At 60.7% G+C, this 113,342-nt stretch overlaps 2 protein-coding genes across 10 annotated transcripts; one reads left to right on the forward strand and one right to left on the reverse strand.

Moving 5' to 3' along the window:
* Positions 1-985: 985 nt before the first annotated feature.
* CERK (ceramide kinase) lies at positions 986-39,759 on the forward strand. Its single transcript, XM_043441307.1, has 14 exons — positions 986-1,214; positions 1,714-2,844; positions 21,795-21,908; positions 22,333-22,455; positions 23,862-23,987; positions 25,204-25,267; positions 27,087-27,232; positions 29,387-29,461; positions 29,991-30,143; positions 31,966-32,071; positions 33,533-33,609; positions 34,276-34,481; positions 35,191-35,402; positions 37,737-39,759. Exons 1-14 carry the CDS (start codon positions 986-988, stop codon positions 37,807-37,809), a joined length of 2,835 nt encoding a protein of 944 aa, XP_043297242.1. The 3' UTR covers positions 37,810-39,759.
* A 2,326-nt stretch (positions 39,760-42,085) lies between these two features.
* GRAMD4 (GRAM domain containing 4) lies at positions 42,086-104,455 on the reverse strand. Of its 9 annotated transcripts, none has more exons than XM_043440392.1 (19): positions 104,244-104,455; positions 74,364-74,574; positions 71,382-71,502; positions 60,143-60,263; positions 56,640-56,701; positions 54,874-55,006; positions 54,498-54,523; positions 53,858-53,949; positions 52,797-52,888; positions 51,532-51,580; positions 50,309-50,380; positions 49,911-49,954; positions 49,730-49,839; positions 47,646-47,800; positions 46,358-46,502; positions 45,749-45,842; positions 45,005-45,089; positions 44,289-44,357; positions 42,086-44,114 (listed from the first exon to the last, which is right to left on the reverse strand). In XM_043440392.1, exons 1-19 carry the CDS (start codon positions 104,270-104,272, stop codon positions 44,010-44,012), a joined length of 1,815 nt encoding a protein of 604 aa, XP_043296327.1. In that variant the 5' UTR covers positions 104,273-104,455; the 3' UTR covers positions 42,086-44,009. The 9 variants fall into 9 exon arrangements, with proteins under 9 accessions (XP_043296327.1, XP_043296329.1, XP_043296332.1 ...); XM_043440394.1 differs by lacking the exon at positions 104,244-104,455 and adding an exon at positions 100,404-100,425; XM_043440397.1 differs by lacking the exon at positions 104,244-104,455 and adding an exon at positions 94,688-94,712.
* Between the last annotated feature and the right edge of the window lie 8,887 nt (positions 104,456-113,342).

Below are 113,342 nucleotides of genomic sequence, written 5' to 3' on the forward strand. Positions count from 1 at the left end.
GGGGGGCAGGGGGACCTGAGTCCTCTCTGGGCGCCCCCTTGGCTGCAGGACTATACGAGCTGACCCATGGCATTCAAGGATCCTACATGAGTGACTGGAGAGGGCAGAAGGGGCCCAGCCCAGGGAGGCCCAGGCAGAGGTCCCATGGCGGGGCTGGCATTTCTGAGTCCCTGCCCACCGGCTGGTTCCTGCCATAGCTCTTCACAGTTCTTGTTGTTGTTCATTCATTAAGTCATGTCCAACCCCTGCGACCCCATGGACTGTAGCACACCAGGCTTCCCTGTCCTCCACTGTCTCCCAGAGTTTGCTCAAATTCATATCCATTGAGTTGGTGATGCCACCTAACCATCTCATCCTCTGTCGTCCCCTTCTCCTCCTCCCCTCAATCTTTCCCAGCACCAGGGTCTTTTCCAATGGCTCTTCGCCTCACGTGTCCGAAGTACTGAAGCTTCAGCTTCAGCATCAGTCCTTCCAATGAATATTCAGGGTTGATCTCCTGATTACACTTCAGGGCAGCGCTGCGATACCACCACCCCCGGTGCTGGCGCAAGATTTCCAGAGAAGTTTCATATCCACGTTTTCAGAGCCGTGGGAGGGAGGGGGCAGGACAGGCCTTGCTGCCTAGGGCCCTACCGGGCTGGGAGATCAGGTACCGCGTGCCCAAGGGAGGGGCTAGAACCCTCCCCCGCCCTCTGCCCTGTCCTGGCTCCTGACTCCCTGCCCCAGGCTGAACGGGGGCTGGGCTCCAGCAGGAGTGAGTCACAGGGAGCTGGCAGGATAAGACCAGTACATGTGGCTCCCTGGTGCCAGGCATGGGCAACAACGCGGCGTGCCCGCCCTTCCGCCATCTGAGGGAAGACGTGTGCAAGAGCAGCCAAGGAGAGCTGGGGGCAGGCGGGGAGGGAGCAGGCACAGGTGGTTCAGGCCTCTGGAGCCAGACCTGTCACTTGGGAGGCTGCTGCTCTGAGCAGCAGCTTCTTCAGCGATGAGTCTGGGACAGGTGCACTCACGGGACAAACGTGGGCACCCCTATTACGTGCCCCAGTGTGTTCAGGGCTGGCGCCATGGGGCCAGGCAAGTCCATGTCCTCAAGGAGCTGAGGGCAGGGCAGGGGGTGGGATGTGCTCTGAGAGCGGGGCTGGAGCCCCGCTGGGCTGAGGGGGTGGTCAGCGAAGGCCCCATGTGGACAGGGGACGGTGGAGCTGAGCAGGAAGGTGAGAAAGAGGGTCTGGGGGTGCCAGGGTGGTGCCTTCTGGCTCAGAACAGGAACCCCCCTCTCCTTGGGCCTGCTCAGGAGGGAGGGAAGGGCTCAGCAGCCCCCTCCAGCTTCCTCCCAGGTCCCTGAGGGGGAGACCTCCTCCAGGAAGCCCTCCTCCCTGCCGGCCTGCAGGTCCCTCCCCTCCACTGGTTTCCCCAGCACCCCAGCCTGTGCAGGATGGCTGACCTTGAGAACCTGGGCTATGGGACCCTGAGCTGCTCTTGGCAGCCCCCAGCCCAGACACATACCCCAGTGGGCAGGAAGGGGTGGCTGGACCCTGGCGGGCCTCTGAGCTGTGCCTCTGCCATCTGTGACCAGGACAGGCCTCTTCAGGGGCCCTCTGTCCCGTCTGGGTGTGCAAGCCCGGCAGGGCCCTTTGACTCAGACTGCCTGCTTCACACGCTGGCTCCATCTCTTCCGGCTCAGCCCTCAGTGCCTGAAACTGCCCCCCTTAGGAATGGTGGGGTCCTGGAGCACCCCCGGTGGTCATGATGATGGCCCCAGAAGCAGAGAAGGTGGTGTCCACTGCCAGGCTGGGGCCAACAGCGTCCACACCTCCCGAGGGTGCCTGCCAGGTCTTCAGGTTTATTTCCAAGAGGAGAAGACGGGGATCCAAGATACGGCCCGACGACGGCGGCCAAGCTGCCCAGGGTGGCCGCGTGAGGAGGGGCAGGTCAGTCCACGCCCACCCGAAAACCAGGCCCCTCCCGCCGCACCCTCAGGACCGCCCGGGGAGCATTGTCCGCGCCCCTGGAGGACGCTGCCTGTCCCCACGACCGGCCAGGGAGGCGCTACTGAGCTCCACGCCCCCAGGTCACTCTGGCCCGGGGACCCTACGGTCGGCGGCCAGGGGAAGCCGCCTCCTCCCCGGTCAGAGCTAAACCCCAGAGCTCAGCCGGCCCCCTGGCGCCTCGACCCCAGCCCAGCGGCGTCCTCGATCGCCCGCCCCCCCGCCCTGTTCTCCGCCCCCTCCTCTTTACCCGCACCCCGCCCGCCACCTTCGCCTTCCTCCTCCTCCGCGCAGGCCCCTCCTCGGCTCCTCTGCTCGGAACCTCGCGCCCCCGTCCGCCTCCCTCCTCCTCTCCCTCCTCCTCTCCCCGCCGCCGGGTCCCCCACTGGATCCCGGACCCCTCCTCGTCCCCGGGGTGTGCCCCGCCTCCCTCGGCCGCCCCCCGATCTCTCCGCGTCCGGCCGCCAGCCCGGCCCTCCGCTCAGTCCGGCCGCCCTCGCCGTCCTCCGCGCGCTGCCCGCGGCCCCTCCTCGGTGCCCGCGGCCGCTCCGCGTACGGGGTGACGCAGCGCCGCCCGCCCGCCCGCGCCCCGCCCGCTCCGCGCCGCCGCCGCCGCCGCCGCGCCCCGGCCGGCTCCAGGGGGCCGCTAACGGTCCCGCGCCCCTCGGCGCCGCGCGCGCCCCCAGCCCGGCGGAGCAGGCGGCGCCCCGGGCGCCGGGCGCGATGGGGGCGGCGGAGCCGCTGCGCTCCGTGCTCTGGGTGAAGCAGCAGCGCTGCGCCGTGAGCCTGGACCCCGCGCGGGCGCTGCTGCGCTGGTGGCGGAGTCCCGGGCCCGGAGCCGGGGACCCGGGCGCGGGTGAGTGTCGCTGCCGGCCCACGGGCTCGGCCGGGCTGGGGAGGGGGGTAGGGGCCCCGGGGAGGCCGGCAGACGGGGAAGGGCCAGGACCCAATGACAAAGAGCCGGCGCTGGGGAGAGCTGGGGGGAGGGGGGGCGGCGGGGACGAGACCCCCGAGGGCGACAGGCGCGGGGTCGTGAAGGCCCGGGGAGGTCTGCGGCCTGGGAGGTGTCGCCCGGACGGGGCCGCCTCTCTGGGACCCGCCTGCCGGCTTCTGAAGGGCACCATTCGGACCCATTGTGAGGTTGGTGACGGAGGGACCCCAAGGGGGTGCCGGCGGCCCGCGCCCGATGTCAGTTTAACCCGATCCAGAGCGGGGTCGGAGTTCCTGTCCCCGCAGTGAAGCAAGGGCTAGTGACCTTCAGTCTGGGATGTGCTCCCTGGGGGTAGGGAGAGGGGGGAGGGGGGGTGTTCATTTTGCTGCAACAGGCTGGACACACGACCTGCGGAGGCCCTCTGATTTTGGAAAGCGGTGGTTTAACTAAACAGGGCGCTGTCTGTCCCCAAGGAGAAGGGGCCAGTGGGTCCCCTGCCGAGCTGCCCCGGCAGGAGGATTGGCAGCGGCTTATGGAGGAGATGTCAGTTGACCCTGGGCAGGAGGGGGGTTACCTGATGGGCCTGGTGGGACAATGAGAGCTGGGAGGCCTCCCTGGAAGAGGCAGCCGGAGCGGGGGACCGTGGAGAGGGGGGCAGCTGGCAAGCGTGGGTGTGTTTCCAGTGGCTGGAGAGCGTGGGTGTATTTCTATCTCATTGACTCGTCTTCAGCAAGTTTTTATGGAGGGCCTGTCGTGGCGGGCAGGGCAGCACGCTCGCCTGGGCTCAGCACCCCATCGCAGTGGGCAGTTTCCATCAGAGGGAGAGACGGGGCGTTCTGGGGGGGACACAAGGCCATGGATGTGAGAGAAGGGGGTGGGGCAGGGGGTCCCGGGACTCCTCACCTGCAGGGCGGCACTGAACCAGAGCCCTGCAGAGGCCTGTGCACCCCCCGGCGAGACGGTCCAGGCAGCAGGACCACAGGGGCCATGGCCAGAGGCTGGCCTGCAGGCCCGCACAGGGCAGGGGAGCCGCGGGAGGTGGGGAGGGGGACGGGGCTGTTTGGGTGGCAGGGGCTGACATGGGGACCCCGGAGGGCTTTATCCATCTTCACCTGGTGAAAGGCACCCTGTGGGCCTGGCGGGGAGCAGACAGAGGTGGGACAGGGACCCGCAGGCGGGAGGCTGCTGGCCTTGTCCAGCAGAGGGGCGCTGAGCAGGGCTGGGTCTGTCCGCTTAGAGGGGAAGGGCCAGCGGAACGGGGGTCCAGGTTGTTGCTTACTGGAGTTGCAGGATGAGCGGGGGTTTAGTTTTTAACTGGGGGGGTGCGGGATAGGTCTGGATTCTCTAGTGGACATGGTGAGTTTGGGATGCCCTTTAGATGCCTTGGGGGCAGTTGGGCTGCTGCACTGGATCTGTGGGGGCTTTCTCGTCCCTGAGGTGGTATGGCTGTGGTGGGGGCGGGGTGGGCAGACCCGGCCAGTTTGCTGGGGCCAAAGTCAAGGTGGTCTCGGACTCTTGCTTTGCAGCCTGGGGGTCACCGGAAGCATGGTCTACAGAGCGCTCCTCTGGCCAGCGGTCTGAGACTTCACCCTTCCTCCAGCTTTCTGTTGTCCCCTGGGGAGGAAGTGTCGTCCTAGAACATCAGCCCCAGCCTCCTGGCACCACGAAGCAGGTCTAGGTCTCCCCTGGCCTGGCCCCGAGGGCGTTTGAACTTCCCTGTGAATCTCTCTGCCTTGGGATGGAGCGCTGCCACTCCACGGGGCTCCTGGTGCGGCCGCGTGCTCTGTCCTATGTCACATTCACACACAGCACATTCCTGCCGGGCAGCTTCTCATGGATTTTACGGATGAAGAGGCCGAGCCTCAGGAGTGTGAGAGACCGGCCCAGCTAGTGGCTGAACCGGCGTGTGAAGCGTGGTGGGTCCGATTTCAGCCGCTGTGCCCGGGTGCCATGGCCTCCTTCAGGCCGCAGCGGCCACGTGGACACCGAATGCACCCCACCCGTCTGGGGCGTCTGGGTGGGGGACTCGCGTTGCCAGGCCTTCAGTGTTGGCATCCTCGGCCAGCTGTCATTATGGTTTCCGGCCCCCAGATTCTGGGTTTTGTGCACTTTGGGTCAGCTTGCTTTCCCGAGCTCCTCACTTGCACAGCGGCCCGCCTCTTTCCTAAAATGGTGGTTGCTTCCCTCTCGCAAACCCTGAGGGCCCTCGTGTATGGGTTCACCCAGAGCTTTCCTGAGTGGTGTGTGAGGGATGGGTACCCCCTCCCTGGAGAGGCTGGCGCTATCGGAGCCCTGCTCCCCCCACCCCGTGCCACCCACCACCCTGGAAGCCCTGGGTCAGCTGCTGCAGCTCGGGGGGCTCCTCATAACCGCTCCCCAAGAGGAGCCAGGCCCGAGACAAGTGACCCCATGGCCGAGGGCAGACGGTAGCCAGTCCAGGGGACGTTTCAGAGTGGCGGTGCCCAGCCCCGCCGCAGTCCCAAGTGTGCCTGTGTGCGGGGTAGATGGTGGCCTGGCGGGGGAGGGAAGGGGGGAGGGCTGTGCAGAAGCCGAGTGGACTGAGACCACCTCAGAAGAAGGACCGAGGGGGGCCCGGGGCTGGGGCCACCGTGGGCAGCGGGCGCGGCCGCCTCGTCTGACCTGCGCAGCTTCTCCAGAGTCGCTCCTGTTTCCAGAAGGGAAAACACGGGAGTTGTGAGTGGGTTGCGATGGACAGTATGTCATGTACACAAGGGAGCCGGGGTTTAATCCAGGTCCAGGCTTCCTCCTCGGTGGGGGGCTCCGAGCAAAGGTAGGACCAAGAACCGGGAGGCAGCGCCTTCTGGACCCCGCGAGGGCTGCTCTCTTAAGGAAGCTGTGAGGCTCCCCAGCACCAGCCCAGTCGGAAGTGGGGCCGACTGAAAACAGGAAACGCGGACCAGCCTTCTCACGGTGGCTCGGGCTAGCTGAGCCTGAAACAGGCTGAAACTGTACCCGAGTGTACCCCAGGGCCACGCAAAACACGCTCAGAGAGACTCTGGAAGCGTTCCTTTGGAGTTGAGGCTGGGACGTGCACGCATGTGTGTGTGTGTGTGTGTGTGTGTGTGTGTGTTGGCAGCATAGGGTGGAGGTGGGGCTATGCCTACCCTCCTCCAGCAGCTTCCCTCTCCCACCGAGGATGCCCCAGGTTGCTGGGAAGCTCCTTAGACAGGTTACCGTTGTATTTACAGTCCAACACCCCTGCGCCATGCTCATGAAAACATAGGCAAGCCACGGATACTTAAAACTAATTTTTTTTTCTGCTTATGAAGGTAATTCATGTTGGTTTAATAAAATCCAGAAAACACAGAAAAGCACACAGGAAAAGAATCACCCGCAGCCTTAACCTCCAAGAGTTAAATAATATTTGGTGTTGGTCTCTATGTAAGTGTGCGTATTACTGTTTACTCTCTTAAAACATGATTTTTTTCACATTAGCTTTATTGAGGTGTAATTTGCATACAATGAAACTCATGCATTTTAAGGATGTAATTTGGTGAATTTGCCATTTTTGAACATCTAGCCTAAGGAAAAAAGACTAGTATTTAAGAAACTGTGTTTTATACTTTAGGAGATTTATTTTCTGTGTGTTTGTTAAGGTACTGATGGCAGGTTTTTTTGCTTTCTGTCCCCGACCTAGTTTATTTATCCTCTCGACTGGTCTAGAGTTTTGCACAGCAGACGTTTCTAGAGAACCTAGTTGCTCTCTGCCTTTCGCGTGCAGTTTTGTGAACATGTGGGTGGGTCCGGGGTAAGGTGGCCTTGGGCGTCCTTGGTGGCTCAGATGGTAAAGAATCTGCCTGCAATGAAGAAGACCCCTGGGTCAGGAAGATCCCCTGGAGAAGGGCATGGCAACCCACTCTGGTATTGTTGCCTGGAGAGTCCCCATGGACCAAGGAGCCTGGTGGGCTACAGTCCACGGGGTCTCAGAGAGTCGGGCACGGCTGAGCGACTGGGCACACGAGCTGGCTTCACTTTCGGGATCTTATCTCGCCCTCCTGAGCGCAGCGCCCTGTGCGTTCTCCTCCCAACTCACCTTCCGCCCCAGTTTCTCCTGAGCCCTGGTTCCGAGTTTCTGGCACGGCCCACAGGAGACAGCCAGCCGGCTCCCGGGTCTGTGAGCCCCGGCCGTGTCGGGGCTCCGCGCGCTCCCCTCCCGTGTGGTTCTCATTAAGCCCCAGGCCGGCTCAGGTGCCTCCTGCAGCCCTGCCTCCAGGCTTGCCTTGTCCGTCCTTGCTCACTGTATCCCCTCCCTCGAGCACGTTCTGATGGGTGACCCCAAGGTTAGTGGATGGAAGTTTGGAAAGCACCATGAAGCCCGTCTAATATAGCCCCAAAGCCCCTGGCTAGGCACCCTCCCCCCCGACCCCCTCCTGGGATGCTTGCCCTTCTAGAAGATTCCTTCACGTGCTGGGCAGCTTGCCAACTAGCTTGCAAGCTGCCTGTGCCTGCCGCACTTTCAGGGCTCCTCGGCTTCAGCCTCCTTGACTCCTGAGGCCCCCCGCTGAGCCAGACCGGAGTCCCCACACGACAGCCCTCCTCTCCCCCCGGCCCTCCCCCCACCCCTGTGTTCAGATCTCACCTCTGCTCAAGGCCCACTCTGCTGGCACCTGGCCCTTCCCTCATCTTTCTTTGGATATGTTTGTTTGTCCAGCTGTCTGTCCCTCTATGCCAGCTGTTTCCTTCTGCTTTGTGTTACGGGTTTTCCCTGTTTTCTTTTGTAGGACTATCTGCCTTATCTCAGCTGTGCTCTCTCGGGGCAGAATCCAGCGTGGGAAGGACTCCCTTCCTTGTTTCTCCTCCCTGTTTTCCCGGAGGGCCTCACGTGTCTGTGTGCACAGCAGGTGCTGACCGAGCGCCGTGTGAGTGGCTGGCTGAGGGAGGCAGGGTCCGGCCCGCCCCTGGCTGCATGGAGAGTGGCTGCCAGCTGGGGACTGTGCCCCGGCCGCGGGGGGATGACTGTGCCACTGGTGGAGAGCGTGGGGGCGAAGTGGCTGCTTGCTGTCCAAGCGTTTTTACTTTTCTCTGGAGGAGTGAGTTTAAAACCATTGGGAGGGGCTGGGAAGCTGAATGGTTTGGGTAGAACCCACAAATCCTACAGAATCCCCTAAACCGTTCACAGCACACGTCCTGTAGCCCTGTGCTTCAGTGTCTCCTGATACTTCTTACTTACGCCCAGTGATGAGGTCAGAAGTACTTCAGATGATATCAGATTATGTTAAACCAGCAACCTGCAGAGTTAGATAGGAATCTCAGGATATTTGAATAGGAAATAAACGGCTATCTTGTTTACCTATTTCAGAAAAAAAAAATCTCCTTCCAGATTTGCATATGACTCACTTATCGGAAGAGACATACAGGCTTTTGTGGTTTTGAAAAGCAGCTGTCAGAAAAACAGCCGTCCTGCCTGCCCTCCGTCTCTCTAGGCACCTGCCTCAGCTATGGTCAGATTAGGTGGCTTCAGAGCAGCTGAATGTGGTCATAAATAGCGTAATTACGCTGAGATAATTCCCAGGCTAACTTTTATTTGTTACTCCAAAGTAGGTCAGCAGATGTTTCCTTAAGAAGTCAGATGGCAGAGCTTCCCAAGTGGCTCGGTGATAAAGAATCCGCCTGCCGGTGCAGGAGACTCAGGTTCGATCCCTGGTCCGGGAAGATCGTACCAGCGCAGAGCAACTGCGCATGTGCACCGCCGCTGAGCCCATGCTCCGCAGTGGGAGGGGCCTCCACAGTGAGGGACCCACACCCCGCAGCTGGAGGAAAGCCCCTGCGTCAGCAAGGACCCAGCACAGCCAGAGATCAGATCGGTGGATAAATAATTAAAAAAAAAAAAAAAGCCAGATTGCAAATACTTCAGGCTTTGTGGGTCTCAGCCACTCAGTTCTGCTGCGTTAGTGCAAAAGCTGCTGCAGGCAGCATGTGAGTGAATGCACGGGGCTTCGTGCCAATCAACCTTTATTTACAGAAGGGGGCAGCATGCTGCATTTGGCCTGCAGTTTGCCGACCCTGCTGTAAACCATTATTCATCACCGCGTTTTCCTGCTCCCTCGTTTGGCGCGTACACATTCAGGATGGCCAAGCCTTCGTTCTGAATCGGCTCTTTCCGTTGTGTAGTGCCCGTCTCCGTCTGACTGTTCTGTTTGTTCCAGAGTCCACTTTATGGGGTGACAGGGCCACACCTGCTCCGCACGTCTTTTCTGTCCTTTTACTTCCAACCTGCTCACACCCTTAGATTTGAAGTGAGTTTCTTTAGACTCCGTAGGGTTGGCTCATGTTTTTCAATCACCTAGGCCAGTCTGTGTCTTTTAAATGTAAACATATTAGGCCTTAAATCTGCCATTTAATTTTTTGTTTTTTAGTTTTCATTTCTCTGCTTTTTCCTGCCTTCCTGCGAATTGCTTAAAAATCTGTTTATAGGCTTCCATATTGATTTGTCTGTACGTCGTCACCTGTTTTTAAATCAGCTGTTTGTGGTAGTAAAAGGTCCTTGCTGTTTTTCTGTGCAGCTCTGTGTATGGCCCACGGTGTTGGTTTGTGTGTATGAGTCTCATCCCAGTCTAGCAGGGATTTTGTCATTTTACCGGTTTGAGGAAGTGCAGAAACCTCCCCTCTCTCGGCATCACTTTACTCTCCCATTTTATAGTAAAATTGTCTTAATTATTTCCTCCACATGCATTTGGAACCACATTAGTGTTATAGCTGTATCTTCAACCCTCAAACATAATTTAGGAAAGTCAGGAAGAGAAGGAAATACTGTTGTGATTTCACGTATCTTTACTTACTGTATTCTTTCTTCTGTTTTCATTTCTCTTTCAGGGAATCTTGTTTTATCATTTCTACTTCTTGTATCTGTTCTTTTAGGACAGGTCTGCTGGCAATAAGACTGTTAGTTTTTCTTCATCTGAGAATGTCTTGATTTCTCCTTTAATCCCCAAAGGATATTTTTGCTGGGTATAAGATTCTTTTCTTTTCAGCCCTGGAAAAACATTGTGCTGCTTGCTTCTGCCTTCCATGATTTCTGAGGAGAAATCCACTGTCATTCAAAATCCTTTCCCCTGTAGGTGAGGTGGTGTTTCTCTTTGACTGTTAATTTTAATATTTTTTTCATTGTGCTTGATTTTTGGAATCCAGACTTTGATGTGTCTTGGACTGGATTTCTTTGAATTAGTGATATTTGAAGTTTTGTCAAAACTTTAGGGAAGTTTTCAGCCGTTATTTTTTGAGCACTTTTTCATCCCCTCTCCTTCTCTACTTCTGGGCTCCAGCGACACATGTTAGATCCTCTGCTGTGATTCCACAGGCCCTGAGGCTCTGTTCAGTGTTTTGTTTTTTTTAATTATTTTCCTCTGTTGCTCAATTTGAGTAATTTCTCTTGTCGCATCTTCCAGTTAGTTCACTGATTTTCCTCTGTCTCCATGCTATTGTTGAGTCCACCCATTTGTTTTCTGTTTTGGTTATTGTATTTTTTCAGTTCTAAAATTTTCATTTGGTTCTTCTTTGTAATCGTCTATTTCTTTGCTGAGACTTTTTTCTTCACTGAGTCTTTATATGTCTTCATTTAAGTGTGTAGTCGTTTGTGAAGCATTTTCATCATGGCAGCTTTAAAATCCTTGTCAGATAATCCCAACATCTTTGTCATGTCAGTTGTGGCATCAAGCAATTGTCTTTTTTCCCTCTCATTTTGAGATCTTCCTGGTTCCTGGCATGGTGATTGATTTTCGATTGAAGCCTGGACATTTCTGTCTTACGTATGAAAATTTGGATCTTATTTAACTTTCCTCTTTTAGCTGACTTTCTCTGACACTGTGCCGTCAGGGAGGAGGGGTACTAGTTACTGCCAGATCGGGGAAGAATTCCAGGTTTCCCTCGACCTCATCAGCAGCCAAGGGGGGTGCTCCCCATTGCTGCAGGGTGAACCCCCACTTGGCCTCCATTGAGACCTCCTGGCTGGCAGGGTAGGGATGCCCCGTGACTGCTCCATGGAGGGCTGCTGGAGGTTGGTGGTGGTGCAAGTTCTGACTCCCCTTGGTCCCCTGACACCAGCCCAGCGAGGAAGGTGAGGGGCCCCCCACTCGGGCTGGGAGGAGGCCGAAGTCCTCTGAGCCCTGTGGGGTGTGAGGCTCGCCAGCCGCTGGCTGGGATGAAAGTGCTGGTTTCCCTCACGCCACCCTGGGGGGAGTGTCAGGTGCCTCCTCCCACCCGGGGGGTAGAGGTCTAGACTTTGCAGGCGGGGGTGGGGGGGCCAGGTTTTCTGGGTGTTTGCTGGAGGAGGGCAGCTCTTGTCCAGAAGCTTCTCGTCTCACTGGGCTCTCCCGCTCCTGGTCCTTTGGCCAGCGAGAGCGACCTTGGTTGGAGGTTTTTGTTTGTACCCGTTGGCATTTCCAGTTGCTGAAGTCTTCAAATCTGAGGTAACGTGAGGCAGGAAGAAACCCAGAGAACTCTCCGCCGTCTTTCCTGCCCCTGAGGGCCCCAGTCAGCTTCCTCCTTCCGCCCGCCCTCCAGAGTCTCCCGGCATGCTGTCACATGGGACTCCAGGGAGGAGCAGTCTCGCCCTTCATCTCAGAGCAGAGGCCCCTGCGCTGTCTTTAAAACATTTTTCCTCCCCGTTACTCAGAGCGGGTTATTCCTGCTGAGCTGTGGGGCTTCGCTGACTTTGCTCTGCCACAGCCGCTCCACTCCTGATCTCAGCTGGTGGCTGTTTCATTTCACATGTTGTCCTTCCAGTTCTAAGTTTTCCATTTGGTTCCTTCCGGTCGCCTCTCTTTGTCCCGGGAACTTCTGCCCTTCCGTTCACTTTAGGAGCGTTCAGAGCAGCGCCTCACGGGGCCTGGCTCTAACGACCACACTGAAGTTTGTGTCTGACGCTCAGATGCCTGGGGCATCCCGGGGTGGGGCGTCTGCCGCCTGGCTTTCCCCCGGGCCTCTCAGGGTCGCCCAGTTCTTGGAGTGCTGGTTAATTTTGCAGGCTGGGTGTTTTTGATATTACGTTGTGAGTCCCCTGGAGGATTTTCTTTTCTTAGGCGGGTGCTCAGCCTGGTTGTACACAGATGGCAGGGGGTGGGAGGGGGCTTCCACATCAGTCCAGCTCTTAAGGCCTCCCTGGTGTTGGTCACTCGGGTGAGGCTGGCACCAGGAGCTGACAGACTCGGCAGTTCAGCTCCCAAGGCCCCTCTGCACGGCCCACGTGTTCAGCTCGCGAAGGCCGAGAGGGAGCCGGCACGTGTCCATCCACCACAGAGCCAGGACGCCCTCCCAGCCCTGCCGGCAGCGCTCTGGCTCCTCTGGACGGAGGGGCGGGCTTTCTTTCTCTGCATCCAGCAGGCTTGGGTTGCCCAGGTGGCGCTCGTGGTAAAGAACCCGCCTGCAGGTGCAGTAGACGTGAGAGGATCCCCTGGAGGGGGGCACGGCAGCCTGCTCCAGTGTTCCTGCCTGGAGAAGCCCATGGACAGAGGAGCCTGGCCGGCTACAGTCCAGGGGGTCACAGAGTGGGACACGCTGAAGCGACTTAGCACACACACATCCAGCGTGCAGTTCCAGACCTCAGGCTGCCCTTGGAGCAGAGGTGGAAGTGAAAGTGAAAGTCGCTCAGTCATGACCCCAAGGACTGTACAGTCCATGGAACTCTCCAGGCCAGAATACTGGCGTGGGGAGCCGTTCCCTTCTCCAGGGGATCTTCCCAACCCAGGGATCGAACCCAGGTCTCCCGCATTGCAGGCGGATTCTTTACCAGCTGAGCCACCAGGGAAACCCCAGAGGTTTGAGATAGAGGTGGAGACAAAGGGATGGAGGCAAAGGGAAGGGCCTGTGAGGGCCGCTCCTTCTGCGGGGTCGCCGCTCCGGCCAGCCGGCCTGCTGCTGTCTGCTTTGGGCTCCTCAGTTAACTGTCTGCCTCCCGTCTTGCCCAGACCTCTTGGTCCCAGTCAGCGGGGAGAGGGTGGCCGCAGGCGGCCCTGGAGTCTTGGGCTAGTCCCGCTGATGCCGGCGCTCTCGAACCTGCCGTGCTGGTTGCCGCCTCACGCGGGCGATCTTGGCCGCAGTAAGGGAGCTGTCCTCGAGTTGCCCCATTTCCGAGACGGCAGTCGGAGCCAGATGGGGGCTCTTCTAGAGCCTGGACCCTGAGATGCTGGGGTGTGCCCCCTGCGAGGACACAGGTTCTGGGGATCCTCTCAGCGGCCCCCACTGCCTCCCCTGGCGGGGGTGGGGAGAGCAGGGATCTTGGCGCAGGAGTCAGGGGTTGCGCCTCAGCGGCCAGGGGGTGCTGTGCAGGCCCCCAAGCTCTCAGTCCCCGACCACTAGGCTGGGGCGCTTCCCCGGGGTGGCCTGTGCTCGGAGGAGCGCAGGGCTATGCAGGTGGAGTTGGGGACCGGCCGCGTCCTGTGTGTGCAAACGCAGCTCCGCAGGGGTGAGGTCTGCCGGGCAAGGGTCGTTGCAGCCTGTCCCTGGAACCCACGGCCCGGGGACCCACAGAGAAGCCTGTCCCGAGCAGGTGCGGCAGCAGCGTTTCCTGAAAGGCCCGGTCCCGTCCTGACGCGGGCGCTGATGCAGAAAAGCCCTGGGGGGTGGCTGGGCCACCTGAGCCCGATGCTGGGCCCGGAGGCAACCTGGCCCCCGCCCACCGCCGTCCGGGTGGGTGTGCGCTGTGGGGTGGGCGGCTGCGCGCCCGGCCAGCCGGGACCTTGTAAGAGAAGCGACCCTCAGATGGTGGGGACGTTTCTGCTCCAGGTCGCAGCTCTGAAGCCCCCAGTGTCCGCGGGTCACGGCCAGCGCTGGGAAGGGCAGGACGGAGCCGAGACTGGCGTTGCAGCCGCCCCGGGAGCCTCTCCTGGGCAGCCTCTCCCCCTGCCTCGTCCGTGGTGCCTCTGGAACGCGCGGCCCCTCGGCCCCCACCCACGAGGGAGGGTGACCACCTGTCACACCAGCGAGGTCACACTCCCTGGGGACGGGGAAGGGAGGCCAGAGAACCGAGTCTCTTGTCGGCAGAAGCCGTGAGGCTTCCAGCCCAGGTTTGGTTACAAAATTTCGGTCCATTTCTGGAAAGGACTGTGTTACAGGAGAAGAGTGTTTATAGAGTTGTTAACAATGATAATATTTGCTAATGGCTTGTACTAATGGCCCTAAGAAATAGATTGCTTTGTTATTAGAAGAAAAATTAATGCTGGACTGAAAGGCGCAGAGAGAGGCACCTTCAAGTTTGGCCGAAGGACCTGAAAGTGAAGAACTGGGGGCGGATCTCAGTCTCTGAGTCGCCAGGCGTCGGTCACTGAGCCGCGTTCCTGGAGAAATGAAAATCACTCACAGCGTGACTTTATGCAGGCTTCCCAGGGGGCCCAGTGGGAAAGAGTCAGCCTGCCAACGCAGGCGACCTGGGTTCAATCCCTGAGTCGGGAAGATCCCCTGGAGGAGGACATGGCAACCCACTCCAGTCTTCTTGCCTGGAAAATCCCATGGACAGAGGAGCCTGGCGGGCTGCAGTCCGTGGGGTCACAAGGAGTCGGACATGACTGAAGCGACTTAGCACACACGCATGATTTTATGCAAGGTGCAAAACCTAACAAAATTACCTACCCTGATATACTATTGATAAGGATGGTCTTGTAAATGAAAGCTTACGTCCTTCAACTTAATATTAAAGATATCCCAACCGTTTGCTGTACGTGGCTGCTTGATTATTGTTATTTTTTTAAAGTCTTTTTCTTTACCGACTTCTGAGTGGCTCTGTGGATGTTCACGTCCACACTTGGTTGCCAGTCCCGCATGCTGCAGTCGGGGGGCATGGCTGTGGGTGAGGGGACGCCTTGCTTCAGTGTGTATGTGGTGTGTGTGCATCTGGGTGTGTGTCTGTGTGTCCAGGTGTGATGTGTGTGTATCCGGTGTGTGTGGGGGGCGGGTAGCAAGGGTGGGGACCAGTGGCTTGGCTGAGGGACAGCAGAGGTCCCCTGTGAGAGTGTGGCCAGAGCACACTTACTTAACATCCAAGCAAGTTCTTTGTGATTGTACATTCCAGTAAAGCCTTATAAATTCATCCTTTACTTCTCTTGTGATTTGTAGTGTATTAGATAAGTTGTAGAATTCATCGTCAATGAACAAAAATGACCAAAATGAGGGTCGTAGCTGGACATTAGGTTTTCAAGAGGTTTAATAATGTAGAAAAAAAAAATCAAAGATGTATTCAAACGAGAGTTTTTTTCCAATTTTATGAAAAAGCTGCCTCTTCTTTGTCTTCTTTTATTTTGAATTTGCTTAGTTTTTACAGCATTGCAAAAGTTGATACCACTGAAGATTTCCATTTTAAACTTAAAAAATGCGATCCTAAGCTGCACTTCAATCACACAAATCCTAAACTTCAGCACTGGGCCACGTGCAGTTTAACCCCCCAGGGCAGGAGGGCGGCAGGGAGAAGCACCTCCGGTGAGCGAGTGGTGGTTCTGTCTGCTGGGCTTGTCGTCCGCTCCTGCCCTGCGTCCTCCAGCGGGTGATGAGTCGTGACCGCATCACTCACGTTTACTCTTGGGACACAAATGGTTCTTTCTGCACGTCCAGCTGTTTTCTTTCTAAACACTTTTATCACGGAGGTAGTACATGCTGTTCCGTGGAAAGATGGTCTTATCCTTAATAAACAGTAGCTCTATAGTTCTTTGTTTTATGACCAAGTTGCCTAAAGAGCTGTTTCTCAAAATCTGTAATGTCTGTAGAGAGTAGTTAAACAGTTTGCTTCTGTTGGATTCCACATTGAGTCTTCTTAAGACCGGGAGAAGTGAAGCCACACTGGGATGAGGACAGAGGACACTCAGGGTGGATGTCTTCAGCGTCCCCGCGGTGTGCACCAGCAGAGCCCACTGCCCACGCAGGAAGACCAGGTGAAGGCGTGTCTGAGCACGTCCGGCGCTGCCCGCTGGGCATCTGGGAGATGGCACAGAGTGCGTTCTGTTAGCTCACCCGAGACTTTCTCTCTTAAATGTTCAAGGCCCTTCAGGCTGTGACGGAACAAAAGTTCTCACAGCCTTGCGGACTGTCCCTCAGATCGCGAGCATCCTTTCCAAGTACCAGTGTCAGGGGCTGCCTTGTGGCATTGGGTCAAAGTGTCCCCCCCAAGCACGATGGTAAAGTACCTGTCCAGTAGGGACCTTGCTAGCGTTGCTAGTCACCCAGTCGTGTCCGACTCTTTGCCACCCCATGGACTGCAGCCCGCAGGCTCCTCTGTCCACGGGATTCTCCAGGCAAGAACACTGGAGTGGGCTGCCATTTCCTCCTCCAGGGGATCTTACCGACCCCGGGATCGAACCCGGGTCTCCTGCACTGCAGGCAGACGCTTTACTCTCTGAGCCACCGGGGAAGCCCAGGAACCTTGCTGCCTGTGGTTTTAAACTCTGGAGACTTGTGAGTTCCGAGCTGTGGCAGGGAGTTCTTGGGAAGCCATGGGTTTGAGACGACAGGAGAATATTTTCGCGGCGGTTGCGTCCAAGCCCTCTTGCTGTGCGTTGGTTTCCGCGGTGGTTCTGTGGCTGGCTCCGCCACGGCTGGCTCACGAGGGTGTGCGGGGAGCCCAGGTCGGGGGCCGGGGCAAGAGTTTGGCAGGGCGGGTCAGAGCTGGGGGTGCAGCTGAAGGCCCGTGTGTCCTGTAGGACCCGGGGGACGGCTCTGCCTGGAGCGAGCCGTGGCAGAGGGTGTTCGTCGGTCCGTGACTCCTCAGCTGCACGGCACACGGGCACACACCACACAGATGCACGCACACGCAGACACGCGCAGAGTCGGGAGGGAGCTCCCACGGGGCCGGGGGCCGAGCGGGAGGGACGTCTGTGCCATCGGACAGGCGGGGGTGTCGGGGTGACACGGGGGTTTGAGTTGGATCCGCTGCACCTGCCTCCATGATTAAGGTGGTTTCACGACCGCACATCCTCCGGGCAGCGCAGAGCGTAAACAGCACAACGTGTGCCCGGGTGTCTCCCGGAGGCTTGGCGTCAGCCGTGTCTGGTCCCAGCGCCTCGGCTGAGACGAGACAGGACCTCTGACTGTTCAGCTGGGCCCGCGCGAGGGTCCGCTCAGAGACTTTTATTTTATTGAAGGATGATTGCTTTACAGACTTCTGCTGTTTTCTCTCACACCTCAACGTGAATCAGCCTCAGGTATACATACATCCCCTCCCTTCTGCAGCCCCCTCCCCACCCCACCCTCTAGGCTGATACAGAGCCCCTGTTGGAGTTTCCTGAGCCGTACAGCCAGTTCCCGTTGGCTGTCTATTTGACATACGGTGATGTAAGTGCCCGTGTTGCTCTCTGCATACATCCCACCCTCTCCTCCCCTCTCCCCACGTCCATAAGTCTATTCTCTATGTCTGTTTTTCCACTGTTGCCCTGTAAATAAATTCTTCAGTACCATTTTTCTAGATTCCATATATATGCATTAGAATGCGGTATTTCTCTTTCTGACTCACTTCACTCTCTATAATAGGTTCTAGGTTCAGCCACCTCATCAGAAACTGACTCAAATGCGTTCTTTTTTGTGGCTGAGTAATATTCCATTGTGTGTATGTACCACAACTTCTTTATCCATTCATCTGTCGTTGGGCATCTAGGTTGCTTCCAGGTTGTAGCTATAGTAAATAGTGCTGCCGTGAACAGTGGGATACATGTGTCTTTTTCAATTTTGGTTTCCTCAGGGTATATGCCTAGGAGTGGGATTGCTGGGTCATATGGTGGCTTTATTCCTAATTTTTAAGGAAGCTCCATACTGTCTCCCACAGTGGCTGTACGCTCAGCGACCTATTATCATCACAGGGCCAAACACTCTGCCCTCGGGGGAGCAGAGCGCCTCCGTTTCTGACCCAGTGGAGGCCGGCGCCCGGTTACCCAGTGCACAGTGATGGACTTTCCCCCACGCTCCCCGCACCCTGGAGGCCCTGCGGCTCTGTCCCCCGGGGACCCCAGCCCCTGGCCTTCGGGGAGGCGTGCCTGAGGCTTGCTCTTCATGCTGTCCTGGAGCGCAGCTGCCTCGGGAGGAAAGCCTCTCTCTGCCGCCAAGCTTGGCTCACTGCGCACCCAGCAGGACGGCCTGGTGAGGTCCTCTGTCCCTCGAGCCCCGGGGTCTCACAGTGGCAGGGCTGTGACCCGATGTGGGCACTGCCAGCCTGCACGCTTGCTGAGTCGCTTCTGTCGTGTCCACCTCTTTGCGACCCTGTGGACTGTGGCCCACCAGGCCCCTCTGTCCATGGAATTTCCCGGGCAAGAGTACTGGAATGGGTTGCCATTTCCTCCTCCAGGGGATCTTCCTGACCCAGGGATCAAACTCACATCTCCTGCATCTCCTGCCAGCCTGGGAGGTCACTGAATCCGAGCTCCCAGAGCCTAGAGCTGAGCAGGGGGCTCCTGCCTGGGTTGGGTAGCCTTGGGGGTCTTCTGCCTCTTGAGTGGTCTTATCCAAGCGTGAAAGGAGGTGGAGGGAGCCCTGGCCCTCCTCCCCCGGCTCGGTCCCCGAGAGGACAGAGGACTGGCTCGTGGTAGGGGGCAGTCTCCGTCTGCCTGACCCAGTCGCGGGCGCCCCCTGCACTGTTTGTCCCCGGGGTGGCCGTTGCCACAGGCGGAGTCTTTTTCTTCATCTCAGGAAATTAAAAAAATCACCCTGAGAATGTCACTTTGCTTTAGTGATTTAGTCCAGCAGAGGTTTTAGAAAGGCTGCCAGTAAGACTGCCGTCCCAACAAGGCTGCTTGACTTGGCTGAACTGTGGTTGAAAATCTTTGACTTCTGCTGTAGGTGTGTGTGTTGGGGGGGGGGGGGAGGGGGCGGCGATTATCCAGAGTTAAAAAAATCCTTGTTTGATCAGAGCAGGTGTTGGCACTGGGCTTGGAGCCTCAGCTTGCTCCCTGCTTCATGTTTGGAGAAGGGTCTCTAAGCCCACCAGCCCTGGAGGCAGTGGGAGACGCTGGCCGACCTCTGGCAGAACCGGGGCGGTGGGCAGGGGGCGGCGTGAGTGGCCGGACCCCAGGGGTGCTGCTGAAACCCTCCAGTGACGGACGGCCCCACCACGAAGAGGTGCTGGGGTGGGGGCGGGGGAGCCCTGGGCCAGGGAGGCGCCCAGGGAATCAAGCGTCCATTCCAGAACCTTCTGTTCAGAAGTTTGTTTGAAAGGGGACATTGGGTTGTGACTTTATAAAAGGAGAGGGGACGCCCAGGAGCCTCGGCCAGTGATCCTGCGGCAGGGCACAGCCGGCCAGTGACCACGAGGGTGCCTCCTGCTGCAGTAGGAACAGCTCGGGGAGCGCCATCTGGGCGTGGATGCCGCCCCGGTGGGGTGGGGGGCGCTGCTTGGGGAAGGCGCAGCGGCCAGCGTGGGCGCCGGGCCCTTTGTCCACCCAGCGAGTCTGGTGCCGGCCTCGATTTGGTTCCGTCTGGTCTGAAAGCAACTCCAGCGCCTTGTGTCACTTACCCTTTCACGGAAGACTTTGGACTTTTTATCTAATCTTGTATGCAGTGCAGGATTATGCGGAATGCAAGCCAGGGGAGAGAAATGCTAGTAAGTGCAGAAAAGGAAAGTGTCCCCAGTTCCCACCATCAGCTCTCTGCGGGTGTGCCGCCCGGGTCTGTCTCTAGGCGTGAGCGGCCATTCCCACGTGTGTGTCCACACGACGGGCACTGCTGAGGCCGGAGGCGCCTCCGCGCCGGCGCAGGCAGGATGACCCGGGGACCACGTGCCACTTTCCCTGACCGTGCCCGTGACTGATTCTTGGAGCCACATGCAGCCAGCAGCACCGGAGACAAGTGACAGGCTCTGAGCGGGTCATCCCGCCAGCCATGCATGACTTAGGACCGACCTCTCCCAGGCTCTCGAGGCCCCCTCAGTGGAGAGGACGGTTTTGAAGACGAGGGTGTGACACGGACCTGCAAACATGAAGCGACACGCAGCAGGCTCCGAGGCCCCGGGGCAGCAGGCGAGTGAGGCGGGAAGGGACCTGCCGTCTGTGCCAGACCCCTCCCTCCTCGCCCCGACCAGGTGGCTTCCACAGCCCCTGCCGGTTTCCGCTGCCGGCCCACGTGTCATCGGGAGGTTCGGGCCGAACTCTCGGCCCAGCAGACGGAGGGGCCGAGGGAGCCGGGTGGGACCGGCCTCTGTTCCAAGCCCGTCACTCACCAAGTCCTGCTTTTTGATTGCCGCCCTGCCAGCCACGCTTCCCAGGTGGCTCAGTGATAAAGAATTCGCCTGCCACAGCAGCAGATGTGGGTTCCATCCCTGGGTCGGGAAGATCCCCTGGAGAAGGAAATGGCAGCCCACTGCAGTATTCCTGCCTGGGAAGTCCCACGGACAGAGGCATCCGGTGGGATCCAGTCCTTGGGGTCACAAAGAGCTGGACATAACCTAGCGCCTTAACAATAACAGCAGCCCCCAGCACAGGCTCACCCAGGACGGCCTCTATCCGGATCCTGGATTCTGGGCTTGTCCTTCCTCGATCAAGCAAGATGTAGATAGTGGGGTTTTTTTTTGTTTTTTTTTCAGATCCGCATGATCTCTATCCCTTTTTAGAGAAAATAGTTCTGTTTGTCACCGCGTCTGTTAACATGTACAAGCGGTGCACGTGTAAAAGATTGTATCCTGCTGACGTGGTGTTGTTTTTCTTCTCACCCAAGCAGCAGATAAAGCTGTGGGTGAGCTGAGTGTAGCAGAAGATGGCGAGAGTCAGCCTGGAATTTTTCCCTGTTGGGGTGTTAGAGCCCCCCACCCCACCCCAGTGAAAGCACCTCAGTCTCAGGCCCTCTGCGAGGCTCCACCCCCAGATGCCCCTGCCCCACCTTCTCTCCCGGGCAGCCCCCTCCCAGCCTCCTCTGGTCTGACCGCTGGCAGGCCGGGGGCAGATAACCCTCGGGAGCAGGGGGTACAAGAGTGGTCACAGCTTCGGAGAGTTAGAGCCTGGGAGGGAGGCCCTGGGTGGAGGCTCTACTGGGTCGGGTCTGCCCAGCTAGCTTCCAGCTCTTCTGCAAGAGTGTCCGTTTCCTGCCCCACCCCAGCACCTCTGACCCTGGGGACACCCCGCTCTCGGAACTTCGAAGCGTCTGAGCTGGTTCTTGTAACTTGATTTCCTTAGGCCACTAGGCCACAGGTGATGCAAGGTCATCCCAAGTGTCCCAGTGCCGTCCTTTCATTTAGCTCTTGCGGGTCTCTGAGCCAGCCCAGGGCCGCGAGGAGTCGCCATGTGCCTCTGCGTGCAGGTGGACGGGGACCTGCTTCGCCGGCGGGCTTGGGGGACGTAGCCTGTTCTTGCTGGGGGCTTGACCTGCAGCCGCCCTGCTTCCAGGTCCTGTCCTTGGCGAGGTCTTTCTGGGCCCCGTGTTGGGTTATAGGCTGTCACCTCGCACTTCCCACGGCTGTGTTTGCGTCCTTACCTGAGGCCCGTGGTGACGACTGGGTCTCCAGTCGAGGGTGTTCCGTGCTGTCCTCCCCCGCCCACCCAGGTGCCCCCTTCCTCCTCCTGCACCCGAGTGGGTGGTTGGACCCCGAGCCCCCTGCTGTCCCCAGCTTGGTGTGGCCCTGACCCACTGCACACTGCGGTCCTGGTCTGTCCCGGGCCGCCTTCCCACTTCATTTCTGAGCAGACTGAACCACAGGTGCTGGGGCATGAGCACCTTTCCCCGGGTTCGGCACGGGAGCCGGCCTCAGAAGTCGCAGCCCACTTCGGTCCCTGTGGACGAAACACCCCGTCTTCAGATGGCATGGACTGGGGTCCCAGCCTTATTTAGCGCTGAGGCTTAAGATGACACGGAGCTTGTCCTCTGCCTTTGCGGCGCCTGCTGAATTGAATGCAGGGCGCCCCAGCGCCGTGGAGCCGCTCTCCTGCCGTCCAGGTGAGTCCTGTGACCTGGTATCTTTGCAGATGCCTGCTCTGTGCCTGTTTCCGAGATCATCACCGTTGAGGAGACGGACGTTAACGGGAAGCAGTACACCAGCGGAAAATGGCAGAAAATGGAAAAGCCGTACGCGTTCACAGGTGACGTGCCCGAAAGTCCTCGCAGCTCCAGGCAGCTCACGTGAAAGAGAACTTCCTTGTCATTCGCTTCCCGGACTCACTGTGTCCTTGGTTTATCTTTATAGAAAGGTCCTTATGTCATTTTTCCAAGCTCCGGTTTTTTTTATTTTTTATTGAGGTACAGTGGTTTACAGCCTGTGTTCATCTCTGCTGTAGAGCAAAGTGGACCAGTTGTGCACATCCAAGCTCTATTTTTAATGTCTTGTTCATCTTTTTTATTTCTTTATTATTTTTTTTTCACAAGGGTTAAAAGAACTGAGGGGTAGGATCTCTTTCCTCACATACGCTGGAGGGACGAACCAGTCAGGACAGGGGCGCGTGGGGGAGCCGGGTGTGGCCCGGGGTCGCGTGCGGGGCCGCGCTCACGCCTGTGTTCTCCGCGCAGTGCACCGCGTGCGGAGGGCCCGGCGGCGCCGCTGGAGGTGGGCGCAGGTGACGTTCTGGTGCCCGGAGGAGCGGCTGTACCACCTGTGGCTGCAGACCCTGCGGGAGCTGCTGGAGGCGCTGAGTACGTGCCTGCTTGCGCTCAGCGCAGAGGCGGGCGTGGCGAGACGCTGTGACTGCTGAACACTCTGCTGGTTAGAGGACCGCGCAGGGGGGGTGCCCGCAGCCTGGCCCCCGGGCGCCGGCTCCTTCACTTATGGACGCCAGGCTGGGGCAGGCCCCTTGGTGTGGGCCTGGGTTTCTTCTCCTGGGAAGTGGGGTGGTGAGACCTGAGCTCAAGGTGGACAGAGGACTAAACCGGGTGCCCGGGGGGCGCAGCTGTGTCCACGTGGGGGTGTCTGAGCTGTGAATTACTGCTGGGTAATGAGGGTCCGTCTGTCCCACTCAAAAAACAGTAGGTGTCAGCTCGTTTTGTACCTGGAACACCCATGTTGTTTGAGTATATATATTTTTTGAATTGAAGAATAGTTGATTTACAGTTTAGTTCAGTTCAGTCACTCAGTCGTGTCCGACTCTGCGACCCCATGAACCACAGCACGCCAGGCCTCCGTGTCCATCACCAACTCCCAGAGTCCACCCAAACCCATGTCCATTAAGTCGGTGATGCCATCCAACCAGCTCATCCTCTGTCGTCCTCTTCTCCCCCTGCCTGCAATCAGGGTCTTTTCCAGTGAGTCAGCTCTTCCCATCAGGTGGCCAGAGTACTGGAGTTTCAGCTTCAACATCAGTCCCTCCAGTGAAGACCCAGGACTGATCTCCTTTAGGATGGACTGGTTGGATCTCCTTGCAGTCCCAGGGACTCTCAAGAGTCTTCTCCAACACCACAGTTCAAAAGCATTTGATTTACAAAGTTGATTTACAATGTTGTGTTCATTTCTGTTATACAGCTCAGTGACTTAGTTATGTGTGTGTGTGTGTGTGTACGTATATTTTCCTTCAGATTCTTTTCCATTATGGTTTATAACACAATACTGAATATGGTTCCCCTGGGCCATGCAGTAGGAGCTTACTGTTTATCACCCTTTATATGCTATTTTGCTAATCTGTTGTGGGTATAGTCTTAATACACAGCCTCAAAAACTCAGTACAAACTTCAACCACCGAAAAGAAAGCATGTGTTTAGGTTGATTTTCTATCATTTAAAATTAATTTGGCATCTAGATCTAAAAAGTGAATTTTAATGTATTAGAAGACAGCATTTCCCACGTAGCAGCTTCAGAGTGGCTTCCTGGCTTGGAAAAAGCACGTCTTTGGCTTCACATCTGGGCGGCGGGACTTGGTCTCTGCATTTCACCCTCTAATTCTGCTCGACGGGACGAGTGTCTACTACCCGCCGTCTGACCAGTGTGTCCTGACCTGCCCCCGAGTCTCAGACCGCGGGCGCTCGGTCCGCTGCTCGTCCAGCTGGACCTCTGGACGAGTCCGAACGCGTCCCCTCACTGTGACTTACACGCTGCTGTTGTTCTGCAGCATCGAGACCGAAGCACTTACTGGTGTTCATCAACCCGCTCGGAGGGAAAGGACAGGGCAAGAGGATCTACGAGAAGAAGGTGGCCCCGCTGTTCACACTGGCCTCCATCACCACTGACATCATCGGTAAGGCATGAGGTCTCTGCGCGGTGTGCAGAAGTGAGACTGGGAACGATCCAGGGAAGGTTTTCGCTGGATGAGACTTTGTGTGTGTGTGGCTATACCATGCCGCTCGTGGGATCTCAGTTCCCTGAGCTTGAATCTTGACCCTTGGCTGTGGAAGTGCAGAGTCTTAACCACTGGACCGCCAGGGAATTCCCTGTCTAAGAGTCTTTCAACAAAATAGAATGTCTGGGTTTTGGCATGCCAGAATGAGAAGAATGCAAAGTAAAGAGCGTAGACTGTTCCAGCAAACGGTTAGCATATAAATCCCTCAAGAAAAACACTACAAGGGAAAAGGACAAAGACCACAGACAGAAAGTTCTTGCAGGAGATGCAAGCAGTTAGAAATCGTTTCTCCGATGAGTGGCATTTTAAGAAACACGTGCGATGCCACACTTGTGGCGCTGAGTTTCAGAGCAAGTTCTCGATGCCGGGAGGCTGTTAGGAGACAGTGCCTCTTGTTCAGAGCCTCAGAGGTTTTGTATAAACTTATTAAAGGGCCCCTCGGCAGTGCGGGTCAAGAGTCTTCGGGTTTTTTTAACTTTCCAAGGGGAAACCATCAGCTGTGCAGAGAGAGAGGTATGCAAACGTCTGTTGCCTCATTTTTATAAAAGCGAAACACTGGAAACTGCTGATGACCCAAACAAGAAACATGGATAACATTGTGGTGAATCTGGAGGAATAGTTTGTAGTTCTTTAAAATGGTCTTTACAAGGAAACGTTAATGATAAAAAGGGGGTTGTGATAAGACGCTGGGGGAGAAAGGACACAAAATCGTGTGCACAAGAGAGTTTTAAAAATTATATTGAGTAAACAGACTGCGGATTGACATTTTCTACATTTGGCATTCTAAAATTTACAAAGTCTTCTGGCTGCTAAGGGGAAACTATGAAATAAAAAATGTAACCTCTTCCCCCCACAATCGTTATTGGTTGGCAATTAAGTGCCAATAACCGGACGTCTTACCCGCGGAGTGTATTCTGGGAGGTCGTGCTCCCCGAGGCCGGCTCCATCCCTCGATGTGAAGGGGATTTGGGGAAGACTAAGGAGGATTCCTTACAGCCAACCCACCTGAGGATTTTACAGGACCTCATTTTAAAGTGGTTTAACCCGCCTTCACTTTAAACGGATTCTCAGACTTGCGTGTAAATGCTACAACCCCATGTTGTTTCTCCCGCAGTAACTGAACGTGCCAACCACGCCAGGGAGAGCCTGTATGAGCTCAGCATAGACAAGTACGACGGGTGAGTGAGCGTCCCACCGCTGCTCTCAGTCCGTCCTCACCGGCCCGTTCCCCCCCTCCCTCTTGCACCCTCCCTGCTCCCTCCCTCCCTCTGGAAGAAAACTTGCTTCCCCTGCAACCTGGGCAAAGCCGGAATGTGCAGAGGACCCTGCGTTCCTCTGTTCCTCAGAGGACCGCCGTGGAAGTTTGGTTTCCCTTCTGTCTCACTGCCTCATACAGAAATCTTTTCATTTGAAGGTGATCCCCTCTTGTCCTTAAATCTGTGTGTGTATGCCCTAGAATCGAGGATGTCCTTCAGAGCTACAATGCGGGCATCACTGCCCAGGAGGTGGGCCCTGACACAGACTGTGTCAGCCCACACCGTAACCCGTGTGCTGTCCTGACCCAGTCCTGCCCGCGCCCCGTTAGTTCCCTAAAGCAGAAAAGCCCTGCGGCAGGCGTGGCCTTCAGACGCAGGGCCGTGTCTCTCCGGCCTCCTGTAACCCCGCGCGGGTCCTCGGCCTTCCTGGTGGGGCCGACTGTGGAGAACCGGCCAGTAACTGCTGCCCATCCCTTGGTTTGGGGCCCGAGGCTTCCTCGGTCGGGACCCGGGTGTGCGTTTCCGGCTGCGATGGCGCAGGGGTGCAGGGCTGGTCCCTGTGTCCCACAGCAGGAGGGGCCGGCCCCGGCCGGAGTCTGCGTCTCTGCTGTCCCTGTCCACTGGTCAGCTCCTGCAGACCGGCCTCCTCTGCCTCGGGCACAGCTGTCCCCGTGCCCAGCACAGGGCTGGCACGTGGCCAGGGCCTGGTGGATGAGCAGAGAGCGGGGAAAGGTGGTGAGGAGACGGGAAGCTCACACGCTGCACCCCTATGGGCGCAGGAGTGTTGGTTGAGACCCACGTGGCGAATAGCAAGGAGGTGGTATTGGACCCTGGAGGCCGCCAGGGCTTATAGGTCCCGGGCAGGAGCGGCTGGACGCTGGCAGAGGGCACGGGACAGGGGGATGCTCTCCAGGACGTCTGGGGGAGAATCAGCTAGTCCCCATGACCAGATCCTCACCAAGCGTCACCCAGCAGTGAGATGGGCTGACGCAGGTTTCGAAGTCCATGCAGCCAAACGGGGGGCGGGGGTAGGGTGGGGCGTGAGTCAGTTGGGCTGAGGGCCCGGCCAGTCCGGTCACAAGAAGGCTCAGGGCCCCCGGTGGCCAGCGTCTGTCCGACCCTGGTCCCTGTCTCTCCAGCTATGTGACCAGGGCCGTCAGCACCGTCTCTGCTGGTGCTTGGCGTCCTGAGTGTCACTGCTCCGGGTCCCAGGGCCCCGAGAAGGCTCTCGGGTCCCCAGTGGGCAACTGTGGCCCTGGGGACGTCAGGCAGCTTGAGGGTCAGCAGGTCCAGGGTCACACGGCGGGAGTGGGCCGTGGTGGGGGAGGGCCTGGGAGGGAGCCGTGTGTCACCTGCCAGAGGGTCCGAGCTCCTGGGGGCCTTGGTCAGGGGCTGGCAGGGGAAGAGGGGCCTGTGTGGGTCTTGCCCGCTTGCCTTTCAGCTGCGGGGCTGGAGGGCAGGGGCGTCCTTTGAGGCCTGGTTCCAGCCCCACCTTCACTTGGTCCCCCAGGCCCGGCCCTTCCCGGCCTCTCAGAGCCCAGCCTGTGGCTCCAGCAGGTCCGAAGGCTCCCCTCCGTAGACACAGGGGGTCTAACGCCATCTGGCGTGGGAGCAGGAGCAAAGTGGGTGGGTGGGGGCCGGCTGGCCCAGCAGCACAGGCAGGTGGGAGGGCCCTGGCTGGACCCTGGGGGAGCTGGGAGCCAGCGTCGGGTTTTGAGTCCGCCCCCTGTTCCGCCGGCAGCATCGTGTGTGTGGGCGGAGACGGCATGTTCAGCGAGGTCCTGCATGGCCTGGTGGGCAGGACGCAGAGGGACGCCGGTGTGGACCAGAACCAGCCGCGGGCCACGCTGGTACCCAGCCCACTCCGCATCGGCATCATCCCCGCGGGTAAGCCGCCCGATGCTGGGCTCTGTCCACTGGGGGCGGGGTCTGTCCACTGGGCGGGGCCGGACGTTGGGGTCTGTCCACTGGGGATGGGGTGGATGGGGGTCTGTCCACGGGGGGGGGGTCTGTCCACTGGCGGTGGGGTGGATGGGGTCTGTTCACTCGGTAGGGGCCAGGCGTCCAGGTGTGTCCACTGGGCAGGGCCGGGTGTCGGGTCTCGCCCAGGGCATGCAGGCTGGTCGTCGGGGTGTGTCCTGGGTGCAGGCCCGGCGGGTCGCCCGTGTTTGCCTTCAGGCTCACTCCATTTCAGGCGTGCCCTTCTCCCCACGCACCTGACGCGGGGCCACGGCTGCGCGGGAAGGGGTGCTGTCTCCTCCCCGGGCCCCAGGTTCCCACCACGTGGTGGCTGTGGTCTGTGCTCTCAGAGAGCTGGCCGTTGGTGGGGGGTGGGCAGTGGGGGCCCGGAGCACAGTGGAGGAGAAGGGGAGCCCGGGGAGCAGGCGGCAGCCTGGAAGACGGGCCTGGTGCCTGGAGCCGGGGGCTGGGTGTCAGGGCGGGGGCCTCGGGGTGTAAGGTGGCTGGCTTGTCCCGAGTTGGCTGCCTCAGCGTGTTTCATGACTGGAAAAAGCACCTCGTTCTCTCGAAGAACCCACTGTAGTAAGGGGGTAGGGGTGAGGCTGGGGCTTTGCGTACATCTAACTGGGAGGGGACGCCCTCCCCGCCCTTGTCTGGGCCGCAGCAGCAGGGACCCTGGTGGGTCAGGCTCGGGTGTGAATGGTGCCGTCGCCCCGTCTTCTAGCTGAAGATGCTGGGGAGGTTGCACAGTCAGTCAGAGGATACGTATGTCTGTTATGAGTTTGTTACCAGCCATAAGCCATCAGTTTGCTTAGATTAACTATTAACACCTAAAGAGCCTTCACCCTGATCTCAAACTGGACCAGATTCTGTTGTTCTGAGAGATGACCAAGGCCGCCTGCGATCCAGCGCGTCTGTTCAGAACCATGGACCTGCAGCTCCATCCCACGTGCCTTAGGCTGAGGGATGTGTAGAATGTTCTGGGGCCTGTGGACACAGCGTCTGGACCCTGCCTGCGGCCAGAGCTTGCGTGCCTGTTAGCACGGTGACTGATGGGCCTCGGCTGGTCATGTGTTGTGCAAAATTTATTGTGCAATTCTGGGCACCGTCAGTTCACTTTGGGGAAGTCTAGACTAGGTTTTTCAGCTGTTCCACAGACTTGTCAAATTTCAGATTCAGCCCCGTCCCCAGCCTACTGAGTCAGGATCTTGGGGGTGGGGCAGGGCGCAGGAGTGTGCTATAAATAAGCACCTGGGAGATTATCTGCCCACTCAGGTGGTGACCCAATTAGAACCAGGACAGACCTAGGGAGGACCCATAGCATCACTGATCCAGGCGCTAGCTGGGTGCTCTGAGGTCACCTGCCCTTTACAGACGACCCAGGGCTGGGCTGGGCTGCGGCTCCGGGTCTCTCACGACTTACGGGTCCCTGGGCTGCTTCTGTGACCCTCACAAGCTGTCCTGTGTGCACTTCCCCGTGAGCCCCTTGGGTCTGGTGGTCTGGAGCCCCAGGGCTGCTGCTGATCTTCATAGCAGCCAGGCACTGCTGCAAGTCCTGCCCGTCCCCCCAAGATCCCACCCCACCACACCCCACACAGGGCCCAGAAGAGGTCTCTAAAAGCTCTGTGAGGAGCTCACTGATAGTAGTCAAGGTCAGTCTCGGCATTCTTGATGACTCAACCTCAGTACTATGGTCTCCTGATGCAAAGAGCCGACTCACTGGAAAAGACCCTGATGCTGGGAAAGATTGAGGGCAGGGAGAGAAGGGCACGACAGAGGATGAGATGGTTGGATGGCATCACCGACTCAATGGACATGAGTTTGAGTAAACTCCGGGAGTTGGTGATGGACAGGGAGGCCTGGCGTGCTGCAGCCCACGGGGTTTCAAAGTGTTGGACACAACTGAGCGACTGAACACCAAACAGTAACAACCTCAGTAACTAATTTTGTAGGTAAATTGTATTTACCCCGTACTTACTCCCAGTCTTTGGAAGAGAAGGAAGCGCTATTACTCCCCTACTTGGAGACACGTTAAGATCTTAAGTTCTTGCAGTGACGTTAAGGACCTCTCCCCCGTCTCAGGGTCGACGGACTGTGTGTGTTACTCGACAGTTGGCACAAACGACGCGGAGACTTCGGCTCTGCACATCATCGTGGGTAGGTGCCCCGTCAGCGCCACGCCCAGCGTGCGGGACCCCAGGGCTGCAGGCGCAAGCGGGTGTCCGTCTGTCTCGCCATGCGGGCGCCCTGGCCCGTCCGCCCGCGGGGCCCTGTCTGCCGCCCTCCCCTGCCGCCATCCGGCTCGTCCAGCTGGGTGACCTTGAGAAACACAAGCACTGCTCAGACCCTCCAGGGCCCTCACCCAGCCTTGGGGCGCCTAGTACCCGTGCCCTGGCCGGCTCTCCCCGCAGCCCCTGCACTGGCCAAGTGCCTCTCCCGCCCCCGCCCCGCCTGTCTGGAGCCCTGCTCTCAGCCTTCTTTCCTGCTCGGGACTCGGCCCCTTATCATCCTGGGGGGACAGACCCCCCCCCCCACTCCACTAGACAGCGAGCCTCCTGGCCCTGTTGTTGTTCCCTCCCCACAGAAAAGCTTTCCAAGCCCCTTTCGGGAATCTGAGGCAGGCCCCCGGCCCCGGGAGCCGTTCGGGGCCGGGCTGGGGGCGGCTCGCACGCGCCTCTCTCTGCAGGGGACTCGCTGTCCATGGACGTGTCGGCTGTGCACCACAACAGCACACTCCTGCGGTACTCCGTGTCCCTGCTGGGCTACGGCTTCTACGGGGACATCATCAAGGACAGCGAGAAGAAGCGGTGGATGGGCCTCATCAGATATGACTTCTCAGGTAGCCCGGCTCCCGCCCTCCCGGGCGCCCCCAGCCCCTGTCTCCTCGCTCTCCCTGGGGCGCGGGTCCGCGGGTCCCCAGGTACAGGGCCAAGGGGAGGTCGACTGACTCCAGGCCGGATGAACCAGTGAGGGCCGGCAGTTGCAGGGCGTGTGCAGCACCAGCTTTCGGCGTTTAAATGCAGAGCGAAGTGAAAGGCACTCAGTCCTGTCCGACTCTTTGTGACCCCATGAACTGTACAGTCCACGGAATCCTCCAGGCCAGAATACTGGAGTGGGTGGCCTTTCCCTTCTCCAGGGGATCTTCCCAGCCCAGGGATGGACCCCAGGTCTCCCGCATTGCAGGCGGATTCTTTACGAGCTGAGCTATCAGGGAAGCCCCAGTGCAGAAGGGAGCTTGAAAGGATAAAGAGGTCAGAGTCTGACGCTCTTGTGGCCAAGGCGAACGCCCTGGCCGTATTTACTAAGTTATTTATTTTTATTTTTTGGCTGCACCAGGGGTCTTTCGGGATCTTAGTTCCCCGACTCCTCAGGCCCCGGGCAATGGATACGCCGTGTTGTAGCCACCTGACCGCCAGGGAATTCCCTCCTCTTTTGCTGTATTTAATGTGCCATTTCCCTGGTCACTCCCCTTATGGTTCACCTTTGGGTACCTTTACAGGCACACCTTGGAGACATGTAGGGCTCAGTTCCAGACCACTTGGAGAAAGCAAATGTCAACATAAAGCAGGTCACATGAATTTTTTGCTTCCCCTGTGCCTATAAAAGCTGTGTATACACTATAGTGTAGTATAGTGGACTTCCCTGGTGCCTCAGACGGTAAAGTGTCTGCCTGCAATGCGGGAGACCTGGGTTCAATCCCTGGGTCAGGAAGATCTCCTGGAGAAGGAAATGGCAACCCACTCCAGTATTCTTGCCTGGAGAATCCCATGGATGGAGGAGCCTGGTGGGCTACAGTCCATGGGGTCGCAAAGGGTCGGACACGACGGAGCGACTTCACTCACTCACTCGTAGTGTAGTGTACTGTGTGCTGTAGCATTATATCTGAGAAGGGTGCACACCTTAGTCTGAAAGTTCTTTGTGGTTAGAAACCGCTGACTGCCATCTGGGCCTTGTACGTCGTCACACTTGTTGGGTAGAGGGTCTTGCCTCCGAACTGATGCTGCTGACGGATCGGGGTGGGGGGTGCTGAACACGGGGTGTCGCAATTTCTTAAAATAAGACAACAGTGACATTTGCCACATCGATCGACTCTTCTTCCAGGAGCGATGTCTCTGTAGCCTGCAGTGAAATTTGATAGTGCTTAACCCACAGTAGACCTTCTTTCAGAGCCAGAGTCAGCCCTCTCAGACCCACGTCTGCTTGTCAGCCACGTTTGTGTTGTATTCTATCTACATCCTCTTCGTCCCTTCAGCCGTCTCCGCGGCATCTTCCCAGGACTAGATTCCGTCCAAGAAGTCGCCTCTCTTTCCTCATCCACGAGAAGCAGCTCCTCCTCAGTTAGCGTTCTATCATGAGAGGCAGACCCCAGAGACCCCAGAGTCAAGGACAACAGGGCCAAGCCTGGGGGTGCGCCCGGGGCTTCACAGGCAGACCCCGAGGCCATGAGGGGTCCCTGGTGGCTGAGACGCCCCCTCTGCCAGCATGGAAGGCGGCCCTGGTGGCCGGGAGCCTGCAGTGCCCCGAGACAGTGGCGGCGGCTCAGCCCGAGGCCAGAGGGGCCCTGTCCTTCTGCGGACCCTGTCCCTGGCGTCCCCGGCGACCCGCCAGCCCCTCTGCAAGGCTGACGGCGCCGTCTCCTCTCCCTTCTGCTCCGTCCTCAGGGTTGAAGACCTTCTTCTCCCATCACTGCTACGAAGGCACAGTGTCCTTCCTGCCAGCTCAGCACACCGTGGGCTCCCCAAGGGACCGGAAACCCTGCCGGGCAGGGTAAGCGCATCCCACGTGTTTCTGTTCAGATGAGGAGACAGAAGCAGGACCGGCGGGGGCTGTGAGTGGGCGGTCCTTGCAGTGTCAGGTGGGGGGTGCTGTTTCATCACGTCCAGCGGCCAGGGTCCCCCCAACCCTGAAGGTGTCCCCCACACCCTGAGGGTTTCCACTGTGACCCCTCATGCTGGCTCCTGGGCCATCGTCCACCCGGCGGAGGGCTCACACCACGCTGTGTGCTCCGGTGGGGGGTGGTCTGCTGTCCCCCTGCTGGGGGTCTGAGAAATGATGAAGAGAAGCCCTTATAGACAGCTCTGTGTGCGCCCTCCAGGCGCCCATGGAGCCGGCTGGACAGGGCCACCCTGTGGTCAGGAGAGGCCAGGTCTGCAGCGGGGCCCCTCTGCCAGCTGCACTGACTTCTCACCCGGCGCGCCCCTGCCGTGAACTGCACGTGCCCGGGTTAACCCGGAGCCGGGTCAGGGGGTCACCCTGTGCCCGCGGCCCGCCGGCCCCCGTCTTGTCCCTGCTCCGCCGTCTGAGGACACGGCAGGCTGCAGGGTTTCGATGGGCTCACGGTCCTCCTTCCTTTTTAAGTCATTCGCACGTAGGCCATTCCCCCCGCCCCGGTCCTTTCCTCCTCTGAGTGAAGAAGCTGAGGCCGTAGGATCCACCAGCTTGGGGATGTAGCCTCGCTGGCTCGGTTTCCGATGAGTTGATTCCACCAGCGAAAGCCCCGGGCCCATTGGGCGGCCGGAGCCCAGCGGTGCCCGAGGACCCCAGACACCTCCTCGGCCCGCGACCGGGTCCCGCGAGCGCTGCTCTGAGCCGCTGACTCGCTTGTCACCCGCTGGACCAAACGGCCGCAGTGTTACCTGTCGGGCGAAGGGAACAAGGGCTCAGGCGGGTCCACGGCTGGAGCTGCAGCTGGTTTCTGCTCCCGCCGGTGCCCCACCCCGCAACTGCGGGCCGAGCTCACCCCTCCCCGGAGCCGACACAGGGCCCCCAAGGGATGCGCCTGGCTTTTTGGAACGTCCATAAGTTTCCGAGAAGGATATGTCGTTGCCTGTGTAATTTCTAGGAGCGGATCTGATTTTGAGAGCTCAAATTAACGCGCAAGCGAAATATTTGTAAGTGAAGCGTCCGAGGCCGCGCTCCCGCCGCGCGGGAGGGGCTGACGGCCTCGCTGTGCGCGCTCCCGCCGCGCGGGAGGGGCTGACGGCCTCGCTGTGCGCGCTCCCGCCGCGCGGGAGGGGCTGACGGCCTCGCTGTGCGCGCTCCCGCCGCGCGGGAGGGGCTGACGGCCCGCTGTGCGCGCTCCCGCCGCGCGGGGGGGGCTGACGGCCTCGCTGTGCGCGCTCCCGCCGCGCGGGAGGGGCTGGCGGCCCGCTGTGCGCGCTCCCCCGCGTGGGAGGGGCTGGCGGCCAGCTGTGCGCGCGTCACCGACCGGCGCTGTCGTTCCCGCAGGTGCTCCGTGTGCAGGCAGAGCAGGCAGCAGCTGGAGGAGGAGCAGAAGCGCTCGCTGTACGGCCTGGACGGCACGGGTAGGTGTCCGGGCCGTGGCGGGCCCCCTCGCTCTCTGCAGAGCACCTGCTCCTCCGTCCCTCCAGGCCGAGCGCCCGTGGCCTCTGCCAGACCTTGGGGAAGAGCAGATTTTGTGGAAGGGCCCCTCTCGCCGCGCCCCTCCGAGTTACTCTGCGCCTGTCTCCAGGACGCTCTAGAACGGGGGCCAGCAAGTGGCCTCACTGAGGGCGGACATGAAAGCCGCGGGCTATTTGTTTCATGTCTTTTTCATCCATCACACAATACTTCCCTCGTTTGATTTCCCCACCCCCCCAACCATTTAAAAATGTAAAACTCAGTCTTAACTCACAGGCCACACACACTCAGCTGCCAGGCCAGATCTGGCAACCCCTACCCTAGATGGTGGTCCCAGAGCTCCCCACCCCGCGCCCACTCTGGGGAGGACTTCCTCTCGGGAGGTGACTGCGGGCGGGCTGTCTGTGTGTTGATGCCAAGGGGCAGGAGCCCACCCCCGCCTGCTGGGCCCCGATTTAACATGGTGTGAGACTGTTGGATGGACATGAGTTTGAGCAAACTCGGAGTTGGCGATGGACAGGGAGGCCTGGCATGGGGCGGTCCATGGGGTCGCAGAGAGTCAGACAGGACTGAGCAACTGAACTGAACAGTGATGCTTCCTCCCGCTCCAGAGGAGGTGGAGGAGTGGAAGGTCCTCTGCGGGCAGTTCCTGGCCATCAACGCCACCAACATGTCCTGCGCTTGTCCCCGGAGCCCCCAGGGCCTCTCCCCGGCCGCCCACCTGGGGGACGGCTCCTCTGACCTCATCCTCATCCGGAAGTGCTCCCGGTTCAACTTCCTGCGCTTTCTGGTCAGGCACACCAACCAGGGCGACCAGGTAAGGGCGCCGCAGGTGTCAGCCGCGTCCTCCGCCTGGGCGGCCCAGGGCGGGGGCAGCAGGAGAGATGCCTCTGCCTGCCTTTCACCCACTGTGAGCTCTTGGTCATACTTCCTCCTTATAAAGTCTATTTATAAAGTCTTTGATTACGGCCCCTAGACGGCGTGAATGTTTCCATACACTCCCCTGTTGTTTCTCTTCCTGTTTACAGACAGGACAGGCTGATGCAGTGCGTTTTCAGTTGCCCTTGCAGGCCACTTACAGCACAGTCTTCAGGCTCCCGGGAGGGGGTTCTGCTGAGACCCTCCCAGCAGACCCACCCTTAGTCACTGTCATGCGTGTAGTGACGTGGCGGGGGGGATCCCGAGTCTAACGCTATCCAGACAGTTGCAACTCTTGATCAGTCTCAGACAGTAGTAAAGTTCACAGCTGTTACATTTTTTCTAAGATCTGATCCAGCGGTGTTTTTAATGTGGCTTTTAAAGCACCGCTTGTTGAAAAGGTAAAGAATGGTGCAGCTCACTGCTTGGGAACCACGGAACTCCGTAGTAAGCTTCACACAGTGCGGCTGAGACCGGGTTTAAGAGCCGTGGTGACCGTTTCTCGTGTCCCCACGTTGTGGGGGGCTCGCTGGGAGGCCCCTGACGGTGGCCCTGCCCCCAGCGCAGCGCCGCTGAGAGCGCGTGCCCGTCTGGCTGTCTCTCGCTAGTTTGACTTCACCTTCGTGGAAGTCTACCGCGTCAAGAAGTTCCAGTTTGTGTCGAAGCCGGCGGAGGACGAGGACGGCAGCGTGCTGGGCCGCGGGAAGAAGCGGCTGGGACAGCTGTGCAGCGAGCACCCCAGCGCCTGCTGCTGCCGCGCCTCCAGCAGCGCCTGGAACTGCGACGGGGAGGTGCTCAGCAGCCCGGCCATCGAGGTCAGGTGAGCGGAGGGGCCCCGGGAGCCGCCACCCTACCGCCTGGAGCATGAGAGCCCGCTGTGACGGCACGGGCGTGCCCAGGGGCTCTGGGAGCCTGGCACCCTACCGCCTGGAGCGTGAGAGCCCGCTGTGATGGCACGGGCCTGCCCCGGGGGCCCCGGGAGCCTGGCACCCTACCGCCTGGAGCGTGAGAGCCCACTGTGAAGGCACAGGTGTGCCCGGGGGCTCTGGGAGCCTGGCACCCTACCGCCTGGAGCGTGAGAGCCCGCTGTGACGGCACGGGCGTGCCCGGGGGCTCTGGGAGCCTGGCACCCTACTTCCTGGAGTGTGAGAGCCCGCCATGAACACACAGGCGTGCCCAGGGACAGTCCCCGGGAGACGCCCTTGTCTCAGTGCTGGGAAGATGCTGGGGGTGGAAGCCCCTCCGTTTCACTTTCTCTGCCGCGTCCTGCACTGTTGTTCCCTCTCGTCTCCTAACGAGTTAAACTAACAAACTCCCTTTGTGGGCACTTTCGGAGCCCTGGGTCCACTAACTCCACCAGGAGGTGCTCCGGCCCGAGGAACCCACGACCGAGCTAAGGTCCAGGTGCCAGGTCTGACCCTCCAGCTCCAAATCCGTTAGGCCTATTGTATTTGGACTTGGGAATCTGCAGTCTGGTTATATGTATTACATAACCAGGTGAAACATAAGTGCCAGGAAAGGTTGTTGTTGTTTTTAATATATGTGCCAAGAAGGGTTTTTTCCCCATGGAAGGACACAGTCAAACGTGTTTTTTTTTTTTTTTTTTAAAAAGCGCTGCTGATGGAGGTGTGGGTGTAAGTGTGCTAAGTCACTTTAGTCGTGTCCGACTTTTGGCAACCCCGTGGACTGTGGCCCGCCAGGCTTCTTTGTCCATGGGGAGTCTCCAGCCAAGAATATTGGAGTGGGTTGCCATTTCCTCCTCCAGGGGATCCTTCCCACCCAGGGACCAAACCTGTATCTCTTACATCTTTTGCATTGGCAGGCAGGTTCTTTACCACTAGCGCCCCCTGGGAATACCCCAAGAGATTGAGGGGGAACTGTTTAATTCTAGAAGGATTCTTTCTATCCTGTTACAAATGCCTTTAGGATCTTGAGAGAAAAGTGAAAGCCAAAGTGTTAGTCGCTTAGTCATATCTGACTCTTTGCAACACCTTGGACTGTAGCCCGCCAGGCTCCTGTCCATGGAATTTCCCAGGCAAGAATACTGGAGTGGGTTGCCATTTCCTCCCCCAGGGGATCTTCCTGAAAGAACTCAGGTCTCCTGCATTGCAGGCAGATTCTTTACTGTCTGGACCACCAGGGAAGCCTACTTTAAGGAAACCAAACTGGACCCTCGTTGACCATAGTGAGTGGGTTACACGAGGAAGGTGATCACAAGCAAGCACGTAGCCCAACCCCTGCAGCGTGGAAGGACAGGTGGGCACACCTTCCACATTTCGGCATGCCACGTGTGTCCTCGCTTATAACCCCACTTTAGATGGCTTCTCAGGCAACCAGCCACTGACCCAGCTGGGTCTCTCTGCCCTTAGCGTCCAAGCAAAGCCAGGGGCAGAAGCAGGCTCTCCAGTCTCCCCGAGGCCCGGCCTGCTCGCCGATGCTCTCGCAGCCGGGGCGCAGCCAGTGTGGCCGTGACTGCCCACCTTGCATCTCAGGGCAGGGGGGCTCCAAGGTCCCAGGAAAACCCATCCCGGGGGCCTGTGTGTGGGGCTCCGCCTTCGTAGACTCATTGCACAAGTTCAGGAAATGGAAGTATGTTTAATGCCAGCTTAGGAACGGCTGACAGTTAGAAAAGGCGTTCTCTCACGAAATAGATCCTATGCATCTTGATAGAGATTACGGTGCCTGGAACAGCACGTCACTTTGGGGGTTTTTATGACGCAGCATCTCTGAGGCGCCTGTGACATCATTCGTAACCTGGGGAGGAGGCCCTGCCGGGCCAGAGGAGGGAGCCCAGGAGCCCCTGCAGACCTCCCAGCCCCAGGCTCACATGCTGTGCTTGCGGTGGAAGGTGGGGGCCCTCGCCTCCGGGACTGTGTCTCCTGACGCTCCGAGTGGCCCTCGTGGGACCCGCCCTGCAGCCCCGTCGGCTTGGTTCTGATGAGCGGACCCAGGAGAGGCGGGGAGCTGGCCTGTGGGGCTGTCCCTCTGCTCATGGGTGGGTCTGCGCAGTCCTGGATTTCCGCTTGGCCGTCACTGCCCTTTGCAAACTCGGTCTCTCAGGGGTGCCCGGACATTTCTCCGAGCCCGAGGCCCGCCTCTCCCCGGGGCCAGGGGCCAGGGGTCAGGGTCTCAGTGTGGCCCTCTGTCTCCGCAGGGTCCACTGCCAGCTGGTTCGGCTCTTCGCACGAGGAATCGAAGAGAGCCCCAAGCAGGAGTCCCGCGGCTGAGCGCCGACCGTGGGGACCGTGTCTCAGACAATGACGACAGACCAATTATGTTGCGATACATTCAAATTTAGAAATTTATTTTTGATAGTTGAATATTGATTTTAGAAAAAATAACGTTTTTGTCAGCAATTTTTGTGGATGCATTTGGCATTTTCGGTTCTGTGTGCGTCTGTGGGCTGCATCTTACGGGTCTCAGCCCCAGCAGGTGGCCCATGCTGGCTGGGGCGCGCCGGCCCCTTAGACTGCAGCCGCGCTGACGGCCCGCCCCGGCTCTAACGAGCAGCTCAGGGGCGGTGCATTCTGTCGCGCGCATCCTCGGGTCCCTGGGCTGCTCGGCAGGACCTGCTCTGGAGCGCGGTGGTCAGCGCCTGCTGAGTCGTGGTTCTCTTTGTAGCACTTGCCTCTTCCCTCGCGATTAGAGCGGCCCATCTGGACCCTTCCCGTCTCGCGCATCTACAAGGCAATGTCCTAGTCCGCCTCCGGGGCAGCCTGGTCCAGCGAGCGGGAGGGACTCCCCGGGTTGCTCTCCCGTAGCTGTGAAGAGCTCAGTCCCCTCTCCCATCACAGCAGTGCTTCTAGACAATCCGGTGGGAGGACAGGTCAGGCGTCCCAGAAACCGACCACTCGTGAAGCCCTGGCGAGTGTCTTAATGCTTAGACGCCCCCAGCGCTGTCCCCATGGCGGGGGCTGCCGTGGTTGAGCTCGGTGGGCAGACGGGAAGCAGCCGTGAACTTCAGACCGAGCGCCCCACCGCCCTGGGGAGAGGGTCCCACATCCCAGGGTGCCCTTCCCGCAGCCCCGAGTCCGTACACATGACCCAGGTCCATGCCTTTGTTGTCTTCACACTTCCTTCCATGTATTTATTGCAAGGTTCGTCCTGTAAACCAGAAGAGCATACACAGTGGCCTCGCTGGCCGTGTTTTCCTTTGTTTGCTGTGCAAGTGCGGGGCCCACCCTGGACCGGGGTTGGGGGGCGCCTCGCTCAGCCCAGTTTTGTTTGGGTTTGTGCTTCTGTGCGTGGACGACGCGTCTGCAACAGCTTCATCTGAGACCTAAGAGGATGCTGCCCCCACTTGGACTTGTGAAAAGGGAGCTCAACTGTTAAAATTTGAGGTGGTTTGAGGGCCACCAGCCACCATACACGGTCCGGCGGGCACCCTCGCATCTAACAGATGTCGTTCATTCTCAGAACTCGTACATGTGAAATGTCCTGTCTCATCACTCATTCCCACCCAGGGCAGCTTCGACAGGTTTTTCAGGAGACCGTGTTCCTACCGGGGCCCCGAGAGGGTCTCCATAGTCTCGATTGTCCCTGGGAAATGTCAATCACTGGTCTGCCCCGAAACCCACTGCCGTTTCTAGAAAACCAGTCTAGGCTGAGAGTAAGCATGTTCTGTTCAAGAAGGAACCCCTTACCCCCACCCCCGTAATGCCACGTGGTTCCCCAGTGACCTTGGCCATATCCACCAACTGCTTGCTGACCTACAAAACCGCAGATTCTGGAACTGTCCCTGGGGGTCATGTGACTGTCTGAGCCCCCACCCTGACCCCAGGAACTGCGGACGACCCCACCCCGGGACCAGAGTACCTTTCTGACCTTCCCACGAGCCAGGACTCTGGTGGAGCAACCACAGCGCCTAAACTCCAGGATTTTAAGGAAAAATCAGAACTGATGGCTGGACAGAGAGAACGCGGGGTCGCTGGAAGCGCTGGTCTGGTCGTGACCTCCCCCATGCTCGGTGGGGCCGCGGTTCCCTTGCTCCCGGTTATGCGGAGGCCGGGGCGGCTGGCGCCGGCTGATGCTGCCCTCACTGTGGCCCCGTGGAACTGGCAGTGGGAACGGAAAGTGGCTTAACTTCCTTTCTAATCTTGCTGGCTTCAAGGTTAGAAAATGGCGAATTTGCTCTGATATGTTTGAGAAGACAAATAAAGTTGTTACTTTGGGCAGAATGTGGCCTTTTTTCCCTCTCTTACAGATTCCTGTTGTCTTTCAAAGCAGAGTATTTTTTGTGTGTGTGAAAACAGGTACAATTTAAAGAAATTGAGCAATGGTGAACCTACCACCCATGCCAAGGAATTGATCTTCGCCCCCAGGCTCCTCCCCGTGTGCCCTTGTGGAGGGAGCCTCCCCTGCCCCCACAGAGGAGGGAACTATGGTTTTAAAACTGGAGCGAATCCCTTGCTTCTCCACGTCAGGGGATCGGAACACAGCGCCCCACGTGGACCACTTGGGCGTGAAGGTGTTCTGAGCAGAAGACAGTGAAGCAGCCACCAATGCAGACAGAGCTGCCTGCCCCTCCCCACGTCAGCCTGAAAGGCGACGCCTTCCCGTGTGTGCAGGTGAGCCCCCCTTTTCTCGGGGGCCACCCATGTCCCGGAGACAGAGTCAGCACTGAGCTGACAAACCAAACTGAATAATGCAACAGCCCTTCTGTTCCGTTAGCCAACCCCTTGTGGCTCAGCTGGTAAAGAATCTGCCTGCAGTGCGGGAGACCTGGGTTCGATCCCTGGATTGGGAAGATGCCCTGAGAAGGGAAGGGCTCCCCACTCCAGTATTCTGGCCTGGAGAATTCCATGGAGTGTATAACCCACGGGGTCGCAAAGAACCAGACATGACTGAGTGACTTTCACTCTGTTCCGTTAATTTCCCCCCAAATAACATTCCTCAACACCTTCACTTCACCCAAGAAGCCAGCTTCCTTTTATCTTGTCACTGCTTGACAAATCTGTTGCCCTTTATTAAAGTGGCACATAAAACCCTGAGTCTGACCACCTCTTTGGGTCAGACTCTTTGCTTTTCTACAAAGGCCTCCAGGAACATAAAAATACTTAAATATTAGCATTAAATAAAAACTCCATGCCTTTTCTAATTTGCCTTTTGTTGATTTAACTTGCCGACCCTAGTAACTGAACATAGGAGGGTAGGAGGAAGCTTTTTTCCCTTCCTGTGTTTATATTCTCAGACAGTGTATTTAGTTTTGCAGGTTTTTCTCTTTACATAAAGGCATCATATTGTGTCATTTTTCTGTAGCTTGTTTCGTTTAGCGGGTATTAAGATGTTTTCATCATGAAACGCAATTTTCCAGTCTATTAACATTGCATATATTTTCATTTACGTCAGTCCTCATTGATGTCTTTAATGCAGCTTTTTAATTTTTCCATATCTCTCAATTTTATTTAGATTTGTTCTTAAAAACATCATTATTGTGAGGCCACTCTCCTTCAAGTAGAAATGCAGTTATTTTTTATGAACGAGATTATATCCAGAAAGCTGGCCTCATTTATCTGCAGGCCTGGGGACTGTCTGTAATCACAGATACTGGAGTGTCTTCCTTTACAACCTTGTTGGTGGGATGCCAGCCCTTGACCGTGGAGGACGCTGGGTCCACAAGAGGAAGGGGCTGGGCTTCCTGTCCCAGTGTTTTGGGGGCAGGTCTCAGCGAGCCAGACACTGGGGTCTCCCTCGGGTCACAGACCACAGCTGCCGGTCCCCAACACCCTGCAGTCTTCAGGGTCCCTCACAGGAAATAACTCTGGAATCGGCTTCGCCCGTTGGTTACTGTGGGGCCAACTAGACTAGACCCAGTTCCTGGTTCACCATGAGTGCCCCCTGTGGCCAGTGTGTGCATTTACCTGTCCGTCAGTCGTAAGACCCACTCCCCAAATGCCGTGTTGTAAACACCACCGGTGGAGACAGCCCCAATTCAAGAACAAGAATGTTCATTTCACTCCCTCTGTGCTCCCGTCTCCCCTTTCTGCCCCCCAGACCCCCCCGCCCCGCACCGCCGGGCCCCCAGCACAGGTCAGGGCACGGCCCCTGTGGTTGCAGAAGCCAGGCAGGTCCCTGCATCCGTGTCCGGGATCGGCGAGTGGATCCGCGGAACCACACGTGCTACTGAGGACCCCTCTGCCCAGGGCCCCGCCGCCTCCCACCTCTCAGCCTCAGGGGGGCGCTGCAAGCAGCACCCAGCCCCCGAGACGCCCACGGCCCCCAGGGAGGCCAGGCCCGAGCTCCCCCCACCTCCCCGGTGTGTGCCAGCCCCTGGACACCCCTCCGCGCCGGCCATCACTCATCACCGGCTTCCTGCCTCCCTCTTCCCAGCCTGCCCGTGTGCACAGCCCGCTGCCCTGCCCCCACGGCCCACTCCCGGGGGACCCACCTCACCCCTCGGACTCAGCGCCAAAACCCCAATGCCCTCCAGCGCTGCTGGCCCTGGGGCCCTGCCAGGAGAGACACCCCGCACCCTCCCCCACTGTGAGCACAACACATTCCAGGTTTATTTAAATAAAAATTTATAATTTATACAAGACTTTTTTCTTTAAACAAGTTTTTTTTTTTAAAAAAAATGTTACAGGGAGATTTTTTTTTCAATCAGTTCTTCATACAGTACAATCCTTTTGTTGAACAAAAGTCACACTGGTAACGACTATTTACAGGTTGAAAAGAGACTCAAGCTTCAGACATAAAAAATGGTAACATTCATTCAGTTCCTGGATTAGTCGCAGAAATCGAACATCTGCCCAGATTTACACGATTCAGTAAAAACACCACCGGCTCTCGCCGACAGGGCATCTGCTCAGGTCTGTGCCCTTCCCGGCGGAGGCCCTAGGCTTCCAAGCAGGGCCCGCCACGGCCCCTACCGGCCACCCCCAGCACATGGTCAGTTTTCATCTCCCTTTCTCCTGGGAAGGGACTCAAACCAAGCCACGCAGCTCTGAAGACAGCAAGTCTGCTCCCCTGCAGGGCCCCCGCCCCGGGCTCGGGGACTGCCAGCGTGCTTACAGGGGACGCATGCTGACCACGCGGCGGCCCCAGTGATGGGGTCCGGCAGCACCCCCGGGTGTCGCCCCCGTAGTCATCCTGGACCAAGTCCAGGGCCCACCCAGCCTGCCTCGGGCCTGGAGGGGGTCCCCACTGGCTGTGGATGCTCACTCAGCCCCTGAGACCCAGTCCACCTGCGCTGACCAGGGGCCAAAGCCCAGGTCGAGGGGGGGGGTGCTCCGCCTACGTCTGTTCAAGGTCGACCTGCAGAATTGCGAGACCCCAGCGCTGGGGGGAACCGGGAGCTGGGCCGGCCCTGCACGTGTGGTCCGAACAGGGGCGTGTGCTTTGGGAGCTGGTGGGGGAGGCTCCCCGCGGGGAGTGGGGGGCCCCTCCGGGGGTGTGACCGGAGCGAGGCCACCGTGTCGCTCACCCGACCAGCAAATTAGGAGCAAAGGTAAAAATCACATCTGAAAAATGATACAAAAATAAGAAAAACAGCTTGCTCTCTGTAAAAAATATAATCTTCTGTTTCTTCAAAAAACAACAAACCCAGTGTCTCTCGGGGGACTCAGGACAAGCTGAGGGCTGGCGGGGCCCGCTGTTGGAAGTGTGCTGAGTGGCTCAGCATGTCCCTCCCCGAGGTCTCGGGCCAGTCCCGACGCCAGGCGTGCGAGGACCCAGCTCCCCTCCACCTTGGTGCGCCCCGGCGCGGGCCGGCCTCCGGGCTCTGCTCTGCGCCACCGCCAACACCAGGTGGACTCAGCGCCTGTCACAGCCCGCAGGGGAAGGCCACCGCGGGCCTGGGGCGCACCTGTCCTTCCTGCTCCAGCCCAGGAGCCCCTCACCCAGCCGGCCCTGCAGCCTGGAAGCCGGCATGAGCCCCGAAGCTCGGAGCCCCCCCACCCCGAGCAGCTGTCGTCCTGGGCCTCCCCGCATCCCCCAGAGGCCGATCGCGGGCCCCTGAGCGGCCGGCCGGCAACGTGCTCTCAACACGCGCGCGGGGCCTCCTTGAAGGGCCGGCCCGTTGACGGAGGCTGGCAGGGCCCCCCTCACCCGTCGCGGACGTCCTTCTCCACAGGGAGGCCCTGCGCGCTCCTCCTATGGCTTTGGTGCAGAAGAGCTGCTGGGCGCCCGGGACCCGGGCTGGGTGGTCTCTGCCCCGCGGGGACCGAGGGGGCCCGGCCACGCCTGGCGGCAGGTCCCGTGTGTCGTCGTCTTTCCTGACGGCCCCCGCGTCCACGGGACGAGCCCTCGAGAGCCCCGACCCCTGCACAAAGGGGTCTACAAAACGCAGGGTCAACACAACGGAAACCACACATCCGGGGGGGATTATTGCAAAAGATCATGAGGATGTCCAATTTTTTTTTTTCCACTACCAAATTGTTAAGAAAAAAGAAAAAGAAAAAACTTCCAGCGGTGTCCAGGTGAGTCAGCACTAGCTGTCACTGCCGGCAGCTGCCGCGGACGTGATCTTCATGTACTGGCTGAAGATGGTCTCAAACGCCTCGTCCCTGTGCACCATGGCGCCGAACACCAGCGGCTGGCGGAGGGAGCAAGCGGGTGCAGGCGGAAGTCCGTGCCGGCCAGGGCCATGCCGGAGCAGGCCATGCAGGCCGGAAGACGGCAGGCCTGCCCCCACCCAGAAGCCAGCGCCCCCCAGCCAGAGCCACACCCCGGCCCATCCCCCACCTCCGGGACCCCAGCCAGCGCTTACCTTCTGGGTCGACGGCGTGGACACGGCAATCCCCATGCCCGACCCCGGCAGGACAGAGAGGACCTTGTACTGAAAGCAGACAGTGGGCGCGTCACCTGGGGCCTCTCCTGGGGTCAGGGCCGCCCTCCCCGCACCCCAGGACCTTCTCCTCCACAGAGCCCCGGACGGCAAGACTCCCACGGGCCCGGGCCTGGCCAGCCAGAGAACGTGGGCAGATCGAGTGCCTGAGCCGCCAGAGCTGCAGACACTCCCGAGCGAGGCTGAGGGTCGCACTGAGGAGCACTCGAGGGGGAACAGGCCCCCACGCCCCATCTCGCCCCTGAGCCCAGCGACCACAGGCCTCTCCGGGCAGTGGGGGGGGGGGGAACCGATCATAGCCGTGGGGCGCTCCTGACACACAGCGGCACGGAGGCAGTGCCCAGCTGAGCCCTGGGTCCCCCCAGGGTGCCCAGAGGGGCTGTGTGCAGGCTCGGGCGCCCAGCTCACTGCTCCCTGCTCCGTCCATGCGAGGATGCCGGGCACCGGCCCACTATGCTAGGAGGGGCCCAGCCCGCGGTGTGGACCCCCCTGCACCGACGGGGCCCAGGGGCCCAGCCTGATGGTCTACACAGCCCCCCACACTTCGCCCTAACCGCCCCCCACTCCCAGGGTGGCTCCCTGCGTCACGAACCCTCAGCCGCCTGCTCCTGAGGCGGGGGGGGGGGGTGGGCACCCACCTTCTGGATGTCCGTGATGTCCATCAGCTTGATGACTTTGTTCCTCTTAGAGGAGCCGGACTTGGAGCTTTCGAAGCACAGGTAACTACAGGGCGGGCGGGGGAGTGGACAGAGCCCGGCCGGTGAACCAGGGGGCCACGCCTGCAGCCGCCCCGCAGCCCAGACATGGGGCCCCCCTCACTGGCCAGGACACGCCGGCCTCCCACAAATAGTTTCGCTTTTACAGGGTCTCACGGCTTCTCGAGTCTAGAGCCCAGCACTCCCATTGAACCCCACTCACGGTCCCGCAACGAGCCGCGCGGGGTGCCCAGCGGGAGATGTTTGCACCCGAGGCCCCGGGGGGTCTGCCTGGCCAGAACCTCCAGCGAGGGGGGGGAGGGAGGCGTGGTCCTTGGCGGAGGGTGGGGGACAAGGTGTTCGGGGACCCCCCAGGCTGAGACTGGGCCCTCTCTGGGCCTGCTCCCCACCCCCCACCCCCACGGGGCAGCTGGGCCACCTCATCCCAAAGGGAGACGAACAAGGAACCTGCCGGCCGCCCTGAGAGCCCTGGGGGTCCAGGCTGGGGGGTGGGTTCCTGCCACATGACAAGCGCGGCAGACCAGGGCACCCCGGGGTCCAGCGTGTTGGACTCCAGGGTCAGGGCCCAGTGGCTCTGGGCGGGCGCTGGACCGGAGGGATGCCTGCTTGGACTCCGGCCACCCCCGGGGATCACGACTGCCTGCACCCCGCTCACGGCTCACTCACTTCTCCGTCACGTACAGGACCCCGTTCCTAATGTAGTCAGTCGGCATCTTCCGGTCCCGGTTTATCAAGCAGCACCGCCAGCCGTTCTCACACACTAACGGGGACAAAGCCAGACAGGACTTGGCCATGACGCTCCCCCCGGAGACGCCCACCCTGGACTCGCCTTGGGAGTGTCAGCGCTGGCTTCTGGGGAACGTCCGAGGCACGCACTTCACTATCAGAGAAACCCATGGGGTCGGGGGCAGTGGGGGCTGAAGCCGCTGGGAAACGGGCGTCCCCTCCCACGTGAGCGGGCAGGGGCATGAAGGCAGAGTCCAGTTCATGGTCCAGGTCAGCAGGAAGAGGGCTCGGGAGAAGGTCAAGGCTGAAGCTCTGCAAAGGTCTTCCGTGGCCGGGGTCACACACAACAGAGGCCACAACGTCTAAGCCGCCCTGACCACGCCTGCTTACCTTTCTGCTGCCAGACCACCCACCGCAGACGTGCCTGGCCGCTCCGACCTTTGCCCCTGGGGGCCCTCCCCCGGCCCCCACGGTCCATTCCCGCCTCTGGACCCCAGCACCGGGGCGGGCGAGCTGCCAGGCCTGGCCACGGGCTTGGCACGCACGTACCCGCCAGCGGACGCTCGTTCTCCGTCAGGTTGAAGATCTCATGGAAGTTGCCCTTCTTGGCGCCGTGCAGGCGGCCAGCGTCCTCGTCCCTGTTCAGGCCGGCGGGCGCGCTGGACACGCAGCTCCTGGAGGAGGCTGTCTGCAGCTGCGGGGGCCCAGGCGCCTGTGAGCACCACCCGCCGAGGCGGCGAGGGAGGCATGCGGTCGCCCCCCACCCTGGGCCGGCCGAAGCCCCAGCCACCGAGAGCAACATCAGTCATCAGAGTCAACCAGAGCCACGCACAGCCCCAGGGCGGGAGGGGCGTCCACACGGACACCGCACCTCGTCGCGTCCCGACAGCTGGCCGGAAGGGACAACGCACGTGGGACCAGGACAGAAGAAGGGGCAGGGGCCGCGTGACGGGAGGCCGTCACCACCTGCTGAGTGAGCCGCGTGCCAGTGGGCCGCCCGGCGGGGTCACCCTCCGCCCCGGGCAGCCCCCGCCCCGCTCTCTGGTTAAGACTCAGAGAGCCTACTTGTGGGCCTCAGCCCCGGGTCCACCTGGGTCTGTGACCGGAGCCCACTCGTGGCTGCGCACCTGGCCTGTGAGTCCTGGCCCCCAATGAGCCTCACGGTCCCCGAACCCAGGAAGCCTGGCCTATGCTTGACCCAGCGCTTCCCTCCCACAGACAGAGGCATCAAGGCCGTCACTGGACGCCCAAACACAAGGCTGAAACCCAACGTCACCTCCTCCGGGAAGCCCTCCTACACCTCCACGGGAGTCCTACTGAGCCCAGAACCTCCCCACTAGTCTGAGACTCCAAGAAGAGCAGCAAGGCCAGCATGCCCTCAGCGTCCTGGCTCTGGACATGGTGCCCGATGCCCACACAGCCTTCTGCCAGCCTGTGAGCACTGACTGTGCCGTCTCAGCCCTGCCGCCCGAGGCTGAGCCAGAGAGTGGGGACCAGGCCCCCCCCCTGGACTCCGGTTTCCAGCACCCTGAACCCTCCTGCCTGGGGCCTGGCAGCCCACCTGGCTGGGCAGGGCCTGCTCGCCAGCCAGTCTGGATGGGCAGAGGTCTTCAGGTGGGTGGGGACCTCCCCCAACAGCCGTCCCCTGCGCAGGGCCGCCCGGCCCTGGGATCGTCACCCCGGACCTCTGGGACAGCAGAGCCGGTCACTGGGAATTTGCCCCCACAGCTGTCTTATTTCCAGGGCCCCACGAGACCAGAGCCACCAGCCTCCCCAGGAGCGGGCGCAAGGCACAGCAGGCGGGCGGGCAGGCCTCCCCAGCCGGGACGCGGCCTACCCTGCGTGACACGGTGGTGCTGGAGCGCTCCTTGAGCTGGGGGTCCGTGGGGAGGCTCTTCCAGATGATGTAGGGGGTGTCGTACTTGGCTCGCAGCCTCGGGCAGCGTTTAAAGATAAAATCAATGAGGAAAAACTTGACTCCAGCGTAGAGGCCTGGGGGGCAGACGAGGTCCCGTCTCAGCAAGACCCTGCAGCCCCGCCCGAGTGGCCAGCACGAAGTCCCCGCCCCGCCTGGGGTCCCCAGTGCTCCCTGGAGGGCCTCCCGGGACCCAGGTGCCGGACGGTGGTCCTGGGAGGTGGACACGCAGGGCGGGGAAGGGACTCCAGCTGAGAGGGAGGCCTCTGCTGGGGACCATTATCTCAAGCCCAGAGGTGACTCAGGCCAAATGATAAACTGTCCCTAAAAAGAGCCAACCAAACAGAACCACGGGTCACCATCTTCCGAGGGGACGTGAGCAGGACTTCAGGGACCCCTCCCCAACCTGCCCACCCCCGTTCACGCACCGAGGACGGGCCCAGAGTCAGCTCCAGGCAGGGGATGCCGAGGCTGGGAGAGCCCCGCCCATGGCCAGGCCTGGGGGTCGTGCCTGGAGAGGCGGTGTGACTTCCTGGGGGGCTGAGCTAAACAGTGGCACTGGGCTGAGCCAGGGACTGGGTCTCTTCAGGACCCCGACCCCAGCCCCGGGGCAGTCTCTTCACGCCTGTGCCCCCCTCCCTGTCCTGCTACAACCCTCACACCGGGGGCTGAGCATCCGCACCCACTGGGAACTTCAGGGATGATCCCGACCATCAGAACCCCCAACCCACAGCTCCATGCCCAGCTCAGCCCATCGAGCCAGGCTCCACAGGCCTCCGCGTTCCCCACCAAGCCCCCTCCCAACCTCCGAGGGGCCTCACAGGGCACCCCTGTGGCCCCCTCTTGCCTGCAGTAGCCCATTTCCCCACCAGGCCACCACCCGGGTCCCCTCCCCCATCTCCCATCTCCCCGCCACCCTGGACCCCAAGCCCAGCCTTGTTCTCTTGGGAACTCAACCTACACCCAGGAGGTTTGAAATGCGGGCGGAGGCTGGACCTGCACATCTCCCCACCCCGGATTAAACGCTAACGCCCTCACCCCACTGCCCCTCCCACCTCCCTGGAGGCACCCAACAGCCCGTCCGGCCACTCGGGGCAAAACTGACCCCTGCCCCAGCCCAGCCCACCCTCGCAAACCCTGACAGCGATGCTCTGCAAACCCGCCTGGACCTGAGCACACCCCAGACTCACTTCACCCCAGCCCAGGGACGTCCTTGATGCGCCCAAAACACAGGTCAGAATCGCGCCCCCTCCAGCCCCAGCTCGAGTCCCTACACCGCCACAGGGCCTGAGGCCGCCTGTCCACAGCCCCGCCCTGACGCCAGCTCCCACCCGCCCCATCACACCCCTGTACCCTCTGGCCTGTCCCCCCCAGCCCGGGAGCCCAGGAGCGCTCACAGAGAGCCACGGCAGACACCCAAGTCCAACGGGCCTGGGGTCCACCAGCCCCGCCCGCCCGGCCAGCAGAGGGCGGGCTGGATTCGAGAAACAGAACTCTCATCTCTCTGGGCTGGATGGACTCCACGTCTCCCGAGTGCAAAGGTTCTGAAGAGCCACTGGGGGAGGGGCGCAGGGAGACGAGGGCACGAGCTGCCCACCTGGGGCTGCGGGGGGGTCGGGGGGGGGGGCGCGTCCTGGGGCTGCGGGGGGGTCGGGGGTGGGGGCGCGTCCTGGGGTGCAGGTGGGGGTCAGGGGGTGGGGGCGTGTCCTGGGGCGCAGGTGGGGGTCGGGGGTGGGGGCGCATCCTGGGGTGCAGGTGGGGGTCGGGGGTGGGGGGTGCGTCCTGGGGCGCAGGTGGGGGTCAGGGGGTGGGGGCACAAGTGGGGGTCGGGGGTGGGGGCGCGTCCTGGGACTGAGGGGGAGTCGGGGGTGGGGACACAGGTGGGGGTCGGGGTGGGGGCACGTCCTGGGGTGCAGGTGGGGGTTGGGGCTGGGGGGGCATCCTGGGGGTGCAGGGCCCCCCGGCTCCCGCATGGGTCAGAGGGCCGGGCACCCGCAGCTCCTTACCCAGGGCCAGCCCCACCAGGCGGAAGGGGAAGAAGCAGGAGGCGAGGAAGGCGGCCCACAGCGCCACATACAGCTTCTGGGTGGTCTCGGGCTGGACCCACATGAACAGGCTGGAGGGAGAGGGCAGGCTCAGAGCGGGCGGGCGGACCCCCGGTGGGCGGGCCCCGGGCACGTCACTTACTTCTTGATCTTTTCCAGAATGTCTGCCATCTTGCCAAAGAGGTTCTGTGTGAAGACGGAGCTGTGGTCACGACGGAGACCCCCGGGGCCGCACAGCGACGCTGGAGACGCCCAGAGACCACGGCCAGAGGCGCCGCGGGCCCGTGCTCCTGGATCGCTCCCAGGGCCGGCGACGGGGCTGAGCCCAACCGAGGGTGAACACCCCGCCCGCTGGAGACGAGGGACCAGGCTCCACGCCCTCCCGGGAGCTCGCCCAGGGCGTCGGTCAGGAGGGGCTCCACCCATCGGGACCGGCTGCAGACAAGGCCACGCCAGGGGGGCTCTCCACACCGAGGGGGCTCTCAGGCAGGCCTGGCTGGAGTTCCGGGGGCCCCCACCCCCGAGTCCGGCAGCACGTACCTGGGCTTTCTGGGCGACGTCCAGCACGAGCTGGAACTTCTCAGACACGGTCAGGTCTTCCTTCGGAGGCTCCTTCAGTCAAAGGAGAAAGAGAATTTCCACTGAAATTTAACAGTTCAGAGAAATTACCGACGTTAAACAGGACGAGGCCTCCCAGCCCGGGGACCGGGCTCTCTACCGCCCCGACAGAGGGACGACGGGCGTCCCTGGGGGGCCCAGCCCGAGGGCATGGCACGGACAGCCGTTCCCGCTGACGCCCCCGTGGAGCCCGAGAGACAGCGGGCAGCCCCCCACCTGACTGCTGCCCAAACAGGCCGCCTACAGAGGGGCACCTATGAGCACAGAGCCCCCGGCCCAGCCCCGCTTCCCAGGCGAGGGGACCAAGGCCCCAGTGGGAGTGCCTGACCTCGTCCAACTGGCCTCAGTTCACTCAGCAAGAACCTCCCGAGGACCTCCAGTGCCAGGGCCAAAGGGCACGGGCCCACCTCCCCGACGCGCCCCCCCCACAGCTGACCCGTCTAAGGGGCCCTGCAGACCCACCGTGCCGTGCACCCTGCCCTGTCCATGCTCAACCCCCAGGGGCTGCTCAAATACCCCGCGAGGCCCATGGAGGCACCGTGGCTTCCCCTCTGCCCGTGCCCAGCGTTTCTGCCCCTCGGGCCAGGGTCCCCTGCGGAGCAGGTGGGCAAACTGTCTGTAAAATGCCAGGGGGCAAGCGGGTGTGCCTCCGCAGGCCTGACGTCTGTCACGGATGCTGCAGCCCCAGAAGAGTCACAGCGTAAATGACTGGGCGTGGCAGAGACCCGTAAAACTTTATTTACAAGAGCAAACGATGGGCCACAGGAAGCTCTGCTGACCCCGCTCTACATGTCCACTGCTCCAGCCCACTCATCGTCCACCTCCCTCCTCGGGACGGGGGGGAGCGGTTCCTGGGGGCCCCCTCGCTGCCTCCCCTCCATATCACGTCCCAGCTGAGGCGGGGCAGGCCAGGCCAGGCTAGGCCGAGCTGCTTCCCACACAGACAAGCCCAGGCCAGGTAGGGGCAACTCGGGACGTCAGCCGGGGAGGGCTCTGGGTGGGAGCAGCCAGCCGTCTCCTCTCTGAGCGCTCCCCGCCGGGCAGGGCTCCCCGCTGGTGCCCACGCAGCCAGCCCTGGGGGCCTTGGGGGGCCCGTGCCCTCCCACACAGCCTGACCCCATGAAGGAGCCCCTCCCGGGACTTACCACCACTTCGGACACTTCGGGCACGATGCTCCACTGTATCCTCCAGCCCCTGGCGAAGAGCAGACAACACACCTTTACCAGAGCATCGTCTGCAGGCGGGGGACGCCCAGGGGGGACGTCGAGTCGCCAGCCCTGTGCTCCCAGCCAGGAGGCGTCCCCTGAAACGCCGGCCGTGGGGACAGGAGCCTCCGAAACACCCGGCCGTCTGCCGAGACCCACCAGGCCCCTCCTGGGGTCAAGAGCAGACGACCCGGCTGCCCCCACCAACCCCGCCCTGGGAGCCCTCCTGGGCAGGGGGCACATGGCAGCACCCAGAGGGGAGGGGCCTCCCAGAATAGTCGGGGGGTCGACAGCGGCAAGGGCTTCAGGAACCACACCAGTCTGGGCACGGAGAACCCTTTCGGAAGCAATTAAAGATTTGCTTCTTCACCAAGAAACATTTTCCAGTGAAGCAACTTATGCAGGCACACACAAGCACCTAGAAACACTGGTGTGTGCAAGTGAACGTCTGAACGGCCGAGTAAAAACAGGGGAGGCAGGGCCTACTCTCAGGCCTGACGTGAAACCGGGGTTCCTTCACTCTGCAGGGCGACTTCAGGGCCACACAGACCCAGGCAGGCCGGCTTCCAACATGGCCCCCCACCCCAGCCTCGAGAGGAAAGGGGGCACTCAGAGGGCAGGCAGGCCCTGGGCCCCAGGGTTGCTGAGTCCCGGCGCCTCTGAGGCATCAGCTGGGACCCTAAGGACACAGCCTCTGCAGCTCTGTCAGTCCCCCACTGGGATGTCACTGCTGGGGGTGGGGGGGGACTTTCCTGCCTAAAAGCGGTGCAATCAGAGGAGTGGCCAGAGTCATCCCAAAGCTGGAACCCACTGGCCACCCACAGCAAAGGGCTGCTGGGGTCTGGTTACTACTCTGCCAGCAAACCCTCCTCCAGGAGCCCAGGGACTGCAGAGAGTGAGTGTGAGTGTGAGTCACCCAGTCGTGTCCGACTCTTTGCGACCCCACGGACTGTGGCCCGCCAGGCTCCTCCATCCGTGGGATTCTCCAGGCAAGAGCACTGGAGTGGGATGCCATTTCCTTCTCCAGGGGATCTTCCTGACCCAGAGATCCAACCCGGTCTCCCGCGTTGGAGGTAGATTCTTTACTATCTGAGTCACCAGGGAAGCTAGAACAAGCTCCCGAGATGCCAGCATGCGACAGAGCCGGCCGCGCACGAAAGGCGGGGAGACGGGGCAGCCTGCACACGAGCAGCCAGCACACCTACCGGGCTATGAGGTAATTGAGGGACAACCTCAAAATCGCGAGGAACAAGAACATGGGGATGGCCCAGCCGTGCCACACGGCATTCATGTACACCTGCGGGTGCGGGAGAGACAAACGGGGGGCAGGCAGGTGACCGGCCAGGCTCCCTCCCGAACCCACCAGGAAGCCGGCCACCAGCTCAGCCTGAGACCCCTCCCCAAGAACACTGCCGTGGGGGCGTTTCCAGACACAGGGAGCCCCAGGGGCCAGCCCCAGGCTGCCCCCAGTGACACCTCTCTCGTCCTGATGACACCACAGAGCTGCCCGGCACAGCAGGGGGGGTCCCCTTGGGAAACCTTGGGGTGGGGTGCATGCCCCCCAACCCCACAGAGAGCACAGCCCCCACCTGTCAGGGAGCACCCCCTCACCCTGCAGGGAGCACAGCCCCCACCTGTCAGGGAGCACCCCCCCAACCCTGCAGGGAGCACAGCCCCCTCCCGTCAGGGAGCACACCACCCCCCCTGCGGGGAGTACAGCCCCCACCCCACTGGGAGCACACCCCTCCCACCCTGCGGGGAGCACAGCCCCCTCCCGTCAGGGAGCACCCCCCCCACCCTGTGGGGAGCACAGCCCCCACCCCACTGGGAGCACACCCCTCCCACCCTGCGGGGAGCACACCCCCCACCCTGCTGGGAGCACAGCCCCCACCCCAATGGGAGCACAGATCCCACCCCAATGGGAGCACAGATCCCACCCGTCAAGGAGCACAGCCCCCACCCCAATGGAAGCACACCCCCCACCCTGCAGGGAGCACAGCCCCCACTCATCAAGGAGCACACCCCCCCCACCCTGCGGGGAGCACAGCCCCCTCCCGTCAAGGAGCACACCCCCCCCACCCTGCGGGGAGCACACCCCCCACTCCACGGGGAGCACAGCCCCCACCCCTCAGAAAGCATACATCCCACCCTGTGGGGACCACAGCCTGCACCCTGATCATCAGGAAGCACACTCCCCCCACCCTGCGGGGAGCACAATCCCCACCCCATGAGGAGCACACTCCCCCACTCTGTGGGGAGCACTCACAGTGAAGGCGATGGCGGACGTGTAGACGGAGTACCAGTCGGATAAGGCAGAGAGGTTCTTCACAAAGCTGGTGACGGGCTTGGCGCCACGCTCTGGGGACAAATCAGACCGCACGGTCAGGCCAGCGCTCGCCCAGCCCCCGGACACACCCGGTGGTCCGGCTGCTGCACCAGCTGGAGGTGGGGGATGGGGGGTGGGGGATGGGGGTGGGGGATGGGGGTGGGGGGATGGGGTCCAAAAGGAGCCGGGCGACTGCAGCCATCACGGCCCCGGTGGCCTGACCCCGGGCCGCTCCATGTTGTCCCTGTCCTCTGCCCTGGCCGTGTGTGGACAGGGTTTTGCTCCCACACCATGGGCCCTGACAAGCATCTTGGGGAAGCACCACGTTTCGCTGGGGGATCCCAGGCCTGGAGGGAAACGCTGCTTCCGGCCCTGGGCCAGGGGCAGGCAGACAGACAGACGGCGTGGGCCTGGGACATACCTCCCACGGCCTGAGGAAGAGGGCGGGGAAGTCTTGAAAACCATCCTTGTGGCAGGAAGCCCTGCCCAGTGCTGGGGCGGCCCCCCCCAGGCAGCCCAGCCTGACAGCGCACGCAGCAGAGGTGAGCGAGTACTTACTAAGTCCACGCTGGGTACTTACTGAGTCTCCTCATGTTCTCCGTCAACCTGAGCGGGAGGGAGGGGAAGGCTGAGCGCCAGCACCCAGCCCCGGCCCACAGCGCTCCGCAGAACTGGGGGAGACCCTGGGGCACAGGAGCCGCAGGCCAGGCCCCCCCACCCTAGCCTGAGCTGGGCCTGGCCTGCAGGCGTTCTCGCGGTCCCCGGGGCCGACCGTCCCCACATGGGGCCTGTCACCGCACGACTACGGCCATGGCGGGGGACACGGCTGTGCGGCTGCCCCAGCTTTTCCGGCCGCGCAGGCAGGTCCTCCCCTCCAGCACGGCCATGAGCCGCACCCCGGGGGCCCCCGGGCGGGCCAGCCATGCCCCGCCGCCCCGACCCTGCCAGGGCCCCACCTCCGGGCACTGAGGGGCTCCTCTGTCTCCACGGTGCTCTCCTCGGGCTGGAACCGGAAGTCCTCCACGTACTCCCCGAACTTCTCGTAGAACCACTTCTGGACCCGGGGGCACAGCCCCTGGCTCCGCCGCTCTGCAGGACGGGCGGCAGGTCTCAGTGAGGGGCTCACAGGGAACTGGGGCGGGGGCTCGGGGGGCTGCTGGTGCTCCCAGGGGGCTGCTGCGGGCACGTCCACGGCAGAACCGGGAGGGGCTCCGCGTCCTGAAGACCGCCCGAACCACTTCAGCTCACGGAGCGCGACAGCCAGCCACGCGGACGCCAGGGGTGCCCCGCGGGCCTCACGCCGACCCCCAGCTTGCCGGAGGCTGTCCCCAGGGCAGGCGCCGTCCAGGCAGGCGCTCAGCCCAGACGGGGCTGTGTTGACCCCCCCGTGCCTGTCCCGGGCACACTGATTTGCCTGGAAAGGGGCCAGGTGGGCGCACGCCCCCGGACACCCCAAGCCTGAGGACCAGCCAGTGGGGGCGGGTGTCAGGGGCGGTGCTCTGCTGCAGGGGGGCCCCGGGGAGGGAAGTGGTCTCTGCCTTCGGAAAGCCACAGCATCAGACAAGAAAACCAGCCCAAATCCGGGGGATGAGTCTGTCCCTTCAGGGGGCAGGGCAGAGAGTCACCCGCAGGGGGCGCCATCGGCCCACAGTCAGAGGGGGACGCAGGGCGTGCAGGCGGCCACGTGTCGGCTCAAACGGACCGAGGCCTGGGGCCGACCCGAGGACCGTGCATGGGCCACCAGACCACAGCCATCAGGGTGGACCTCGGATTAAGGGTGGGCCGAGGTGGGGGCAGGGGGCCGGGGGGACCCCTGGGGGTGGGCGTGGAAGGACTCTGCCCCTGCACACGTGTGCGGGAGGCCCATCAATCGCCACGCACAGCGGGGGTCTTTTGGGAAGGGGGTCTCCTGTGCTCCTGGCCCGGAACCTGGGCCTCCGGTCATGAACCGTGAGGACCCAAGGAGAGGATGACCCGCTGGACACCCGGCCAGCCAGCCCGGCGGCACGTCCAGCACCGGGGCCCTGGGGGAGGGGCAGCGCCCTCTCCGAAAGGCGGGCGCAGGGGCGCTGCACGGGGAGGGAGCGGGGGCCGGGAGCCACTCTGGTCCCCGAGCTCAGCCCCACCCGGAGGTCACCTGAGAGGCCTCCCCTCTCGGATGGCGGACTCCACACCTTTACCCCACACAGGGCTCAACTAGGGGTCCTTCCGGGGTGGCTCTCTGAGCCCGGGCACAGGCAGGCGGCTTCCCGTCAACAGTCAGCCTGCGAGGGCCAGCGACCGCCATGGACCAGGCCCCTCCAGAGCCAGACGGAAGCCTGGTTCCCTCCCCCACCGTCCTCGTAATGACAGCTCCAGAAAGGGCCAAGCATGGACAGAGACCAGGAACGAGAGCCCCGGGTGGGAAGGTTCTGTGTCCTGACCTGGGGCAGGGGGCCTGCAGCACACCGCCCACAGCCGCCCCCGCCGCCCAGCACCCCAGTCAGGACGGCCAGCCTCCGGGAAAGGGGCCGGTCAGGGCCACGCGGCCAGAGTGACCACACGACCCCTGGGGAGGGGCGGGCAGAGCGACCACCTTGTGTTTGTGCAAAAATAAAGTCAAGTTCTGACGGAACGACTTGCACCTGCTACAAAGACCCCCCAGTGGGTAATCGGGGACATCCCGAAGGGAGCGGGTCCCCCCGGGCACAGAGCCAGCTCCCCTGGCCACCCCCAGGCCTACCTGCTCCATTATTGACCTGGGCCTGTCCTTTCGGGGGCTGCTGAGCTGGCGCCTCCTCGGCTCTTGGGGGGCAGGGGAGGAAAAGCAAGATCTCTGTTAATTCACGACACGGCCTGAGTCTGGACTCGGCAAAGCCATGCCCAACATGCTGGTGCCCAGTCCCACCTGCCCGGCTCCCTCTGGGGTCCTGACCACCCCACTCAGACGCGGGCCGAGGGCAGCGGGGCGAGCGCAGAGCTGCATCCCTGACGGGCACACAGTCTGCAAATGCAGAACTCTTTCTTCCCTATTAATTTTGACTCATCTGTTTATCCTTTATTAAGCTCAGAATAAGCAACTCTTATACCAAGTACTGGGGCTTCCCTGATAGCTCAGTTGGTAAAGAATCCGCCTGCAATGCAGGAAACCCTGGTTCAACTCCTGGGTCGGAAAGATCCACTGGAGAAGGGAAAGGCTCCCCACTCCAGTATTCTTGGGCTTCTCTTATGACTCAGCCCACAATGCGGGTAAAGAACCCGCTTGCAATGAGGGAGACCTGGGTTCTATCCCTTTCGCGGTCGGGAAGATTCCCTAGAGAAGGAAACAGCTACCTACTCCAGGATTCTGGCCTGGAGAATTAGTCCATGGGGTTGCAAAGAGTTGGACATGACAGGGACTTTCACTTTCATGCTGATTCCTGGGCCCAGTGAAAAGGTACTTCTCAACACATGCACCACCCAAGGCCACAGGCTGGGTGACCCCCGGCCAGCAGGCTGTGCCCAGGTCCCCGCTTGGTCCGTGCCGGGCTCCCTACCCTCACAGTCTACCTTGCTGCACCTGACCATAGCGGTCCCCGGCCTTGACGCCTCCCTGGGGCCCCTGTCCACCAGCGGGCTCCTGACCACTGACCTGACTTTCAGCCGCCCCTTGACGGCCGGGCCCCCACCTGCCCCCCTTGCCCTGCACTGGGGTTCTGACAACCACTCTGCCGCTATGCTTCCCAGCCCAGCGGAGACCCCAGGACGTGGGGAAAGTGGCGCCCCAGGCAGACCTCGGTGGGACTGGGGGCACGGGGGGCCCCCAGGACAGACAGTGGGGCCCAGAGACCCTCAGCAGGTACACACCCTCTGCATCCTGCTGTCCACACGACTGACCTGTTTTTAAAATTTATTTTATTTATTTGGCTGCGCTGGGTCTTAGCTGTGACATATGCAAACTCTTAGTTGCAGCATGTGAGATCTCGTTCCCTGACCAGGGATGGAGCCTGGGCCCCCTGTGCTGGGAGCACGGAGTCTTAGCTTGGACCGCCAGGGAGGCGTGGTCCCCCCCGCACCCCGCACAATGTGATCTTACAACAGGGAAGAACCTTGTGAGTTTGGTCACAAGTTAATCACTAAAGGATGTTGCCTATAAGCTTTAATTACACATAGCGGCCCATCTCTGGGAACCATGCCTCCCAGGGAATGAGCATTAGGCTAAAATACTTTTGTTTAGGTCACTGGAACCCTCCGGACCAGGCCCACCTGTGAATGACTGCAGGAGGCAGAAATTCACACATCCCCTCCGGAAGCCGCGGGGAACTGGCAAGTGTCTGACTTAGGTCCCTCCCCGTTTAGTATAAAAGGGGCCTGAATTCTAACTCGGGCAAGGTGGGTCCTTGGGGGCATATGCCCCCGCCTTCTGAGTCTGTTGGCTTTCAGGATAAAGTCTTTACTTCTGCCACAACAACCTGTCTCTCGATTACTAGCCTGTCGGGTGGTGAGCAGGACAAGCTCGGACTCGGGAACAACCCCAGTCCAATGTCTCCGGGAACCGACCCGGTCTGCAGCTCCGTAACCGCAAGCCGTCGTGGCCATGCAGTGCCGGAGCGGGATGCACAGCGGACCAACTGGACCAGAGGGCAGGGCGCGCAGGGGCCGCGGATGCAGCCTTGTGAAGTGACAGACAGGGAGCCAGCAGACAGACGTGGTCCCAGAGAAGGGAGCCGCGGTCAAGGAAGAGGGGCGAGGCCTCCATGCCCACCCCTCCCGGCAGCCAGGCTGCCCAGAGGAACTTCCGTGCCCAGGGCTCCGGACAGATGGGGGTTTACTGGGAACGGAGCGGGGCCGGGGCACACAGGGGATCCATTCCCGGCCCGGCTTCCTCTGTTCCCGGGCAGGGGTCCAGGCCTTTGCCAGGACGGTCCCTGAACTGGCCAGGGGTCCCAGACACGGGGGTGCACCCAGGAAGCGCTGACGGCAGGTTCCCGGGGACGGCTGGGCCCAGGCATTGAGCTGGGCACGCGCGGGCGCAAGGACACCCAGCGCCAAGCCACAGGCGGCCGCCGGTCTCCTCCGACGATACTGACCCCGCACAGACACTGGCGGGCAAACTCTCCAGCAAAGTCACCCGCTGAAACCAACAGGCGGGGGCCGAGCTCGCGGGGGCAGACGCGTGGGAGCCCACGGCACCCCTCCAGAAGCGGGGGAAGGACACCTGGCCGCCCCGCGATGGGGGGACCCTGCGGGAGGAGGAGCTGGTCCACGGCAGGCGGGCCCTGAGGTCACGGCGGGCGCGGGGCATCTGCCACAGGCAGTGATGCCGAGAGTGCGGGATAGGGAGGTGTTCAAGGGGGGAACAGGGGCAGTGGGTGGGGGGAAACGTGGAAAAGCGCCAGGGCAGGCTGGCAGGTTCCCAGGGTCCTGGGAGCGACAGGCAGCCCAAACTGGGGGACACACGGCAGCCCGGGGCTCTGTAGCCGCTCTGCAGCCCTGCTCCTCCGGGGCCCCCAGGGCTCAGCTGTGACTCCTCCCCATCCCCCCCCCAGTGTGGAAAAGGAACACCTGCACCCCTTTCCAAACAAACGCCCCAGGGCACAGGAGGCAGCCACCTTCCCAAGACCACAGCTCGTCACAGGCACAGGCAGGACACAACCCAGAACTTCGGGGCCGGGCCCGCCTGCCCCACCCGCCCCGGGCCCTCGTGATGCCCTGGGTGTGTGGGGGCCGGGAGGGCCTCGGAGGTGTCGGAGGGCACCCTCCTCACCGAGGACCCCTGCCCGGGGCACCGGTGCACACAGCCCCGGAGTAGGGAGGGCGACTCGCCGTGAGTGCTCTGTGAGAACAGAGGCTGGCTGCGGGGGGCCCGCAGGCCTCCTGGGAGGGCTGAGACCACAGCTGGAGGCGGGCAGACGGGGACAGCAGAGGCCACAGCGCACGGGGGCTGGCCACCAGCATCTGAGCGGGGTCTCGGCTCAGGGACCCTGACCACCAAGGGGCAACGCTACCTGGCTCCGCCCATCCCCCCAACACAGACACCTGGCCCTCCCCGCCTGCTGCCCTGGGGGTGGTCCTCACCGACCTTCCCCACCTCTTCACTGGAGGTGGTCCTCACGGCCCCGCCTCCCGCCCTGGGGTGGTCCTCATTGGCCCTCCCTGCCTCCCGCCCTGGTCCTCACTGGCCCTCCCCGCCTCCCGCCCTGGGGTGGTCCTCACTGGCCCTCCCCGCCTCCCGCCCTGGTCCTCACTGGCCCTCCCCGCCCTCACCTGGCCTTCAGCACTTCCTGGACCTTCTGCTCCAGCTCCATTCTCCGCTGCCGCTCTCGGTCCAGCTCCTGCCGCAGCATCTCTGCATTGGTTTCCTCTCGCAGCTTCCGGAGCTCCTCCTCTGTGAGGGAGAGGAGCCAGGTGAGCGTCACGTGGCCTGTCCCACCGCCACGCAGAGGTACCCCGGGAGCGCTGAGACATGGACAGCGGCAGCTGCCCAGCTCCATCCCGCGGGCACCCCACACCTGCAGGAGTGTATCAACCGGGGCTCCTCCTACACCGTCCAGGCAAGGCCTCGGTCAATGCAAGCTGAGGGTCTCTTTACTTTACTTAACCCATTCAAGACAGATGCGCAGAAAGGCCCTTCACCAAACCCTCTCCAGGGGCAGGACCCCCGAGGAAGGGATGCCGGCGGTGCCTGGTCACCCCACAGACACACGTGCCGTGTGAGCTGTTCTGGGAGGCCTTGGCCGCTGAGCAAAGCCCCTGCGAGGGGCAGAGCCTGCCGCTGGCTGCTGGCCACCTGAGAACTGACGGTGGGCAGATGAGAAATACGGCAAGAGAACGAGCCGGTGCTCATAAAAAGCCGCACCAAGAAGATGCACCTGAGTCAGGACGTGGGCGGGTGCACAAAAGGTCAGGGATCCTGGGGGGAGCATCGGGTGGGTGGGGGGCAGCCTGGGGGACGCCAGGGCGGCAGGGCCTCGGGGTGGGACCAACGTCGTCACGGTGGAGTGAGCTCGGGAGGAGCCAGGGGGTCAGAGGAAGGAGGGGGGGCCACGGGCCTGGGAGCAGGGGCAGCAGCGTGAGCAGCTGAGGACGCGAGGACACAGGGTCCCCCTGGACCCCCACAGGAGCACTGCCTGGGACACAGGGACCCCCGGGCCGCCAGAAGAGGGGCCAGGGGGACTCCACACCCACTGCACAGGGAGCTGGGCCCGTGTCGCACGCCTGGAGGCTCTGTCAAAGTGGGGACGCTGCCGTGACGCAGCACCCACACCCTGCCAGGAGTGGGCATCCGCCGGTGCCCCTGGGCACGTGAGAACTGGCTCCAGTTCAGTTCAGTCGCGCAGTCGTGTCCAACTCTGCGACCCCACGGACCACAGCACGCCAGGCCTCCCTGTCCATCACCAGCTCCCAGAGCTGGCTCAAACTCATGTCCATCGAGTCAGTGATGCCATCCAACCGTCTCATCCTATGTCGTCCCTTCTTCTCCTGCCCTCAATCTTTCCCAGCATCAGGGTCTTTTCCAAGAGTCAGCTCAATTCATCAGGTGCCCAGAGTATTGGAGTTTCAGCTTCAGTCAGCATCAGTCTTTCCAATGATCTCCTTTAGGATTGACTAGTTTGACATCCTTGCAGGCCAAGGGACTCTCAAGAGTCTTCTCCAGCACCTCAATTTGAAAGCATCAATTTTTCGGCACTCAGCCTTCTTTATGGTCCAACTCTCACATCCATACGTGACTACTAGAAAAATCATAGTTTTGAATAGACAGACGTTTGTCAGCAATTTGTCAGCAAAGTAATGTCTCTGCTTTTTAATAACTGTTTAGGTTTGTCAGTTTTTCTCCCAAGGAGCAAGCATCTTTTAATTTCATGGCCACAGTCACCATCTGCAGTGATTTTGGAATAAAAATAAAGTCTGTCACTGTTTCCATTGTTTCCCCATCTATTTGCAATGAAGTGATGAGATCAGATGCCATGATCTTCGTTTTCTGAAAGTTGACTTTTAAACCACCTTTTTCACTTTCCTCTTTCACCGTCATCAAGTGGCTCTTTAGTTCCTCTTTGCTTTCTGCCATAAGGGTGGTGTCATCTGCATATCTGAGGTTATTCATATTTCTCCCGGCAATCTTGATTCCAACTTATGCTTTACCCAGTCCGGCATTTCACATGATGTATTCTGCATATAAGTTAAATAAGCAGGGTGACAATATACAGCTTTGACATACCTCTTTCCCAATCTGGAACCAGACAGTCTGTTGTTCCATGTCCAGTTCTAACTGTTGCTTCTTGACCTGCATACAGATTTCTCAGGAGGCAGGTAAGGTGGTCTGGTATCCCCATCTTCGAGAATTTTCCACAGTTTGTTGTGATCCACACAGTCAAAGGCTTCAGTGTAGTCAGTGAAGCAGAAGTAGATGCTTGTCTGGAATTCTCTTGCTTTTTCTATGATCCAGCGAATGTTGGCAATTTGATCTCTGGTTCCTCTGCCTTTTCTAAATCCAGCTTGAACCCCAGGCCCCCCAGAAACAACTCCCTGTGGGACCCTGGACCCACGGGAGGCGGGTGTCCTGTCCCGACACAGGCAGGCCTCTTCTGGGGGCCTGGCCCCACTGGCGCTGGTAGAACTGCGGCTCTGGTGCCACGTGGAGACAGTCTGCCCTCCTGAGCGCCTGCGAGCTCCACTCAGCCTCCCACGGGACCCACCTCTGAGGCACCGCCTCCCCCGGCCAAGGTGCACGGGCCTGGCTCCCAGCAGGTATTCTATGCAGGCTCAGTGGAGGAGGGGCGGGTGAAGCTTCCCGGGAACCCCTCAGAGACCTGCCCGCCTCCCCCCGCTCCTGGCCGCCAGCCCCTTGCAGGGACGAGTGTGTCCCCTGGGGGAGCAGGCTCCGGCTTGGCTGGGTTGGGCAGGGGGCTCCCACAGCCCGGTCAACCACCTTTCAAGGGCAGGCCAGGGAGCTCCACGGGGGGAGATCAGGGGTGGACGCTCCACACCATCGCACCCTTGCTCCTGGGGCCGCGGGCGGGTGTTGCGTGCTTTCCCATCTGCTCCTCTGGCCCCCAGTACCCACACACACCCCAGCTGCCTCCACGGACCTCGGTAGTCAAGCTCCAGAGACCTCCACTGCCCATGGCGCCTTCAGCAAGAAACCTGCTTTCCTCAACTCGCCTAAACTCCCTCCCTGCCCCTCAGCCGCGAGAGGTCAAGAGCAGGCAGGGCGCAGCTCGCGGGAGCACGTGTGGTCACTCAGCTCCCGTCCCGAGCCCCGGGGGTGCTCTGCGTGTGACTGCAAGTGCGCACACACGCTCACGTCCCCAGTCCTGGAGGCCGGGGGCCTCGGGCAGTGACCTATCACCCTGGGCCCCTGACAGAGCCCCCTCGGCCCTCTCTGCCTTCCCACAGCACCGCCCCCTCAAGTTGCCCCCGCCCCGTTCCCGATGGGGGGTGCCCTGCAGACGGCACCAGGCCTTGCAGAGGCGAGCAGAGGCCAAAACGCAAAGAAGAGCCCTCCTCTGGCAGGTCATGGCCTCTGGGGGTGCGGGCGCCCTGCCAGCCCCCTCCTCCCACCTCCACACACCTCCCGTGTGTGTGTCCCCGTCACCCAGAAACAGGATTTGCTGAACACCCCACTGATGGTGCTTCCACGGACTTGGCCAAACTCTCCCAGTGAGAAGCACCCACTCAGAGGGCATCCCAGAGTCAGCCTGCCACAAGCCCGGGGCTGGCACAAGCGTGTCCCGCTGGAGGCACGCCCGCGGGCGGCTCTTGTGAGCCTCTCAGCACCTCTGCAGCCACGCAGGTGGGCCAGGACAGGGACCTTCACACCCGCGGCGACTCGGTCACAGGCGGGGGGCGTCCCCTGGAGGAGGAGCCACGCCAGGCAGGTGGGAAGGCCGCTGCACCAGCCGTCACGGGGCTTGCCCGGGTCATGGGGCACAGCTCCCAGCCTGACACTTCTCCTCTCCAAGGCCTGGTGCCGTCTGCTGACCTGGCAGGTGGCCCTGGCCGGCCGGGGGACGGGAAGGACGTCTGCTGGAGGCCAGGGAAGCCAGGATCCTGCCCGGGACACGACTCAGAAGCCCCGAACCTTCTGAGATCACAGGGCATGCCCGGGGAGATGTCAGCGCTATAATTTCCTCACTGCGCTCTCACTCAGCAGGACAGGTGAGCACAGCCAGCTTCCGGGTGCAAGGCTCCGGAGGGGAACCAGGACCGGCTCCCAGGGGCACACGGCCCGCCCCCTGCCCACCTCCCAGGAGAGCAGAGAGAATGTAACAGGGAGCAGGCGGGGGCGGCGGGGGCGGCGTGAGCCCAGAGGGACCCTCAGATGCACAGGTGCCGTCCTGACTTCCGAAAGCATGGTTTCTGCAGCCAAAATGCCCCCTTGGTGCAGCCCAGGGGCCACACAAGCCAGACCCTGCTCCAATAGGAGCCTTCCGGGCCCCCACCAGGGCACCTGACAAACCAGCGCTTTCAAAGGGACGAGGCAGAGCGATCTCCAGGCGTGGCTCCCCGAACACAGGACCACAGCTCCCGTGGCCGGCCTTTCCTGCCGCACCGCCCACCAGGACCCGGGCGGCCGGCCCATGCGGTCCAGCCTCCCCACCTCCCTGAGATACGCAGGGACAGCCCGTCTCGGGGGAGACGGTGGCGGGGGCACCTGCGTTCAATCCCACCCATGCCCAGCCCACTCCCCAGCCCCTGGCGAAGATACAGCGAGAAAGGAACACGGCTCCGAGGCTATTTTTAAACCTGTAAAAGTAGAACTCTCAAGCGAGAGTCCTCCTGGCACACAATTCAACAGGCCCAGCCACCACCAAAAATAAAAAATCAAGTGATAATCCTTAAATAAAACGCTTCCCACCAGCCAGGTGTGCAGACGCAGGGACCACCCGCTGAGCTGTTTCTGGGCCACGGTCAGGGAGCAGGCTGCCCACCTGGAAGCCCAGCCGGTGGTCCCAGACCCCGCCCTTCACCTCCCCACTCAAGGCCCCTCGAGTTCTCCCGGCCTCTGGCCTCCCAGCCTGGCCCCCCGCTCCCCCAGCCCAAAGGCACGCCTTCCCAAAGCACCAGGTGGTCGTAAGCTGGGAGTGCGCTTGTGGCAATCCCCTCGCGGCGTCCTGCACCCTCTCCCCTCAGGGAAGCCAGCTCATCACAGGCAAGGCCCTGCTTTCACGGTGAACTTGCATCTGCCTCCTCCCCAGCGTTCACTGGCCTCTGGACGCAGAGGTACTGTCTAGGAAGCACTGGCATCGCCCTGCCATGCCAACGGCCTGGGCACCAGCAGGCGGCGCGGCTCTCGGCTCTGACACGCCCACGAGACAGGCTGCACACCACTGCCTTTCAGGCACATTTCAGGAAACCGACCGGGGTTTGGGGTGAAGCAGCAGAGCATGAACATGTTTCTCATCTAAAATAAGATCCCAGGCAGCGCTTCCACCCAGAACAGCCGATTTTCACGAACCAGAGACCGCCTTTCTGCAAGAGGTGGCAGGCTGATCTGATGGCCCCGGTCCGGGCTCAGGGGCTCAGGCCCGGCCAGCACTGAACCGGGGAACGTGTGTGCGCCCAGCCCCCACCCTGCTCCTTCTGCCAGCCGAGCGAGCCCTCGGGGCCTGGGCGGGGGAGGCGCCCAGCCGGGCAGGGGGCCAGGCCCGCCTGGCGGGGCCCGCTCGCCTCCATCCAGTGGGGAGGCAGGACTGGACATACGCAGGGAGTAAGCAAGAAGTGGGCTCTCAGCTCAGTGCCGGCCCTGTGGGTCAGACACAGGCACTTCAGGGCCCATTTCATCTCTTCCCAGGCCCCTATGACACGCGCAGGCAGTTTCATCTCTTCTTCATCCACTGGTTACCTGATCTGTTCACTCCCTTCCTGTCCGTCTGGGTCACCCATCTGCTGTCTTCCCAAAAGGGCAGAAACCACTCAATAAACGCATCCCCGCCGAGAGGAACTGTCCGACCCAGCCTCTGGAATGGAGAGTTTATCCTCTCAGCTCAACATTGCAGAATAAACAGGAGGAGCGGGGTTGGGTTTTTTTGGTTTTTTGTTTGTTTAGATTCAGAACCCAAGAGAGACATCTGCAGGGCGGGTCCAGAGGTATCCGACCAACGCCACACTGGACCCCGAGCCCAGCCGGCTGTGGGCGGCTGCCCTGCCAGACGCCTCCACCAGCAGACACCAGGCAGCTCCAGGCTCTGCGGTTTTCAATGGTGAGAAAGGGCTTCGTCGGCCGGAATCACCCAGACTGGCGCCCAGAAACTTCCTTCCTTCCAGCCTCGGCATCCAGAGGGAGGCTCTTCAGGCAGCAGAAGGCTGATGGCCACCCTCCTGCCTGCCTCCCCAGCCACCTTCTCCTGGAAGCCCCCCGCCACAGGGTCAGAGTCGGCCACACAGACCCACTGCTTGTCGGAGCAGGAAGGGGAGCTCCCGGGAGCATCAGGGCTCAGGGGCAAAGGGCCCCCCAATGCCGGAGCCTCCCTCCCCAGGAACGGCCACAGTGGTGCCCCGAGGGCTGAGCCGCACACCCCTGGGATCACCCTGCAGCGCATCTAGATAGGACCCCACAGGCCTCACATCCATCTGGGAAGAAGGAAGAGCTCGGCAATATGGACCCACAGCCGGCTCAGGAACCCGAGGGCTTAGCCGGGCAGCCCTGGGGCCCCAGAAGCAGGTCCCTCCAAGCTCCAAAATCCACGCAGGTCACTCTGGGAGGCGCCTGCCCGTGCAGCTGACGATGGCGGAGCACCTCCCTTCCCAGAGCCCGTACCCAGCAGGCGATCAATAAATGCACGCTCCGGCTCAGAAACCGCACAGCAGTGGGCGTGTGTCCGTGCCCAAACGGCAGTAACAAAAATGCATTTCGGCCGAAATGAAAACGGACGGTGGCTTTTCATTTATTTATGTGCTTCTTTAACAAATTTAGCCTCCTGCCCCCGGTCCTGAGCCAGGACGCGTTGCAGTCTCCCATTCTTCATCCGTCCGCCATCTTCTCCCAGGAACACTTGTACTCTTCAATACTTAATAACTGAAGAAAGCCGCCATAAACCTGGGCCATTTCCTCCTCTCCGAGAAGAGTAACAGTCTGCTTTTGGAGAGAGAGTACTACAGATAATTGAATGGAACCTTAACACAGACCACTCGGACGCTTTACGGATGGCAGGGGGCCAGGCTCTGCATGGTGGAACGTCCACAGCCACCCACCACGTGGGGCTGAGTCAGGAGCCAGAAGCCTGGGGCCAGCTCCGAGCAAAGCTCCCCGCCACCACCGCCCCCTGCAGACCCACGCCAGGGTGGCCCGCCCAGCACACAGGTGCAGGCGCAGAGGCACCAAGAAACACCTCCGTTGGGTCCACAGGGCGCCGACATCCTTTCTTCCATGCTGTGCTCCCCTGGGTACCGGGACGGAAGAGACAGCAGGCAGGGACAGGCTCTGTGCAGGCTCCAGCTCTGATGGGGTTTCCCTGCAACACCTCCCTCCGAGCACTGAGCTCCGATGAGGGCCTCATGTTAGACACTCAGGGCAGAGGAAGAAGCGCAGCCCACCCACTCCAGACTTCCTGCTAAGAACCACCTGTACCTACGTAAGAGGCTGGAGGGATGCAGTTACCACCTGTAAGCACGTCACAAGGAGCAGGGAGCAGGCGGGTTACCCGACCACAGCCACAGGGCCGACCCGCATGGAACACGGAAGAGCGCTGAGAACCATTCGGAGGGACCTCCAGGATGTGACCTCAGTGTGGAGAAAGTGAAAACATGCCAACATTTATCTAAGGGGTGGTCTGTTGTTGTTTAGTCACTAAGTTGTGTCCAGCTCTTTGTGACCCCATGGACTGCAGCCTGTCACGCTCCTTCGTCCACGGGATTCTCCAGGCAAGAATACTGGAGTGGGTTACCATTTCCTTCTGCAGGGGATCTTTGCGACCCAGGGACTGAACCTGTGTCTGCTGCTTGGCAGGCAGACTGTTTACCACTGAGCCACCTGGGAAGCCCATCTAAGGGGCACAAATACGGACATGTTTGCTTTTATAAAAATCCGATGGAAGGATGAACTGTACAGTTAGAAGATGACTGGTTATCTGCCCAGGAACAGAGGGACTGAGGGGCCCCGGGAGAGACAGCTGACGTCTCTGACTACACCCTGACTCTGGAAATGTGGAAAGAGTTCAGACAATTGCAACACTGGATCTAATTCTAGGATGAACTCGGCAGTGTGCGTTTGGGGACAGAATGACATCCAGACCTCCTGGTCAGATGTGCTGAGAACACTCTGACCTCAGCCTCATCCTGAGGAAACACCAGACAAACCCAGCCCATGGTGGGGCCACCTGAGCACCAGGAGACGGGACCACGGCAATCAAGACTCGTGACTATGTTTATAAGTCCCCGATCTCATGAGGACATCAAAACCCCACGCAAAAGCCCAAGATGCTCTCAGGAGAGAATCAACTCGCTGCTTTGAAAGCTGGAATGTCAAGCCCGTCTCCTGCCTGTCTATACGAACTATGACTCGAGGCAACCAAAGAGTTAAGTTTCCAGCATCATGTTGGTTAACAAATGAAGAAAGAAATGTCGGAAGTCGAAAATTACCATCTGCAACCTCTAATGAGATGATACACGGAAGCCATAATGACAACCGGGTCATGATACAGAAAAGAAATGGCCTCAGGGAAGCACACGCCATCCACCACCCCCACCGAGGAGGGGCCTTCTCCAAGATCACCCCTCATCCCACCCCCACCGAGGAGGGGCCCTCTCCAAGATCACCCCTCATCCCACCCCCACCGAGGAGGGGCCTTCTCCAAGATCACCCCTCATCCCACCCCCACCGAGGAGGGGCCTTCTCCAAGATCACCCCACCCCCACCCCCACTGAGGAGAGAGTGTTCCTGAAGATCACCCCCACCCACCACCACCGAGGAGGGGCCTTCCGCAAGATTACCCCCATCCCACCACCACCAAGGGACGGGAACACGCCAGCTCAGATGATGGGACTGTGGGGATGCCCTGAGCAAGGTCCAGGGTGGGCAAGATCCACCCACCAACCACAACTTACAGACCCTGTTTGTGATTTCAGAGACTTGCCCTAAAAATGACCAGACAGTTGGGGAAGTTTGAGCCTCAGCTGGTATCTGATGCTATTCAAGAAAACCTTGATTTTTCAGTTTACTAGACTGTGCTTAGTCACTCAGTCATGTCCAGCTCTTTGCGACCCCATGGACTGTAGCCCACCAGGCTCCTCTGTCCGTGGGAATTCGCCAGGCAAGAATACTGGAGTGGGTTGCCATGCCCTGCTCCAGGGGATCTTCCCGACCCAGGGGTCAAACCCAGGTCCCCGCACTGCAGGCGGATTCTTTAGTGTCTGCACCACCAGGGAAGCTCTAACTCATTTTTAAAACATAATCAGGGTTTTCCCTGGCAGTCCAGTTAGGACTCTGCACATCCACTGCAAGGGGCGCGGGTTTGATCCCTGGATGGGAACTGAGATCCGGCACGCCATGCCCCGCAACTGCTGATCCCCTTTGCTCTAGAGCCTGTGCTCCAAACCAAGAGACGCCACTGCAGCAAGACCCCCACGCACCGCTCCCCACAACTCGAGAAAGCCCACACATAGCAACAAGTACCCAGTGCAGCCAAACAGAATTATTTTTAAAAACGCCCATCATCATTACCCCAGGCCGTCAAAGTGGAGCTCTGCACTGTTATGACATGAGCTGCCCAGCGTTCCACTCTGTTGATAAAACACTCAGGACAGAGCGCAAGGACAGGCCCGGGCAACGCCGATCCGGGGCCAGGCGGCCTCTTCTCTTCTCCGCTCTTCAGCCCCACACGGGCCTCCCTGGGGGTCACAGCCGTCCTGCCCCCCCACCTCTCTGATGGACGCTCGCTCCCCACCCACCCTGCCTGCTAACCCCTCTCCTGGAGGCCTCCCGCCGCCCCTTCCCAGCAGGGCTGGGGCTCCCTGTCGGACGCTCACAGACCCGTCCCTGCCCGAGAGCACCAGGCCCGGGTGGTTCCTCCGCTGGACCCACGAAAGGCAATTGCACGAAGCATCGCCCACGGGCGCTCCCCGGGCCGCCCAGCACGGCCACCACACGGCAGGCCCGCTCCGCTCTGCAGAGACGGCCTGGCTGCCCCTCCGTCTGTGCGGCCGCCCCGGGGGAGCTCAGCAGGGAACGGGGTCACAGGGACAAGACCGCGTGAGGCGGGCCCCTCTCGGTCCACAGCGCCTGCGGACCCCGCCTGGCCCCGTCTCCCCGGCCCCTCCCTCAGACTCCCGGGGAGACCGAGTGCTCAGACCCGGGGATCAGACCCTGCGGGCGGGCGAGCGCGGGCCGGCGGGGTGCAGGTGGGCACACACACGGAGTCCAGGCCCTGTACACACACGTGTGTGCACACACATGCGTGCCCAGGGAGGCACCGACCAGGAAGAGGGGCCTGGGGGGAAGACGGGGCGGGGACACCTGGGCGGCGGGACAGTGCCAGGAGAGGCAGTGAGGGCCACGTGGCCCACCTCCCGGGAGGAGAAGGAGGGCCCAGCCCCCCCGGCTTCCCACCGGGGCGTGTGCCGGCCAGGGGTCCCACACGCTGCATGGGCACCCGTGGCTAGAGCCCAGACCACGCTGAGCACACACACGAGGGAGACACAGGGAGAGAACATGCGTGAGGACAGAGGGTGAGGGCACTGTCTGCCTGGTCCCACCCGTCAGCGGGGGACCCCCGCCCTGCGGGACCCTGGGAGGAGGGAGGCGCCTTGCCCTGCACCCTCCCTCCGGGGCCCAGGCGTCTCCACTCGTGGCTCAGACGTGACTGGCTCTAGGCACACGGGGCAAAGCTGATTCCCTCTCCCTCTGTGGTTCTCCCCCTGGAAGCATCAGCCCCACGCTGGTGTCAGCCGTGAAAACAGCCTGCCAAGTGCCTGGGTTAACCTCCTTACTAGTCAGAGGACTTAAGCCACCAGGAGGGTCACTTTTCTCAGCTCTGGAGCCTCTGTTTCCTCGTCTGTAAAGGAGGAGGACAGAGGGCTGGAGAGGGGACCAGAGACAACACAGCACAGGGGATCAGCTCTGGAAGCAGGCCCTTCCGGAACCATCTCCACTGTCATCATTACCCAGAGGCCAAAGCCCCCAGGTACGCAGGCCCACCTGCTCCTCGATGAGCAAACTACACAGGACAGGAAATTTCAGATCCCCTCCAAAACCTCTGATGGATTTTGATTAACCACAACAGCGTGCCAGACTCTCTGAAATGACGAGAAAACCTCTGATGGATTCTGAGTTAACCACACTCTCTGAAAGGATGAGAATTTCCGGGGACATTTTACTCCTTCCTCGTGTCTGTCTTAGAAAGTAAAGACACTGCAGCCGTGCAGACGGGATTCAGGCTCGGGAGGCGAGGGCCACGCCTGTCCCCACCGCTAGCCCGGCAGCCCCCACGTGACCCCTGTGGGGCCCGGCTGCGCTCCTGCAAAACTGTCCTCTCTGCCCCGCACCCCCCACCCCTCCACCGGTACTCACGTAAAAAGTGTTTTTCCAGTAAGGCGATTTCCAGGTGGCCTTTGATCTCATTTAAGCGATCAAACTCTGTCCGGTTGAAGTCTTGGACTCCTGCAGCCATGATGAGGGTCCCTGGACCAGCCTAGAAGGAAACCACCAGGAGAGAGCTCAGAGGCACCTGGGAGCACCCTGGGTCCACGTCACCTGGTTCTCTCATCACCTGGTACCTCGGGGTACCCCGAGGACCCTGTGGTCTGGAAAGGCCGGTTCCCAGAGCCCCCCTGGCCTAGGAAGGCACTGGCCCGGTGTTAGGACCTGCATCAGTTCACCTCGGTTTCATCTGCCGGGGAAGGGACACCTCAGGCAAAGCGGACATCCTCAGAGCCCCGGTGAGACCAACGTCCAGAAATGACAAACTAAGGCCACAAGTGTGACGCTGAGCCTCTGGATGGGCCACAGCGCAGCTCTCAGACCACAGAGGGGAGGAGCTCGTGGAGACCTACCCCGGCCTGTGTGCTGACTTCCCAGGAGGGCGGCCTGGCCACAGGGCCTGGTGTCCTGCCTGGGGAGCCGGGCTGGCGCCCAGGGAGCCAAAGCAACAGGACTCCAGGGAGGGTGCGTCCATGTGCCAGGTTCCAGGGGAGCGAATTCCAAACAAGGCCCTGTCCTGGCCCACGGTGGCTAATTAAAGCCACCCCCGCACTGTCCCGCCTGGCTCAGGGTAGGCTCCGGCTACAGGCTGCCACTGCCCACTGACGTGGAGCGCATGTATCGGCACGGCCAGGCCTGCCAGGCATGTCCTGGAAACTCCCCTGGTCACCCCACAACTGCACCCTGCCACGCAACAGGGCCATCTGACTCTGGGTCCCTCCCAAATTGGGGTAGGGAAGGAAGGGGACACTCAGCCTGGACAGGGTCCGTGACCGGCTCCCGCACACGTTGCCTCGTCCGGGGCCACAGCCCTGGAGGGAGAAGCGGACACTAAGACTCTGGCCCGGGGCTGCCCTGTTCGGGCCCCGGACCTCCTGGACCGTCAGCTGCTCTGGGTACCGCAGCAAGAGCTCCCAGATGGCAGGGACAGGCCGGGTTTATCTGCCTGCCCCGTGGGCCTGGCAGGGGTGGGTACAGGAGAGCTGGGCAACAGGCAAAAGACAGGGTCCCCCCCCACCCCGGCCTGCCCGCCCACTCGCCTCGCAGACGACGGTGCCCCTCCTCCCCTGCCCAGCCCCAGCCTCGGGCGACAAGGTGGTGGCCCCAGGGCAGAGGGCGGAGGCCAGCCAGGGAAGGTGGCCCAACAAAGTTGCTGGGCTCTATCTCATCAGCAACGTCCCCACCCAGGTGGGCAGGGCAGCCCCTGGCTCGTGGCCCCGTGAGTGACAACCCGTGAGCCCACGTCCTTGGAAGGCTGAAATGCAGGTCGGTCTCCAAGCAGCTGGAACTAAGCCCATTTGGAACTTGTCCCGGAGCTTTCAGATCCCTTCCAGTGGCCCCGGGTCTGAGAGAGGCTGGGATCACATGGCTGTGGCCGGCTCGGAGCCGAGGCCCCTCAGGGGACAGGAGAGGTCACGGGGCATGTCCGCGGTAGGCACTGGTCACTTCCACCAGGACGACACACGACCTGCCCTCACGGCAGCGGTGGTGCAAGCCACGTGGACACGAGGCTCACGGCAGTGACCCCGGGTCCCAGGGCAGAGTTGACAAGAAGGACAGCGTGACCCACTGTAGGATGCTGGCCTGTCCCCCGCAAGGAGAGAGAGAGCCCCTCGGGACTGGGGACGCGGGCTGGAGAGTCATTCATACTCACAGCCCTGGGCTTGCCCCGCCCTGGGCCCTCACCGGCCGGTTGGTCCCACCCCCACAGGAGGCACCCCCTTCCCGAGACAGGCCTGTGACCCCCACAGCGTCCCACCCAGCAGATGCTGCCGGCCTGCCAGGAGACACAGCAGTGAGGTCCCAGCCCACCCCTGACCCGGGGTTGGGAGGTCAGCCGCCCACTCTGCGAGGGACAGAGGCCGTGCCCAGGCAGGGCGCTGCCCTCGGGCCTCCGCAGCTCCAGCCCGCCTGATCGGATGCCGGCTCTTAAGAGGCAGTGCCGATAAATTATTCATTGCCACCAGAAGCGAGCGAGCCAGTCCCTGTTCTATTACGAAGCATTAATAATACACAGGGCCAGGCGGGCGGGCGCTCGTGGCCACACCTGCAAGGAAAGCCTAGCTCAGGTGCTCAGGCAGGAACCGCAAGGCCACCAACCCTGGGGTCCACGTGGGTGCGGTTGTCCACAGCTGGTGGGGCAGGGGGACTCCGGGCTTCTTCGCTGCTGACAGGGAGATGCAGGCAACTGTCCCCAGAGCAGGGAGCCAGCTGTCACCCCTGGCCGGGAGGGGACCAGGGCAGCCTGCCCCACCAGCTGCCCGCCCACTGACCAAACACAAGCTTCCAGAAAGCAGGGCCTGCTCACACCAGAGCCGCCGAGCCCCTGAAGAGATCTGCTGGCCAAGGGAAGGGCGTCCACAACCAGCCCACAGGGGCCACTGTCCCCACCTGGGCTCCCGAGGCCCAGCCTGGGTTCGGCCAGCTGCCGGGGCAGGGACACGCACCCCGCGATGGCCAGGCAGCCCGGCCAGGCGCCCGAAGGTGCTGCCCTCGGGCTAGGCCAGCGGCTTCCAGACATCGCCCGGCGACCCCCTGCATCAAATTCCCGGGGGTCAGGCTGGGGCCCCGGCATCACTTCTGCATGAAAAGTTTGCCGATCACCCAAAAATCCAAGGAAGGGAAAGAAATCCTGCTGCCGGACAAATCACCCTCAGTCTGGGCACGAGCCCCCACCAGGAAGGTTAGAGGGGGAGAGATGGGGAGCAGCCTCCTCCCTGTCTCACCGGCCAGGAAGGACACGGTCCACCCAAGGCCACGCTGGGCTTGGCACCCGCGGATGGGGACAGTGAGGGGCCCCGAGACCAGGGCCACGCGGCCGGGGTCGGGGCGGGGGGACACTCTGGTACTCACAGGGTCCCTGAGCTCCTCGCTGTCCCGGGGCGAGGTCCGAGGGATCTTCAGGGGAATCTCGTCTCCGCATTCGGTGTCTGAGGCGTTCGGAGACTCGGCTAGATCGAGGAAGTCATCTCTCTTGTGACCTCTGAACCTGATTTTGTCCAGCTTCCTTAGCATGTTCAGCACTGAGGCCCTCTGCTTCACCTTAACATGACGCTCGGAGTCCCTGCAGGACAGCAAGAGGGGCAAGGTCCCGTGGTCAGTCACCTGCCGGCCGCCTGCCGGCACACCGGCCCCTACAGACAGCTCCAGGCCCCAGCCCAGGGCCGCCACCTGGCCCTGCCCTCCGGGAGCAGCCAGTGCCACTACTCAGGGACCCGGGGGCACACAGGCTTCCCCCCTGCCAGAGAGGCTAGGGCCTCAGTCACCCCCACCCAGCTGGGCTGGTTACTGAGCTTGGGCCCCTGTTGTCAGGCTAGCCCTCTGCACCCCTCAGGGGAGAAGGGAGCCCTGTTTCTCAGTGGGACTCCCAGCACCAAGGGGGGCAGCCTGGAGCTGCAGGGGAGCCGCTGACCCCGTCGGAGTAGGGGGCACTGCGGTGAGGAGGGCGGAGGGCTGACCCTCCCGAGCTCCAAGAACCCGTCAGGAAGCACAGCCACATGCATGCCCGGGACAGCCGCTAGAACGCAGGGGCTCTGGGTGTCAGATTCCCTCTGGACCCCTGTCCCCTCCCTCCGCCTGGCCCCGCTCCCAGGCACACAGCCAGGCTGCCCCATTGGCCCGAAACTCCGTCCTGCCTGCCCGGGTGCCTGACTCAGCTCTCAGGACCAGCTCAGCCTCACTGGGTCCCAGAGGTCTTCCCAGCACAGCCCCCAGGCTGCAGGCATGGGATCCCCTCAGCCAGGAGCAAGGGCGGCAAAGGCCAGGTGTGGGGTCATGCTGGGGGGTGGGTGGGGAGCGATGTGTGCTGGTATGGAGGAGATGTGTATGTCCAACCACGCATGCACACCAGGGGTGGATATGCAGTGGGCCACCCACTCCCCACATCTCTGACCCAACCCCAGGAAAGCCTAGGGGTGGGGTGTGGGCAGCCCTTCTGGGCGTCCAATCAACCTCACGCTGAAGTCCACGGCCCCAGCCCCAGTCACACAGCTCCCTGGCCCCCAAGGTCTGCAAGAGGCCCTGGTTCCCCACGGGACAGGGTCTCTGAACATGCCCAGGCTCAAGCCCTCCACTTCCCACCGTTCTGAGCCCCAGCTTCCACCTCTGAAACAGAATGAACACCAATGGGAACGAGCACCAATCCGGCAAGAGGATCCCAAGAACTCGAGACGATGCCCGGGCGCCAACACTCAGCCTAGACCCAATAAACAGAGCGGCAACTTCACATGGGGTGGGGAGGAAGCAGGGGAGCAGGGCAGGATCCACCCCAAGCCGCCCCAGCGGGGACAGTCCATGCAGAGCCACGACAGCAGGGAGAAGCGCTTCCTGTTTTGGACGGTGCGGGCTTGGAGCCGTTAGACCTCGGTAAAGCACCGCCCAGGATGCCCGGCTGCAGCCCTGCATGCCTGCCCTGCCCTCCAAGGGCCACCGCCCCTGGCATCATCGCTCAAAACAACAAAGCCTGCGTGCAGTGGGCGCCCGCGAGACCTGGGTCAGGACGAGCTGGGGCCGGCTCTGGTCTCCACAGACAGCTGAGGCTGTGCCCGTCGGGGGCGGGGCTGGAGGTGCTCCTGGGACAGGGGCTTCTCAGGCTCTCTGGAACCCTGCGCTCCAGACAGCCTGGAACCCTGAGCTGGCCAGATGTGGCCTGATCTGGCAGGATGGAGGCAGGAGGCCGGCCATCCGGTAAGCTATCCCGTGAAGGAGCTGTGAACTCCAGATGAACTAAAAGCTTAAGTAAACTTAAAAAAAGAGAGAGAGAGAGACTTAAGTTCCTAAGGAGAGGGAGTGATGGTCTACATTAAGAGACAGAAAGAGAAAAAAAATCAAAGTTTAAAAAAAAAACTCAACTAGACAAAAGTAAACTGACGTTTTGTTTAAAAAAACGCAGTGAAACAGGAGACACATGGAGCAAACTGGGCATGTGTGAACTCGTATCTCTGTTGTGAGACAACTTGCATGAATCGGTAAAGACTGGAGGACCTTGGTACACAGATGTGCAAACCAGCCCCCCACCACCCGGAGCAGAGGAGGAATCTCAGCAACAGGGGTCACCCAGGCCTCGTGCAGAAACCTCTAACTTCACCAAGAAGGAAAAGAAGCCAGCGATGTGACCAAGGCCGCAGGCAGCAGGGACACCAACGCCCTGGGAACCAGTGGGTCCCCATCTGGAGATGCGTCCCAGGGCAGATCCGGCACAGGGAGCGTGACTGGGCTGCACTGAGGCCAGCCAGGACCTCAGGCGCCAAGCGCAGGGCGCACGGACGTCCCCGGGAACCTCATAGTGGTGACCAACGCCACTGCCCCGAGGTCACCGCTATGGACAACGGGCGTCTGCACCCGCACAGGTGACACGGGCCCCTGGGTGGAGTTCCTGAGAGGCTGCAAAACTTCTCTCCACATGCTCTTTCTGATTGCTTTTCTAACTTGAAAAATAAAAGCAAATGGGATGGGAAGCGCCTCCAGGTAAAACCTCCTTCCCTCCATTTTCAAAAAGACCCTGGGGACCCCTCCTCACCCAGCACCGGGCAGAAGTGGGGCAGACGGCAGGGGGCCGGGGGTCACCGCAGCCAAGCCTCCCTCCTCGCCATTCATCTGTGGTCCTGGGACTCCCCGCCCCGCAGGCCAGGGCCGCCTTCCCTCCGGACTCAGCAAGCAAATGAAGAGGCCACCAGGGAAGGGGACAGAGCACCGATGGTCGGCCCCGCCACCGTCAGGATGCCGCTCACAAGCGCCCAGCCCACGCGCCCCCCACCCCGCCCAGCAGGGCCCCTCCTTGCAGCGCCAGCTCATCTCAACATCTGCCCTTGGGGAGGGCAGGGGTGTCCCCACCACCCTGCCCCCAGGCCCCTGGGCTCACACAGCTGCCGGACCAAGACCAGGTGCCAGGACACCTGACCACTGCCCCCCCCCACTGCCAGGCGGGTCTGGGCTGTGAGGGGCGCTCTGCCATCACCCACACCCCCAAGGCTGAGAGGTAGCCCACCCCACCCCAGGGCCATCTCAACTACACTGGCTGACCCAGTCCTCCCCAGCTTTGAGATGACGATGGGAGACTGGCACGGCCATGGTCCACGGCCAGCGAGAGGGGGACCGGGGCCAGCCAGGCACAAAGCGCGACCCAGAGCAAAGCTTCCCCACAAAGCCAGTGTCACGGATGCCGTCTCGCAAACCACCCCGCTCCTTCCATCTGGGTGCCGCCACGTGTCCCACCCTGCCCCAGCCCCCGCCCAGCCTCCCCTTTATGCACCAGCCCCCGTTCCCTGCACACCCACCCTGCACTCCCCAGGGCCCACGGGGAAGAAGCCTGCATCCACAGACCAGCCCGTCCTGTGCACCCACAGGCCCCGGACAGCTCCCCGCACGCCCGGCCTTCTAGGCGCAGCCGCCCTCAGAGTGGAATGCGGCGCCCCGGCCCCCGAGGCTCCTGGAGGGGCCCCCCTTGTACCTCCATGCAGAAGCAGACGCTCCGAGTGACACCTGCCAGGCCCTGCAGCCGTGGAGGCGGGACAGGGCGACAGGACAGGGGGTGCCTGGCGCAGGGGCCCGGCCACCGCCCCGGCTCGGGGCGGCGCCCACTGCACTGCGGGCCCTCGGGACGCCGGAGCGAGGCCAGCGCTGGCCCGGGACACAAAGCACGCTGCTCTGGAAACGCGCTGAATGGCTCCTGGACACACAAAGGCTGCACTGTCTGGGGAACACTGGGCCTGGAAGCCACAAAGGACGTTAGTTCCCCCACCAGCCTGAGACTCAGAAAAAAGTGGTTCCCAGCCCGGCGTGCGCCACATCCCAGGTCCCAGCCGTGCTCCTCACCACCCCGGCCGCCCTCAGACAGCCGGCTCGGCCCGGGACCTGGCGTCATCCTCCCGTCATCTGGTGGCTCTTCTGCTGACCCCAGGATAAACAACGTCTGTTTCCCCAAATGAAGCAATCCTTGTCCTAAACTGTATTCCGGGGAGTCACAGAGGTCGAGCGAGGCCAGCGCCAGCCAGGTCTCCATCCTCCAGGAAGGCGCCCAGAGGCCCACAGCCCTGCAAGATGAGCCCCCAGGACCCCAACCTGCACGCAGCTCCAGCCAGCGGGGGGGCCCCATGCTGGGCGATCCGCGGAGCAGTCTGGATGCCCATGATCCGGGAGTCACGGTGACCACGCACCCTCCCCCCGCCGCCCATGCGGAGCTCGACACTGGCTCCCACTGAGGGCCAGCGGGTTCACCCGACCTCGAGGCTGGTAGGGCAGCCACCCCTCTCACCCAGATGCACGCCTCAGTCAGCGGGACCCTGAACACTCAGATGCTTAACTGACTCCCTGCCCACCAGCCTCCCGTGCCTGGACTCCGGCTGCTGACCTACTATGTAAGGACATTCATCGGTAGCGGGAGCCTCCGTGGACCTCCCCCCATAACACCTGAACACCAGCCACTCAAGTCAAACCCAAAAGGAGCCCCCGACCACATGACCACGGCCACCTACAGCGAGCCCAGCCCCCCAAGTCAGGGCTCCCCACCTCCAAGCCAGGGCCCCCCACTTCCAAGCCGGGGGCCCCCATCCAAGCTGGGGGGCCATCTCTAAGCCAGGGCTCCCCACCTCCAAGCCAGGGCTCCCCACCTCTAAGCCAGGAACCCCCCCTCCAGGCTGGGGGGCCATCTCTAAGCTAGGGCTCCCCACCTCCAAGCCAGGGCTCCCCACCTCTAAGCCAGGAACCCCCCCTCCAGGCTGGGGGGCCATCTCTAAGCCAAGGCTCCCCACCTCCAAGCCAGGGCCCCCCACTTCCAAGCCGGGGGTCCCCATCTCCAAGCCTGGGACCCCCAACTCCAAGCCAGGGCCCCCCAAGCTGGGAGCCCATCTCCAAGCCAGGGACCTCCACCTCCAAGCCAGGGGACCCCTCCAAGCCGGGCCCCACAGCTGTGCTCCACCCCCTCCCGAGCCGGGTCTGGGCCACACACCTCACACAGTCTGCAGCAACCTGCTGAGACCCCTCCTGGGGTTCTGCCTGCTCCCCGACACTGGGCTCCAGCCCTGCTGACCCCTTGGGGGTCCTCTCGCCACCACACTGGTTACCACGGGGCCCAGCACTTCCCGGTCTGGGGCATCCCCATCGTGGCTCCTTCTGCTCCAAGTATATCCTCCCACCCCAAATCCCGCCTGCCCGTCTGGTCTGGAGTCCAGGCTAGCTCCCTGGTTTAGGATTTGTCCCCCAGCCCCGAGGGCAGGTCCTGCAGGCGCCGGGTCTGTCCCAGCAGGGCTGGCACGGGCTGGCCGTTGAGTGAGGGAGGGGACGGTGCACGAGGCGGGGCCCCCACACTGGGCCCTGGTGCCAGGAGGGTGAGGCCTGCCCGCTCGGAGCCGCCCAGCCACAGGGGCCTCATGGCAAGGCTGTGGACTCTGCCCTCGAGGCTGGGGAATCACGCGCTCCCCAAATCCAGGAACACTTACGGCGCTTAGGTCCAAGGTTTCAACAGCCTGGGAGGTTCTCCGGGAGGAGGTGGAATTCTTCAGCGGTTTTTCCTCCTACAGTCAGGCCAGAGCTCCCCGCGCCAGGAGCCGAGTGTTGTGCGCTGTAACAGCAGAGCCGCCTGGGTCCTGCTGGCTCTGTGAACCCCGCCGGGGCCACGGGGGCCCGGGAGAGCCAGGCAGGAAGCGCAGGAGGGCTGGGGGGTCGGGGTGAGCCACCACCCCCTCCTCTGTGAGCTGGGACTGTGCAGGCCCTGGCGACACCCCGCCCCCGACCTCTGGGCGTGACACAGGCGTTATCTCGGTGACTAAGGTGTGCTGCGAGTCTACAAGCAGTAATAAAACGCTCAGCACTCTTCACTGGGAACTCCGCAAAGCCAAGTGACGCCCGGGGACGGGCTCACAGGTTCTTGCTGAAATCCTCCCCCACCCCGGTCAACCAGGACCACAACCCACCAGCGAGCGTGGTTCCAGCATGAGTGTCGGCTGCTGGACGCGCTCGTCTACGTTAACAGGACAAGCCAAGGTGGGAAAGGAGGCCACGCATCAGAAGCCGACTCGCTGGTCCAGGACAGGAGAGACATCCTCGGAGAAGCAGGCGGTCGCTTTCCAACAGGAGGGGCCCCTCACCATCCTGTGGATGCGGACGCCACGCCTCAACCTCCACCCACGAACCAGCGTCTCCCCGTCACCTTCTCAGGACCGGACAGTCAACGCAAAGAGAGGCGAAGCCCTGCGGAGCCGTGTGTACCCGTTTTCGCGCTGTGACTGCGTCCCTCGCGGCCGTCCTTCAAGCCACCAAAGGGACGTCGGGGAACCAGTGAGCGCGTGGTGGGCCGCACTGCCTGGAGACCACCCAGACGATTCCCACCGTCCAGACCCCAGGGACGCCAACCGCCTTGGGACCACAACCCGTCACACAATCCAGGAGGGCACTCAACCCCTCTGCTTTGGGCAACTCAACTTTGGGCACTCAACCCCTCTGCTTCCGACATGATTTATCTGAGTTCATACACTCTCGTTTCACTAGTGGCCAGCTCACAGAATTCCTGACGCCTTCACAGGCAGCCTTTTGCAGGCCCACATGAGCGGCTCTAACACACCACTGTCCTGACCCTCCGTCATCTCGAACCGTCATGGCTACAGAGGAGCAGGGCTCAGGGAACCCCGTGCCCCCACACACCCTCCTGATTCCCTGGCGCAGTTCGGGGGCAGAGGTCAAACTGAGAGTCCCTGAGACGACCAAGGGGCTTCCCTCGGGGCTCAGCTGATAAAGAGTCCGCCTGCGATGCAGGAGACCCTGGTTCAATTCCTGAGTCGGGAAGATCTGCTGGAGAAGGGATGGGCTCCCCACTCCAGTATTCTTGGGCTTCCCTGGTGACTCAGATGGTAAAGAATCCGCCTGCAATGTGGGAGACCTGGGTTTGAGCCCTGGGTTGGGAATATCCGTGGAGGAGGAAAGGCTCCCCACTCCAGTATTCTGGCCTGGAGAATTCCATGCACTGTACAGTCCATGGGGAAAGGCCACCCTGGGAAGCAGGACCCAGACCACTCCGTTCATATGGGTGAGGTTCCCAAAAGAACACGCCAGACCCAAGCCTCTGGGGGGGACCCCGACCCCAGGGTCAGTGGCAGGGAGGTTGGGTGGGCACACTGTCCTCACGCCCTGCTCATCACCTTCCCAGCCCCCCTTGGGTCCCCGGGGCCACTGCATGACACTCCGTATGCAAGCCCACCGGCCCCTCTGCCCAGGAGACTGAGTGGGCGGGCAGCCCCGCACGCTGGCCACACAGCTGTTTAAACCAAACAAAGAGGGAACCTAGGGCTTAGATTTCTACAAACCTGTGACGCGTAAACACACTGAGCAATAGGAAACGTGCTCAAGCACTCGTTTCTGGTGGAAGCGCTCTGCCTCCAAGCCTCCCCACCGGCCTCAGCATTCAGAACCGGGGCGATCCTTCCAGCTGGTAGGAAACGCCGTCTGGATTCCCAGTTTCGTCCTGACTTCCTGCCAGCGCCCCGGCCCCGCCCCAGAGAGCAGAGAGGGGCTCCAGCCCGCAGCTGTCCGCGAGCCAGCTCTCCTCCAGAGGCTCCGCGGCCCACAAGGCTGCCCGGACGGAAGGCGCAGGCCCGGGGACGCGGGCGGTACACGTCTCGGGCATGGCGGCCACAAGCCTCCTGTCACAAGTCCTCCCTTTGTGTTGCAGTGCAAAGCAGCTGTGGCTCTGGGCCAAGAAGGCCATGTTTCTCTGTGGCCTTTGTGGGATCTCAGTTCCCCAACCAGGGGTTGAACCCGGGTCCCCGACAGCGAAAGAGCAGAGCCTTAACCACTGGACCAAAGGGACATCCCCAATAAGACAACATAAACAGAAACAGGCAGCAGCGGGCAGGCTACCCTTGACGGGGTCACGGCTGGCTGCCCCTGGTCTCAAGGTGATCAAAGCCCAGCACAACAAGGACTCTCAAATGGGTCTCGTCACCCACCGGCCCCTAACAGGGAACCAGGCCCTCCCTCAGCACCAGGGTCCCCCTTCCAGTGGTCCCGCCAATCACACACTCGGACGTGGACCTCGTCACCATCAAATCTCCTTTAGGAAAGGGGTGAGGAGAGGTGCCATCCTTGGAGGGGCCGGCAGCCTGGACTAGCTCCAGGGTCCCCGGGGCCAGGAGGATCTCAGGGAGGGAAGACCACCCCCTCCAAGTCGAGAGCCACATTCTTCTCCCCCGACGCCAGGCCACGTATCCCACCCGAGCAGAGGGGCCGGCCTGCAGCTCTGAATAAGCTGTCACTGGAGGCCCCCGTCCACATTCAGGGCCCAGGCAGGGCCCCTCGCTCTGCAAAGACAGCACCACAGTGACAAAGTCCCCACGAAAGCAGGACCAGCCCTGCCCCCGCCCCCTGCCTGGAACCCCCAGAACCCCGCAGTGCTGTGCGCCGCCCCTCCCCCGGAAGGGCCCAGCCTCAGAGCCGCTCTGCTCGAGGACAAGGGTCCCAGGCGGGCCCCACGTCAGCGGGCAGGCCCACCCTGCGGCCTGGCAGAGAACCAGGGGGTGACAGCTGTACACTTCAAAGGACATCCCAGCCCCTTACGTAAACCCACGTGGCCTCTGACGGTCCCCGGGGAACAGGCCCTTGGCGCCTCCAAAGCCCTGGCCTACGGCTACTTCTTCCTTTTTGGAAACATGGCCCAGCTGAGGCCACAGGTCCTCCCAGGGCCCATCCGAACTCACCCGTAGACCGAGCCCCGGGACACTGACAGGCCCGGGGCGGGGCCGCCGAGCTAATTGCCACAAACGGCTTTCCGCGTCTGAACCACCGCCCGGCACGGGGAAGGTGGAACCCACATTTCCTGCTGGGCCGGGAGAGAAGTGAGCCCAGCCCTGGGCAGGGCCTGACGGCACAGGGGCCTGGCTGGCCGCCCTCACCTCACACCGTCGCTGCAAAACCCACGCCCAATGACACAGAAAAAACCCTCTGAGTTCTTTTCACAACTGCTGCCCAGGTAACCGCCCAGCGTGGTGGGCGATCCAGTCTTACACACACGATCTCCCAGCTGGGCTGACACACGGCGGGCCATGCAGAATGACGGGATGAGCTGGTCTCAGCCCCCCACTGAGCGTGTCGGGCGCAGGGGACTGCCCAGCATGGCCCCCCACCCGGAGCAGACTTGGAACAAAGAGTGATCAGCGGGCAGTAAAAACCTCACAGAGGCCGAAGCAGAGGCCGTCAGGGGTGACAAGGACCAATCGGCTGGAGCATGTAATGAGCGCCTACTGTGTACCATGTGCAGCTGGAACAGGGCCGCAGAGCAGGCAGCTCTGCGGGGATCAGGCTACGCCCCGGGCTGTCAGCTCCACAGAGAGGCCAGGGTTGCAGAGGAAGGCCGCCCAGATGGAGCGCCCCCGTTACCCCGGGGTCACAAGCCAGAAGGACTTGGCAGTCACGGGAGGGCATGGACAAGGTGCTCGGGTCTGTTCAGGGTCACGGTGTGGGGTGGCGGGGAAAGAGTGCTGAGCTGGCTGGCAGATGCAGGGCCAGTGGGCGTGGACCTGTGCAGGGGCAGACACACCTGCGGGAGGGTGAGGGCGGGGATGACCCAGCACGACCCGCGCTTTCCTACCAGACACCTTCTGGAGAGTAAGCACAGCAACGCTCCCCATCCCACCTCACTTAACCCTCCCTCAGCCTCCAGGCCTGGCGCAGACTGAGCTTAACAAACAAGTTCAGTTCAGTTCAGTTACTCAGTCGTGTCCGACTCTTTGCAACCCCATGGACTGCAGCACGCCAGGCCTCCCTGTCCATCACCAACTCTCGGAGCTCGTTCAAACTCATGTCCATCGAGTCGGTGATGCCATCCACCATCTCATCCTCTCTCATCCCCTTCTCCTCCTGCCCTCAATCTTTCCCAGCATCAGGGTCTTTTCAAATGAGTCAGCTCCTCCCATCAGGTGGCCAAAGTATTGGAGTTTCAGCTTCAACATCAGTCCTTCCAATGAACACCCAGGACTGATCTCCTTTAGGATGGACTGGTTGGATCTCCTTGCAGTCCAAGGGACTCTCAAGAGTCTTCTCCAGCACCACAGTTCAAAAGCATCAATTCTTTGGTGTTCAGCTTTCTTTATATTCCAACTCTCACATCCATACATGACTACTGGGATAGCCATATCTTTGACAAGGTGGACCATTGTTGGCAAAGTAATATCTCTGCTTTTTAATATGATGTCTAGGTTGGTCATAACTTTTTTCCCAAGGAATATGCGTCTTTTAATTTCATGGCTGCAATCACCATCTGCAGTGATTTTAGAGCCCCCCAAAATAAAGTCTGTCTGTGTTTCCACTGTTTCCCCATCTATTTCCCATGAAGTGATGGGACCGGATGCCATGATCTCAGTTTTCTGAATGTTGAGCTTTAAGCCAACTTTTCCCCTCTCCTCCTTCACTTTCATCAGGAGGAGCTTCAGTTCCTCTTCTCTTTCTGCCATGAGGGTGGTGTTGTCTGTATAGCTGCTACTATCACTGTGTCTCCGCTTCTTAATGTGATGGGGAAAGCGAGGTTCAGAGCGGGAGGTCACAGCTTCTAGAGTGGTGATGGAGCCCGGGGTCCCCCCTCTCCGCCCCCGCCAGCCCATCAGGACCTGCCCGTGGGACCAGGGAGCCAGGCTCCCAGAGGCCTGGCCTGCTCAGCTGCAGGGCTGGGGGCTCGCCATGTTCTCAGCAAACACCCTGATTTTTGGCATGCACGCCCAGAAACATAAACCACAGCCATGGAGACCACAGGAAACACACAGCAGTTCCTCAAAAAACTAAAACCGGGACCACCGTATGATCCAACAATTCCGCGCCTAGGTATAGATCCGAAAGAACTGAAAGCAGAGACTCAAACAGACACTGGTACGCCCAAGTTCACGGCAGCCAGAATGAGGAAGCGACCCGAGGGTCCTCAGCCCGGGGCGGATAAACAAAACGCTGTCCCTACTCACGAGGGAATATTATTCAGCCTCAAGCAGGAAGGGAGCGCTGACACAGGCCACAAGCCGGAGGGACCCTGAGGACCGCAGGCTCGGTGAGATCAGCAGGTCACAAAAGAACAAATACTGTGCAATCCGCTTATACGAGGCGCTGAAGAGTCAGGGCCCCCGGGACGGAGAGCAGACGGCGGGGGCCGGGGCCGGGGCAGGCGAGGGGGACTGAGCGCTGACCGGGGACAGAGCTTCAGCTTGGGAGGAGGACGAAGTTCTAAAGATGGGTGTACATTGACTGTATAGCAAGCACATCGTGAATGCGCTGAACCGCACGCTCTGCTTGTTACCAGACACGATGGAGGGGCTTCCCTCGTGGTCCAGTGCCTAAGACTCCACACTCCCAGTGCAGGGGCCCGGGCTCGACCCCTGGTCAGGGAACTAGATCCCACATGCCACAACTAAGACCCAACCCAGGCTGATACATAATTAAAAAAATAAATAAGACACCACACAGCTAAGAGTTAAAGTGTGATGACAGAACATGAATACTGGGCAAGGCCATGAAACAAACTTGCCGAAACAGACCCAGACTGAACTGGGGTCAAAGGGGCCTCCTAAGCCGGAGGGAGACACACAGCCTTCAGCAAATGAAGATGGGACATCCTGAGCTTCTTGGGAAAGATAACCCTGGAGCCTCATCTCACACCCTCCCCAAAAATCTCAAAATAGACCAAAGACTTGAGTGTAAAATAAGGAAGGCTGCAAAGGAGCCGGGGCTGGGGGCTGGTACTCAGAACCTGGGGCTGGACAGGCTCGTGCCAAGCAAGACACACAACACACGATAGAGGAGAAGACAGATTACCCTAAAAACACACTTCTGCATGGCAAAAACCTCCACCAGTGGTCAAATATACATGCTAACACAGGGAAAAATATTTGCAACACATATTATGAAAGATTAATTTGTCTGACTTTGAAAAACAGCCCTGGGGGAAAACAGCCAGGAGATAGAGAGAGTCCACAGCAAAAGAAAACAAACAGTCCTCCAGCACATGGAACGGCGATTAACCTCCACTCACAAAGAGAAAAACAGAAATTAAGATTACACGGGGAAGCCATTTCCCGAACAGATTGGCGGAGAACGCGGCGCGTGGGTGAGACCACGTGGAGGTGGGGTCCCCCAGCGGGGGGTGGAGCGGAGGGCAATTCTGCAAAATCCAGGGAAATCACACTTCCGCTTCCAGGAGTGTCTCCTCTCACACTTGCAAAATGACGTGCGGCGAGGCCATTTCATGCAGTGTGCGCGAGCTACATGCCCGGAGCAGGGTCCTTGCGCGTGGGTGTCCCCCAACCCGAGTCCTGGGACTACGTGGGGGGAGGGGGCATGTGGGAGGGAGACCCGGTGGCGGCTTCAGCCCCTTCTGAACAGACTTCCTGCATGTGTGGACCAGACCATGTCAACGAGGTTCAAAATTAAGGTTTTAAAATGAGAGAAACAGGAAGGATTCAAACGAAACAGAGAAAGAACTAAAAGGAGCCCTCACTCAACACGGCAGGGACCTCGCTCTCTCCCGCTGCTCAGAGCGTGGTCCAGGAGCCTGGGGGTCCCCAAGACGCTTTCAGGACACCCAGGAGGCCAGATCTAATGAGCGGCAATCCTGAGACACCATGTGCTTCCCAGACTGGTCCTGCTGACGGGTGAGGGGGTGGGGTGGGGACCGGAGAACCCAGCCATCTTCAGTTGACCAGACCCTGTCAAGGCCTGCAAAAACCACCACCTGCAAAACCCTTCACTAATTTCCCCCATTTGGGGAAAACTACTGACTTTTAAAAAAAATAAAATTACACTATTTATGTTAACATGTAGTGGGTTTACAGTGGGCAGTTTTTAATAAATCAGCATTTGTAAATTTCCTAGCTTAATTTCTAACATGGGAAAGAGCAACAGATACATCTCACATAAGCAGGCTTTCTAGCGACCTCGCTAATTCACGAGCAGAGGGGTTCCGAGACTGGAGCCTCAGACCCCCAGGCCTGTCCTGGGGACGCGGGGAAGGACTGCAGGCGCAGCTCGGACACGGTGCCCCGAGGGCGACCCCCCCCCCCCACCAGCCCGAGGCGCCCATGACCCCAGGCCTAGCCTTTGGGCCGCTGCAGCCGGACACCGGCAGAGGGCTGTATCCACAGACATAACCCAAGACCCGGGGTCGGGAGGTGGGGGAAGAGGCAGGGAGTCGGCCACGTGTGCGAAGCAGGCTGGACAGCCGGCCCGGCCTGGCCTGGCCCCCACGCCCACCCCCGGCCCCGATGTGCCCTGCAGAGCGGCCCGGAGTCTCACACACACCACACCCCTGCCTGGGCTCCTCGGCGGGGGTGGGGGCCGTGGGCCGGATGCTCAGCACGAGGGGAGGGCGTGGCCTCGGGGGGTGGGGGTGGGGGGCGCTGAGCCATCCTGCCCTGCGGAGACACCCTCACAGGGACCTAACACCCTGCCGCCAGGAGCGTGGCAGGTGGGTGCCGGGCTCAGCCGACACCTGCGGGCACAGTCACAAGCTGGAGTCGGGGTTCTCCAGACCCCCGGCGCTGCCCGCCTGGAGAAATCGAGGCGGGCAATAGCCCGCTTCCAAAAAAGGTGCTCTGGAAAGAATGATTCGGTGCCTACAGGGCTCCTCCGTCTGCAGGACCCTGGGACAAGTCATCTTGTGAACAGCAAGCCGTCCCAGAGCCTGACAGCTGAGACTGCAACTCTTCACTTCACCTGCAGTTCCGCAGGGAGAGCGCATCGCTGGTAGCAAGACGCACCTGGGATTCTCCCAACCCAGCCTCGAGCAGAGGGCCCCACGTGGGCAGCGCCTTCGGACAGTCGCTTTCCTGCACGGGGGATTAAAGCAGAGTGAGTCTTTGCTTTGGGAGGACAGACGTGGCGGAAACCACGGGCCTGCGTGGCTACGAGGCTCCAGGCGGCTCAACTGTGCACACACTTTCAGCTCCGTCTTCCGGAGAACCGAGTGACGACACGAAGTGCAGGTCACAGCACTGGGAGACATCAGCGATTAACAACCCACAGCACAGCTTGAAAATGATGGCTCAAGGTCTGAAAATGATGGCTCAAGGTCTGAAAAGCTAACAGCTGTCTGCGTCCCACATAACTAACGATGCGACCGCTCACACACACAGGCTCCTCCACCGGTGCCCTGGGCAGCTCCAGGGCAGGACTGACCACACAGGACTGGTGCCCAGGTTCCACCAATCTGCGGGGATCTGGCAGTCTCGGGGCGTCCTGCCCTGACCCCACCTCTCAGCCGGCCGTCCCCGCACGGCCCGTGTCACGGCGCTTCGCCGTAAGCAGGGCAGGGGCACGTAAAGGGTCTCGTGTCAGGCGGCGCACAGACAGGGCCCCACACCTTATCAGTTAGAATCCAAGGGGAACGAAAACCAGTGAGCAAGACCGAGACCACCCCCGCCCCTCCTCCCCCGACACCGCGTTCCCGGACTCCACCTGCCGCGGCAGAAGAGAACCAAACAGCTCTCTAGCGTTTTCAAAGCCTGACCGCAAAAACACGGCCACTGACAAGCCCTTGATGCACTAAAGAATCATGCTCAGCGGAACACGCCACGGCCTGCTGCATCCGAAAGACGAGTTAGGAAAGCAGATAAAATGGATAAAAATCTCCACTCTCTATAAACCTGCCCCCAGAAGAGGAGCCTGCAAATACAGCTGCCCTTGTTTTCGTCCCAATTAAACCCGTCAGAAACCCGAGGGCGCTCACTCAGGGGTTCCCCCAGACCCCTGTCAGAGCCCAGCTCACCGCATGTCCTCACCCAGGTGCCGCGGGGGCTCCGATCGTCTCTCGAGGAAAACCCCACACGCCACGGAAACAGATCCCGGGGAGCCTGCGGGTGCCGGGCTCCCGATCCTGCCGGGATCCGCCGGCCCTGGGCAGCCAGGCCGGTCTGCCCAGGGGGCTCCCACGCCCACACCCGGCCAGGCCACCAGCATCAAAGCATCAGAGCACCTGCTCGCCGGTCGGAGCCACTTCAGAACCCTCCCAGACTACGGCTGAGGGGCCGGAAGGTCTGGTCCTGGATTCCCCAGGGAGGGCAGGACTTGGGGAGAGCAGGCATGGAAGCCTGGCTTAACCAAACGGACGGGTTTCCAGTCCCACCTGGGGAGGCGGCTGGGCCACCCTGCAGCTCAATCAGGAGGCCTCGGCAACAGCGGGAAAGGCCCTGAGATGACAAGACAAGGCCGCCGTCGGGGCCTCACCTCTCCACTCCGAAAGGGAACAGAATCCCACCAACTGGCTCAGCGGAGAAGACAGGAAGACCCACAAAGCCCTGCCAAGCACCCTGGCACCGCCCCCTGCCCCCAGGAGAGGGGTGAGGCGCCTGCAGTTACCACACAGCTGCTGCGGCAGGCAACCCGCGACCCCTCAGGAGAGGCTTCCCGGACCCCCGTCAGTCCCTCACACGCACCTGGGCAGGCTGACAGCTCTGGCCCATCCCTGCGATGGAATAGGGAAGACCCTAAAGCTGGGTCTCGTCGCGGGGAGCTGGGCTGGGCACCCCGCGGCCTGTCCGGGGAAGCGTAGGGACGCTGCAGCCACCCGGCCCCCAAGCCCCTCTCAGAGCGCTGGAACCGCGTGTGCGCGCGCGTGACCCTGACCGCGTCCACAGAGAGCCCTGCCAGCCAGTCCAGCCGCCGGGGACCCGGGCTCAATGCGAAGGGCAGGAGGTGGCCGGGCCCCTCGCCAGGAGGCCGGCTCATCCTTCCCCACCACGAGGCCCCAGCCCGCCTGCCCCTTTCCCGGACGAGCCCATGAATAGGGCAACGGGAGCATCTCACACCAGAGACCCAGGAGACCTGGCTCGGCCGCTGGCCGTGGGCAAGGGCCCGTCGCCCATCACCCCCGCCAGGTGGGCAGTGCCAGGTGGTGCTGCAGGCCGGGGGTTCTCTGTGTTCGCATCTCAGCACCCCCGGCAGCACAGGGAGCCCTCGATGACCCGGGGTGCAGTGAGCCAGGAGAGCTGCTCCCCTGGTGACCGCCTGCGTGGCTCAGGCTGGGGGTGCACACGGCAGGGGGGTGTGTCAGCCCCCGGAAACGAGGGAGCTGGGGGCACACAGCTAAGGTCTCAGGCTCAGCGATGGCGGGGCGGGGGGCGGAATCCGGAAGGCCCCAGCTTCTGGCGGTGAACTCTAGGGTGCCTGTTACATTAAGTCACCAACTAAACAGACCAGAGGTCCTGCATGACCGGAAAAGGCTGCACACCGTGACCCAAGGGCTATGACGTCTCCAATTCAATGCACCTGCGGTCCAAAGACAGGAAAAAAAAGAAGATCCGGCCCACAAGTCTCCCCTGAAAAGTCTCCTCGAAGCCCACACACGCCGCTCCGGAAACTCGGTCTCAGAGGCTGCGCATCCTGCAACCTGCCCCCGGCGGCCGGCGGCCGGCGGCCGAGCAGCTGAGGGGCCCCCGGACCGTCTGCTGGAGGGACCAGAGCCTCACGTCCCTCTACTGCGTCCACCTGAAGGCCTCACGTTAAGGACGCTCACAGCCCTGCTCACCTGCAGGGAAACTTCTGGCTGAAGCTGTGTTTAGGGGGAAAAAAAAAGAGTTGGCAGGTGGGAATCCAGCCACAGCTTGTCAGAATTCAGCCTCAAGTCAGAATTCACGAGGACTCTTTAAACGTCTCCACGAGATTTACTTCTGCTCAGGGTGAAGTCTGTGTGTTAGTCGCTCAGTCGTGTCCAACTCTTTGGGACCCCGTGGACTGTAGCCCGCCAGGCTCCTCAGTCCATGGGATTCTCCAGGCAAGAATACTGGAGAGGGTGGCCATTTCCTTCTCCAGGGGATCTTCCCGGCCCAGGGATTGAACCCAAGTCCCCAGCAACACAGACGGATTCTTCACCTTCTGAGCCACCAGGGAAACCCCTGGGTAAAGACAAACCAGGCAACAAGGTTTCCATGTTACTCAGGCAAGAACAGTATTTGTAACCACCTGAAAAGAGTGAAGATAAAATCGATTCCTTTATGTTTTTGTTGCAATGATTTCTTTTTAAAAAACCCACACGGAGAGAATTCTAATTTAGGTTATGCTGGTGCACAAAAATAATCCCAGAGTAGGGTTTGTATCTTCTAATTACACAGAATTTAGGACGAAATATTCATGCAAGTGACTCTGAAATACTTTATAAATAGGTCATCACCGGCTCTTTCTGTTGCCAGGAGTTTTAAACTCAGCAGAGCAGGGTCAGCCTGTGTGTGCAGACCAGTGACAGGCAGGGGCCTGCAGAACCCTCCCGTGGTGCCAGCCGCGTCCTGGGCTGGCTGAGGACCGGACTGACTGTTACAGCCAGTGGGAGGGCTGGTCTGAGCAATGTAAGCCTAGGGCTTCCAGGTGGCACCAGTGGTGAAGAACCCACCTGCCAACGCAGGAGACGTAAGAGATGCAGGGTTCAATCCTTGGGTCGGGAAGATCCCGGGAGAAGCGCATGGCAACCCACACCAGTATTCTCGCCTGGAGAGCCCAGGGACAGAGGAGCCTGGCGGCCACGGTCCACGGGGTCACAGAGTCAGGCACGCCTGAAATGACTGGGCACGCGTGCAAGGAATGCAGAGACCGTCAGGACGGAAACCCGCTGGCGCAGAAGGCGGCGGCCCTCCCTGTCTGCTCCCCGCCCAACAGTGAACACGGGCAGGAGAGAAGCCCAACCCGGCCGGGCCCCACCCTGAGTGACCGGGTCCGCGTGAGGCCTGGGCTGGGCGTCCTCGCTCCAAGGACCCAGTGCCAACAACTCACTCCAGTGATAGTGCTTTTTTAGATTTTTTTTTTTTCTGATTCTTTCGATTTTTTTTTTTCCTGATAGGAACCATGTTTAAAGTCTTTACGCAATTTGTTACAATATTGTCTCTGTTTTTCACGTTTTGGTTTCTCCGCCAGGAGGAATGTGGGATCCGAGCTCCCCGACGAGGGACTGAACCCACACCCCACGCACTGGAAGCCAAAGTCTTAACCGCTGAACCACCAGGGAAAGCCCTACTTCGTATTTCTAATCAGAAAGTTAAGGGGCTAATTATCAAAGATACACACTCGCGTAACTTAAAAGGAGACGGATGGTCAACTCAAGTTAGCAAGGTGGGGGGTCTGGGGTGACAAGCGCCAGCTGGCGCCCGCCCCCCCGGCCCAGCACACCCTGATGCCCTTGGCCAAGCGCTGGGCACACGCTTAGTGTCCCATCAACGCCCTGGCCCGCCCCCTCCCTTCGTGGCGGGCAGGGCAGGTAGGCCTCTCGAGGGTCTAACCAGGGACGTCAGCCTGTCCCCATTCAGATCTGTCAACATGGGCCCAAACCACATGGTCCACTATCAGATACAGCAGCAGTTCCGTCCCGAATCAGATAACCAAGAGGAAGAGGCTTTCCCACCTGTGTGGGCCCAGATAAGGAAGGACCACCTTCACCCACCTCGGCCACCGGCCGGGCCCCCGCCTGCCCCTGCAGCTTCTCTAAGCTGGAAGCCTCGTGGTTAGGACCCTGTGCTTCCGTCCCCGGTCGGGGGGCTAGATCCCATGCCCCGGGATCCCAGCTTGTGCGCCAGGTGGAGCCGGCTAAGGAGGCTGGGGGCGCCTGGCACCTGCAACTGAACAACGGCTGTTGTGGGACAGAGGTGGGTGCGGTGGTAAGGCCCTCGGGCACACACAGAAAGTGGGGGTGGGTCACCCAGAGCCCGGAGGTGGGGACCAGGTGCAAAGGGTTACGGGTCCACACGAGGCCCCATGTGCTTACCAGAGACGACAGCTTTGATCTTCAGAAACACTCAAACCCAACAGGAGTGAGCACGTCACAAGGCCGTGGGCCTTGTGGGCAGCAAGCGGCCAGCCTCTTACTGGGACTCTGACTCCCACTCACTCATCTGCCAAGCGGGGACAAGGCGGCCCCATCCAGGTGGCCGTGGGGGTGGCAGCCATCCACACACACCCCCTGGCCCCACCGAGGGGGGTCCTCGCCCGCCTGATGCCCCCCAGCCAGCCCGGGCCCCACCACTGTCCCTCTGGGCCGGTGAGGAGGGGTCCCTGACACCCCCGGGCTCCTCTGAAGACAGCCGGTTCCCCCACAGCAGAGGCGGCTGCCTGATGCTGACCATCACGTGGAGGCTTCTCACGGCTGACGAGCGGCCATGTCTCTCCTCCTGCCTCCAGTGGGCAGGCCTCTCGCCAACGCTGGACGGACCCTGGCACCCGGGAGGCCTGACCCCCTTCTGGGCGCTGCCAGGGGGCCTCCCCAGAGGTCTCCGCTCCTCGCCTGCCAGGCGGAGGCGGGGATGGGGGCAGTCACGCGGGCTCCCCAGCGCACTCTGTCCTCCCCACCTGCAGGCAGGCGCTCGGGGCTGGCAGCCCACGAGGGTTACTGGGGCAGACACGCGTGCCAGGCCCTGCCCGCCCCAGAGTCACGGTCCTGGATGTCCAGCTTCAGAGGCAATGTTTAGGCCGAGCCCAGCACCTCGCCCCCCAGACCATCACTGGTCACCATCCCCACGGGACGAAGGCTGCCACGGCGGGAGCAGCAGGCACAGGGGTGGTCCCTGCAGCCTGGCCCGCCCTCCCGGGCCATCCTGCCGGCAGCTCCGCCCGTGACCCGACCTCGAGCCCAGGGCTCTCTACCCGTTGACTCATGTTTTACTTCCTCTCCCCCAAACCTGCTTGGCGGCAGTGAAGCCACACATCTGCTGAAGAGCAGGATGAACCTCAGTCCTCGAAATCCCCCCTCCCGATCCAGCACCCATGGGTCCCTGCCACCACCCCGCCCTCCAGCCCTCCCCGACTCTTAGATGCTGACGTGTCCACATATCTCCCGGCCGCCTCAAACAGTGGTGGTGAAACAGGACGCTTTTCCTCCTGATCCAGAAAGTACTCGCCTAACAGGATGGGGGTGGGGAGGGCCTCTGGGCAAGCCGCAGGGGAACACCCCCCACAGCAGGCAACACGGGGCACAGGCCCTCGGGGCGGGGACGGGGGGGGGGACTCCCATCCAGCAGTCTCCCCTCGACCTTCCTCTCCGGATGAACTCGGAAAGGGCTGCAGACACCAGCCCCTGGACACCTAACCTGGACGCGGAGGCCGGCACAGGACCCCAGGGGCACGCCCAGGGGAATGGGGAGGGGGATACCGCAAGGCTCAGCCTGCAGAGACGGGGGCGGCGGCCCCCACCCGGCCCGCCCGCAGCCCGTGCCCCCCAGGGCCCCACCCGTGGGACCCCGCACCTGCGAGGTGACTCACACCCCCCCAGGCACAGCCATCAGCAGCGTGAGCGCTCTGTGGGACCCCGTGGGCGTCCTAACCCGGTTCTTCTTGGAGGGAGATTCCGGTGATACCGGAGGTTGGTGTGTTTTCTCAACGAGTCAAGTTGCACCAGAGTTCTAAATGCCAAGCTCCCACCCGAGGCCACCGCTGACACCCGTCTCCCGGTCTCTGCCACCCCAGCAGCCCTCCGGGCATGGCCCCCCTCCCCCTCAGCCGTCACTGCTCAGACCGGGCTCAGCCCAGGGGTGTGGCACGCCCCCACCACACAGACCCCGTCCCAGATGGTAGCTGTGACCCCACAGATGACCGCAGTCAGCCCGGAGCTCTGCAGTCAGAGACGGGGAATTGTGTGTCCAGCTGAGTATCCCCTGGCGGCTGCCCGCGGCCATCACGGGGGACCCAGCAGACCCTCAAACATGAACCAGGAAGCAGGAGGGATGGGGCGGCACCCAGCGGGGGGTGGGGGCACCCAGCGGGGGCGGGGGGCGCGGCGAGCAGGGACAGCCGGCCAGCAGGACAGCAGCAGGCAGCCTCCAACAGGGCAGGGACTCACTCCCAGGCAGCGCCCCCACCCAGGGCAGCCCCCGCCCGCTGAGCCCCTGGCCAGCTCCCCCCACTTCCTCAATGCCTCCTGGCAGGACCAGGGGACACGTGGCACACCCTGGTGAGGGCCCAGCCCCACAGCGGGGAGACGAGCGCTCTCAGGACGCTCAGATGAGGGGGTGGAGGTGGGGCAGACAGCCACGTGTAAGCCACATGTCCCACCGTGGCCGCCCCCAGCGTGGCCCAGAGCCCAGTCCTGCCAGAGGGCTGACCACACACTAGCAGGGTCTCCAGGAGCTTTGGAGAGGGGCTGACCTTGGGTAAACTGACCCAGGCCAGCCCCCGCCGCTCCCAGGGAGGGTGACGTGTTGACCCGCAGGTGTAGACGGCAGCGTCCACACCCAGCCTGGCCCACGACACGTGGTGTAAGGGAACCGGGACGCTGAACCACGCACCGAGGCCCAGCCGGGGTCCTGTCCACGGTCCCCGCCATGTTATCAAGAGGGACAGCTGTGGCTCTAGGCATCTTCCGAGCCTGCCCACATGGGCAGGCCCCTCTGCTCTGAAGTGTGAAGCAAGCAAACCCCCGGCAGGGTCTGCTCTCGGCCTCCTCGGCCGGGACCAGGGTGCCTGCCCCCTGCCCACCAGTTTGGCCCTAAACAGGTGGGCACCCGGCCGCCGCTCACTGCCCCACCTGCCCAGGGTCCGCTCAGCAGCCTCCAGCGGCAGCCCACCCCACCCCCAGGCCCACACACAGGCGGACGGAGCCCTGCCCGGAGCTGGCGTGGGGCCCGAGGGAGCCAGAACGAAACTCCCCCAGTCCTCTCCTTCCCAGAAAGGGACCCGGCCTCTGGGCCCCGGCCCTGCTCTGCTGTGAGTGCCCGGGCCCACCAGCATCTGAGTCAAGCTCCAAAGGGTTCGGCCGGCAGCCCTTCTCCTCGGGCGGCCGAGGCCGGGCCTCCAGGCTGTGTTCAAAGCTGGCTCCGTGTCCACGTTTCAAAGGGATGCCACGACTGTGCCTGTCCACACAGGCCGGGGGGTGACCGGGCACAGCTGGGAGCCCCCTGGTTCTCTCTCCCTGCAGACCTCCTGGGGGAGGCAGCGGCCCCCTAGCCTCTGCAGGGCCGGTGCATCGTGCAGAGAACACGCTGTGGCCCGTGTTCCGGGCCGAACAGCGAGGACCTGGAGGAGCTGGAGCCGCGTGCACACAGCACTCCGGCCCTTGAAGCCACTCCCCAGGGCCCGGGACAAGGCTGACCCCGCTCCGCAGGTACGCTGGGACTGAGGGGTCACGTCACAGGATGGCGAACGGGGGGGCCAGGTCTCCCACTGCTGGAACGAGACTGACTCATCGGCGAGCGGAGAAGGGTCCACGTGGTAATGACTAGACTACAGGCTGGATCACTAGAAGGAGCTCACGTCTCGCTGAACGCAGACATGGGGGGTTACACACAGGAGCGGCTGGAGGTGTGTGCACACCCACACTGTGTACATCGCTCCGCCAGCGGAGCGGGCCCAGAACGACGACGCCCCAGCAGCCACGAGCTCGGGCCCGGCCCGGCTGTGGGCTTCTGAAACCGTCCTCCAGTGAGAGGAGAACTGGCCAATTCCAGGGCTGGGAGCACCTGTCAGGTCAGGAGGAAGGAAGGAGGGGCCCACATTGCCCCACATTGACGGGGGCGCGTCAGCAGAACCCAGGAGCCTCCTGGAGGAGTCCCCGGCAGCCAGAGCCGGAACAACTGGACCCACAAAAGAAGTAAAGTGGCACTGCGCTGAAACGCGAAGCATAAAATAAGCGCACGTGAACCCACACTGACATCAGAAACGACCAAACAAACGAATAAGTGAGGGAGAGAGACAAGTCCCCACTCAGAAGACTCCAAACCACTTACAGACACCCTGCCCTCAAACCTCCCCCTTCCTTCCGAGAAGGACGGCACTGAGAGGGAAAAGGCTCCGTTTACATCAGCCCAGCGACCGCGACCAGCTTCACAGGGACCAGTCAGTCACGTTGACAGCACGCGCCCTGATGGGGGAGGGGGCTCTTCACCTCTCTGCTCTTCCTTCCAAAACCCACGACCCCCGTCTAACCCGGAGGAAAACATCCAATTCCAACAGGCGGGTTCCAGCTGTCCAAACTCCAGAGGAGATGGATCTGCAGTGAACCTAATATCCCCTGAGACTGCAATTCCCTGGTGGCCCAGTGGTTCAGAACCTGCCTGCCAACGCAGGGGACGCGGTTCCATCCCTGGTCTGGGAAGATCCCACCTGCTGCTGAGCAACAAAGCCCAAGCACCTAGAGCCCACGCTCTGCAGCCAGAAGCCGTGGTGCTGAGAAGCCAGGGCACCAGAGCAGGCCCTACCCGGGGCAATTAGAGAAAGCCCGCGCATGGCAACCCAGACCCAGTGCAGCCAGGAATAAACACATTTTTAAAAAATGCCTCAAGACTGTCAAGTCATCAAACACAAGAGAAGTCCAAGAAACTGTCTCAGTCCAGGGAATCGGAAAGAGATTTGATAACTAAATGTAACATGGTATCTCGGCCTGGGTCCTGGGATAAGAAAAAAGGACATCCAGTGAAAACTAAGGAAATCTGAACAGACAACAGACTTCAATTAACAATGTATCCACACTGGTCCATTCATTAATGGTAACGCCAGTCCCACACTGAAGCATAAGATGTAATAAGAGAGACTGTGGGAAGGGACAGACACAGGGGCCCTCTCCTGTTATCTTTGTAATGTTGCTACAAATCTAATGTGTTTCTAAAAACCACGTTGATTATTAAAGAAAAAAAAGAAAACCAAACACCCAGCATGTACTCAGTGTGGGGCGGGGCGGGCAGGGCAGGCCCACTCAGCACTTCTGCCATCACCCCCAGGACACCCACAGCCAGACCTGGGCCTGCCCTTGAGCAGGACACACAGGACACAGTTGCAAAGTCAAGTGATCACACACGAACAGAAGGTAATCAAGGGAAAGAAACAGTGGAGCAGCCAGAGAGAGCACCCCGTGGGACCCACGCCTTCACAAACATGCCCCCTCCCCACCATCTGCAACCCTTCACCCCCAGACCCTGTCTCCAACGAGGCCAGCCAGGGAAGGGATGAAAAGGGGGACCCCTGCCTTTCAGGAGCTCAGAAGGCAGGCGGGTAAACAGAGGACCACACACAGGACGACAGGCACAAGGGCCCTAAATGCGGGGGCAAGGGAAGGCCAGGAAGGCTTCCTGGAGGCAGTGACTTGCGTGCAGCTCACATGAGTGCTAAATGTGTTGAAGGCCCCTGAAAATGAGTCACGTGAAATGGCCCATGGTGCCAGCACGGAGTTCTCAGAAAGCCACGAACTCTGGCCTGACCCCAGGTGCCTGGTGAGGCAAGGAAAGCCGCCCCAGACTCACGAGAAAAGGTGGTCCAGGGCCACCTGGGGTTGGGAAGAGAGGCTGCCCTTCAGAAGAGGCGCCCAGCACAGTTCTGCCACTGCACGCTGCCACACGGATGAAAATGCACTCTGCTAAGTGACGGAAAGCAGAGTCCAACGGCCCCAGAGCGTTATGATTCCACAGATATGAAAGGTCCCGGACAGGCAAATCCGTGGAGACAGAAAGCAGATTAGTGGTTGTCAGAGGCTGGAGAGAAAGAGGGAATGAGTGATTGCTGAAGCGGGGTGATGAAAACGTTCTAAAATTAGATTGTGGCGACGCTTGCACAATTCTGTGGATCCGCTGGAAGTCGGTGAACTGCACTTGCGATGGGTGGATGTCACGGCATGCGAACTAAACCTGGGTCAAGTGTACCCCTCTCACTGTCCAGGCCTGCCCTCTGCCCTCGGGGAGCCCGGCCCCTCCCCACCGCCAGGCCCCAGCTTAGCTCAGCCACAGGTGGGCTCCCCACAGCCAGTACCCCAGGACCCGAAGCTGCTGGCCCCTGGAGGCCAGGCTGCAGAGGGGCCCCCCAAGGGCAGAGCAAGGCCATGACCTCGGCTCATTGCAAGGGGCGCCTCCACCCAGTCCTACCCTGGCTGCTGAGAACAGGACAGACGGGGGAGCCAGCCCCTGCCTCCTGGGAGAAGGACAACGGCTGGCCAGGGAGGGGGCAGCAAGTGAGGAGGGCTCTGTGGTCAGGGTGTCCAGGGAAGGCCTCCCCAGCAAGGCGGGGTGGAGCAGAGATGTGCCCAACGCAAAGGTCTGCCGTGCCAACAGCCCTGCAGGCGGTGCCCATCGACCGAGGTGGGGGGGGGGGCGGGGCTGGAGAGGGAGGCTGGGCCTCTGGGGCCCAGGGCTGGGCTCAGGTGTGCCCACCCGCACTCCACGCCAGGGAACTAGGGGGCCTCCTGCCTCCGTGTGCCACGTACCCCGCCCCCTGCCCACGGGAAGGGCTGGAGGCAGCAGTGCTTCCCACCGAGGGGGGGACCTGATCACAGAGGGGTGAGTGTTTCCCCGGGGGCCCTGATGGTGCGGGCACACTTGGTTCTCCCAAACTGGGTCTGGCAGCACCGGGAGGTTCTGGGTAGGCATGCCTTCCCCCCAAAATCCATTGCCGAGGGACAGAGCCAGGCTCTCTGCAGGCCTCCCCGCTTCACAGAGGGAACCGCCCAGGCCTGGCGTCAGGTGTCGCTGCTGGGGTGTGGTCTGAGCTCCCAGGGGACAACCAGGGGTGCTCCACCCAAACCAGCCAGTCCTGGGGAGGGGGTGCGCTGCCCTTCGTAACCACGACCCTCCTCCTGGGGGAAGCACCCAGGGCCTTCCTGGGGGAGGCAGTGCAGATGCCGCCAGCTTGGGCCAGGGCCAGTTTTCAGGCCTCCGGTTTCTGTATTCCACACCAAGACCCCAGTTTCCCGAGGCCCAGAGAGGTTAAGCATCTTGCCCAAGAACACACAGCAACAGATCAGGCGTTTTCCCCACTTGACCCCGCCTTGCGTGTGGTACTCAGCTTAGGAACAAGTACCCAACTCTGCCGCTCACCAGCGTGTGGCCTCAGGGAGGTTACTTAACCTCTCTGTGCCCAGGCTGCCTCATCTGTAAGGGGGAGCTAATAACAGCCCCAAGCTCCAGCTGTTATGGAAATCAATCATGTAAAGTGCAGGGAACACGATCAGGCCTGGGGTAAGAGATGCGCTTGCTATTAGCGCACCTGTGAAGGCAGAGAGGCTTCTCATCGTGACCGTAGACTTACTCCTTACGTTTCCTTCACAAACCGCCAGAAAGTCCACTGATCATCAAGAGCGCAGCCACGACAGTCACGCAACCCGAGCTCCCGTCCTGGCTGAGCCACCTAGCTCACCGCGGGCTGAGGCCAGCCGCCCGCCTCTCCGGACCTGTCTCTGCATCTGCGGGAAGGGTGAGAGCCAGGCCGTGAGAACCACACGGGCAGTGGGCGAGACACACTGCGCACGACGCCGTCTGACGCTGGAATGAGTGATTTCTGTTACCGTTCTTTTTTTTTGGACAGGCCAGTACTTCCTGTCTGCCGGTGTAACCGCTGGGGACTTTAATCACAGGGCTTAAACACAGTCACAACCCCGATTATAACTCAAAGGCCAAACAGTCTTAACGAGAGCCCCGAGACGGCGACTGTCACTAGCAGTGAATTACAGCCCCGAGCCACCGCCCGGCCCCTCGCTTCAGTCCACGCGCGGACGCCAGAGGCCGGAGAACACGGTTTTCTCTAACTAGGGAAACCCTCCCTTTCCTGCTCCATCTCTGTCTGTAAGAGAAGTCGGACGGCCTGCCTTTAAGTTCTCAAGTGAACCGATCGCCTCTCTCCGACGGCGGCCAGCTCCGAGCCGACGGCCAGGCCGCCCCTCCGCCGGGCTGGCTGGGCCTTCGCCACCCTAGTCATGAAGCGAGCCTCCCCGGCAGGGACCCGGGCCTCCTCGTGCCCAGCGGCCAGCACCTGAACTCTCGCCCCCGATACGAGGGCGTTTTCTGGATTCTGCCCAGGATAAAGACCCAAGGAGAGCCGCCACTGCCATACCACCCAAAAGCCGAGGAGAACTCAGACCTCGACCCTCTGCGGTGCCCCAGGCCCCCAAGCCGGCTTCCAGGTCCCCGACCAAAGGCCTTCCAAGCACCACCTGAGTGGCCTGGGCTCATAAACAGAAGCTGCTCCCCCCGGTCCAGAGCGTCCGTAATCCTCCTTGTCATCACCTTCACAGCCCACGTCTCATTACCGCCCGATTCCTTTTTAAATTCTTTAAGAACAGGAAGGCTCTGCCACACACCCCAAGGCTGTCCGCAGCCCCGCTGGGGAGCGACCCTGTACAAGGCTTCTAAGATTGCCTCCTTCCTGCGGACGGCAAGTGAGGAGCCCCCCGCCCATCTCACAGGAAAGGGGACAGGCCGGTCACGCAGCCCCCACGGGGTCTTCCTTTCCAGCGGGCGCATGCCCTCTGCGGACCAGAACTCCCCAGGCACTCAGCGAGGCCTCAGCGCGCCAACTCCACAGAAGCCCACCATCCAGCCTCACACAAGGGCTCAAATGCCAGAAGCCCCGCGAGAAGGGTGATCAGCCCAGGTCCCCAAGAGGGCGCAGCCCCCAGAAATGAGGGCCTGGCTGGAGGCACACCCCTCCACAACGGGAACCCCACCCCCGCACAAAGTTCTGGCGCAGTCGACTTCAGGAAGGAACTCCCAAACCGAGACGTGTGGGGAGCTGGAAGGGGCCCCCTGCCGCCCACAAGATGACTGGAGACAGACAGGTGTCCCCGTCCACCCATCTGTGGGTGCTCAGAGCCACCTACACAGGTCAGACCCTGGAAACATCGAGGAGAGCCCTGCACTTCTCGGATGACACTGACTTACGAGATGCGAGCTGGGCCTGGCGCTGGGATCCAACGCCCGTAACATCGCTCAGATACTCAGATACAAAAAGGAAGCGCGCTTCGGGCCTGCGGCCTCCCCTGGCGACAGCACTCTCACCAGAACCTAATAACACTGTGCTCATCATGCCCAAGCCGCTATTCTATTCCATCAGACAGCAAGAAACGGTGATTCAGGAAAAACGCACCCAGTGCTCCTTGTTTCTGGCTGGCGAGGGTGAGGCCCCAGAGGCAGGGGAAACAGAGGTCACACCGAGCTGGCGACCATCGGCCTCTTGACGCCCGCCCTGGCTGGAGAGGTGAGAGGAGGTCCTCACGGGCCAGTGGCTTGGAGAGACCAGCAGGCTCTCCTCTCACGAAAGGCCCCTGCCTGCCTTGGTGGGAGATGCAGGCTCAGGGGGGCCAGGATCACGCAGGACACATGCGGAGACTTCCCTGTGCCACTTCCAGGAAATGCCTCTCCGGAGCGTGGGCGGACAGGCAGCATGGGGACAGGCCCTGCCCATCCCCAGGCCACACCGCTGGGACGGCCACACCCCGCAGCCCATCAGCCACAGCAGCCCAGCGGAGAGAAGGGTAGAGGAGGGGAGGCACCCACGTAGATGCCCCAGGGTGGGGGGGGAGAACCCACCTCCCCAGGCCCCAGGCCCAAGCTGGCACACCCCGCCCCCATGAGTCCAGCAATGTCCAGACCATGGGTCAAGACCCCTGCCCACGGGCACAGTGCTGCAGAAACAGCAACATCAAGGCCGAGGGCAGAGGGAAGGTCAGGAAGGCCAGGCCCCCAACCTGGACCGGCAGGGAGTCTTCAGAGGGGCGGCGGCAGAAAGGAGTGGCAGGTTTACCCAGGTCTCTGATCCCAGGGGTCCCAGCTAACTGTTGTGAGACTGCGGTTTCATCCTAGCAGAGGACAAGGGCAAACACCTGGAACACATTCACCTAGCCGAACTCTGTGTCCCCAAATGGGCCTGGGACACACGGGCAGAGTCAGGGCAACAACAGCCACCCAGAGGGGAGGGCACCGCGGCCTCTCCTGGTGTTGGGATCTCTGCCCTGGGTGTGTCCAGTCTGGGAGCGGGGTGGGGGCTACGCCATCTAATGCTCTCGTCAGCCCCCTCTCTGCTTACCGCTGGGGAAACTGAGGCAAGGGACGGCTCAAGGCCTTCCTGCCCAAGGTCACTGAGCAGACGCCATGCAGACAAGACCCCAAACTTCTCTCTCACTGCTGCATAGCCCTGCTCATCCTGCCGGGCCCAGGCCTGAGACAAGCCCTAAGGCGGGGCTGCGATGGGGGCTGGGGCCCAGGCACCTCCATTTTTGTGGGGGATGGGGGGGATGCACAGAACTAGGAAGGCAAGAAAGGAACCCAGTGCTGCAAAAGGTGTTGCCCAAACCAAATCCTCCCCGCCTCCGGAAATGTAGGGCTGGCAACACCCCCAGAGCGGGCTCCGCTTCCAGCGGGTAAGCCTCAGGTCCAGGGCCCGGGGCCCAGGCCCGGGCGCTGCTCCCCGGACGGACAGGTGCCCCAGCCCACCTGGTGGTAGGCCTGCCCAGGGATGCAGGGCCTGCTCCGGGGCAGGGGGCGCCCAGGCTGGGGACTGCTGCCCTATGCCTCACCTCCCAGCGAGGCTGGGCCCCAGCAGAGCCCCACCAGCTAAAAGTCCGGAACAAAAGGAAAGGAGACGGGGCAAATCGAGGGGTGCGGGGAGGGCAACTTTTTGGCGGGGTCATCTCCAGGGGCATAGGGGCCGGGGTCGCCCTCCACCTCTCCTGCGTCCCCCAGGAGTGAGTTCCTAAGACGACATTCACCGCGCCCACCCGCGCCCCAGCCTGGACCCGGGGACCTGCGCCCCACCGACCACCCTCCCATCTCAGGCTTCGCGCCCACGGGACGTCCTCCTCTCCCCGGCCGGCCGGGCACGACGCGGACCCGGAGACGCCGGGGCCCGCGCGCGCGGGCGGGGGGTGGCCGTGACGCGCGCCCAGGCCGCGCGGGACCCGGGGGCGTGTATGCGGGGCGCGCCCGCGCAGGTCCTGGCTCGGAGGGCCGCTGCTGCGGGCGCGGGGAGGGCACGGCCTGGCTAAGGGCCGGCCAGCCCCCGAGCGGGTTTGCGTGTCCGGCGAGTGGGCGTCCGCGCGCGCGCGCCGCTTACCCTGCGCGGAGATCGGGGCCACCTCTCATCCACCCGCCGCCTCGGCGCCCCCCTCGCCAGCCGCCCGGCCGCGCTGCACCTGCCGCCCGCGCGGGAGCCGAGCGGCGCCGGGGAGCCCGGAGGAGGCGGCGGCCCGCTGGTCCGGGCCAAGAGCGCGGAGGCGGCGGCGGCGGCGCCAGGTCGCGCGCTCGCGTCCCGCTGCGCGGAGTCTGCGCGCCCCCGGCCCGGCCTGCGCAGCCGCCGCCCCGCCCAAAGCCCCGCCCCACGTCGCCCCGCCCCAAGACCTGAGCCGGCTAGCCCCGCCCCGCGCCGCGCCTTAAAGGAGCCGCTCCCCCTTGCAACGCCTTGGCTCTCCCCTCCCGCCCCGGCGCGGCGGTTCCGCGGGGGCGCGCCTGTCCTGGCGAGTCCGCGCGCGAGAACGAGCGCGGTCACGCGACGTCGCCTTTGTTTGGGTGGCGCACGTGCGCCCCGGCCACCTGCACCCACGCGGACGCGCGGCGGCCCCTCCGTGCGGCCGTCCGCCGCCTGCACCCAGGGCCCCGCGGCCCCGCGAGTCTATAGGGCGGACGCCACGGGCACAGCCGCGCACGGGCACGCGTGCCGCTGTCCCTTCATCCGCCGTCCGGCGGCCACACATCCCAGGGGCGGCAGCAGTGGGACCGCCAGTGGTTCCGCCTGTGGGTCCAATAAGGCCACCCTCCCGTGGCGACCACATCCCAAAGGAAACCGCCTTTATCCTGACGCCACGGTGCCCACGAGGGGAGGGAACCTAGAGCCTGCGGGGGGGGGGGGGGTCGGTGCGGGGCACGCACCCGCTCCAGGCTGGCATACCTGGCAAGGGCTGAGCCCCACGCCAAGGGAGGGGACTCCCTGTCCTCAGGGTCTAGACTGCTTTCTCTAAGACGCACCTTTGTCATTCAAGAAATACCCTCCACCAACCCTCCACTCTCCTGCATGTCCCCTGCGGGGAGACCGTGGGGGTGGGGGTGGAGAGACAGCTAGGCCTGTCTGACTCTTTGCGACCCGACCCCATGGACTGTAGCCCGACAGGCTCTTCTGTCCATGGATTCCCCAGGCAAGAATACTGGTGTGGGTTGCCATTTCCTTCTCCAGGAGATCTTCCCGGTGCAGGGATTGAACCCAGGTCTTTTGCATTTTAGGCAGATTCTTGACCCTCTGAGCCACCAGGGAAGCCCCCCTACCAAAGAGAACCCTACCCATCCCTAGCCTCCAGAATCTAAGGATGGCTAGCTCACAGATAGAGGGGACCACACCTCCAAAACCATAAGTCCTCATCCTGGGTTGCGCAAGGCGGGGTGAGGGTGGCGGGACAATTAACTCCTCACCCAAGCCTGACCTGGGGGATGCTGCTGGGGCTTGGAGTGGGAGGATCTAAAAGACCCCAGACCCCAGATCTGACCGGACCTCTCAGCCACCACTCCTCCACTGGGTCCTCTGGGCTTGCCTTGATGGTCCCATCTGCTTTATGCGTCTTCAGCCCAGCTCCCCTGCTCTGCCCCAAACCCGATGACAACAGGAGTCCTCCAGGCACCTCCAAGAATCCACAGCTAACCCCCCAAACCACACCAATACCCTAACACACCTCCCCACCTCCAATCCAGTCCTCAAGGCTCCCAACTCAAGTGCTCAAAAGCATTCCCTGAGGCAAGTGTCAAGTGAAAAAAATTTGCACAGCCTAAAAGTTGAGAATTATGTTTTATTTGGCAGACTCACTTAGCCTAGGATGGCAGCCTTTCGGATACCTCTGAGGGACTTGTTCCAAAGAGGTCAGGAGAGAAGCCTTGAGTTTCCCTGCTGGCTCAGCAGGGAAGAATCCACCCACAATGCTGGAGGTGCTGGTTCCATCCCTGAGTCGGGAAGATTAGCTGGAGAAGCAAACGGCAACCAACTCCAGTATTCTTGCCTCAGAAATCCCACAGACAGAGGAGCCTGGAGGGCTACAGTCCATGCGGTTGCAAAGAGTCAGACTCAGAGACTCAACAACAGGATATACACCAGTTTTTACTTGGGGGATAGAAAGAGAAAAAGTAGTTGCACAACAAAAGATTACTGAATAATCACAAAAACAAACATCTCAAACTAATGATTTTAGTGCTTTTTCTTCATGGATCACAGCCTTGTCAGGGCAAAGGGGTTTGTGTTACTCAATGAAGCTCTATGAGCCAGGCCGTGTAGACAAACAGGTCACAGTGCAGAGTTCTGACTAAACGTGGTTACCTGGAGGCGGGAATAGTAAACCACTCCAGTGTTCTTGCCTTGAGGACCCCATGAACAGTATGAAAAGGCAAAAAGATGTGACCCCAGAAGATGAGCCCCCCAGGCCGGAAGCTGTCCGATATGCTACTAGGGAAGAATGGAGGCCGTTACTAGGGAAGAGGCCAAAGCAGAAACGATGCCCGGTTGTGGGTGTGTCTCGTGGTGAAACCCCAGTGCTGTAAACAACAATGTTGCCTAGGAGCTTGGCATGTTAGGTCCACGAATCGAGGTGGATTGCATGTGGTCAAGCCAGAGATGGCAAGAGAGGACACTGACATCTTAGGAATCAGGGAACTAAAATGGACCAGAATGGGTGAATTTAATTCAGATGACCGTTCTATCTACTACTGTGAGCAAGAATCCCCTAGAAGAAATGGAGTAGCCCTCATAGTCAACAGTAGTCTGAAATGCAGTACTCGGGTGCAATCTCAAAAACGACAGAATGACTTCTGTTCATTTCCAAGGCAGATCATTCAACATCACAGTAATTCAGATCTATGCCCCAACCAGTAATGCTGAAGAAGCTGAAGTTGAACAGTTCTGTGAAGACCTATAAGACCTTCTAGAACTAACACCAAATAAAGATGCCTTTTTCATCATAGAGGGTTAGAACGCAAAAGTGGGAAATTAAGAGATACCTGGATTAAGAGGCAAGTTTGGCCTTAGAATACAAAACGAAGCAGGGCAAAGGCTAACAGAGTTTTGTCAAGAGAACACGCAGGTTGTAGAAACACCCTCTTCCAACAACACAAGAGATGACTCTACACATGGACATCACCAGATGGTCAATACCAAAATCAGATTGATTATATTCTTAGCAGCCGAAGATGGAGAAGTTCTCTAACAGTCAGCAAAAATACGACCTGGAGCTGACCGTGGCTCAGATCATCAACTCCTTATTGCAACATTCAGACTTAAATTGAAGACTTAAATTTCCCCACTTAAAGTGGGGAAAACCACTAGGCCGCTCAGGTATGACGTAAATCAAAATCCTATGATTACATAGTGTAAGTGAGAGATAGATTCAAGGGATTAGATCTGATAGAGTGCCTGAATAACTATGGATGGAGCTTCGTGACATTGTACAGGAGGTGCTGACCAAAACCATCCCAAAGGGAAAGAAATGCAAAAAGGCAAAGTGGTTGTCTGAGGAGGCCTTACAAATAGCTGAGAAAAAAAGAGAAGCGAAAGGCAAGGGTGAAAGGGAAAGGTACATCCAACTGAATGCAGAGTTCCAGAGAAGAGCAAGGAGAGATAAGAAAGCCTTCCTCAGTGATCAGTGGACAGAAATAGAAGAAAGCAGTAGAATGGGAAAGACTAAAGATCTCCTCAAGAAAACTCAAGATACCAAGGGAACATTTCGTTCAAGGATGGGCACAATAAAGAACAGTAACAATATGGACCTAACAGAAGCAGAGGAGATCAAGAAGAGGTGGCAAGAATACACAGAAGAATTATACAAAAAAGATCTTAATGACCCAGATAACCACTATGCTGTGGTCACTCACCTAAAGCCAGACATCCTGGAGTGTGAAGTCAAGGTGCCTTAGGAAACATCACTATGATCCAAGCTGGTGGAGGTGATGAAGTTCCAGCTGAGCTATTTCGAATCTTAAAAGTTGATGCTCTTAAAGTGCTGCACTCAGTATGTCAGCAAATTTGGAAAACAGCCTTGACCACAGGACTGCAAAAGGCCAGTTTTCATTCCAATCCCAAGGAAAGGCAATGCCAAAGAAAGCTTAAACTACCATATAGTTGTGCTCATTTTACATGCCAGCAAGGTAATGTTCAAAATCCTTCAAGCTAGGCTTTAGTTGTACGTAAACTGAGAACTTCCAGATGTCCAAGCTAGATGTAGAAAAAGCAGAGGAACCAGAGATCAAATTGCCAACATTTGTTGGATGATTTGTTGGATCATTTAGAAAAAGCAAAGGAATTCCGGAAAAACATCTACTTCTGCTTCATTGACAGTGCTAAAGCCTTTGACTGTGTGGATCACAAAAAACTTGGAAAATTCTTCAAGAGGTAGAAATACCATCTCACCTGCCTCCTGAGAAATCTGTATGCAGGTCAGGAAGCAAGAGTTAGAACCGGACAGGGAACAATGGACTGGTTCCATATTGGGAAAGGAGTACATCAAGGCTGTATATTGTCACCCTGCTTGTTTAACTTCTGTACAGAGAACATCATGCGAAACGCTGGGCTGGATGAAGCACAAGCTGGAATCAAGATTGCTGGGAGAAATATCAGCAACCTCAGATATGAAGATGATATCACTTTAATGGCAGAAAGCAAAGAGGAGCCTCTTGATGAAAGTGAGAGGAGAATGAAAAAGTTGCCTTAAAACTCAACATTCAAGAAACTAAGATCATGGCACCTGGTCCCATCATTTCATGGCAAATAGATGGCGGAAAAGTGGAAGCAGTGAGATTTTCTTTTGTTGGGCTCCAAAACCACTGAGCCTGGGCACTGGTGGCTTGAACGGTAAAGACCACCTGCAGTGCAGGAGACCCAGGTTTGATCCGTGGGTAAGGAAGGTCCCCTGGAGAATGAAATGGCTATCCACTCCAGTACTCTTGCCTGGAGAATTCCATGGAAAGCTATGATGAACCTAGACAGTGCTTTAAAAAGCAGAGACCTCACTTCCTGCAAAGGTCTGTATAGTCAAAGCTATGGTTTTTCCAGTAGTCATGTATGGATGTGAGTGTTGGACTACAAAAAGGCCGAGCACCGAAGAATTGATGCTTTCGAATTGTGGTGCTAGGAAAGACTCTTGAGAGTCCCTTAGACAGCAAGGAGATCAAGCCGGTTAATCCTAAAGGAAATCAACACTGAATCTTCATTGCAAGGATGAAGCTGAAGCTCCAATACTTTGGCCACGTGGTGTGAAAAGCTGATTCATTGGAAAAGACCCTGCTTCTGGGAAAGATTGAAGGCAGAAGGAGAAGGGGACAACAGAGGATGAGATTGTTGGATAGCATCACCGACTCAACAGACATGAATGAGCAAACTCTGGGAGATTGTGAAGGCCAGGGGAGCCTGGTGTGCTGGAGTTCATGGGTTGGCAAAGAGTCAGACACGACTGAGCGACTGAAGAACAACTAATGATTTTTGTGCTTTTCTATGTATGGGAAGATGCAAGAGTCTGGTCTCCTTGAAATCACTCCTTTGATATGCATCTTAACTGTCTCAGATCAGTGTCCGGATTTCCTCCGTCTGAATCCCCTCAGGATACAGCATGGGAGAGGGGGCAGCTAGAGTGGCTGAGGGCCCAATGGTCACAGGATCCAGTATTTACTGAAATGACAGGAGATTTGGGGCCCCAGCATCCTCCCCACCCTCCCCCAGCACCCTCCCCCAGCATCCATGCTGGGAAGGTAGACCCGATAGGCCTGGGTCAGAGGCAAGCATTCAGGTGGGCTCCTGGCAGGCCTCAGTTTCCTGCCTGTAGAATGGGTGTGCTAGGTCTCTCCAGTCATGTCCGACTGTTTGTAACCCCGTGGACTGTAGCCCGCCAGGTTCCTCTGTCCGTGGCATTATTCCAGGCACAGATATTGAAGTGGGTTACCGTTTCCTTGGGAGACCAAGTGATCTCAGAATAAAGGAGCTAATGCACAAACGTGGGGTCTGTTGCAGGGCGGCATGGGTTCTATGCAAGCAGTTGGCAGCACTGAGAGCTCTGGTGGGAGGTCTGAGTCGCCTTCCTGCCCAGCGCCCCTGCCAAGCTGGGCCCAGCTTCCAGACCCCCGGATCCTCCTCCTTCCTGGCCCGGAATGCACCCTGCCCCCACAGCTCCCTAGCCCTCTCTCTCTGCTTTCCAGGGCAACTTCCGTATGCTGTGCCTAGTCGCTCAGTTGTGTCCAATTCTTTGAGAACCCGTGGACTGTGGCCCGCCAGGCTCCTCTGTCCATGGGGAGTCTCCAGGCCAGAATACTGGAGTGGGTTGCCATGGCCTTCTCCAGGGGATCTTCCCAGGCAAAGGAGATCTTCCCAAACGCAAGCTCACTATTCCTGCCCCCAGGCCTTGTTCCCTCCAGGACCGGCTTCCTTATTCAGACTCCACCCAGCCTGTAGGACCCAGCTCCTCCCGCCTGGCCAGAGGTGGTCCCAGCCTCCCTTGCAGCCAGGACCCTCGGGGCCCCCTGCCTTTGTCCCTTTGACTGTGTAGTTGGTGGTGGTTGTGCTCTTGGAGACTGTCTGGTGACTCAGTGGTAAAGAATCCACTTGCCAATGCAGGAGGTGCGGGTTCGATCCTTGCAGCAGGAAGATCCCCTGGAGGAGGAAACAGCAACTCACTCCAGTATTCTTGCCTGGGAAATCCCATGCACAGAGGAGCCTGGCGGGCTGCAGTCCATGGGGTCGCAGAGAGCCACTGTGACTGAGTGCACTCACAGTTGTCTTCTTGTCTTTCCCTCTCACTGTCTCCATCAGCCCAGCTGCAGAAAGACCCAGATTTTTCAGGTGTGTGTCCCTGCCCCCCACCTCAGGACCCTGGCCAGCCTCTGTAATTGTCAGAGCCCTTTGGTGCACAGATGACAGAAATCTATCTCAAACAAGCCCCAAAGGGAACCTGTTTGTTCATGAAAGTGGTAAGTGCAGTGGTGGAAATATTCACACACAGCTGCAAACCACGGCCCTTCACCCTAGCGGGACACGGCTCAGAAGCCCAAGGAATGAAAGACCAGGATTCAGGGACCAGATGGGAGCTGGAGGTGCCCAGGAGAAGGGGAGGAGTTGAAGCAGGTTTGGGGGGGCTGCCCCAGGTCCCTGACTCTAAGCCCACACTAGGCAATTCTCTGGGCACCCAGTCTGTACCTGATACTGCCTGCCCTGGGCCTGCGAGGGGACAAGCATGGACCAGATTCCCCTGGAGTGGGGTGCTTGATGTTACAAGATCCCCACCCCCCTGCTTGGCGGCTCCATGGAGCCCCCCATCACCCCTTTTACTGAGGAGGACCGTTATGCGCTGAAATCTGTCCCCCAGACTTCACATGTTGGGGTCCTAACCCCCGGTTCCTCAGAATGTGGTGTATTTGGAGACAAGGCCTTTCAAGAGGTGATCGGGGCTTCCCTGGTAGATCAGTGGATAAGAATCTGCCTTCCGATGCAGGAGACATGGGTTCGATCCCTGGTCTAGGAGGAACTCACGTGTCCCAGGACCACTAAGGCCGTGAGCCGCAACCACCGGGCCTGTGCCCTAGAGCCCGGGAGCTGCAGGTCCTGGGCCCACGGCCGCGACTACTGAAGCCTGTGCCTGAGAGCCTCTGCTCCCCAACGAGAGAAGTCCGCGCACCGCAGCTCGTGGACCCCGCTCTGCACGACTCGGGAAAAGCCCGTGCAGCAGTGAAGACCCAGCACAGCCAAGAATAAATGCACGAGTATTAAAAACAACAACAGTAAGAAAAAAGAGCTGACTGAGTTAGAAGAAGTCCGTTAAGGTGGGCCCTAATCCCACAGGCCCGAGTCCTTAAAAAGCAGAGATCAGGACACACACACACACGCAGGGAGGGGATGGCCGCCGACACGCCAAGGAGCGCGGCCTCTGGAGGAACCAGCCTTGCTGACACTCTGATCTTTAACCTCCACACGGCGGGCTTCCCAGGTGGCTCAGCGGTAAAGAATCCGCCTGCCCATGCAGGAGATGCGGGGTCGATCCCTGGGTTGGGAAGATCCCCTAGAGAGGAAATGACAACCCATTCCAGTCTTCTTGCCTGGAGAATCCCATGGGCAGAGGAGCCTTGAGGGCTACAGTCCATGGGGTCGCAAAAGAGTCGGACACGACTTAGTGACTCAACAACTGCGGACTGTGAGAAAACAGTTCAGTTCAGTTCAGTTGCTCAGTCGTATCTGACTCTCTGCGGCCCCATGAATCGCAGCACGCCAGGCCTCCCTGTCCATCACAAACTCCCGGAGTTTACTCAAACTCATGCCCATCGAGTCGGTGATGCTATCCAGCCATCTCATCCTCTGTCGTCCCCTTCTCCTCCTGCCCCCAGTCCCTTCTAGCATCAGGGTCTTTTCCAACGAGTCAACTCTTCTCATGAGGTGGCCGAAGTACTGGAGTTTTAACTTCAGCATCAGTCCTTCCAGTGAATATTCAGGTCTGATCTCCTTTAGGATGGACTGGTTGGATCTCCTTGCAGTCCAAGGGACTCTCAAGAGTCTTCTCCAACACCACAGTTCAAAAGCATCAATTTTTCAGCGCCCAGCTTTCTTCACAGTCCAACTCTCACATCCATACACGACCACTGGAAAAACCATAGCCTTGACCAGATGGACCTTTGTTGGCAAAGGAATGTCTCTGCTTTTTAACATGCTGTCTAGGTTGGTCATAACTTTCCTTCCAAGGAGTAAGCGTCTTTTAATTTCATGGCTACAGTCAACATCTGCAGTGATTCTGGAGCCCCCAAAAATAAAGTCTGACACTGTTTCCACTGTCTCCCCATCTATTTCCCATGAGGTGATGGGACCAGATGCCATGATCTTAGTTTTCTGAATGTTAAGCTTTAAGCCAACTTTTTCACTCTCTTCTTTCACTTTCATCAAGAGGCTCTTTAGTTCCTCTTCACTTTCTGCATAAGGGTGGTGTCATCTGCATATCTGAGGTTATTGATATTTCTCCTGGCAATCTTGATTCCAGCTTGTGCTTCTTCCAGCCCAGTGTTTCTCATGATGTACTCTGCATATAAGTTAAATAAGCAGGGTGACAATATACAGCCTTGACGTACTCCTTTTCCTATTTGGAACCAGTCTGTTGTTCCATGTCCAGTTCTAACTGTTGTTCCTGACCTGCATACAGGTTTCTCAAGAGGCAGGTCAGGT

The sequence above is a fragment of the Cervus canadensis genome, chromosome 21 (genome assembly GCF_019320065.1).
Source record: "Cervus canadensis isolate Bull #8, Minnesota chromosome 21, ASM1932006v1, whole genome shotgun sequence".
NCBI lineage: Eukaryota > Metazoa > Chordata > Mammalia > Artiodactyla > Cervidae > Cervus > Cervus canadensis.

Excerpts from the sequence above, each read along its gene's own strand:
- CERK (XM_043441307.1), top strand. The coding sequence starts at position 986 with ATGAGTCTGGGACAGGTGCACTCACGGGACAAACGTGGGCACCCCTAT. Across the intron at positions 29,462-29,990 it reads GGCTCTGCACATCATCGTGG|GGGACTCGCTGTCCATGGAC; the intron begins GTAGGTGCCCCG and ends CTCTCTCTGCAG. Across the intron at positions 32,072-33,532 it reads CGGAAACCCTGCCGGGCAGG|GTGCTCCGTGTGCAGGCAGA; the intron begins GTAAGCGCATCC and ends TCGTTCCCGCAG.
- GRAMD4 (XM_043440392.1), bottom strand. The coding sequence starts at position 104,272 with ATGAGAGGTGGCCCCGATCTCCGCGCAGG. Across the intron at positions 45,843-46,357 it reads GAACGAGCGTCCGCTGGCGG|TGTGTGAGAACGGCTGGCGG; the intron begins GTACGTGCGTGC and ends TGTCCCCGTTAG. Across the intron at positions 45,090-45,748 it reads GTCCTGTACGTGACGGAGAA|TTACCTGTGCTTCGAAAGCT; the intron begins GTGAGTGAGCCG and ends CCCGCCCTGTAG.